The sequence below is a fragment of the Ascidiella aspersa genome, chromosome 1 (assembly GCF_963924565.1).
Source record: "Ascidiella aspersa chromosome 1, kaAscAspe10.2, whole genome shotgun sequence".
NCBI classification, from domain to species: Eukaryota; Metazoa; Chordata; class Ascidiacea; order Phlebobranchia; family Ascidiidae; genus Ascidiella; species Ascidiella aspersa.
This window is the reverse complement of record NC_139447.1, coordinates 23,577,243-23,720,233: the sequence shown is the minus strand read 5'-3', so window position 1 is coordinate 23,720,233 and position 142,991 is coordinate 23,577,243. Positions and strand designations below refer to the sequence as shown.

The following is a 142,991-nucleotide window of genomic DNA, read 5'->3' as shown; positions in this document are numbered from 1 at the left end:
TGGTCCTTGCTTTGCAATTGATTTCTGCCATTTCCGACAATACACAGCTTACAAGTTTTACTAGTAAAAATGATCAAAAATTTGCTCTGCCAAAAATCCATTGTTTAAAGTTTCTTGTGACGTAACACTAACCTTATAATCCGATTGAATTTTGTTAAACCAAAGAGATAATAATCTCTTGGTTAAACTTAATTGAAATTTGTTTAAACACTCTTATTGAATGCAGTAAATAGTAATTTAAAGCACTAATTTTAACGTTGCTTTTTGATATAGTCTACTATAAGTGATAAAATATAAAATCAATCTTAGTAAAAGTTTGTTATTTTTTGTTGACAAATAGAAAAAAGTGTTACCCTTAAATAAGATTTAAACTTTGCCGCGATACTTTTATGTTTGTCAAATATCGAAACCAAGAGCGTGGTGGGATTGTAATTACTATTTTAAAAATGCATCCTGTGCATTTTTATTCACGTCATCACTTGCAGCACTAATTATAATTTTACCAATAAAATAGAACCAACAACTCAAGAATTTCCATAAACATGTGATATTGTCACGCCAAAATTGGTCCGGCCGGATAGATTTTGGTCGTAATCAAGCGCCAAAACTGGTCGGATCAATTTTGGCGTTGGAACAGCCGCTAAAACAGGTCCGGCCTAACCCTAACCCTAACCCTAGCCAGACCTGTTTTAGCGGCTGTTCTGTAGCATTTAACTGCAATATTACTGGATATTGCCTAATTCTACGTTACTATACACGTGACCGTTGTTCACTGACGCATGACTAACGCCGAATCGTGCGCTTTGAACGTTTCGCATTCATTCTATTATATACGTCTTACTGATAGGCGGCCGGAATCCACGCGGTATTATCGCGTGTGTACTGGGATCTGCGATGTAACAATCTCTAAGATGACAGAAGAAAACTCCATGGGCAAGTTGTCCCACAATAAACTAGAGAATCGACAGCCAATCGTTTCTCTCCTATCAGTCACAGGATCGAGTACCTTGCAAGAACAGCCCCGAAGATGTTTTTTTCTCTTCAGCGTTCGTCAGTAATCTTGCACCTCAGAGGTGTTAATTTCGCACCACAAATGTCCTCGCTTTCCAAAGGTCTCGACGAGGGACCCCGGAGCGAACGCTTACATGGAATAAAGCGCAAGTTAACTTTATATGGAACGGACCGCCCAGGATTTCTTCACGACAACCCAACACCCCAACACCCCAGTAAGACATTTAAGTCGTTTGACGCTATAAAGACAATGTTTAAACCGTTTAAATTTCACCGCCAATGCTATAAAGCAATGGAACAAATCGGTATATACTTTTCGGATACCAGTATGGGACAATTTTGTGTTCTCATAAATTGTGTTGAAAAGGTTGTTATATCGTGTCCCGATATTACGTTTCACACAGTGTATTTTAGAACGCTCGCCCGCAGCGCCACTAAGGCATTTCCTGTTCTCACGATTTTATATCATTGTGCGCTGTGGGAACGGGACCACTTTTAAGCTGTATAGCTCATATATTGTTCGCGAACCGAGTTCGAATCTCGGCTGCACCGTACAAACTTGACCCTTCACCTTTTTACCCTATATCTTTGTTGAATCCAGACCATTGTCATACAAACATCCAGTTTGGTGGCAAAACATATGGAGGTCCTTGTGCAATATCGAAGGTTTCTTTGCATCAACATGCTCCCCAACTTTAAAAGATTCCAGGCGTCCTCACAGGTCAACTACGCATCGGAGCCAGCTTGTCACGAGAACAGCTTTCCTACCGCTCATTGTGATCGAATATGATCTCAATCTTAAGTGCAACTCTGAACGCACTTCATCAAACACTGCGTTGAACTTCACAGCACAAGAATACGTGATGCCACGTCTTTGCTTCCGTCCAACCGGCTTCAGTAAAGTGAATTCTATTGACGAATCACATCGATTTACTGAAGAAATCTTAAGCAACCAGAGATAGCCTGCTAACTATGAAGATCCTTTTATCCTGGGGAGCATTCAACTACGCAAATTTGCTAGACGACGCATTTATACGCCTCCTTGCCTCTAACGAATCCAAAACCCTACCATACCCCCTTCTAACACACCACGGTCCGCAGCAGACACAGAGGCCCAATTTATACGTTTGATAAATCACTTTAAAGCCAAATGCTAAGTTTACCGAATTGTGCATGAAATTTATCGCCATGTATCTTATTCGATGTATCGCATTTCATCAATGTACGTCATAACTTTATTTGTGTCATAAAGGGTTCGAGAAACCAAGAATTCATTACTTACAAAACAGACAGCCATTAGCTGTCCATTTAAGTTTCTGTGGTCATAGAATCCACAGCCGATTATTTATTGCTTTCTGTATTGTATTTTAAATCTTTAGTGTGCACAATTAATCGCAGAGAAAAATATTTTAAAAACTCGCCTAAAAAAAAAATATAAAAACACCCATAAAACGTTGATCTGTTGAGTTGTATATTGTTATAACGCCACATGTGTGTTTCGCTCGCAATTTTTCGCATGCTATGTCTCTTTGTGTCTTAAAGTTTTTGACACGCACCCAAACCATATCCTAATATCAATCTTTCAGATCTCTTTTTTTTCCATTAATGAACAACCCTTCCTACGTCTGACTTGTTCATTGGAAGGGGGATTCTGTAGCATTTAACTGCAATATTACTGGATATTGCCTAATTCTACATTACTTGCAAACATGACTAACGCCGAATCGTGCGCTTTGAACGCTTCGTATTTTCGGTATTCTAGCGGCCTGTGCCTCTGGAGTCAGATTAATAACTTGTAAGGGACTAAGGCAGCCGTCGGCTCTCGTCTACAGAGCCCGCTCTTCTTACCCCTAACTACACATCACTCTTCGCTAAAGTTCCAACGCCAAAATCGATACGACCGGGCCAGTTTTGGCGCTTGATTACGACCAAAATCGATCCGGCTGGACCAATTTTGGCGTGACAGTATCACATGTTTATGGAAATTCTTGAGTTGTTGGTTCTATTTTATTGGTAAAATTATAATTAGAGCTGCAAGTTATGACGTGATTAAAAATGCACAGGATGCATTTTTAAAATAGTAATTATATCTAAGCCAGGGATGCTAAAATCAAGTCTTATTGAGTACCGTATTGAGAGTTGAAATGGGAACACACAATAAAACCAAAAAAGCAACAATAACTTAAGTAGAAAAACCTATAAAACCATAATATTAAGAACAACGACATACAGTCAAATACGCAGTAATATCCAGAACAGCATAAGATCAAAATCGTCTGAATAAGACCTAAATCTGTCGGAATAAGGCATAAATTCATCGGAACAAGGCCCAAATTGATCGAAATAAGGCCCAAATTGATCGAAATAAGGCCTAAATTCATTAGAAGAAGGCCTAAATTGCCAAAATAATGCCCGACTGTGGGTAGAGGGTATGGGACGATCGGGGGTCATCGGTCCTTATCTGTACTATGCCTAATTGAACAGTGTAAATATAAATACAGACGTTTTACATATACAATGACAATGTGTATTCTGAAGTCGTACTGATTAACGATAACGACACCCATATACAGTACCCAATATGCCTACCGAGAGGCTTACCGAAATCAGTTAGCTTTTTAGCAGGATTGTATTGGAATCTCCTTCGGTGAGGTTCGAACTCATGACCTCCGAGCATACCGGGATAGTCGCTCTACAACTGACTATGCGCAGGCTCGTGCGGGAACTAGTCATAAAACACCATATAGCACCATTTCCTGTTGCATCCTGTTCGTACATACAACATCAATCGAGGGGGCGTAAAAACAAATGTTTGAAACACAACACCGGGACGCTTCAAATCAGTTACTACAAAACATTATAGCATAGGTATCGAAAAGTAAATATTATAGTAGGTATCGAAACGTGGTCGGTTGGATGTTAGAGCACAAAACCTTACTCGTATTGTTTTTTTTTGCCAAATTACAATAAGCAGTGCGGGACTGTTCCTAGTCTAATTTTATATATGGTATGACAAGGTCGGACACAGGATTTTTGTTTAGTGAGAAATTTGTGAAGTTATAATTCAATTATTCTTCGAAAGCGTGCTGTTCTGATTTTAGCTCACACAATTTATAGGTTAGAACGACATTTGCACATTAAGCGCTTACACACATAGATATATTGACCATACAGACTTGTGGCTGCACCAATTTCACTTAAAAATTACGAATGTAGCGCGTCAAAGTTTAAGCTACATTGCGCCTCGGTTGTATTTTGGTTAATGGTTACTTTAACGTTTTAATAAACGAAATTGAAACAGCACATTAACTGTGCTACAAGGTTGACAAAACCTTTTTCAATTATTGGCACTTTTATCGTACACAAAATAATGTATCAAGAAGCTTACCAATAGAGAAGGAGTCGGCAACTTTTTCTAGTCGCGGGCCAAAACCAAACACAGAAGGTCTCTGCGGGCCGCACAAATTTTTAACTAAGAATTGTATTATTAAAGGGTTAGAACAACTGTGAATCAGGCGGGCGAGCGCGTTTTTTTTGGTATACCGGCATTACTTCTTGCACGTTTTAGTACATTGCAGAAATAAAAAAATGTTGGAAGCCTTCCACGTACGACGCAACGGTAAAGAAGCGTTGATCTGAAGCGCAGTTCTAAAGACAACAACAAAACGTAAACGAACCGGACGTCGAAAGATCATTATAATTTTTTTCGCACTTACGTAGTTAAAAAAATAGGTTATTTGAAATGAACTCTTGTCTAGTTTGTCAAATAGGCATTGGACCGGATGAATTACATTGGCGGGCCGTAGGTTGCCGATCCCTGCCATAGAGCAAAAATTGGAATCTCGAAGAATTTGAAATATCTTTCGGTATCCTTGAACGTTAAAAATGACACCCGGGTGCTGCGGCATGTAGTACTTCAATTGTCGCAGCACGTCAGCACATCAAATTAATTCTTTGTTTTATCGCCTTAATGTTGCGTCATGAAAGTTTTTGTTTAAATCCGATTGCCGATATCTCTTGCTAGAGTTTGCAACGAATGCCTTGTTACACCAATTTTTATGCGTCAGAGCTGTATGTGATGTGACGTATATCCGTTTAATGTGAGCGCTTTGTTTTGAAATTCGCCTTATTGTCAACAATCCAGAATTTTTAGAATCGAACGCCAGTTACGTCGCAATGTAGATCGAAGCGCTTTTGTTCAAGCCATATTGGGACAAGATATCAAACAACTTTCGCATAATTGGCAGGTTTCATATTTAAGCGCTTCTTTGAACTATCTGTGCAATGTTTTTATTTATCAGAAAACCCTATCTGCATAATGTTGATTGTGGCTTTGAAACATATAATTCGCATAGATGGCGCGGTAAATAAATTATGTCATTGAGGGCGTATAAAAATTCCTGTCGTAGAGAGTCAAAACAGTTCATATTCAGCAAACCACTTATAGGGGTGTAATATAACTCATCCGCTCACAATGCACTGTTATCCACCATGTGCTGTTCCGACAAAAATTTAGTACTGCGCAGTGCGCATGCCCACGTTGGCCTCGGGTAGTCTTACTCGAGTCCAACTCAAGCAAACAAACCGACTCCGACTGTACAGCCCTGGTAAAAAGACTTCAAAAATTATTGATTTTAGAGAGTGAGCAAAGCGCCTGAATACCATTACCAAGGATCAATAAAAAATACTTAGCGATTCTCTTATATGGGTTAAAATAGCCATTGATTTCTTACCAAACAAACAGCTTTATTTGTTGTGGCTTTTTTAGTCATTTATTTGTAAGCGGCAAAACATAAATTTGTTCTTGGTTAATCCGGTGCTATGTTTACCAATGTCGCGTGTCGCGTGTCCATTATTACGGGTTTAAGTATTAAACAGCATTTTTCATTTGGGTTCGCAAATACTGGAATCGCGTCCGTTTTTTCATTTTATTTTAAAATATTTTGTACCAACCTATAACATGAAATTAGCGCGGGCTGATACAAATACAAAGCACATTGCGAGCAACATCGCACTACGGGTAGCGTAAACAAGAAAAATATAATTACGACTTTTTCTGTAAAATGTTTCTCAATTAGCTCTAGGTAGATCGCAATAACTTTACTTAGTATAAACTGTTAACATTAAATGTTTCGCGCAAAAATGTTATCGTAAATTTAAATAGGGTTTTAAATGCATCTTCCAAAACATAAAGAAAACACGATACATGTATTTCCTAAAAACACATACTGGACAATTTTGCGTGCTTAAAGTAATCAAAAAAAGCTTGCAGTAAGGCATAAGAAAAAGTAACTTGGAATCATAAACCAATATAACCATTCTGCATGCTTTAACAAATTAAGAGCATCTGCTGTAAACTAAAATTTGATGGAGTGGTGTGCTTATTGGGCGTCCATGTATACAACAACATTAAAATACACAAGAAATTAAAATCAAAAGGTTAGTAATACATGTACGACACGCTTTCATTAAAACTTGCTTTAAAAATTCTAACGTACATAACGCTAAATAACGTATATCGATTTAATGTAATTGCAATTAGATAGCTAAACACGGATTCATGGCTAAGAAAAATACACATTGTAGTTTACAGTTAACCATTGCACCGAAATATATTTGATAACTACACTTTATTTTTGTTTTACAATGAATCGCTCTCATAAAAAACACGCACAATCTTTAAATTTATAAGCCAGTATTTCATAGCAGAAAACGTGGTAAAATATAACTAAAATCTTTATATTTGTATGTATTCTTATTGAAGATAAAATTAAAAAAAGGAAAAACAAATTTAAAAAAAATATGAGACATTAGGAGAAATATGCATTTCAAAAATCTGATACCAAGTGGGCTAGTTTTATTTCACAAAAAAAACATGATTAACAGTGAATTGGGGATACAGTTTTATTTGTAATTGTTGTTAGGCTGACGATTGCGCATCTCCATTCCATCATCTCTGCGATTAAGTGGCTTTTCATCTTCATTTGCCATGTCCACTTCAACCAACGTTGTCTGTAGTAATAAACGATTTACTAGCATAGTGAGAAAAACACAGTCATGTGAGATATTAAAACGATTTGAATTACACCAAATGCTAATACTGAAGTTCTACTATAATACTTTGTACACCTGGGTACATGTGGGTTTAACCGCACTACTGTGCAAATATTGCAACATGACATTGTCACCGAATTACATTACCATGGAATTTCTATGTACTTACCACTACAACTAGGCCAATATCTTTTAAACTTTCTGTTAACAACTATTTGCTGGGATGTCTGACATATTGGGAGTAATTTACCTGGTAATGCTATATAGCAAATATGATTTTGGTGGTCTTATATCATGGTTAAGTCATTTTGCAGCAATTACCTTTGCCACAAAAGTAGTTTTTTTTAATCTAGTTTCAAAATTTAATATTTACTGTGGTTGAAATTAACAACAAATAAAAAATAAATCAATACAAATACAATAGGATTTTATATCAGTAGTTTAGGGTGATTATTTGTAATTTTGTGATACCTTTTCAAATACAACAGTCAACACTAATTTGTAGTGCAAGAGAAATTGGACACATAATAGGTGGTATTGTATAGCAATTTAGAAAACCCTGTGATATTGTTGTTATAAATGTTTTTTTACCTTTTTGCTGTGCTTCTCATATAACAGGATAATAGTAATTAAAATAACAACTTCAGCAACAATGCCCAAGAATGGCCAGAGGGCTGCCAGTCTGTCCTTCACACGGACCAAAACCTGTGTTTAACAAACAACAAGTCATTTGTCTGCCAGACAAGCATACATTTATTTTCATATCAGGTCAACCATGGTAGGCTAAAATGAACTGGTCGTTAAAATATGCTATGAATTTTGAGATAATAGTTTTCTAAACTAAGACAGGAATTTAGAAAACAAACATTTTATAATTTGCTACAGTATGTAGGAGTACTACACATATGCATATACATCATGAAACTGTAATACTAAACAGCAAATTAACAGACAGTAACATAACATAACCACTACTTAGGATGTTCTAATGGTTTATAGTTATTGAACGAATATCATTAAACAATATTATACATATTAACCTATTACAACATATTTAGATCTCTGTTAATAGTTTAGTAGTATAGAGACAACTCCAATATAAAAATGTTTATTTTACCTCAACAGTTGAATTTCCAGCTATATTTTTTACCTCACATGCATAATATGCTTGCATGCTATAGGTGAGGTTATGAAACAGCATGGTTGAACTGTGGAAAATAATATACACAACATATATATTTATAAATACCCTAAAAAGAAATAAAGCACATATATACCATAAAGTGTTTTTAGGTATATTAATTTTATTAGATATAAAAAAAGGATTAAAATATTAACATACTTGTTTCCAGAAAAAGTAATGTTAATATTTGGATCTGTTTTATCAGTAATGATAATAGAGGCCTCATTTTCACTTTCACCCCGACGACTCCATTCAAAAGTGACCGTAGGATAGGAACCCTTACTGGTGCATGTCAACTTTCGCTTTTTGTCACCATCATTAAATGTAACCGATTTTCTTGTATTCTACAACAACGAATGTTTAATGTACTAGTAAAAAATTAAAAAAAATGGAGGAACAGTTAGGAACCAAAATTAGTACATGGTACTGCAGCAGTTAATTTCTGACAGTTTAACATGCAGCTAGCTCACTACCTGGATATATTATTACAAAATATTAAATAACACTCTGCATACACAGGTATATTTTTAAGTGTCAATAGAGAAAATGGGTTCGGTATTTGCTATCATAACTAAGTGTCAAATTGTCAGATTCATTTTCAAACTAATGGTTAAGTTTGGTGTTTTATCAGAAAACCATATAAGATCACACCAGGTTTGTAAAGGTTCATGATAAAAAAGACTTTAGCCTGGTACCAAGTGATAATAAATTAGAGATATAAAACACCAAGAAACCTTTAATTATATTACCAGTTCGACATACAACAAATGTTGAATTGCTGGTATACGATTCAGCAAAGGTAAAAAAAACTGGTTACAGCAAGAAATCATAATGAAAAAATTTAGATTCTTTTTAGTGATTGGTCAGACTTGTGTGAGTACAGCTAACTGGTCTCCTAGTTCAAATCATAACTCTTTGAAGTGCAGCACTTAATGGAGCACTGAAACAGTTCCTTATTTTTTAAAAGCAATAAATACATTTCAGCCGTAACGGTCCTTTAGAGTGGGCAACAGACCATTTTAAAAAAACTAGATTTATTGAAAAATACATATATTGTATAATGTATATACATATTTCTAAAATATTTAAATAGCCTAGGTACAAATATCTTTTTTTTAATTCACCTCCATTTGAAATATAAAATATATAAAATATATTAGTTTTATTCATTTTTATGCTAGTTGTAACAAAGTTAGTTGTAACAAGTTAATATTTTTTTACAATGCCACATATAGCAACCCTGTCTAATTTTGATTGGTATTTGGCTTACACAGTAAAGTAGAAAGCCATGCAGTAAAACCAACTCTCCTAGTTTTACCCCTGTCAATCTGTACCTATGTCTTACTTTGTCAATTACTCTTGACATATACTTTAATCTTAAACAATAAAATATTTACACTGAGGCACAGTCTAAAAGACAATGGCCATTTAAATTAAGCTCTCATTGCAAACAATTCCATTTACAACCCTACTGTTGCTGAAAGCCTTAGTTTTAGTTAGTCAAGCAAAAACATTTTTAAAAGAAAACAGCACAATACAAAGAGTCAAAGCTTGTTAAAACAGTAGTGTTTCACCAAGAAACTGCAACAATAAACAGTGTAACTATTTAGTTAATATGTTATTCGTGGTGTACTGCTACTGTGAAAAGATTAGTACAATAAAAAAAATCTTACATGATGCAAGAAAATGTTTAATACCTGTATAGTAGGGTTTGCTATGTATACAACATCAACACTATTGATAACTGCATTGTCGGAAATGCAACTGTACGTTCCTACGCCAGACAGGGCAGTGATATTCAACATAACCTCGCCAATTCCAAGGACTCTAACATTGCTATCTGGATCAGTATAATTCCAAGATATTCCAGAAGTTGAGTTTATTTGTTTCATTTCACATGACACTGTAGATGGGTTTGCCTCACTTGTTTTTGCATTCAATTTTACAACTGTTGTTGCTTTTGCAATCACAAAAGAACAAAAGATTACAACAATAAGTTTTGCCATTGGTAAACAGGTGTGCTACTATAAACTGAAAAATTAAAATGAATGGATGTTAAAAATGGTGCAATTTTTTATCATCTTTGTTACTTTGCACACTGTATTATAATAAATACTAAACTAATATTGGTGACATAAGCAGTTTTTCGAATGCGTTTTAGCTTCAGAATAAATAAACATGTCACAAGCTTGATAGGGTAGTACAATCCTAATGATAAATTGTATCAGCTTGCAGAATAGGTTTATTCAGGCAAGTTGTTAAATTCTATTGAGTATATACATATATATATATATATATATCAAATAAATGTAGATATAATGTTTTTGTTCTGCTCATTAAAATATTACATTATACTGTATTATTTATTGCCAAAACAGTAAACTGTGAGGTAAAAAAAAAACAGTTCCAAAGCACTTTAATTTAAGGCAACAGCTTAAAAAGTTTAATTTAAGGCCACAGCTTAAAAAGTTTAATTTAAGGCCACAGCTTAAATATTAATTCATAGGAGTTAAAAATAATTTAGCCTTTAAATTATTAATAGCAAATTCTGCAATATGTGATATGCGCAGTTTTTGTTTAAGGTGTTTTGGGGGACCGAAACGGTCCCCCAAATTTCTCCAGCGGTTTCCCAAATTTTGGACTTCAAACTTTTTTGGTATTTTAATGAAACACTTGCGGCCTATCAAAACTACTTAGCGGTCACCCAAACCAAACCTTAAAAAAACCTGGGTATGCGCATCCCAGAGGCCTTTTTTTAAATAATCGAATTCCACACTCGATTTAATAAATAGTACACCTAATGGCTGGCATGTTACCATCAAAATCCTAAATCTGGAAATTTGGCACAAGTGCCATGAAATACAGACTGTCTTTAAATGTTTTTTTTTTCTGGATTAAATTCCCGAAATGCTGTGTACGAAAGTGTTCTATTAATGTCACAAAAACACCCATCTATATATTTTTTTAATTTCTCTCCACAAACAAGGCTTGTGAAATATTTATTTACAAGTTCCTATGAGTCCAAACATTTCCTAAGAGACTTACAATCCAGTGATCGGTTTCCATGCATTATCCCTAAACTTTTTATCCTGGTAAAATGGTAAAAGAAGTCCTTCATGGCTATTTACCCAACTTGCTCGGGTATAAATTTCATCAATATTGATTATCCATTTTAACTACTAGTTTGTTAAAAGGTAAATAGCTTTTTAAAAATGAATGTCATTTGGCGTACCATTCTACCAGATATGTGACAAGTATTATGAGTGCACCTGCAAGTTTTTTTTCACAGATTAAATCTAAACCCGCCAAAATTTAAACATCACCCATATTTTTCTAGTATGTTACACTGGTGGGTTCCATTAGGACCTTTAGTGCACCCAGTTAAGATCTGCCAAACTTTCAAGACATGCCTATAATATTGCAAACCTCTTTAGGTGTTAGTAGTGCAGATTTTTCTTAATAAATTTTGGTTGAAAGTTTTGACAAGCATCTTCGGTGGGTCAAAGTTATAGAATGCAGATGATGGGGCCAGGCCTATTGGTAATACAAAGCCAACACCAAATCAAAACATTGTGCAGTGTTTCAAGAGACAAACAAATAATTTATGCTAATATATTATGTCCAGAAGTATTAATACGATACGTTACACAACACATCTGTATAAAACAAACAAAATAGGAAAAACAAGTTTTAAAGTTAAAAAGGTCGATTTGCTTCGTTTTATTTTACATTTTCTCATCTTTCTGCTTCTACACAGTTACAAAATTGTAATATCGATCAGTAGAAAACAATAACAGTATTAAGGTAAAATGACAACAACGGTTTACAAAAGGGCATACAATATATGGCGCTCTTTCACTATTGTACGTAAAAATTAATAAAAAAAAATTTTCTTCAAATGCCGCATACCACAACGCATATTGTTTGGGTTAGCGTTTGGTTGACGGTGGGTCAAGTTATTATTAATAATAAACATAATATGACTTGACCCACCTTCACCCAAACGCCAACCCGCACCCTAACCCAAACAATATGCGTTGTGGTAAGCGGTATTATTATTTTTTTTTTGCATAACTTTTCACGTACAATAGTGAAAGAGCGCCCAATATATGCACCGGCACCGCGGCTATATGCCCAAAATCGATATTTTGGTTAAAATAGTATATGCACTGGCCCGCAAATGCAAATATTAAAAAAATAAAATAAAAACAGCTTTTAAACAAACCAGTAAAGCGACTTTTTTGTTTCGCTTGTACCACTCTTTGAAAGTGCAAAGGACAACAGACAGCTGTCCAGTGTTTGGTGTCAGCAAAGCGGCTGACGATTGCAAAACAATCAGTCACAAAGAAGAACCGGTGCAGTGAAGTGTGACGCTCGATTATGACCTCACTCGAAGGGTCGCTGAAGCAAGCTTAGATCGAAGGAAATGTTTGATCTTGGTTTGTTGTTTATAAACCGCGTTTACTTTGTAAAGACGGTGCATTCAAAAAGGAAAGATGTAAAAGCACAACTGATCATCTTGTGGGCTATACTGCAAGGTTGCAAAGTTTCCCACGTAGCATTTTTTTACAATGAAATAACAAAGGCGTGGCATCATATAAGTAATGCCACTTTGTATCCTAATCGTTTGTGTTCGGTTTGGTGTAGCTTTAGACAGCATAAATTTGAGACGTTACCATTTTAAGCACTTTCTGTAGTCACGTGGCCTTAAGGCGCCTGTCCATGTTTTTGCAGGTGCACTTGCGCCTTTCAAATAAACAATGTAAAATGGCTGACTTGCAAATGTATGCTGACCACTTTCTAAATGAAATGATCGACGAGGCTGTACTTGGTGTAGCTTATGAGGTAAATCACTTGAATATCCAGTTGTACCGAGGTTTTTTTTTTTTCATTTTTCTAGTTTGTCACTATTATTTTAAAGTACTAACTGTGAAACCTGTTTTTATACAGGCCCATCGTTCCTTTACAAAAGGGACTTTATTTCTAGATGACAATCTTTCTGAAGACGAAGACAAATATAAAATTGTTGTGGAAAAGGGACTTGATATTTTTGGACAGCCCATCAGTGGCTCCAAAAAAACAGTAAAAACTTTAAATTTTGCATGACTTTGCTATAATCTTGCACATATGTAAAGAAATATTACCTTGGTTTTTCTACAATGATAAATAATAATAATTATATTTTCTAAAGAACACAAAATCTTTTAATGCCCCTGAAGTTTTAACGATTTTTGGTTACTTAATCTACTCAATCGTTGATGTTAATTGGTACATTATATTTTCTTGAGTTAGTACCACTGTTATTTGAATAATATACATTGGTTAATCTTAAACAAGCCTTTTTGCTCCAAAACTTAAATTGAATGTGTCAATGCTCACAGGTTGAATGTTTGTGCCCAAATTGTAATCGAAACATGGCAGCAAGTCGCTTTGCCCCACATTTGGAAAAGTGTATGGGAATGGGTAGAAATTCAAGCCGAATTGCTTCTCAAAGGATCGCTAACAGCGGGTAAGTGAATGTTTACATTGATGCTTGTAACAAAATATCAGTTAAGATATCGTATTTACTTAATATTAAATAATAGCCCTAAAACCGAGTATTCAAATATAAACTAACTATAATTTAAGTATTTTCAAATTAAGAACAATTTGCACGATTACAGGTCTTATTTCCATTGGAAAGTAAGAACTTTAAATTAATTATCGATGGCTTCTAAGAGTGCCTATCATTTTAGTTCTCTTTTGACAAATATGGCGACCAAGTAATTTAACCTAGAAACTAACAATTATTCTTAAATTAAAAAAATTTAAAGCAATAATCAGCCTGCAGTAAAATATATCGTAAGGATAATTAAATGCGTTACTGATTGATTTTAAATACACTTTTTCTTATAGGAAATTTTCCTCCATGAATGATGCTCTGGGTGAAGATGATCCAGATGACATAAATGATGTTGATTGGTTAGCTTGTGAAACAACTTCAACACGAAAAACAAAAAAAAGAAAAACAGAGCGTTGTAATGGCTCACCACGTACCTCCAAATCATTAATAGCACGTTCAAAAACTTCATCAAATTCACCTAAACTTAGCCACACAGAGTCAAAAAGTGATATTCATGATGCAAATGATAATGTTATGGTTTTACCTACAACCACACGCCAAGGTTCTGAACAAATCACAACTCGTAGTGAAAATATTAACCAGACAGTTACCCTTTGGCAACAACACATCAATGCAACTCTAACTGGACAGGAAAGTTCCAGGTCATCAAAATCTCCATCAACTGTTAGTGCTGCATCTAGCAATGTAAAAAAGATTAAGAAGACCGTTAAAACAAGTCATTGTAAAAAGTCAAAGAAGCGTCATTTACCTGCTCAACACACAATGGGTTTATCATAAATATTTATTTCGCCACAAAATATTTGGTCCATGTGGTAAAATTAATTAACAGTCTTTGAAGAATGTTATTCAATTGTTTTTCATTTCTATGCAAGTAGGGTTGGTTCTGTACAAGTTGCATGGCTATAATCGACCCAAATGGCAGTGTATTGTGCATATGCCTGATGTTTTTTTCCTTTTTTTAGTTGAAATCTAAATGAAATTTTGTTTCATGAAGCTTTTTAGTTACCTTTTTCGCTTATTTCTTTTTGTTCATATCTACCCTTTCTTGAGCACTGTATGCATTCGTGTTAACTTCGTTTTTGTAGTTTTTTGTGTAGAATTTCATTGTTTGTTGTGTTCTATTGTCATTGTGGAGGATTTTCTATACATTCAATTATTATTGGGGCGTTATTTGAGCTAAATTTACACATGTTGGTTTGCTGAAATCGTATTAATCGAATTGAAAGCAGTTTATAAAATATATTTTGACGAAATTCGCTGTTAGATCACAGGGTAGAATAACCAAAATTAGTGTCTCAGTTGTTCCAGGAATTAATTGCAAAAATTGGTGTTGTGCATTAGGAATATTGTTGTTACTTTTTTTTGCCAATTTGTTTGTCTTTATCCATTTTCTTTTCTCTTTTATTTTTATTCATTTGTGGTGCGACAAGTTACGTTTTTGAAAGTTGTAATGAAGTGAAACGTCACAATTTCTCAACACAACAGTACCACTGCCTTGTAAAACAAGAAAAACGAGTGATTCTCTTGTTTGTTTATACAGTTATTTTGCCTACTTGACATATTTCGATTCCATTAGGTAAATCCAGAGCCGGATAAAAGGTTTTGGATGGACCTGGGACTATGCTATACCAGTGCTCTTCAACCGGTGTGCACGGTGCGCTAAAATGTGCATAGGTTGCAACTGTACAAAAGGTATACCGTACAAGGGTGCATCACAAACTTATTGAATCATTAATATTTGACATTTAGGATACTAGAAAAAATATGTAGGTTTCAACCAATGTATTAAAATGGTGTTTTATGACATGCAACAGTAGCCTACTCGCAAGCAACCTGCAGCCATAATCGAACTTTTACCGACAGTGTGTAAAACTTCGGAAGCTCCGCTTGGTTTAATTAACATGACGGTGATATGCATAATTAATTTTCATATCGCTTTTTACCTCGGTTTACCTTTTAAGCAAAGAGGGTAAATGAGTTCGTCACAACGACTTTAAGGGTTCACCAAACCAAAAAAGGATGAAGAGCACTGTTAGGGCTACCATATTTTCAGCACCTTAAAAGAGGAGATTTTCTTGCCTGCAAGTAAAACGAAAGTAGAATTGTTACGTTTGAGAAAACGTGCCATATCTAAGTATTGCACGTGGTCATGCCTTATAAAACAGTCGGAAGTGATCTGAGGTACTAGGTCTACTCAAAGAGATTTAAACATTTTTTTTGTAAGTCTCTTTGGTTTACTTTACTAACGCGTCTCACAGGCCACTCTGTTGGAAAATGCTGGACATATTTAGTACGTTATTACTGCGGACGACACTACACAGATATTCATTGCAACAAACTGCCTGGGCGCTCTTTTACTTATGTACGTGAAAAGTTATGCAAAAAATAAAACAACGACCAACTAATGCTGCGCCAAACTAAAAGCGCCATAACGCGAAGTAGGGCTCGCTGGGCAGAGGAGGGCGAGAAAAATACAAAATACTTTTTAAATTTGGAAAAAAGACATTGCGAAAAAAAGGGTATTAACAGACTTTTTGTAGATGATAAAATAATAACTGACCAAAACAACATTTTGGACGGTTTAGTTGACTTTTACAAGCAACTCTACAAACAAAACGGAGATCTATTGAACAAAACCTTAATCGCCTCAAAATTAAAAACACTAAATCTCCCAAAAATTAAGGCAGAACAAATTCACTGCTCTCTGCAACATGGGTAAAAATAAATCCCCTGGGCTAGAAGGTTTTCCAGCAGAGTTTTATATCACCTTTTGGGACAATATCAAATGCGTCTTTATGGCAGCTTGGCGACACAGTAAATATAGGTAGGCTATCAGCTTCTCAGTCAGAAGCAGTGGTAACTCTACTTCCAAAAGCTTATAAAGATCATCTTCAACCGGGAAATTTTATACCGTTAACGCTTTTGAATGTAGACTACAAAATTGCTTCAAAAGTAGTTAACACCAGGATCCGAGGGGTACTAAACGACATTATCTCGCCTGCGCAAAATGGTTTTATTCCAAAACGAAACATAGGCACTAATATTCGTCTTTTGTTCGATATCATTGACTGCGCCGACTATTACGATATAGGCTACCTGGCGCGATACTGTCTATAGACATGTTCAAGGCCTTTGACACGGTAAACTGAGACTTCATATATACAGCCTTAGCTGCTTTCGGGTTCGGGGACAAGATTATTAAATTGATCGAATGTTTTTACCAAAATCCTTCGTGCGTAATTGTTAACAACAACTTTTTATCAAAATCGTTTAACGTTGAACGTGGCGTACGCCAGGGATCAATATAGATAATTACTTGTTAGCCTTACATACGAAATGGATCTCTAAACTACTTGACGAAAACGCGGAAGCTGATTGGAAACAAATCGAAGGCCCCTTTAACCAAGGTAACAGATTAGAAGCGCTTCTTAATGGGAACATAGGAACAAACAATGCAATCACAAGGCGTATACATACTTCCTATGCGAACGTTACGTTGCGCAATAATGGCGTGCAAACAACTCTTGGAAATTATAGATCCAAAGTCAAACAGCCGTCCGCTTTGGCTAAACAAAAAAGTAAAATTCCGCTCAAATGTTTTTTTTATGCCATAACTTATAGATTCCAATGCAATTTTTCACCAGGATTTATTGAATATAAACGGCCAGTACCTACAATATGACGCATTGGTAAATAAATTTAATTTACACCTAACAACACAGATTTTGTCCAATTCATAAAACTAATATCGAGTCTTCCAGAAGAATGGGATTCGGGTAGCGCAACAACGTCCCGATCTTATAGAACCCAAACATTAAAATTATTTATCCAGCAGTATAACTCCACCAAATCGGTTTACGAAAAAGTACAAACAACAATTCTCTTTCCTCCAAAAGCTCAGTTAAAATGGCACTGGACCTTAAATTGCGGGAGCTAGTGCACATCTGCCATGGGAGAAAATTTACCGCAACCTCTACAATTCAACAATCGAAAACAAACTAAGAAGCTTTGAGATAAAGTTTAACTTGGGCGCAATTGTTACAAATGCCTCCCTTTATTCGTTCGGTAAAACCAAATCTAACCAATGTACTTTTTGCAAAAAGGCCACGGAAACCCTGTACCACTTGTTTTATTTGTGTCCTGTTACGTGTCTATACTGGGAAAATGTGAGTGCTTGGTTCAGTACTAAACTACGAATATCGTGTGTTTTTTCCCGCGAGCAATTACTCTTTGGAGTGCACAAAAACGAACCGTGCAAAACATTTGTGAATTGTGTCCTTTTATGCGCGCGATATGTTATTTATCAATGTAAATATGCCGACACTGTCCCGACTATGTTACGATTTTTACTGTTGCCATCTTCTGTGCGAACTTCCGAGCGATATTCGGCTTTAAAAAGAGGAAGTATGACAAAACACAAAAGTAAATGGTCGTTAGCTGCTTGAGAGCTTCACTATTTTGATTTGTTTTTCTTGTTCGTTTTTTTCGCTATCTATTTTATTACTAAAAAAAAAAAAAAATTGAAACAAAATAATACCGCATACCACAACGCTTATTGCTTGGGTTAGGGTGCGGGTTAGCGTTTGGGTGAGGGTGGGTCAAGTAATATTATGTTTATTATTAATAATAACTTGACCCACCCTCAACCAAACGCTAACCCGCACCCTAACAATATGCGTTGTGGTATGCGGTATTATTATTATTATTTTTTTGCATAACTTTTCACGTACAATAGTGAAAGAGCGCCGTATATATAGCCTCGCAAATTCCTGCAGTATGTCGTGCAGCCTGCGAAATCACATTACTAAACCTACTTATTGTACGTTGAAAAACAAAACAAACGGGCCTCTTTCTATTTGGTACGTAGAAAATAACGCAAATAAAACGGTCTACAAATATCGCATAACCAAAACGCACATAATTTGGGTTAGGGTGTCGGGTTTGGTTGGGTCAAGTATTATTATATTTAACATTTTTAATAATGCTTGACCCATTCAACCCAAACGCTAACCCTAACCCAAGTAATGTGCATTGCGGTTATCGTTTTTTTGCGTTACTTTCTACGAACCAAATTGATAGAGTGCCAACAAACTAAAATGTTTTACTAAATAGTTTGTTAAATGTTATTCTCATGGGCGTCATATTTCCTTTCATATTAAAAGTTTTGCTAATTTAACTAAAAACACAGATTTTTCTGCACTTCGTGCAGATTGGTGCGGAGAACATTAAGTGTTGTGTTTTCCGATATTTGTACTTGAATGCCCTCCAAAAAAATGTCCCGCATCCCCCGAGTTTTCAGTAGCGTGCTTCTTTTTTTGTAGCAACAGGCCTATTTTTTAGTTAGTAGCTGGTAACCCTGACTTTATAGGTCTAACTAATAACAGGTATCATCTGAATACAACCAGACTAAACTGTATTAGTTGTCTTGTCTAATAGAGCTGACCCTTTATTAAGGATTTTTTTAGGTATCATTTGTATTACAGTCACTGTTCTTATAGTATTTAAAATCATGCCTATAAAAAGTACTAATTCATCTTAAAAAAAGCAAGTAACTGGTAAAACTCAAAATGACATGAGATCGTGTAATGCTCTCACCATGTAAATTTGTGTGCTGTTATTGCTTTAATGAACTGTAACCTGAAAGTGTGTTATAGTGTTTAGAGACCCCCTAGGTTGTGCAACTAACTGGTATGTGTTCCTATGATGAAACCTTCTCACAGTGAAGACAGAAGGAATAATGCTTTAATGTGTTCAGTTATAAGAAACCTACGAAGGAGGGAATCTTTTGGTTATGTAACAAAGCATCCGGTTAAGCGTGTGGGGACAGCCAGTGGCCGTGTATTTGCAATTCTTCCAACAAGACTGGCATTTTCTTTGCGTCAAATAGTGAATGAAAGTGTTTTGTTGGAAGAAGCTCATGTATTTTTGGGTTTCAGCAAGGATGGAACATTTGTCATATCATACACTGAGCACCTGGAAACTGATAACCACACAGGATTTCCAAGCTATGTATTTCGCTTGCACTGGTGGCTGTTTAGACTGCATGCAAATATGAAGAAATGTCGTACAGTTAGATTGTTTGCAAATGAGGAAATTGTAAGCTCACTACATTTATCTTATGTTGAGTGGCCAAATGAAAAGTCAAAGGTTGTGGTTTATGGGTGGGGAAAGGAAACCGACAAATGCTACATAACTGTTGCTGCAGCCCCACCACATGAACCATGTGATGACTGTGATGTAGAAGATAGCGAACTGAGCGTGCCTTGTTTGAAACATAGTTTTGTTGGCCATATGGTTCACACATCAGTATCTACAGTGTCTGGTGTTCTCAACACAAGTGGCCTGAAAATTGACAATCTTTTAGTTTTAAATATGGGACACTCTATTGGAGTGTTTAGCTTAGGACTGATACCACCTAAAACTGGTGTTGGTAACTTACCACTTAGTTCTATAAAACGAGCAACCTATGAAGATAAGCCATTTGAAAGTCAAGAAACGGAACAAATTGTGTCTAGTGAAAAAAATTTTGAGCTAATGTTATCCAGAAAACTAAATCTGATTAACACTAATATTGCTACTTTACAAAGTATCAGTGAGGATGAAGAGCCTTTCGCATCTCAATTTTCCAATTCATTTCAACTTGGATCTTCCCCTGACATGTTCAGTCCTAGCACTTCTCAGACCACAAGTTCGTTGCATTCACCATCTCCAGGATCTATGTTGTCCACCACCTCAGATGACTCATCGCCAGCATCACAATGTATTACATTGTCTGATCCCAATGTATCAAACAAATGTTCTATGTGCAAACAACAGCCCGAAAGTATGGAGGAAGGTGAAAAACGTGAAACAAATATGGACCCTTATTATGATTTTGAGCCGAAAAGTATTGTTTTGCTGCCAAGGGAAACAGGGGCTGATAACGATGGATTTGTGTCTCCTTTTGATATTTGTACTGCTGGTAAAGATTTAAACGTAAAAAAGAAATATCAAAATGAAAATTGTTGTTGCAATTATGCAGCAACTTCCAGTTGCATGATACATGGAAAGAAGTCATGTAATACAAAATGTGCTAATCAAAGCAACAGCAAAAGTGTTTCGTCTCAAACAGCAAGCAACAACTCTACATCAGATTCTCAAAATACATGCATTTATTGTGGAAGAAAACTTAACAAACCTTGTTGTAATGAAAATACAACCCTTGCAAAAAAGATCAACCAGGCTTCCAACGCAAGCGCTGCCCCCCTATGCATTACTTCTCCCAGCCGCAACCCTTCAAAGCTTTTAATATTTTCTTCTGTCAGAAATTCTCGAGATGATGCCTCAATGGATTTAAATGCTGCAACTCCCAGTCCTTCAGCGAGTGAAAGTAGTGGAAGCATTTACTGCGCAGGCGACGCCTCATCGCAACTAAGTCTTAAATCGGGTAGCTGTCGTAGAACTGATGGCATTGTATCATTTTTTGAAACTCTTTACGGCCCAATGAATGGGTTAAATTCTTTAGAGGAACCTGTACCTGCTGCTGCCCATAGTCTTTTCTACGGACCGGTTACGTTTGAAGGTGTAAACGGCTGTCCTCTCAATCCGGTCAAGTGCGAAAAAGCCGACAACGCCGTAGCCTACAGTCAGCACTTGGTTTTAGACGTTGAGCACGTTATATTTGATGTTTTACGGACCCGTTGCTATACAACATACAAGTTTGGTTACTTGATCGATTATGAAGTGCAGATAATCGATACTTGTCCCAGCACACGTTCTGTTCTCATCTTAATCGTCGCCTTACTCAATGTTTCTCCCCAAAAATCTAAGACAAAGTTACGCGAGATCCACTTTCGTTATCATAGCAACTTTGAAGCCAAGTCGACAGTGCTGCAGCAATTTCACTGCTTCCTGTGTTGGCGACTTCAAACCGGGCGCTACGAAGTGGTAGCCGCTTCACCTCTGCAAGCCTATCACGAGAAAAAAGACGAAAAGTGGAACGCCTCCTGGTTAATTGAAACCAAAAACGCAATTCGTAGGGCATGTGCAGTGCCCATATCACCTCAATCCAGTGTCTACTTGTTGAACAACGCCCCAGTGTTACAGGGGAAGTCTTTGAATCTTCTCTGGGACATGAACAGGATGGTAGCCATACGAAAATGAAATGACGCTGTGTAGCCAATGTGTTTTTTCGTTTTAAATTTGTTCACTTTTTACCTGTTTTACGTATAAAAAAATGAACCTATCTTTCGGTATTGTCTTTTTTTAAGGTTATTAAGTTGAGCAAGTTTGTTTAAAACAACTGCTAATTATTATTGGAGATGGTTATTTTGTTTAGAAATATGGAGTCTCATTTGCTTGTAAAATTACGTCAACAACGGGTTGAGCACCTGGAAATTAACGGTTCCATCTTATTGGGTACAAAGTGAATGGTACCAAAATTCAACTAATGCATTAGGTATGGGATTAATACAAACCGAGTTTAACTAATACGACCAGCGCATACGATGTAACGTTTGCATAACTTGGTGACACAATATCGACAGATTAAACAAAGATGTGCTGCTCAAAACGTATTTTTTTCTTTTTCGTCGAATTTGGTTGTCCGCGTGTTTATATACTCCCATGGTTAATTACTTTTTGATTATCCAAAACTGAATTTAGTAGAACTACACCTATACGCCACACCTTTGTATTGAAATTCACTTCTGTGTGCGGTGTTCGCTTACGATAATTTCGTCAGTGGACTAGTAACATTCCATCCATTACGGTAATCTCAAAAGGCAATATTTTGTCTGACCTACAAAATTACGGATTTATTTGGTTTTATTCTCACTTTGTTTTCTCACACCTGTTGTAGTCGATGGGAACTAATTTTGGTTATAAGATACTTAATTAATAAGTAAAAAAGGCACGTTGATTTTTTGCCTATTATAACTTAGTAAATTCATAAATTCTTCAAGCTCAACGCGAATCTAATTATGTTTCTAGACCAGGGATGTCCAACCTGCGGCCCGCCTGATGTTTACGTGCGGCCCACCACTTATTCTCAATTTCAGTAGCCTTTATTTAAAACAATTGTTTATACTATTATTAATACGTGTAAAACGCGCAGTATAGGATGTAGACCTAATTTAATATATTCTCTGAAACTATAATCGAGTCTAATGTCGCATTTCAACATCCTTTGAACACTTAAGCACGCATCATTGTTAAGCAAGATGTGTGATTTTTAATGTGTTTTTTGCGGACCGTTTTAAGGAAATAAATGGTGTCGTACCATGACATGATACGGCATGCACACTCAAATTTTCGCGTTTCGCGCGATTAGAACTTCGCTTTCCCGGGGTTAATTTTTGCGTATTTGCGCACAAGTTCTCTCTGGAAGAGCGAGTGTTTATAAGTAAAGTTGTTTACCGACGTCACGATATATGACGTAACTTATGATGTCACCCCTTTAATTTAATGGGATTTGCGGCGCATCGAAACTTTTAAAGTGGCAATGCGGCCCATTCTGCTAAAAGGTTGGACATCCCTGTTCTAGACTGTTTTACCCCATTTTGATAAATTTGTTTAGGCCAAAGGCGTCGTGCGTGCAATTGCCCCCCCCCCCTCTCCCGAAAATAAAGTTTCGCGACCCCAATCTAAATAAAATTCAGTTATAGTTTACATTGCGTCCCCATTTTGTTTTGAGATACGAATAAAAAATTCAAATAATGCTTGAACAAAGCAGCACGAGCGCAAATTGTACACAACAAAATAAAATAAAATTTAACACACGAACGAACATTAAAATTTAATTTTGTTTCAACAATAAATTGCGTTCAGTGCTATGGTTGCGGGTGCATAGTAGGCTATCTCCACTAGTTTTGGCATCCACTTTATATAAGCATAATAACCGCATGTCATTCTCTACTTCCAAGCAATATAGTCGTACGATGTTTCGTGATTAACATGCTCATTGCTCTTTGTCCCGGATGGGGGTTCAACAACAAAATTTAATAGAGCCGGGTAGTTGAAACGAGTTAAAAGAAATGCGGTTTGCTGCACCCGCTGTCATAAATAAGAAAATAAAGCGGACTCCTTATATCTGCAAACCACGTTGTCTGAGTTAAGTAACAAAAAGTTAAGTTTTAAAAAAAACATCCCTTTATATGCATATGTTCGCTTTTAATAACCTGCGCTGAATCCCGCTTCGCAAACCATTTTTAGAAAACAGCTCTTTATAACTTATTGAAAGAAAGTCGTAGTGAAACAATTTGCGAGGGAATGTGCTATATGCTGCGCTAAATCAAAGCTAATTTTTGTTAATTGCCCCGTTATCTGATTTAGCACTTCTTGAGAGCTGCAGCAGCAATTTTATGTAGAAGATGCACTCAGTCACATTTATTAGTGTGACGTCATTGTAAAGAAAACGAAATACATAAATCGTACTAAAACGGAAGTAGGCCTATGATGAGTTTATGGCGACCCCACAAAAAATGTCAGGCGACCCCACTTAGGGTCGCGACCGATAGGTTGGGGACCACTGACTTAGACGATATAAAGGCGTTCTGCGCTATGCGCGAAAACATCGTTGTTGCTTTTGTATTGAAGGTGTCCAATCGACAAGAAGGCCTACACCTGTCCAATCGACAAGTAGGCCTACACCTGTCCTAAGTAGGCCTATAACAAAATAAATAAACTGTGTGGTATTTATGAGGTTACTTTTTATGACGTCACATTTTGACGTAACTTTGTAACGTCGCGGTATGACTCTGAAAAAATGTTTGACCTAGCTTGCCACAACACTTAGTGTTTCTTATGCTGCCCTCTGTCAAAAATACTTGCCAATCCCTGATTCCTAAGCTTAATTTATTACTAAGGACTTAAGCCTACACTGCATGGCCAAAGAGATGTTTAAATCTCTTTGCATGGGCTAAATATAGCCTAGTTCTATATTATTATTTTTCATACAGCCAATGCGCTATGGCTCTTTTAAAATAGAAAGTTCTTAAACTTTAATCAGATCATTTTATTGCGATTTGTTGTTGTGGCAACGGGGATTTGATGTGTTTTTAAATGTTAAGTCCCAGAGACAGTCAAAACGAAATAAATAATTGTATTACTTTGTAGGCTAAACTCTACACTACGTTTTACTTTCGGTAAAAGGTTGTCTTTTTGTTTAAAAAAACAAAAAAGACAAAAATGGTAGGCTAATTGTAGCCTATCACTTGGTCTGCCAGATTTAATTCTTCGGAAATATAGGCCCCTATTCTGTGTGCGTAGCACTACAGCAACACAATTGTGTAAAAAAATGTGCTGGTAATATTAGGGAGTCGAACCGTTTGACTTTTCCGGTTCAGGTTAGTTTGAGGTTCCAATAGATTTTTGGAATAGGCCGACGGTTCGGTTTCAGTTTCGGTTCGGAGCAAATCAAAAGTTCCGGTTCGATTATACAATTAAAGGTACGTTGTTACATATAAAAATATTGGACAATAAATTTTAATAACTAAATAAATTAAAAAAATAACTCGCAATAAATCGAAGTTTTGTGACGTATTAAAAGGCAAGCCACTCTTTATTAAAAAAATGTCAAAATATTCGCTTCAGGTCCGGTTTGGCTCCTTAAAATCTTACAGAAAACGGCTCAGGTTCGGTTACGGTTGGTGAGAAAATAGCTGAAAACCGGTTAATAAAGTTTAGGGTCAGGTTCGGTTCGACTCGATCCCTGGTTCATATTGACTATGTATTCGTAGTTCTAACACGCTATTGCAGTGTTTGTTAACCTTTTTTACTTGGTGGCTCACCTAGAGACATTTGAAAACGAGGCGGCGCACCTTGCGAGCGAAGCGAGCGCGAAATTTTTGAGGTGTACCGGTATTTCTCATAAATTGCTTGCAATTTTTTGTTATATAGTCTTTATAGTTGCATATCTTTAAAGGAACTCTAGCCTTAACTAAAATAAGAACAATAGCAACTTCGGAATGAAAGTCCGTTAGGAATATGGCGAAGATAGGACTAATACCTAATAGCCCCCCCTATAACTATCACTAACTCCCCTAATATTTTCGACCCTAACCCAATTGCTAACACCACCAACTACCCGCCCATAAGCCCAAACAGCGGCGACCCTGAGTCGACAGGAAACGGCCAATGCCAGGCAGGTCCCCACAATCATCCCACACACTTTCCCTACAGTCTTGGACGTTATGTTGTCCCTTTAAGTCTTTTTCCGATTAATTTTGGACCTTTTTCGACATGTTTAGGTCTTATCTAGACTGTTTAATATCTTATTCTGTCGTGGTTATTACTGCGAATTTGGCGTTATTATGTCGATGGTCTTACCACTATGGTATTATAGATTATTATTAGATGCTGTTACTTTGAAGGTCTTATTGTGTTTTCTATTTAAAAGTACTGTGGAATCAATAAGCTAAGCTCAATAGGAAGTAAAACGTACATGTTTTACATATCACAATATTTTTCCTTTTGCTCGCGGCGCACCTGGCAACCTTCCACGCCGCGGCGCACCGGTTGAGAAACGCTGCGCTATTGTTTAACATATCTTCTTTCCAACACTATTTTTTCAACTCACCGTGTTTGTGGGGTATAACTGACTCTTTTAAACGATCGATTATTTCCAACATTTTAGTATTTTTTACCCGTTATTTGTTTGTTGGTTAAATTCGAAAATAAAAAGTTTATAGAAACAAAAATCGTACAAATTTTAAATTCCCGCCATAAACATTTAACTAAAACCGCTACATTTAAACCATCGATGTGGTTATGGAGATGAGTAAATTTTGATAGTTGTTTTGTTAACTAACAATTCAATTCTTATGAATGAGTTACGGTTAGTGTAGTGTTAGATATTAGGGCAGTGTCTATGAGGCTGACTTGTAGAGCGAAATATAGTAATAAACTCCTACGTAACGACATGTGTTTGCATGTGTTTTTTTGCCTCGAGACTTTACCACTGATTAAACAAGCAATTAGTTTACCTTTTACTGTTTATGAATCGTTACCCGGTTAGTGGTTTAACACGCAAGATCGCGTACGTTTGTTTCTAGGTAAAACTTAGCTAACGATATTAATGTTGGAAGGCTGAAGAGAATAGCTAACAAAATAACATATTTTTTGGTGCAGGTTTTTTATTAAATGTTATTACGTTAAATCATTTTCGTAAATACTTTTTCCTAAATGCATTCACAAATTGTGTAAAATCGTTTGGTTGTTAAACCAACATCATATAAAATCCATGTATGACAGAAGATAATTTCAAATCCATATATTTTCTCCACTCAACCTTAAACTGTAAGTATATGTATGCCTACATATCTACATATTTACAGTTATTAGAACACTGCAACCAATTTTAGATATATTATGATTTCATGTTTGTGGTCACTTCAGGTTACCTGCTGAACACAATGAGTTTGAGGTTGTTGATTTTAATACCATAACTTGCCCTGGAATATCAAGTTTCAAAGCTTTGTACATCACTGTTTTTGTGTTACGTAGTAATTGGAGATTTTAGTGTCGTCAACTGCACATTATCAAAAAGAAAAGGATAGCATTTTTTCTAGGAAGTATATCTTTTAAGCCATATCAAACAATGAATTGAATTTAGTATAGTGCCGTCCACAGTAAAACTATGTAAGGTTAAAAAGTTTTTTTAAATGTAGTAAAGGAAATAGGGAAAGAAAGCTTTAATTGTCCTAGTCATAAAATATTGCAAATCATAAGTTTAAAATATATTAGTTTAATCAATTGTCTCAAATTAAATCCAAATAAATTTGTTGAATGCCTTTAAACCAAATTCAAAACGCTCATATACACAATAGCAGAAGATGTTGTAACATTATTATTATTGTTGATTACTTGCAAGCTTACTACAAATCTCATTTAAACCTGCTTTTTAGAGCGTTATGAATGCAAAATATGTATGAGCATAATGCATTTTACAGCGATGATTTAATTTAAAGATATCATTTAGTTATTGTTGCCAATTCAATTTTGTCATACTTCTTTCCTGGGTTAGGCCTATCAATTTTGCCAAATTTAAGATTTTGTTCACAAATAAAGACATTATGCCAAAACAAAAAAAAAGCAATTTGATTTTATACAGTTGAAAACCAAACAACCAATTACTTGTTTGTCAAATAAAAGTAGTGAAAGTTTTTACCAGTTTTTGTGTATGTTATTATCCCAAAACCTGGTGAATTAAAAACAGTTCTGTACTAGTATAATTTAGTTTAATTTGATCATATTACAATGAAGTTTCGCCCACAAAAATCAAAAGTAAAGGTAAATGTTAGCTTAATGCAATTTTGCAATTGTTCTCAACATGCAGTTTTTTTTGATAGTTGCCATAAGTGGCTTTTGCTAAAAAAAAATGCTGAGTGTGTTAAACTACAATTTTGTGTGTTAGGGCATTTAACTCCGTATGAAGTAATACCAAAAAATTTAAAATTAAGTGACACTTTGATAAACTGTATTTACTTTGCAAAAAAAAATATAACCGTGTTCTCACAACTTCATACTAAATAATTAAAAAAATATTTAGTCCTTCGTGCCCCTTGTAAAGCATTCACCCCACCCGGCGGTTGGGCCTTTCAGTTTAAGAACCCCTACTATATAGCATCATAATATTTTCAGATGCAGTTTATGAATTCTTCTCCCTCCATGACGATGGTGTTGCAACCAGAATTTTGTCCTCCACCTGCTCGTGCCCAAGGCTGGCAACCACTGTACACAGGCAGTCCTACCCCGCCTTATGGCTTGGCGAAACGCACCAATGGAAGTTATGGTAAAATGCATATCTTAGTTAAGGATAAAAAAATATGAGTATATTATGTAAACAGTTAGTAATTGATTTCCACAGAAATTACTTGGGAATACTCTAATTTCCTTTGGTTAACAACGTTTTTTATGATAATTAATTTTCAGCTCGCCCAATGTCAGCCCCTCCAGCCAAAGTCTCATCACGCTCTGTCCAAGTTTATGCACATGAGAGACCAAGCAGAGAACCTGTCCGACAGCGACCTTCCCGTCCTGTTTGGCAGGAATCAGAACCTCATGGTGATGTCAGACCTATGCACTTCGATGTAACATTTACTCCTCACCCTCCTCCAAAACGCAGAATGGAAGTGGACCGACTCACCCCACAAATCCGTCAGTAAATTTTAAATCAGTTGAAGTCACATTTATTAAATAAACATTCCTAAGTGAGATGTTATAAATATGTTATAATATGATAATTAAAAATACCAAAACAGATACAACGTAAATGTTTTTTTTGATAATGTTTTAAAAGTTGTGTGTTTAGCTCGGCGTTCTGGTGCTGCTATGCCAATGAATGGGTCTCTCACTGTTTATCCACGTGTGGAAAATGGAAAAGTGGTGAACATGCCACCGTATGATCCGATGTATGACCCCCACCTGGCAGATTTTTTTGCCAAGAAATTCAACCCACGCCCAAGCACACCCATGGTATGGAAAGTTGCCTGGTTTATTAACTTTGTTTTTACATTTTATCTTCTTACCACGTGTGTTTGTTAAAAGAAACGCAGCTGGTCTGCAACAGGCTATAGAGGTCAAAGCAACGCTGGATCGATCACTTTCAGCAAGACCAACCGATTTACTTCATCACAAGGCATGCTTTATAGGTAAAACCTTCAAGATATGTTTTGTTGTAAATTGCAAAGAAACAAATAATGTCAAAAATAGGTTTATGAATCAACCGAAATGTAAAAAAAGTATTTGCGACGGAGCAGTTTTTATGTCAGCCCATGTTTGATTTGATTGTTTTGTGTTGAAAAAGTTTTCGGGGAAACTAACTGGGTATAAAGACATTTAGGCGTGCCTCTGTTAATATTACCTCACTAAAAAAACGTGTATACGAACGATGTGTGTTCAACTACATGTTGCTTATTGGGCCTTGCAGGAGTTCAACATCGCACGGTAGAAAAACGTCTGCAAAAAGAACCTCGTCGAAAGGTGACGTCATGTTCAAAGTTACCGTGCGAACTGGTGACGTCAAAGGAGCTGGCACTGATGCCAAGGTACGTCGACCATAACATTCTGTTTAAGTAAAATACCTAGCACCCGTTTGATAAGTTATCTTAGACTTATATACGATAATGTAGGCTTGATTTACAAATATTTAATCATGCTGCTATGTGAATTTCGTGCTTTTTAGGTTTCTATCCGCATGGTGGGCAGAAGGGGGAAGGTGTCAAAATGGAGATTGTTTAAGAAGTCCGGCCAAAGTAACGTTAAAATGTTCAGATTCGCCAAAGGCTCTTCACACATTTTTAAACACAAAGGTATGTTAAACGGCTCAGCATAACTAAGTGGTAAAACTTACGTTATAGCCAGGGACGGATTAAGGCTACTGTAGGCCTAAGACTGTTTACTAGAGAAGGGCCTTTGTTTTCAAAAAAAAAATACATATATGAAAAATTGCAATTATTTACTGCAAAATAACATAAACATAACATAAAAACATGTATTAAATGTAACTAAGTGTCATAGACAAATAGTGTATTATAATGTGTATTTAAAGTTTCGTTTTCCTAGCCTTACAGCTTGCAAACGTATGAATGATGTGATCAACATCAATCTTGCACAAAAAAGAGTTTAGCCTATGCTTACAGCGTACTATTTTGTTTTGATTTTGAAATAAAAAAACACTGCTGTCACGTGTCGTTATTGACTACTGAAGTTACTAACATAGACCTATATATATTTTTACAGGGCCTGACATTGGAGAAATCCAGAAAGTGATTATTGAACACGACGGAATATCTGAAAGCGACAGCTGGTTCCTTAAGGTGAATTGCCCCCACAGGGAAATATCTATTAAATTTTATTTTGTATTACCTTAATTGTCCAGTATTAAAATAAAATGGTAACTAGCAGCCTTTTTTCTATTTGCTTTAGGTAATTTTTTTGAGAAAATTTTATAGTAGGCCTACCTAATACACGCAACGGTCGAGTAAGCGAAACGATATAAAGCCTTGCATCGTCCAATTTCAGTCGCAAATTCTGTAGTTCAAAATACAGAAAATCCATTTGTACATTATTTCTGCACTTTGCGACATACTTTTGGTTTAAATGTTGTAAGATTCAACCAGCGTACTTAGAATGGTAAACACCTAACATTATATCGCGTCCCTAGGATAAATCTTTTTGCTTTACAACCGACTTTCGCATTAGCTCTTAATAAATATACCTTGTAATCAGGCGCGTAGCGTGACCGTTTCAAACGGGGGTGTCCCGAATTTCCAACGTAGGGAATTCCCCTATTTTCGGTCTGACGTTAATGAGCAATGACGTCATAAAACAGTGACGGGTGTAACGTCATAAAATAGTGATTGTAATGACGTCATAAAACATTCTAATCAGAAACAACTAACGTCAAGCAAATGCGAACAGGTGCGTCGTCGACACTCCTTCCAGGCGAAAAACTAAACCAAAACCGTATAATATGTGTGATTGATTTTGGAAGAATCCTAAACTATCAACAGCGCAGTTTCCTAAGTTCCATGTGCGGGACTAGCGTTAAATTACAGGCACGCCTTTCGCCACGTGCATTACTAAACGAAGATCGTTTTTCCCCGGGTGTTATTATGTCACAATTAGCACAACATCTGCGCCAAGCAGTGTGCCAAGGCAGTTAAAATACAAGCTGCGGTTGAGGGGAAATAAGTTGTGTCAACTGCATATTAAACACGTGGTCTTAGACTTAGAATATGCTTTTAGAGAATAATTTTGTTAACTAACGTAACTTAAAAACGGGCGACTTTGAAATGCGCACGACAGTCATCATTATATCACCTTTTAAGAATCTGTTTCATAAAATCCGTTGTTAGAATCTGTTTTCAAAAAAATCCGTTGTTAACTAATATCGAATATTAAAGCAGACAGCGAACAGCAAGCAGCATTAGCTGCGCCTAACTTTGACGTTTTAGCGAGAAAAAACAAAGATGGTTTGTCTTAGCGTTGTTAATTGTTGAATTTACACTTGATAATATAATCAGCCAACCTAAACAAATAACGAAAGAGAAAAAACATACTGCGTTTTACGGTCGACCAAAAAAAGACAAAAACGAAGTTTTGCCTTAGATTTTGGCTACGCATTAGCTTAAGACGCGTGACCCAAATACATTCAGAACATTGCCGCTTCGGACAGTTTGCTTAACCCTGACCAAAACGAACAACAAACAATAATATTACTCACAAAAAGGGGGTGTAGCAAACCCCGGCCCCCTGGATACGCCACTGTGTAACATGATCAGTAACCTAAATCACCTAGGGGGTCTGGGGAGATGTGTTATAAACACCCCTAGAGGGTACGGGCGGAACTCGAAAAAAATTACCTTTCGTGTATTCTGGACGCTAAAAACGGCGATTAGTTATAATGAGCTTACGATAGAAAATTTGCAACACCTCGTATTCAAGTCCGATTGTCAAGTGATTTTAATTGCGCGCGAAACGCTATGGAATTGCGGTGTCAGAACAGCCTCTGTGACGTATCAAACACAAACTGTTGCACTTCGTTGTCAGCAAAATTAACGATGCTTATCAACAAATTTGGTGATATTTGTAGTTTAATTTTGCCGATGGTATGAAGCGTGGCTTTAAAATCGCCCTTTTTGAACTCTGTATAATTAGAAAATTATTCCGCTGAAACTGTGCAAGAAAAACACAAACATGGCTTATTACTGAAGTTAAGACGGCGATTTATTATCAGTGCATCGGGAAATAGTTCGTCGACGTTTTAATCGAAGTTTCAAAATGCGACGGTCAAGCGCTCCTTTTCGAGATTTAGGCTAATAAAAACATTCAATAGAGCGACCTGCGGTGAAGACGTTTGCTGTAGCTTGCACGCCTGTTTTCTCTACGTGGTTGAGAAGGTTCATTTTATCAATAAAATATATGTTCGTTAACAGGCCTGCTTGAGATTACTTGAGTCGGTGACACTGACAGGCGACTGCTAAATGAAACAACGATAACGAGCGTGATTAGGCGTTATCGGCGATAAGCACCGACGACTAACGTGTTTTCAATGCCAGGTGCAATGTTTTCGATGTAAAAAAATGTTACCGATGTAACATTGCAGCAATCACGGTTTTAGTTTTGTGATAATTGTTTACTGAGATTTCAAAGGGGGGTGTCAAGACTCCTAAATACCCCCCCCCACGCTACGCCCCTGCTTGTAATAAGCAGACTTTTTAATTATTTTCCTCTTTTTATTCTGCGAAGGAAATAATTGTTGAGGACACGAAGTATGACCGCTCTTACACTTTTCCCTGCGACAAATGGTTGTCGTTGTACAAGGAAGATTGCCAAACAACTCGACACTTGAGCGCTGTCAGCGGCCGGCAATCCAAGCGAATCACCTACGAAGTTACCACCGTCACAGGTAAGCGATTACTAAAGTACATCCTTATCAGCTCTCTTAAAAGAGGCATAGTGATATCATGGACTAATATCAAATAGATTTCCACTAAATTACAGTTCTAGTATGACAAAGTTTATTAACCGCCGTCTTAAACAGTAAATAAAGTTACTTATGCATAATTATCTTGTTGTTGGAAACTGGCATACAGCGCATAGCTTCGTTTATTGTTGCGCTTTATTTGGGCTTTAAGATTTAGGTATCAATTTTGGATTATTCAAATTCGGCATTTATTTTAGTGTGTTTTGTAAAAGCCCTTAAATAACTTGTTTTTTGCATCCCATCTATTTGAGTTTTTCTATTTTCAGGATTTTTTAAAACGAGACAAAACCTAAGATAATAAATTCATTGGAATTTTTTACTTTCTCTTATGAGTGAAAATATAAGACGGCAAGATTTCTTGCAGGGGAAAAGCGTGGAGCCGGAACCGACGCAAACGTTTTCGTCACATTGCATGGTTCGAAAGGGAAATCCCCCAAACTGCATCTTAAATCGGAGTAAGCATTCCGTGTTGTGAAGTAATGGAATTTATTTATGTCACAAAGTCGGTGTTATTACCTCTTATTTGCCTTACGTTTTATCATTTTCAGTGGACAAAATTCACGTTAAAATTGAAAAAATACACATTAAAATTGAGTAAACCTGTGTAAGTATGGTTTTAGGTATTTACCTTAATAAATATAACTCTTTTTGGTAAAAATATCATACTCTTCTTTTTGCTTCCAGGAAAAAACGCAGTTTTGAGCGGGGTAAATCGGACATATTCAAAGTGCGTACTGTCAACGTTGGAGCGCTACAGAGGATGAGGATTGAAATCGATAACCAGGGTTATGCGCCTGCTTGGTTTTTGGATCGGGTAAGTGCGAAATATGTTTGTCATATGGGCAGTTTTAATGCAACGGTGAAGTCTGGTGCAAAAGCATATTACACAAAATATCTACTTAAATTTGGTATAGGTCGCAGTCTTTTGTTTCTGGTTTTAGCTTTATACTAATTATGAAATCGTAAATAAAGCGATACTGCGAAGTCTATCTTGAAGAGAGGTTACACACCTTTGCTCTCTGTCGCACAGGTGGTTGTTGTGGATCTGTCAAAGCCCAACCAGCGCATCTTCTTTCCTTGTGGCCAGTGGCTGAGCGACGACGAACAGCTCTACAGAGATCTGATGGGAAGCAAGGACCCACTCGCGCGGCCTAAAAGTACGGATAACCTCTAAATCTTTGTCGGTTCAGTAAAAATATCAAAGTCATAATATTCGATAAAATCGATATTTCGCAATTTAAAGACGTTTCAGCAATACCTCGTGGCATCATCAGTGTTTTGCTGCTGTTTTTTGTCCCTTTTCACGTATTTTTATGTTTTACCGCTTTTATCTGATTTTTACACTGATAATGGCATGAGGTATTGATAAAATGTCTGTAAATTGCGAAATGTCGATTTTATCGAATATTATGGCTTTGATGTTTGTACTGAAATTATTAAAAAAAACGTATATTGTGTTCCAAAGTTTGTCGCTTCTTTTCTGAAGAAAATTACTTTCAGTTTAAAAGTTTAAACTCACAGTTTAAAAGTTTTAAATATTAAAAACAACAATTTTCCCTTTTACTCAACAATTTCACTCAACAAAAAATTTTACTCAACAATTTATTCTTTTGATGTGCGCCTCATTGTTTTCTTGCTTCCAGTGAACAGCTACGTGGTCCACACGTTTACGGGTGACAAAAGGGGCGCGGGGACGGACGCCAACGTGTACGTGACGTTGTTTGGCAGCCGGGGAGACTCGGGACAGAAGACGCTCGACAACGACGCCAACAACTTCGAGAGGGGAAGACAGGACTCGTTCACGATCGAGTGTCCGCACCTGGGAAAGCTGCAAAAGATTCGAATAGGTGAACACTGAACACTGACCATTGGTTTCTAGGATTTTTGCTTATGGATATTTGCTCGAAATGCTTTTTTTATCCAAACTGATTTAAATTGCCTCTCTCTTATCATTGATATAAACCACACCCTATTTTTAATCAAAACATCTGTTTTTTACTAAAATTTATACCTACTTTTTCTCGATTTAATTTCAAATCTACCTATTTTGTTGATTGTATTTAGAGAAAGACTCACATGACATGTAGTTCAAATGCTTCGATTTGTCATCAAATGCATAAAAAAACTTTTCTTCCCGAATTTACAAATCTGTTTCACCGTAAATACAAATTAAAAAATGTGATAAAGTAACAATTTGTATCTTTTTTTGTTGCGTCTTTGTTTACCAATTATGGGCAGGTGGCTCATGAAGCAAGTACAGCACAGCCTCACTGTTATAGACTTGCTTATTTATTACCACAACGAAGCCTTATTTTGTGCGTCGACACGCAGGCCACGACAACGAGGGTGCTGCCGCCGGTTGGTTCCTTGACAAAGTGGTGGTTGACGACAACGTGATGAACAGTGTGCACACCTTCCCTTGTCAGAGGTGGTTGGCCAAGGACGAGGACGACGGACTCATCAGCAGGGAGTTGGTGGTCGGGAAGGGAGACGCGGGGATCCCCTACACTGTACAAGTCTTTACAGGTGAGCCGTCCAAGTACATTGTTCACTGCTGAGTGGGCAACGTCGAACTCGAGTTTGTGGTGTTACCTGAAATCACTAGCTCTTTTCAATTTGTCTGACTGGTTAACGATAACGGGTTCCTACGGACACTCATACCGGAGTTGCCGGCCTAGAAAGATTTTTTGTCAGCAAGTTAAGGATAGAAAGAAATTTAGACTAGAAAAAATCTATCCTATACACTGTAATGTACATACACAATACACATATCTTTTTACTAAGAGACCATGATTGTTACTTAATCGTGCCAGGATCACGCTACAACAAACCGAGCCGGTAATCTGCTAATTTCGAATATGTTGTTTGTTTGGCACTAACAGGGCGTCACCTGTTACTGCTTAAGTTACTTAACATATTGTAAGATATAATATTTTATTTTGGTGTTACCGCTACAGCAGAGACGATTTGGTGTTTTTCGCTAAACTGTTTTAACTATCTCATTTTGTAGTTGAAGGGGTGCCTTGTTTCCCAATAACCGTGCTTGTTTTTTACTGGTTCGTGTTTGTAATCAGGTGACTTGCGTGGGGCTGCAACCGATGCGGAGGTCTACCTCATCATGTACGGAGGACGGAAAGGTCAACAGAGCTCTGGAAAAGTCATTCTTGATGCCAAGTTTTCAAGGTACTGAAACCAATGCGGAAAAATGGTAAATTTTAATCTCTGCCAAAACAATACAAACAGGAATTAGTTAAGGTGCTTTTCGGCGAATATTTGATTGGAAGGGCATTTAGTTTTTCACCTAAAAATGACCAATTTTGACCTGTAAAATTAAAAATTTTGAAAAATTTTACGTAAAAATATATTTTTGACAAAATTTTGACCTATTAGAAACAGGTTGATTTAAACAACTGCCCGAATGCGGATAGTGATAAACAAACATTATAATGGCACGATGAACATCTAGTAATTTAGTTTAAACTAAGAACCAAACTTAAAAACGTTAGAAGATATAGGCGTGAAATATACATATCTTAACATCTTAACGAACTGATTTCGGTTTCAAAAAACATGAAGTAAACAAAAATATGTATTAAGAAATGGCCGAAATTATTTATTTTTTGCAAAGAAATCGAGTGGCGATCTGCAATGTGGAAAGCGCGAGCATGTTGAGCCCTTTGGACAAGATTGAAGTGGGTCACGATAATAGTGGGGCCGCCCCTGGATGGTATCTCGACAAGGTCGTCATCACATGCAACAGCACCGGGTGTGAGCAGGTAAAACACATACTTTTTAAATTAGTCCTAACACATGACTGGCCCATTCTTCTTATCGTTAAACTTACATATAACTGAAAATGCTCGCAGCAACATATGTATGTCTTTCATTCAAGCTGTAAAATTTATTTGAAATTTTGTATTTCTACATCTGGCATGGATTTGTGCGTTAGTTAATTTAGGCAGCCGGCACTAAATGCACGGTTGAGATTATGCACTCACTATATACGCTTGTACATTACAACTACAACAACGAATTAAACAAGCGCATCGCAATTGGTAAAACATCATACGCATACAATACAGTGGTAAACACGGCAATACAAGAACCATGTAAACGCAGAGGGAATTCAAATCATTACTGAAAACAATTATAGTAGGTAGCAAATTCGCAAACAGCGTGCTACATTTTTAGGCAAATGTTTAATATTATCAGGCGATTGCACATTTTAACATTATATCAACCCTGAAATATTTGGTGTTATACCGATATTTCATTTAACGTTTTATAATTATAATTCTGATTGCATTTTTGTAGGTATTCTCCTGTCGCAAGTGGTTTGCCACCGATGAAGGCGACGGCTTAATCAGCAGGGAACTGTACGAGTCAAAGTCACAGCGAAGACAAGTTCTGCAAAGTAAGATAATCACACGAAAAGTAATCAACAACAGTAAATAACTGGATTTTATTTTTTAGAAACTGCCTGGAACTGTATTATCTACACAAGCGACGTGAGAAATGCGGGGACAGATGCCAACGTTTTTATTCAGGTTAATGTCGTGAGAAATCTGTTATAAGCCTTTAAATATGCTTTACTATAGGATCTTTGCTAAGTAACTTGCTTTATATCGGCTGTTGTAAAGCAATATGTTTTGCTGAATGGTTTCAGGTTTATGGTGAAAAGGGCAAATCCGACGTAATCCCCCTTGACAACGAGACTGACAATTTTGAAACTGGACAAAAAGACAAATTTAAGGTAGGAGATGCTGTTCAAACCGCAAATATGGCTAAACAGTCACTATGATATTAATAATACAAAGATACTTTAGAATGAGAAGAGAAAAAGGAACATTTATTCCAGGGGTCGGCAACCTACAGCCCGCGGGCCTTAAATTGGCCAATATAAATCGTAAGATACACAGAGCTTCACACGAACTTATTGTATTTTTAAAATACAACTTAACAACGGGAGATTAACGGCCCTCCTTAAATTACACAATAAACTAGATTAATGACAACATTTTATCGTAATTTTCGAAATATTTTTTACTGCACCTTTTTATTGTGTTTATGGCCATTCAGGGCGTCGTGTGCACTCAAATGTTTTCACCAAACAAACGCTTTGGCTTTCGCCCCCGACTATAGAGCAACAGGTTTCCGACTTCTGAATAAGACTGTTATTAAGTCGTTTTATTCACAGCAGAATATAACCAGACAGAAAGCTATAACCTTGATAAAATTTTAGATAGATTTTTTAGTGTTCAACGAACGAATATCTTGCGCATTATGCATCAAACAGTCAACAACCCTTGATTTTCAAGCGATTAGTAAACAAACGTATTGCATGAGTTCGTGCATGTAATGTGTTGTTTCGCGCAGATTGACTTTCCCGACCTGGGCAAACTTTACAAGCTTCGGGTTTGGCATGACGACTCGAGGCCCTTTTCCGGCTGGCACCTAGACAAGATCTTGATCGAACCGGTTATGACTGGCAAAAAGTCTTCGTCTTCTTCCGCCAACGCGTACACCTTTAACTGCCAGCAGTGGCTGGACGCGTAAGGCTAACTCTGTGTTCTCGTTTTTACGTGTAATTTTTCAGAAACCTAGAAAATGCCTATAGTTTTTCGTACCTACTAATGTTTAGCCTGCCAGTAAGTACAAGACGTCATTTTTTTCGATGGACAGTGCTAATTGAATGACGCCGACCAAGCATTTTTTTCGTGTTGCGGCATGGACATTCGTGCGTTCTGCTATACATGCCGGATTTACTTGTCGTTGCACAATGCATGAAGAATTGTCTAATTCTTTGATTTAAACTTGCCGGTTAGCCTTTAGCAAGTGTTTGTAAGAACGACCAAGGCTCGAATCAAGTCATTCTCGTCAGATAACAAGTCAAGTGCCTGCCAAGATCATTTTGATAGCCCCCGAAAGGCACAAAAGTATACATCGCAATCACGAAACAAAATGCATATGGGAACCACAAAAACCTAAAGAAATAGCAACCAAACTGTGTTATGTGTAAAAAAACATAGCGCCGCTTTTATTGAAAACATATTGAATTAAAACAATATAATTCCGACCCGAGTCATTTGCTAAATTATTGAAGTTCACTTAGGTCAAGTAATTGACTTAATCCATTACAACACTTCATATAACTCGCTCGCAGGAGCGAAGGCGAACTGATCCGCGAACTTCCGGCGACCGGGTCGACCATAAGGCGCTCACAACCTCTGGTACGTTACCTAGTGACCGTTGTCACGGGCGACAAGCGTGGGGCCGGCACCGACGCCGACGTCTTCTGTTGCTTGTATGGCGATCAAGGCGACACTGGCGATCGTCCCCTCGTCAAGTCAAAGAACAGTCGCAACAAGTTCGAGAAAAATAGCGTGAGTTAATATGTTTATTTTTGTTTTATTTTGTTTGTACGGTTTTAGTTATCCGTTTTATAACTTCCAGGTAGACGAGTTTGTCATCGAAGCCGTGACGTTAAAAAACGTTACAAAAGTCAAGGTCGGACACAACGATTCTGGCGTCGGTAAGTGCTAAAGAGCTCAAAATTAAAAAAATAATATATAAACTTCCAATATAAAAAACATATAAAACTAATTTCACTGGCGCGACTGCCATTTACAGCAAGCAAAAGCATTTCAAAAATGTTTGCTTTTTATTCTGTTTAGCAAGCGGCTGGTTCTTAGAAAGAATTGAAGTTCGCGAAGAGAGTCAAGGTTCTATGACAACGTTTCCATGTGGAAGGTTTGTAAATAAAATGGATCGTTTGAAATACAGGCTCTCTTTTACCTTAGCTGTAGAAAAAAGTTGTTTTAATACACTTGCCGCCTTATATATATTTGTGCCCAGGTTTCTGGTTCTAATTACCTTTAAATTATTTTTTTGCATATTGCCGTTTTTCTTTAGGTAGCGTTTAAATAGCTGTCATCCATACATGCATTTTATTATCTACACTGTACCATGTACATCCCGCAGAATGAAAAACTTTGAAATGCTTTAATTCTCTAAATAAAGTGGTAGCCAACACGTCGATCGCGATCGACTGGTCGATTGCCACATTTCACCTGGTTGATCGCGTCGAATGTGTGTTACGTTACGACATTATAGTAGCTGTCGCACACAAGCAAAACATTAAAATGACCAATTGAGGTCCAGACAAGCCTTTTAAAGCAATCTTTAAGGTTATTTTTTGACGTAACAAAATAACCCCCATCGCTGGCTTGATTGACAATTAACGCTCAAAATGTTTAATAAGTGTTCTTGAGACTTTTTTTACTGAACCAGTCGATCGCTAGTCTCTAAAAAATAGTTTAGTCGACCGCAATCAAACATAAGTTGGCTACACCTGCTAAAATAACCTCACTTCAAATAGTCAACTAACGCAGGTAGTTACATACTTACCAATACAGTTATTTTGCAACTGCTATATGTCGCCCTCCGCATGTCAATATTCAATTTATTACCTGCTAACACTAGATGGCTAGCAACTGATGAAGATGACGGCGCGATTGTGCGGGAGTTGACTGAATCAGGATCTCCACAGCTTTTGAACAGTAAGTCAAACAAACAATTTAAATTGCCTGTAAATATTTTCAAATTATCGTGCTTGACTTTACGCAGCTACGTCGTACCACGTGTCGGTTAAAACTGGTGACATCAGAGGTGCTGGCACCGACGCTGACGTTCACGTCCAGGTAAGAGTGTGTTAATACTTATTACATAGATTAACAGATTACGCAGATTTTTTTATCTATGTGGGTTGGGCAATCCATCCTCAGACATGCAAATTATATATATATATATATATATAATTATGTCACATACGGTGTGCGTTGCCCTTATAGTTGGTAATTATGATTTTATTGTATTTATATTAGTTTTCAAAGAGAGTGTTTTTTAACGTTTTAAGTTTTAATGAAGTTAGAAGCAAGCATGAGCCCTGTTGGCGGGTTGAAGTAAAACGGTCAGGGTTACTTGCATTTTTCTTCTAAGATCAATGGACAGGTCCTTTCAGTGAGAACAACTCTGTTAAAAAAAACTTTACTCCCATGAGCTGGATTTCGTAAACTATCATTGTAGCTCTCAAAAAAAAACTTTCTAAATGCGTCGTTAAATTGGTCATCCCTTGTCACAGATATTTGGCAACAACGGAGACACTGGCCGACTAAAGCTGCACCAGAGCGACAACATTCGCAACAAGTTCGAGCGGGGAAGAACCGACCTTTTCAAGCTAGAGGCCGTCGACATCGGCAAGCTGGAACGCATTCTAATCGGTATTAAACACATTGACTTACACTTTATTTACACACAATTTTGCAAAATAACTTATAGTCGACATTTCGCTTTTATCTTCACTTGGGTGTTTACACTGATGATGGCATAAGGTATTGCTGAAACGTCTGTAAACTGCGAAATGTCGATTTTAACGAATCTTATGGCTTTAGAAATTACTTAAAAAATCCGTGAACTTCTAGTCATTCTCCGTAATCCAAACTTTTAGTCATTCTCCGCAACTATTTAATAGTATATATCAGCTCAAATTAAGACAACTGTACATATGGTTTGCGCTATGCATGAAGTTTGCATGCTTATTGCTTATAGACAGATTTGATCTCCCTTGTCAGTTACCGCCCATATGAGGTGCTATTCATTTGTAAGAGAAGCTTCTGTGTAACTTGATTCTACCAGCAAATACTTATTCGTTTTTTTAACAGGCCACGATGACAGTGGCGTGGCTGCTGGTTGGTTCTTGGATGGAATTGAAATTGATGTTCCATCAAATGGAATGCATTATACATTCAACTGCCACAGGTAACCACATAAAGGTAGTTTTCAGCATTATACCATTTTAGTGTGAAAATCTGTGAATTTTTTTATCATCTTTTATCCATCTGTTAAAGGCAACTTTGCGTCACCAGTTTTTCCTGGTATTGTTAAAATACCTTATCAATGATCCTCTGATTAATGATCCTCAAACTTTTCAACATATCGTCCAAGCTTCCTTGGATAGTGGCGCATCCCATCATTTTTTCAAACGGGAAAATTAAAAAACATACTTTGTGCAATATACGGGGACCCCACTTTTAGATCCACCGACATAAATCAGTGAATCGCAAGACCATGCTATGTCCTGCAAGACCATGCTAAGGGTTCCTAATTTTATTTTGTTCAATTTAAACGGTTGGCTATTTTCTAATTAACACGTAAAACGTACACGTACATCAATTCAGGTATTTTAACCGTCAGCTGCAAATTAGGCGAAACATTAAATCTTTCATAAAACTTTTTTGTCTATGTTTATAACTAAACTTTACAACTTATTAACACGTTTAATCGCCTATAGCTTTTATGTAATACAAGTCAACTATCAGGCAACTAGTTCGTCTCAACTATAGTTACTTTAAAATCTTAGCCGAACTATGAAGACAGAATTTCCACATGAAAATTATTCCAAATGAAAATAATGTAATAATAAAAGTCATTTTTGTTGGCAACATCACTGCCTTTGATTGACGTGTGTATATTAAATGGCGTTCAAAAAAGAAAAATTAAGATCAATAGTATAATGTACAATTTTGGACATACCTTTTTTTTCGTGACGAGGAAACCGACGCCACAGGACTTTTATGTCAAAAATATACAAGGGAATATAAGCGTCAAAAGTTTCGCATTCAACACAACATCTTTGCTTTACTCTTTTTTTAATATGCCTACTCAAGTTTGGTAAATGTAGTTTAACATCAGGTATTTTAACTTTTTATACACTTTTTTGTATTTACCGTAGGTGGCTTGCATCGGATGAGGGAGACGGGAAAACTGAAGTGGAGCTATATCCCACTCAAACGAGACAACAGGATAAATGTAAAAAAAATTCACTAGTTTTTGCTTTTAAAAGCTTCATATAGCGGTAATAACAATGTTGTTTTAATTGTCGTTCAAAAATCATTAAAAAAGTAAACAATATGGTCCCACTTTAAATAGGCTTTATGTCACAAATGAGATACTGATTGGGTAAATAATGCGTGATGTATGCAGTGCTTCCGTTTGAGATTACTGTGACGACCGGCGACAAAATGAATGCCGGAACCGACGCCAACGTCACGCTTCAGCTTTACGGCGAGGACGGAAAATCTGAATCGATAAAATTACGTAACAAGACCGACAACTTCGAACGAGGCGCCGTCGATAAATTTAAGGTGGCTTGCTGTAGCAACATTTTATTCGTTGTGTGTTGTTTTAAGTTTGAGGTTTGTTCACCTCCATTTTAAATCAAGTTAGCTATAGCAAAGGAACATGGTATTAGACCATTCGAAGATTGATTGTTTGAAAGAAAAACTTAGAAACTTTGTCATTTGTTATTATATGCTGCAGTATTTTATTAAGTTAAACGCTTACAATCTATAAATAGTTATCGTTGGAAGTATCAAAGTATTTTTGTTTCATGAACTATAAACGCGTTTCAACGTTTTTTTTGTACTTGCGAATCGCACTCTTATTCACAACTCATTCTATTATTAACAAAATGTTGATTTTCTATAGATCGAGTCTTTGGACGTTGGTCCGATTACGAAGGTCCGCATCGGACACGACGGAAAAGGGGTGGGGTCGGGATGGTTCCTCGAGTCCCTCAAGATTCAGAGATTCGTCAGAAAAACAAGCAAGAAGAAAAAGAGAAGGAAAAGTAAAAACACAAATTAACCTTAAAAATGTATACACGCATCGGATTGACATCGACCTTTTTTTAAGTATTAAACATAAATCAAACATCAGTTATACAAAATAATTTCTTCTGATACTTATTTTATTTGCAGCAAATAAATGCCAAAAGAACTTCTTTTTAGTATATATATTATGCCTGGTAGCAACCGCATATTTATCAGCTAAATAAAACAATGTTTTCTCTTTATACGACTGCAAGAGTATGTTTTTATCAAGCAATCTGTATAAATTAATATGACAAACCATAAAACGCAATCAGTATTATATTGTGCTGTTTCATTTCTCTATCATTTTGCGCCTTTGATCAGGATTTTAGCACTCAATTATCTCCTTGTTTTGCTTGGCAGGTTCGGTTGCGGTCGGGGATAATCCCGAGGTGGAGACCTACTGGTTTGTTTGTCGTCGTTGGTTCGACAAATCGGAAGACGACGGCCTGCTCATCCGGGAACTTGTTCCGACGGATGAGTCCGGTCGGCCTATTGACGATGCTCTGCAAGGTACCGGCATGTTTTTAATTAAAGCTGTTGTTAAAGTACTCCCGTTACATTTGCAATAGAAACGTGTATGTCGCGCTTACATATTGTTATATTTTTCTATAGAATTGGAATATACAGTGGACGTTTACACGGGCGACAAATATGGAGCTGGAACGAATTCCAACGTGTTCTGCATTCTCTATGGCGAGAACGGGGATTCAGGTATTTTAGCTTATTTGGATCGCTTAAGCACACCTGAACGCTGCCAAGACTCTTACGCTACACTAAAAAGCGTAGCACAAAGTGGGAAAATAACGTTTATCAATATATAGTGGCAATTTAACTCATGGTAGGAAAAAAATGGCGTTAATTTTTACTTGTCGTTGATTTTGACTTTCGTGTCCAAAGCAATGCGAACGCCTTTTTGAGAACCACTGCCTTTTAATAGATATAGACCAAGCTAAGAAACTTTCGCAAATTAACTAATCGAAACAGATGTATGTCAACAATTACTCTTCAAACTGTTCTGAATTCTAATTGCATTTAGTCGTTTTACAGAATATTTATAATGGTTATTAAATTGATGTTTTATATTTAAGTGAGTGAGGATGACACTCTTGGCGAGTTTGTTTTTCTTTTATCTTTCTTTTCGTATCTTAAAAATTACCCGAATTCGATAAGATTTTATAATAAATTTTTAAATCATTTTCTTTTCAAAAGGCGAACGAAAACTGGAGAAGTCGGAAACAAACATTAATAAATTTGAACGAAACCAACTCGACACGTTTAAAGTCAAAGCGGCTGATCTGAGCACCCTAAAAAAGGTAAACCAACCTATTTATCTTTTTTTGTTTACTATGTATTTATTACCCATAAGTGTTTATGTTTACCTATGACGTAAATGTAGTTCTGTGGTAAATGTTACGGATTATCGTCAAAAATGTAACCCCTTAAATTTGTTGCTTCGTGCAAACAATTGTTTTTCTTAAAGTGCTCGTATTTAGCGCCCGTGGCAATAATTCAAACTGCATAAACGTTTGGCTCTATTTATTTAACTCTGCAGCTGAAAATACGCCACGACAACAGCGAGATCGGAGCTGCGTGGTTTCTGGACCGTGTCGAGGTCAAGGTGAAAGGGGAGGTGTTGGTGTTTCCATGCCAACGCTGGCTGTCCACGAAAGACGACGATGGTCAGATCGAACGCACGCTGGTTCCAGTAGATCAGGTCAGCAAGTGTCTTCCGAATAAAACCACTTCTGCTATACTACCAATCTAATACTTTTGTTTAAAATGTGCGTCGTTCGTAAAGATAGCTGAAACATAATATTCTGTGATCAAGCCTTGGAGTAATATTGACCAACGAAAACGGCACACAATATATTATTACACAGGATGTCTCTGGAAAGGCTTACCGAAATCAGTCGGTTCATTCGGGATTTTTGTGTTTTCGTGCAAGCAAGGCCAGGCTAGAAAAACAACTAGGCTGCGGTGAGGTTCGAACTCACGACCTCCAAACGAATAGGAGCCGTCGCTCTACCGACTAAGCCACACAGTCTCAGTGGGAGCTGGCCGAGAAACGGCCGTAGCACCGTTGCCTGCTGCATTCTGTTTGCATATAGCTCCTGGGGCCGGATGTCGTGAGTCCGACCCTCACCGCAGGCGAGATGTTTTTCGCCACCATGGGTCGTAAATAAATTTATTATTATTTTTTTGAATTTCTTTGTTGTCTTAACTCTAATAAAAAAGTGGGTATCGAAAGGTCTAACAATACCAGGTAAGCACAGTTAATTAAACTTAATTAAACATACGACCTATTGTCCAGGATTAAATTTATGGATTCATGTCTTATTTATTGTTTTTTTGTAAGTACTAGCATTTTTTTATAGGCAACTTACAAGCAGCTGCAACAGCACAAATCGAACGGGAAAAAGTCCACCGCAGTTCGCGACGCTTTCGCCCTCGTCAACAAGGCACAGTTGACCACCTATGACGTCACGGTAAAGACTGGTGACGTCAGATACGCAGGAACCGACGCGAACGTACACCTGGTGCTGTACGGCGAAAAAGACGACTCTGGAATCATGTAGGTCTTTATCCTTTATCCAAAACAGCAATTTTCTAACTTGAGAATCGCATTTTATACACGGCAAGGAATATGTTAATGTTTAAATGATTTAAAAAAACTTATTGGATAATGTGCAATCAAGTGTCAAATCAGGGGTTCTTAAACTATTATCCGTTGGTTATTATTTAAAATGTAATGGATTTTTCAATAGAAAAGAGATTAATTTAATGATCGCTTTGGCCTTTCTTTGAATGTATTTAGCCTTAATTTCAGTTTCTATTTCTCAACAGTACGGCGTAAAACAAGTCTATTTGTCTTACTCCTAATAATTTCATGCCGACCCTGGTCCACTTGGCGCAAAAACAAATTTATGGGAACCGCGATAAAAAGTGTAAGAACCCATGTCTTAAGGGCTTTCCTGCAAAAAAACAGTGTATTTTTCAAAATAACAAAAAGTTACGCGCCACACTTAAAAATCTCTCCAGGCACACCAGTATGACGCGGCACACAACTTGAGGATTACTGCTCTTATGTGATTAAACCTTAAAAAAGTACGTCTTAAGGATGATATTGTACACATCGCCGGATTTTTTGTTAATACCGAATCAAATTCAACATTAATAAGAAGCTAAGACAAAGTGCATAGTTTAAATTAATATGGGATTTGTCTTAATAGTAATTTGAAAACATCGAAGACTTACCGCGACAAGTTCGAGCGTAACCATGGCGACGTTTTCACGGTCGAGGCGGCTGACCTTGGCGACCTGAAGAAGGTCAAAATAGGCCACGACAACGCGGGTCTGTCTGCAAGTGAGTATACCAACTGTATGATTTATTAACTTGCGCTTCTTGCTAAAACAAATGCTTTAGAAAAGTGGTACGATACGCTATGTTGTACAACAATAGAAAGTCGGTCGATTATATACCTACTTTCACATAATAAAGCATCATAAATTTGTTATTTTATTATTTCGTTTCTTGTACAATAAGCGTAAGTAAATTATTGCGACCTGAAACAGTGCACAGATTTTAGACCCGTTAGCACAAGACAAACAGAAATAAATAGGATAGTAAAAAATACTCAGTTGCTTAATGCACGTATTTTTCTGTTTTCCTTTACATGTCAGCCTTCCACGCTGTGAAACCCTGTGTTATGCTTTCAATAATGCCACGTTTTTGACAGCAGACTAACGCGTGTTGATTTCTTGTAACAACTAATGTTACCAAACTAAACACGAACGGTTAGCTTAGTTTAAGAAATCGATCTAATTTTTCACTTGTTGGCACAGGCTGGTACCTTGAGTATGTCGAGGTTGACGCACCTTCGCTCGGCAAAAAGTGGAAGTTCGCGTGTGGACGGTGGTTGGGGACTGACAAAGACGACGGAAAGCTTGAACGCGAGCTCTATCCTTCTAACGAAGAGACGGTCGACTACGCGGCCAAAATACCTTACGAGATTACAGGTTGGCCTATGGGCGGCGCCTTGCATTGACGAGTCTTCACGTTCTGCACGGACGTTTCCTGATAATTTATTTTTTTATTTGAAAGTTGTTGCATGATCTGTATGCCTCTGTTTACCCTATTTTACTCTGCTTTCATAAGTTTTATTTTCGATTGCTACCTAAGAATGGCGATTTATTTCTAAATGATTGCCATACTGCAACATAAAATGCACGCTATGTTTCCTAAGCATCCTTTTTTTGCAAGTCAATTGCTTGAAATCGTTTCTTAGATTTAAAAAAAATGTTAATTAAGTTCACACAAGTACGATGAGCGGGAGCGGAACGGACGCGGACGTGTACGTGGTACTTTACGGACGTGACGGAACGCAGACGGAACAGCTCAGTTTGTGCCAGAACAAGGATGAACGCAAGTCCAAGTTTAACAAGGGTTCAGTGGATAAAGTGAGTTATTTGACCTTGTTACCTAATTTTGACCTTGTTACCTAATTTTGACCGGTTACCTAATTAGTATTTCGATAAGTAAGCTTTAAAACAAAGTTCTTTAAACTTAAATTGCTAAGAGGGCTAAAAGACACGTGAATTACCTCGGAAATCGCAATACACTATAGAATATATTGCTACATAAAAAGCTATAGTTAGGAAAACACATTCTGTAACAACTTGTTGGATATATATCCAATCAAGTTTCACATTTCTAGAAATATTTAAAATCATGCTAAAGAGTTATTTGGCTGAGTATAATGAAACACTTAGGGAGCTAATTAATTTAAAAAAATCGCGTGTTAAACACCCTTCTAATAAAAGAAACACCACGAACCTAAGTTGTTTGTATTGGTTGCTTTACGAAAAACGGGGCGAAAATTTTTTAAAATGTTAAATTATCACGCTGAATTTCACTCATTCTTGCTTAAACAGCAGTACAGATTTTTTGCGAACCTTAATGATGTCCAGATTTCTGAAAAAACGAAAACTTCAATAGTCGAAATTCAGCCTTGGTATATTGTGGTGAAGAAATGTTAAAGTTTCCACGTTTGAAGTTGATAAGTTGTTTTGTATTGGAGAAAATACCGTATCAGGCGAGTGAAACAACTGTTCTGAACAAACACTGGTAGGCGGACAGGACAAGTATTTCATTGCAAGCTGAAACAGAGTAAGTGATTCAAGGCGGTACGATGCCCAAAACTGCAAGGGACATTTGGTCTGCTCGAGCCTTGGCGCGGACAAGTATTTTTCCACTTGGCGGCGTATCACGCTGTGAGGTTTCTGCTTTGCAGTGTGCCCTTTTAACTGCGTTTCTTCACTTTTCAAGCTTTTAAAAGCAAATCTATGGTAACTTGATGCGGTCTTTTGCGCCGATGATGTTGTGGCTGGCGTGACGTATTCCATAGCTGCCGTTTCTAAAATGTCCGTCATTCTACTTTTCTCCGAGGTTGCCGCCCAAGACAGTTTAACGCGCGGGTCCAGCATCGCAGCGAGAGCGTAACACACGTAAATCTCATGGCTGTAGAAAAACGCGTCGCGGTCCTGGGGTTTGCCAATTACTGGAATGGCAAACCTTCTTTGTATTTCCTCTTTCAGATGAGCGAGGAAGCTGCCCATGCCGTACATTCGGGTGCTGTCGTGCATCTCGTGGTCGAGCAGAAACTGCCGAATGCTTTGCAGGAGACTATTTCTTAGGGGCAAGACAATGGACAGGGTGGCGCCCTCGGTCGACAACTCGCTCGTGGCAATAGCGAATACATTTAGCAGGGTCACGAGTTCTGTGATGATTTTCCAATGTTCTGGTTTGAGGGTCTCGGTTCGCTCTTCCACCGACAGCACCTCGATGTCCTCTTTTAAAAGGATCAGCCTTTCCAGCATTCCAATGAGTGACTGCCAGCGCTCAGGCGTGGCCTGAAGCAGTTCAGTAGCAACCTTTCCGTTTGCCCGTTGACGCTTTCTAAGCATTTCCGAATTGCGCGGCGAGCAAGCAAAGCAGCCGACCACCTTCTTTCCTTGCGCAAGCGAGGCGGTCACAGTTGATTGCGCGTTGGCGAGGCACTGCTTTACAACCAGATCAATGGAGTGCGCCATGCTTTTGATGCTTAGCTTACTGCCATTGGATAGCGCTTCTATGACGTTTGAGTTATCGGTGACAAGGGCCTCCAATGTGAGATTCCAGTGATTTTCATGATTTCTTATTTCAGCCATCATGTTTGCAGCCGTGTCGTTGTCTTCAAGCTGACTGCATGCGAGGAACACGACCTTTTGTTGCAGTTCCCCTTTGCGCCACATCATAAAGTGGGCTGCCAGGTTCATGTAATTGACTTGCTGGGTACTTCTCCAAATTTCTGCGCTGCCGTAAATAGGACTGGCGGCTTCGGACAATTGGGCCTTCAGTTTGCATTGAACACTATTGTACAAGTCAGGAAAAACAATTTCAGCAAAATGTGCCTTTGAGGGTAAATTGTAGGCTGGCTGCATCTTGGCAATTACTCGCTTAAAGCCGACGTGCTCGATAAATGACGGCGGCAGATACTCCAACGCTAGCATTTCTCCAATACGCTTATTTAACTCGTTTGTATCCGATTTCTCGGGCTTCGTGCACTGACGTTTGGCGCAGTCTTTAAGTAAGCCACCTCTTTTGCGCCGCTTTCTTTTTAATGGGAAATGGTGTGCTCCTGGTGATTGCAAAGTAGCAGCATTCAAAACACTATTTTCCAATTTAATGCTATGTCTAGTTAAATGTTTTCTAAGAGAGGATGTCGTATATGTCGAGCTGCTTCTTCCACGGCTTATCACTGCTGGACAAAGTGAACATATTGCTTTGCTACTATCTGTGGGATTGACTTTAAAGTACTGCCACACAGCTGAGGTGCTTTTTGCTCCAGGCATACTTAAAACAGCAGCTATGCGGCGTTAATACAACGACGAATAATTGCCACACCGGATATCTCTGTGTCGCCGAGTCTTTTTTCTTTTTTCCGAACCTTTTTCGTTGTGCCGAATCTTTTTCTCTTCAGCTGTTTTTTTTCTTTGGTTGTGCCTAATTGTAAATGGGCAAGTAAAATTTTGGATAAGGTCTGTATGTGGAAACATTTAGGGCCCTTGCTTTGACTGTTGTCATGCGATTGCTGCCAGCGTTTTTTCGGACAACCAATTATTTGACGTTAACCTTTGCATAGTCATTATGGAGTGTCAATCAGTTATTATTGGGCTAACGGCCTATGTGTAATCTAGGTCCAGAGATCGTCAAACGCGCTGGCCTCGTATAAAATACGCTACGGGTTTATTCAAGGTCAACCGTAGGCCAATATCCAGTAAGCTTAGACACATCGTAATTGTCAAGCGATGGTAAAGCATTGCTGGCTGTTGTAACCAGTATTCTCTGCACGTTTGTAATAAAGTCCAACTAATACACAATGATGTTATACATAACAGATATAATTTGTGAAGAGTATACTGTGTTTTACTTGCACTTTATGGACAAAATATTAATGTTGGGCAATAACCTGGTATTAGTATCATGCCTTTGTTTGTTGTTTTTTAAGTTATGACTAGGGATGTTCAAAGTACAATATCGAATCATTAGTTCCGAATCCAAATGAGATTCGTATCCAATTCTGCCGTTTATTTCGGGGTATTGGACCTATATAATTTAATGTTTTACCGCCGACGATTGCGTCTAATTGTACAAACGCTATTGGCAAGTGTATAGATAAAGGCCTGTCGCTGCGGCGACACGTTCATAATGCTTGCTTTAAATGAAACCTGGTAGTGCAGTGTCAGCGTTTTTCGGGCGACCAATTACGCGTCTCGCGATAACGTTCGTCTAATAATTAAGTGTCAATCAAGCGTTTTAGGGGAGCGACTAACGTGTAACGCCAGGTTCAGAGTTCAGAAATTTCTTAACTGCGTGAAGTTGCCAAAGCAACATTCCATAGTTAAATGTGCTTGCCTTGGACAAAATACGCTACAGGGTTACCTAAGGTCAACTTCATGCCAATTCAGCGAGGTTATGCATTACGTAATTGTCAAGTTTTGGTTATGGCAATAGTATGTTGTATTCTTTGCAGTAGGCTACATTATTTTACTGCCTAACAAATCACTTTAGTAAAAAAAGTTAAACTGAAAAACAGCAATGTTTTAATATACATGACCGAATTGAAGAGTTCATTGTGTGGTGTTGCATTGTACTCACTATATTGGCAAAACATTAAACACAACTGCTTCTAATGGCAGTTGTAAAAAATGTTCAACATTCAAGAGGTTTTTTTTATTACAATATACGCATGATAGGAAATTGTTTTGCAATTTGTTCCTGTGACTGTGGGCCCTGTAGCTGTAGGGTATATTAAGAATAATCCCTAACCCAAACAAAATCAAGGCAGTTTAACAAAAATTATATACATGTCTTCAAATGACCATAGTTTAAAATTTTAACCAGTGGCAATTTTTTTGTTGCAAAATGCATTAATTGGCATTTTTTTCCACCAAACGGTATACCTTATAAATTAGAATTTAAATTTAGAATTATATAAAATTTACTAGGATTCGTTATTCCAGATTAGGAACCTAATATTATAGAATACATTGGTTTGGGTAGTCTACTTTGAACACTTTTATAATTGAACTGACCGGAGTTTTTTATCTTCTAAAACGGTTCAACTTTATAATGAATATTCACAAAAAATCCTTAATATTACTATCCCGACTCATCCGTTTAAACCTTATAACTTGAGGCATTTTTTATAAACCAAAAGTTTACAATTTTCCTTATTTTAACTTACCTTACTTTTGTTTTCTTACAAACGCAACTTATTACAAAATGACTACACAGTCTTTAGCGTTTCAAAAAAGCACGAAATTACGAGATTTATTGAATGTAGAACTCGCCTTTAGCTTAAAGCACATCACAAAGTTACTTTTTTATCGAAGGCATTCATCTTAGCTTTGATTGGTAAACTTTACAAATAACGGACCGGTGTTAGACTAAATACATTGATCTTCTCTGTAGTACTCGAGTAAGTTTCAAAACACTTTTCAGCACATTTGCATAACGCATCGAAATTTTCGTGGCCAATACAAAAAATCTCATTGAATTTTGATTTGGTCTTTTATTTTTAATATTATTTAGTGGATATTATTCTTTCAAATAAACTAACACTTAATTTTATTCTTTCGAATTAACTAACACTTGTTTAAATAAAAGCAAAAGTTAAACGCGTTGAGAATTCTGGCTTACTAAGTAGAGCGAGATCATGAAAGCCTTAAAAAAGCCTTGAGAATTTAGTGTCGCATTGTAAAACTCAATTTAAACTATTTATTTATATTAAACAAGTGGTGCAACAAATCCTCAGTTTTAATTTAGCCTCAAACTGACTTGCACCCTTTTTAGCCCCAAACCGACTTTATTGCACCCTCCAGAGCAATTAAACAATGACACTCGTTAGTAATTTTTTTTTTCTTTTTCAAGTTCGTCGTGGAGCTGGATGACATCGGTGAAACAATCGAGAAGCTCCGTATCGGCCACGACGGCAAAGGCTGGGGAGCGGGCTGGCACCTTGATAAGGTTCAAGTGAAGAGATTGTTGGGAGGAACAAAGGTGGGATATGCTGTAGCTATTACAGTTGTTTTTTTACCTTGCATAGTATTTTTAGAATTGCCTTGGTATTACAATTTTAACACTTTTGTATGACAAGGCTCTGTGGAAGTGATTATGAAAATTTTTCAGCCTGCTGCATACTAGGAAAATCAAATCGAATACTTGGTATACTTTTTACAAAAGCATACAAATGTAAATTAGCACTGACCCTATACACTTGGCAAAGCAGTAGGAAATAGATTATTACTATCAGTTATCGCATTGATATCGTAAATAAAGTCTGGTATGCTTGGTCGCATGCCTATTTGTTACACACTTAGGATATTTTCAAAATTGCTAAACAATTCCGCGGCAATCTTTCTAGGCACAGTATAGTGTTCAACGTCTCCTATAGTTTGATAATTATCACTGTTCTTTGAACTTCAGTATCAAACGTATTGCTATGTTTTATCCAGTGAAATTGCGTTTACATGGTTTCGGCACATGCTTATTCTTTGCTTTATCTGATGTAGTCGTCGGAAACTTACTTGTTCTCATGCGGGAGATGGTTGGCTCGTGATGAGGATGACGGTGAGATCGTTCGCGAGCTGGTTCCAACTCAACTTGTTCAAGAGAAGATGTTGAAGAGCGGAAAGCTCAAGAGAACAGAATCCCGACTGGAAGACAGCCTAAGGAGTAGGTTGACTATGGGAGTACTTCGCGATTAATTTAGACAACAGGCGTCCATTAAGTGAAGGGCTAAATTTGCGCTAAAAATTAGTAACATATAGGGGCAGATTTTCGTTTGGGTGGCCGTTACGTCTAACGTTAAGTAACAAGAAAAACAACTATAAACATTGGGCACAAATTGGCAAAACATGGCTCAAAATGGGCTGAAGAGGTTTGAATATAATTCGATATAACCTAAACAAAAAAAATATATTAAAAACGCAAAAAAGTTCAAGCGAAGCGCAAAAAATGCATATTATACATAATAAAAATCGCCCAAAATATAGTTTTTGGGTAGCCATGTCCTGCTGACCCACCCCGTTATATAAATCAGATGTTAGTCCTCCGCTTTTAATGAAATACTCTCAAACGCGACACATTGCTTAAAATGAATTATGTTTCAATATTGTTTTTATATTCATAGCCATACTAAAGTATCTTTGTGTCTTTTTGCGATCAATACCACAATATAGCTAATATAGTGGCAACATTAGATTCATGTTAAAGGAAAACTTGTTAAAAATGTCTAAAGGTAAAAAAGGCCTCTTGGTTTGCCATTTTTCTCTTTTATACATTGGAGCACGAGTTGTTATATATTAACGTTTAATATTATATTTCGGCAACTCTCAAACTACTTGATACACATAAAGTTTAAGATAGATCGGTTTATTATTATTGATTATTACTTGCTATACTTAAAGGCAAAATATCGTACTTTAAAAGTTTCCTTCGCGATGAAATATATTAAGAAGACAAAATTTTACATTTAGATATCATATTGCTAACATCGGCGCATGTAAAAACTACCGTATAATCTATAATGAAATCAGAATACCAAACATATCAAGACGGTCTAAACATGTATTGCTGTGCTACTTTTTACATAAGTTAATACAAAAATGTATTAAGTTTAGCGGGCGACTTGAGAGGCTTGGGCGGGTAAGATGGAGCTAATGTCAAACAAATTTAATTTGCTTGAGACATAGCTGTCTTTGAAATACCTACCGTACCCAAACATGGCTGTGTTGTAAGACTTATTCAATTAGTAAATTAGACCAAAATATATAGGCCGAGAAGACATGAAACATTTTCACTTGGGCCATTCTCATAAATCAAGTTTGTTGCTATAAGAGAAAGGAACTTTATAAAGATGGTTCAGAAAAAAAAACGTTTAAAAACAAAAACTAAATTGAAATGAGACCGGTTTACCAAAACTATGACGACGCGACTATTGTAACAGGTGTATTTTCTTAATATTAATTTTTGTACGCCCGGATGTCGAGCAGACAGGTCACGCTCCTCCACCAGTTCATCATCGTCATCATTATCATCATCGTCGTCGTCGTCGTCGAATGAAAAAGAAATGGATAAAAGTTCTCAAGTTGACTGTGATGCGCAATATCCAAGATCAGAAGAAAGCGAGAATGGACAAAATGCAATTATTGAAGCTTTTGAGAAGGATACTAATGATTCTGTTGACGAGGAAGACTTTTCCGAGCAAGTGCAGGAGGATAATGATTATACTCTTGTGGAACCCAAGGAGGAAGAAAATAATCTTTATACAACTAATCAGACTTTAGGGAGTGAAGAGGACGAATATCCAGTTAAACAAAAAGATGACGACGGGCGTAACGAAAGTAACAGCGTTGTAGATGAGGCAGATCCCGGTAACTACGTATATCCTGCCTTCGATAAAAGTTTAAACGCCGACGAGAGGCAACAACAACATGTTGTCGACGATGAGGAATCGATACCCGAAGAGATAGAGAATAACTAAGTTACCGCTTGTTGCCTACTAAACAGCAAAAATAATTTTCTAATATCGTCTTATGGCTTCAGGATATTATCTTAGGGTTATGTTCTTTAATTCTTCAAAACTAGGTGCCTTTTATGTATAAATTTAACGCACATCGTCTAATAATCGTGACTACTAACTATAGTTTTTTTTAACTTTTGTTGTTGTATTTACCCCAATACTTTTGAATTATGCTGCCTTTTAGTGTGTGTTCTTAGTTTGTCTAATCATTCCGACTATTTTTCAAAATATAATTTATTCTTAATTTTTTTTCTTATTGCTCATTTAATTTGCCTTATTTCCATGTATATTTTTTCGTATATGATTAGTTTTGTGCAGTGCAATGGTTTTTACGGTATCTTTGCAATCAGCAGGGACGTAGTATTTTGTTTATTTCGCTAAATTGTCTTTTGAACCTTCTTGAAAGATTGATCTGGATCCGTGATGATTTCGTCAGAGGTTCGTTGCAGCATATGGCATTAGTGCGTCATGTTTGATGTCATCATGTTGCCTTTCATATTAGTCGGTGTCAAGGTAAATGTTTTACGCTAGTTGGTGTCAAGCTGCCAAGGCTTACTGCTGCATGCAGCCTTGGGAGGTTCTTGCATTTTACGTTTAATTAATAAAACAATTCAAATTATTGTGGCGTTTTCTTAATTCGATGCGCTTTATTATTTGTATGTTTTGGAAACCGCAAAACTCGCAATGCAGTAATAATATAATAATCGAAACGATTATTAATTACATGGTACGAATGCTTTGGGTCAGGTTTATATTGTAAAATATACATTTTAGTGTACATTTAGTTTAATATTATATGTGTGTCGCAATTTAAACTGCTAAAGACCTCATATTATATCTGCATGGATAAACTACATAATGAATGATTTTGTAATCAATAATCATTTTTTATGATTAACATGTTCGCTGGTGGTGCTTTATTTGGGATTGGCTAGCGCTCGGCTGTTTATGTCGTATTGTGCGTGTGGTGTATGTCTAACCGTTTCGCAAGCAATATTATTAACATTTTGCATCAGTTATTATAATTTACTTGTCCTTGCAAGTTTTTTGTTCATCATCAATTAATATTTTGCCTTAAATCTGAAACAAACAATTTCACCTTTGTTTGGCTCACGCACCTAATTTTACGAAAATATGCCATCTTTTCATTGTTCACTTCTATAAAAGCTGAATTTGCAATACTGGCATGTACTGTATTTAGATTAGAGCTGCTTTAAACAACAAAATAAGTTCAGAAGCATTATAGCTTTTGCTTGTTCTATCGCTTAGAACAAATATTTATTTGGTAAAATGATAATTAGTAAAATATCTTGCGTAGATTCATTGCCTTCGATAAGCAATCGTTTTAAATTGTTGATTTTACAAACTCGGGAAAGTACTATAGTATATTGCTTTTAAATATTAACACCACTTTAATAAATTCACACATATTTGCGCAATTATTTTTACTAAAGCGTTTCATAGAAAGTTTTCGTATATATCCACTTTTGTTACGCGTATGCACATCATTTATACTTGCAACTATATATTTACGCTACTGGATATTCTTTTGCCGTAAATGACATCATTACTATTCTAAAACAAGCAAAATGAATGAAATTGATCAAATCAAAGATATTTTTTTCAGGTGTTTGTCCAAAAATTCTTAAGCGTTAACAAGTTCAATTAACTCCAGGTGTTAACCTACTATATATTTTGAAAAATTACCTTGCACGATATCGCAAACTTTGGCCGAAATTCCTATAGAAATGTGATATCAGATCGGCGCCGATACTTGTACGAGTACCGATGGGATCGGGTATCGGCTCCGATCCGTGATTTTAGGATTGCAACTAGTCCACGATTTTCCGCTGCACTTGATATTATGGCTCAGTTTACTTGCATTTAAATCTTTGATCATGATTCTTAAGAAAATCTGTTATTTTCTCTAATATTTAACGACAATATCTGTCTACACTCATTGCTTCAACTCGAATTGCATCTCAGGTCAGAAGTATCGCGTGCACGTCTTCACCGGTGACGTATTCAATGCTGGCACTGACGCAAACGTTTACATCACGATGTTCGGAGATAACGGGGACACTGGCGAAAGGAAACTGCTCAAGTCGGAAACTAACAGCGATAAGTTTGAGCGTGGAAAGGTGGGACAAGAGCGTAAACTGTATTTGACACATTTCAGGACATATTTTTTTTTAATGATATGTCTCAGTTTTTACAAATTATAAAAGGCAAAAACCCTAAGATTTAGTCACTTATTTAATGGATGCAACTTTAAGGGCGTAAAATCAGTTCTGTTCTGTTTTAGCTGCAAGGCACTTAATTTCATCATCTTTATAGGAGGATATATTTAATCTGGAGGCGGTGGATCTAGGCAAGATCTACAAGGTTCACATTCGCCACGACAACGCTCTCCTCAACCCGTCCTGGTTCCTGGATCGCGTGGAAGTGGAGGACATGGAGACCAACGAGAGGTTCGTCTTCCATTGCGAGAGGTGGCTCGCCAAGGGGAAGGATGATGGAAAGATTATGAGGTGAGTACCAAGACACGTAATACGATGTGATTCGCCATTTAGTTTCGTTTTTGCTGTTGCTTAACACTTAAAATATCCACTGGTAGGTGGATGGATCTTTAATAGTTACTCAACTTTAGTCTAAAAATATTACTTGTGTTTTTGTTTGTTTTAAATTGGAATATTTAAATGTATTTTTTGCAATATATTTATGTAAAACGTTAGTGAACAACTATGCGCAAAATAAAGTTATTTTCTCGGAAGAAATAACTTCATTTATTGTAGATAATAAAACCATGTTTTGTCAGATACTTATCACAGAGGTTACAGTTATTTTTAGATTTCGAAGCATTTGATTTACTTTATCAAATTGGAATGTAACCCATTAACAGTGTGTCTGTTATATATTGTGTGTGTTTTTTTTAAATTTTATTACATTTTGGGCCGCCAATCGAATACATTATAGTGTCGCTGACAAAAACATTTTTGTGATATAGTCTCGTATTTTATATTGAAATTGATTAATCGAATATAAATATATGAACCATTTTACCCGCAGGAGTCTTTACGTGGTTGGGTACGACGGCGAAACCTCCACAAAGCGCAGCTTAATGACTGCTAAAAGCGCCAGCAGTCTTGGAAAGAAATTAATCATGTCCGAGACCATTCCGGAGGGCCCAAGTAGGTTGAAGGGTTGATTATAACAGACATCTATAAAATTGCCCAGCTTCTGATTTTAACCTTGAAGTTTTGCTTTAACCACCATTCAGATTTTGTGGCATTATCACATAGGCAAAAAGGGGGCCGGGCGACTGCATTAACTGGCCAGTTTTTGTACCTTTTTAAATGAACAGTTGCCCAATTTTATTTAAACCAAACCAAATAATAAAACGTTTGTTAGCACAACCGTTTTTACCATAAAGGTCATTTATCAACTATAGGCACCCGATTATTTTTCTTTTTAAATTTTAAGAAAGTTTGAGAATGTTCGATTTTAAATCAACTGTTTGGGGATACTGGCCATTGTGACGTTCAACCTACAGGGTTGTTAGCTAGAAAATGGGCTAGGTGATTTATTTTGACATTTCCTGTCTCTTTCAGCGATTCCGTACTTGGTGAAAATCCGCACAGGTTCAGAGCAAGGAAGCGGATGTGACGCAAGTGCTTTTCTTAAGATCCACGGATCCAGCAAGAAAGGAAAAGTAACTAGGAGGTAGCGAGCCACTAAATTATCATCATATTTTGCAAAATACGTTGTAGATTTTGTCGTTTGTATAACCAACGCGTTATCTTGTTTTACAAAGAATACCTCTTGAACCTGCTGCGAAGAAGTTTAAGAAAGGAACTGTAGAAACCTTTAACGTTGAAGCAATTGACGTCGGGCCTATTAAAAAAGTTGAGGTAAGGACATGTGTGTTAAATGCTTTTAGCATGTATTATCTCATTTTGGATTATCTTGTAGATAAAAGCATTTCCTTTATCGCGTTGTTTTCAGATTCTAAAAAAAAATGGTGTGCTATATTTGAAGTAAAGCTTACGAACGCTATCGTGATATGCAAATGTTATTATTACTTGTAATATTTTGTTAATATACGCTCCTTGTCTTCGACATGCTGACTGTACTATTTTTTTATGAAACAGCTGGGGCACGTGGGGGTGGACAGCAGGTGGTTTGTGGAAGAAGTTATGATTGACCAGCCTACGATCGGAAAAAGTTACTCCTTTGTTTGTCGCAAGTGGTTTGCAAGGTAAAGTTGTGACAAATAAGATTTTATTGGAAAAGTTTATAGTGACAGCTACTTAGATTTGCCATTTTACCTGACAATGTCAACTAATCACAGTAGCTTAATACATTTATTTGACCTTCAAAAAGTAAAGTTGAAAAAAATGGAAACTTGGCACTTTTTTATAGGGACCGGGAAGACGGACTAACCACGCGCATTTTGTACGTCGAGGATGCGGAAGTGATAAATTACAGTGCAAAGACGCCGTACCAGGTCACCCTCCACACAGGGGATAAACCCAACGCAGGAACAGGTCATTATATTTCGCAAACAAAATAAAAACACATTTTAATCATTAGTTTATCTCTACTGGAATTACGTTGTTGTAGTTTGTGCTTTTTCGTTTAAGATATAAACTCGTTTATGAAATAGTAAATTATTTATTGTAGGTTATCGTTGAGTTTAATTTTATCAGACTATACTTTTGAATGGTTACTAAATTACACACTTTAATATAAATTGTTTTTACCTAAATGTACCTTGAAAACTAATGGATCCGATCCGATACTGAAGTCTTTATCAGTGTACACGTACAGGAATTTATTAAAACATGCAATAGCTTAAACAAATGGGTTCCTTAATTCGAATGAATCAAAACAATGTTATTAACACGGTAACAGCATCATTGCAAGTTAAACTTAATCGCTAAGCACTTATAAGTAACTGACAATATGAGCTCCTACCGCGACAAGGTCCTAAGACCAACTGCCTTAACACCAACTGCAATGTCAAGGCATCATGTGCTCAGTGACCTTTGACCGTTTGACTGCAAGTAATAGAATGCTTACACATTTAAATAGGTCATAAAGCACTTATATCAAAATGCGCTTTAGTAAACTCACTGTGAATGTTAACATACCTAATAACTATATTAACACTAACTGAAGAGCAGACTTCAGTTTTCCTAAATGTTTATTTCACCTGCGCATTTTCGTGTATTAATATTACGTTGCACACCAGACTGCGTCATCAAGTTGAACATCTACGGAGCCAAGGGCAACGCTCCGGACATTCTGATCCGAAAGTCGGAGGAAGAAGGAATCCTCCTTGAGCGGGGATCAAGGGATGTCGTCAATATCGAGTTGGATAATATCGATCCCATCATGATCAGGTTATCCCACGATTCTAAGGGTCAAAGATCGGATTGGTATTGTGAAAAGGTAAGGATTTTAGCAATATTGCAAACCGCGACTTGTGTCTGTATTGGTGGTAGTGTTGTTGTTTTAATGTTTACCAGTTAAAAAACAAAATGGAACAAGCCACTATAACCGAATTCTTTATTGAAGTTTTCCTACAGATGGGAGTCGATAGCTGCAGAGAGCTAAAACGATGACGTCATAATATTTTAGGTTTTTTGTCCGCCAATCGAAAGTCGCTAGGGGTACAGACACATACATGTTATGCACACCTACATACCAATCTACGTCTTATCTGAATATTTGAGAATTCTACGATGTATACTTTTTGTATACAAAAATCAGTCTGTTACATTTAACGGCAAAAACAAGTTATGTCCCGAAAATAAATTTTCGGCCATATAATGAACAAATAAATGTATGATTGGACTGTTTTGTATCCGTCTTCAGAATGTGACGGTATCGCTAATCAGATAGTTTTCCCTGTGTCTATTTGTAACACGATTGCATATTTAAAAAAAGGGGCGTGTTCGCAGGATTATTGCGTTACAACTGTTAATTTAAAGAAGCAATTTCGCTTTTGCACCAGGTCGAACTCCGCAACACGGACTCCGGCAAGGTGACCGTCTTCCCTTGTCAAGCATGGCTTTCCAAATCGATGGGAGATCGGCAAACCAGCCGGGAGTTCTCGGCTTCGGTGAGAGGAAGAGCTGTGATGAATAAGACGACTTACAAGTTGAACGTGAAGACCAGCAACGTCCGTGGCGCTGGCACTAACGCCAACGTCAAATGCATCGTGTTCGGTAATTTGTCGTGTTTTTTTTCGCTTTTTTTTCGTTCTTTTATTGTTTTATTGACAAACACTTTTCTTATAGGCCGCTTTTCAAAATAATTGGCCCGAGGGGCTAATCCAAAATTTTCTGTTGTAAAGCAATTTTTAGCATATAAAAATTGCTGATTATCGATTATTATAAATTGTTTTTAATACATGTCTACGTTGTATATAAAAAAAACGTCATGATCGTGTTTCGCTCTTACAGGCGAGAAAGGTGACACTGGCGAACTGGCTCTAAACGAATCGGACTCAAAGAAAGCGAAGTTCGAAAAAAACGAAGTTGACACATTTACCTTCAGAGATAAGCTGGACATCGGACAGTTGCACAAGCTTAGGATTTGGCACGATTCCAAAGGTTTTGGGGCAGGTCAGCTCGAATTGTTTGTTTTGGTTTTAAATATTTAATAAGTTAAAATCCAGAGCCCAATATCCGATTTAGGACTCTTTAGTTTTGACTCTATTTCGTTTTTTATAATAATTGGAACTTACAAAAACACGTGCAAAAAACGCCTTCCTCGATAACTTAACCTTACCCTTGTACAAACGCTAGTTTCTATCATTTTATACATATGGTATCTTATATGCAGAATTGTAAAACGAACGATAACTGAACCTTGAAAAAACCCAGCTTTTCATTTCGACTACGTTTCGAAAACGTAAATAGTAATGATTTGGCTTAAGTTTTGATAAAGTTAAATATACCCTTTTTGGCATGTAGGTTGGCACTTGGAATATGTCGAGGTTGTAAACGAGGAAAAGAAGCAGAGTTGGATGTTCCAATGTAACAGATGGCTGGCAGATGATGAGGACGACAAGCAGATTTTGAGGGAATTGACTTGCGCCCAGGATGTTGTTGATGGTATGAAAAATAAAAAAGTTCATCGTTAAACACACCTCGGCGTTACTTAAAAACAAACGTAGAATTATCATCGTTTTTAGCAATGCGAATCATTTTGTCGTAATATTGTTACTCTACGTAGAAAAAAGAGCAAAAAGTACTTTCATAAACATACTTTTGCAAGCTTCGATTTATTTCAGACACGTGTCTCAGTGGTTAAACTGGGACATGCGTATAAAATGTGTCCTATGAAACCCATATCGGAGTAGAAGGGCAATGCATAAAAATAGGGTGCGTTACAAAAATTTACCGGATAACCCTGCACCCCCAGGCGCCGGAAGCCCAAAAGGCCGCCAGACGTACACGGTCACCATCGGCACTTCTGACAAACGCGACGCGGCGCCATCTAGTGACGCGTGGATCGTGCTGCACGGAAAGTCGGGCACGAAATCGCGCAAACTGAGACTCGAGAACGGAAGCGGTAAGAGGCGGGTGTTGGCGCGCGGACAAACTGCAACGTTCAAACTAGAATCGAAGGACGTCGGTGCCCTGCAGCAGATTTCCCTGGGCTTAGTGGGTCAGTTACAAATAATATTGAATCTATAGATGTAAATATGAGAATGGTATCCGTCTGATTCTTTTGGCTGTACACTATTTTTTTCGGTGATAAATTTGTAATATATACACACTGAGGAAGTTTGATTGCCATATTTTAGAGAACCGTTACATTAGCAATAGAAATATGTATTAGACTCACCAAGAGTCGATAGAATAAAATTACCTTATTTTTGAAAAATGAACATATTTGTAACGAGTAATTTGCAATGAAGCCACCAACGCCAAATAACCCATGATTTATCCTAATCGCCAGAATTATATCTTACCTTTAGAAATGGACCGATGGCATGTGAGTGATATCACAGTGGAAACATCCTCGGATGTCCAGTATGCATTTACTTGCAACGCCTGGGTAAGCAATGCCGACGGAAACGACACGAATGGACGGTCTTTCGAGGCTTCCTCAACCAGGGGACGCGCCGTGTCTATCGCGAGTTTGACTCCTGTGAAATATGACGTCACAGTTGTCACAGCTGATGAGAAAGGTAATGGTATACCAATAGTTCAATATATAAAATTTCTCTTTTTAGTAAATACTATACAACAAAAAAGACGCGTTTTTTAGCAGTAATATAAACACCACGTTTCTTCTAGGTGTAACTGTCAAAATAAAATTTGTTCGTTCCGTTTATGTGTTTCTATCGGTGCTGTGTAAGTTTTTATATGACATCGTTAAGTGTTGATGTTGGGTTATCAAGCCACCTTGGCGTTTACAAATATACATAAAAAATAAACGTTATAAAGTGTTTTTGTCGTTTCCTACTTTTATTATCACACACTAACACGCGTGCCCCAATATTCTTAATCGTGCGTCATGTTATCATGGATTCTAAGTGAATTCTTTTCGAAACGCTAAACGCAAAGAAATACTCATTATTACCCCTTATATTGTCCCTTGAAGGAGCGGGTACGGACGCCAACATCTGGATCACTTTGTACGGCACCAACGGCGATTCGGGCAAGCGTCCTCTCAAGCAGAGGTTCCGCGACTTATTTGAACGAAACCAAACCGACAAGTTTCAACTCGAAGTACTCGATCTCGGCGACCTAACTAAGGTAACTTACTGTGTGCAGATTTATGTCAGTATACTCGCCGCGTGTTTTGTATAATACGATTAATTTGGAGCGATAATTATTACCTGGAGCGATAATTTTTGTTTTGGTATTATTTTAAATGCCCTGATTACAACTTTCACCTTCTTTTGCTTGATATTTTAATAATTTACGAGGTTTTACGTTTTATTTTTACTTTTTATTTTTAATAAACCACTTCAGATTCGATTGGAGAGTGACGACTCCGGCTTCAACGCTGATTGGTTGTGCGATCGCGTGGTCGTTCGTAGTAACTCTTCCGGACAATCCTGGAACTTTCTCTGTCGCGAGTGGATCGGCAACAAGAAGGCCAGTCAGCTCTATCGTGACGTCATACTCAGCAGCGTCAACTGAAAACGCGACGTTTCTCGGGTAAAATAAAATAAGTTGTATGCATTCCAAGTGTAAATGCAGTTGCTGTAGTATTTGTTTATATTATTTACCTATCGGTCATGAGTTCATTGCGTCCAGTTATATTTGGTAGGAATGACTTTGTTTAACGGCTCTCTGTTATTCACTCATTTATTTCGTATTTGCTTTGTTATGGCTATAAGCGCTGTTTAACTGTTATTTTTACGCTAAGTTGTACCTGTATAAGTTTTCACGTAGATATCCATGTATACGCGAGCACAAGCATCGTGTACAGCACAGCTCTGCACTTACACTTCCGTAGAGATTTTGTTGTACTAAATCACTGTATTTTTGGTACTTTTTTATGATTGATGGATTGATTGATTGATTGACCTCAGCTTTGTATAGTATGTTGGCTGTCTAGTATCGTTAGGTGCATCAGGGAACTATCGAAAGATATTTTTTTTATGATCAAATCGAGTTGTGGCTCTCCAAAATACCAAAGATTTAGTGCCATTCTTTTAAAAAAACATTAACTCTAAGCAATGTACATTTATTTTTTTATTTTTGTAATATAATGCAACGTAATAGTTGTTCTGTACTCGCTTATAGCTTGTAAATATGCACCATTATATATGTTTTTATGCACCACAATCTACGTAACTTGATATCAGCGAATTACTGAAAATATTTTAACCATTTTTGCTGTATTATGAAATTGGTATTTTAACCTTTATGGACACAATTTTTTATTTCACTGTTCGCTTATTTTGTCTTTTTTATCAATCACGCGATATTCACCAATAAAGCTTAGATAAGTATTTTTTGTCTTTACCTACTAACTAAAAAATCACACTACTTACTTATTTTTTCGGTGTTAAATTTGTAATATATACAGATTGAATAAGTTTGACTACCGTATTTTATCGAAGTGTTCATATAAGCAACAGAAGTAGGTTTTAATTTCACCAAGGGTCAATGGTATAAAATTACCTTTTATTGAAAAACGAACATATTTGAAACGAGTGATTTGCATTAAAGCCACCAACGTCAAATATATTATGTATCTATAAGCTATAACCCATGATTGCAATCAAATAGGTTATTACTTTTTTTGGAAAATTAAGTCGCAACATAAACTTTAACCTAATTATTTTAAGCTATAATTAATAAAATTCAGTTATAACAATGATTTTGAATAATATCATGCCTACTTGATACCTCTGCCGTGAACGCTTAAAAAACATTTATTTTGCCTCTAGCTTTCAACTTTTTTATTAAATCATTTTAGAAAAAAAAAACGTTGTTGTGTCACGTCTTTAGAAACCAGAGTTTCATATGATGCGACACTGGGACAGTATTATTCGCAAGATGGAAATTTGATAAGCGCTACACAATACCGCATATTTTAGAACTTAAATCAGGCATTTTTTGTCTGAGGTAGGAAATGTTACTATTCAGACAATACATACGCGAAATTCGAAATGCTATTGCCAAAGATCTATTAGTTCAAGCGACCGCAGAATTTTGCGATGTGCACAAAGCAACTTGAGCTAAAACGGTTCGACATAAAACTGAGACCAGCAAATACTTTCAAACAAAGCACATCGGAAACCAACACCTTAGAAATTAGAAACCCCAGTTACGTGCGATCGTCTAGATATGATCTAATTTATTTTATAATTTGTTCCCACTACCTAAATCATTTATGTTGTATACATGTTGAAAAAAATGTTTTGTCATGTATCGTGGAAAACCTCAGGAATCCAGTAAATTCATTTGGACCAGCCTGTTGTCTACGGAGATGACTCCCTTTGAGAACCAGTGGTGCAGCATAGTGCAACTTTTTTAGTTTTGTTCACCCCTAGCATCTATCTCCAGATTTCATTCAACCTTGTCTCATCATATGATAAAACTATCTCGTCTTTATATAACAGCACTAAATGACTTAGTTTGTTTCGATTTTTGTACGCAAGCTAAGTTTTACCATTGCAAATCTACAATTTATCGTGTCCAGAAATATAAAGCTACAAAAGCACAAAACACTTTCACCAAATTTTTATACTTGCAAACACCAAAAAACAACAGTTCAGTAGTCGATTTACTGTAGAGCTATAATCCATTTCTGACGGTTCACCCTTATTCACCCCTTTTGGTTGGTTCATCTCTGCAAAAAATTTATTCACCCTTGGGTGAACCATTCACCAGTTTAAGAAACACTGGTGTAGCACATACGACATACGATACGTGTAGTCATGTAACTGTGGAGTTAATTAATTCGAATGTGCGATATACAAATCTGTCTGATGTAGAGGTTTTCCATCATACCAACAACTGTGCGAAACTTTGATTTTAAAAATAGCATCTGATTATTAAAATATTAATATTAATTATTTTTGGTTTATGTTGATACATATTATAACCATAGGTAAACACGATAAGGGCATGTTAAACATACCTCTTTCTTGTTAGGTGTACTGCTAAGTTGGTTTTATTTCCTGGCGGTTTATAAAAGTATTGCGACTATTGCAAATGTTTCGTTTTCATGGTTTCATAGACCTTAATCCTAAGATTAACGCTAAATCCCAAGCGCGTTTGAAAATTTGGCGACAGTGTGCTTTTCTTCGTCTGACGGCAAAGCGTTGTCTCTGCAACGTTTTTTCCTTGAAGATTTGCTGATAAAATTGGAAAATGTACATAAAGCTGATGGTTTGAACAAAATTAAACGTAAATTGGGAAGATTGGGAAAAGATTTTACAACGAATCAATAATTCGTTATATTATTTGTTATATTCTGGCCGTTGTAGTTTTCACGCCCGAGCTGACAACTGTCTCGCAGCTGACGTTTCTGACCGACTTTACCCGTGCGCGCCGAAGCGTGACATTTGAGTTTGCGTTTAGACGGCTTTTTTTCTTTCTTTCTTCTCGTTCATTCGGTTGTCGCAGCCAAGCACAAAATAATTAAAACAGGCCAGAATGTTATGTGTTAAATTGCAAATTGATAACCGATGGCTGAAAACAACTTTAAAAGGACTTTCAATTGCTGAAAACAACTCTAAAAATGTAGGGATAAACGAAAAACGTTGATCTGATGAACAAGAGACTAGTATGATCACAGGTCAGGTATAGTGTATTGATATATATTGATACAAGCGGTATTTGTTCATAAATAACAGCGAAGTGTATGTCATCCAGCGTAATGAAGCGAACAGTGGCATACCATGTTCACGACCTTGTGTTTACGGGTATAATTTTACGGTCGGATGATGCTGCGGTATCGGTGTTGCTGTGACATCGAACTTTGCTCAAAATTTATTGGTAAAAGTTACCCAGGGTTAGTAGTGATGTCCACTAAGGTCACTTATTTAAAACATAGAAAGCAAATCTTGTGGAGTTAACACACTTACTCTTATAAATTTGAATATAAAAGCGTATGCTGGCTAACAGTAGACTTTCTTCCAGAAATTTAGATGTTAAAAAATTTAGAGAACGGCATACAAAATCATTTTAATATTTTACGTAATCTATATTGAGATTGACAGGAACAAATCTCGGACGAGCCGTCACATTACATGAATATTATGAAATAGTTTGTTCAGAAAATGGAATTAATTTGAGATAAAAATAAGATCAGCTCAATATCAGAATAGGTGTTATAATTTTTTAACCAAAAAGGTATGTTTGCTGAGGCGATGCGGCATCGTAAACTATGCATTTAGTATTATAGGTACTGACCACATATTATCGATGTTGTTTCGAGAGCAAACTGATTTTTAGTAAAGTTTCGCAAACTTAAGCGGAACTTTTAACCTTTATTGTTATTTTTGAAGAAAAAAGTAAATTTTTAATTGACGGTCCAAGCTTTCTATCGCTCAACCAGATTTTTTGCTACAATATACTATGAAATATTGCATTTTTACTTTGAAATTTAATTTAGCTCTCATTTGACCAAAGTATTGATATCGTTCGGTATCAGGTTGGACAGCCGTATACTTTTGTCGAATTATTGGTTTACATATTCGAAATAAAAAACGAAGAATCGGAATTCCTACTGTATATTATTTATATGTATATATTAAAGAAGTGTAAAGTAATTTTTCTAAAGTCGATATTTTTTGTAAGGAAAACGTATAATGCAAGCAGTAACTAGAAGTTGTAAGTTGTTCAATTACCTCTATTTTACCCAAGTTCATGACGAATTAGTTGCATTTGCACACACACGGTAATCTCTGGTTTTGGCTTAATTAAATCGCCAAGCAATACTTTGCCGTATATGACTGTTTAATTTCAAATCCATTCTTGCTGTTGTTCACTTAATGTCCACGGTCATCAAATACGTTTTTTTTTCGTGACCCTCAGTTTGGGAAGTTCTCAATGACAGAATATTTTCCGAAAAAAAATATCTAGGTTGTTTTAACCGCGATGGATAGCCAGAGATGTACTAACACAAACAATGATCTTTTAAATTTTTGTCGGAAGTGCTCTTCCGCTGAGTGGTGATAACGCGAAATTTTGTTTTACAAACATGTCACTGTTATATGTCTTGGATAAAAGCCTTTATGTTTACCAATTGTAAACACAGCACACATGGATGAATATTAAACTTGGTAAACAAGAGAAAGAAAAAATACCTAGTTTATGGATGAATAGCCGCGTGACCAAGGTACGGGAACCAGCTCCAAAAGATAACAGTTTGGAAACGTATTTCAGGCTAGTGTTCTCAAACGTTTGTTTCTCACCTTAAACTACCTATTTGTATCTTTGTTCTGTTACACTGTTGCGTTGTAGCAGTGATTTGTTTTTCATTCCAGTGAAAATATTCGATTTGCTTAATTTGTTCATCACCGTCGGAATTTAAACTCTCTTTCATCGTTGAGTCACTTCTACCGCAGTGTCGCGTTACATATTGGAGCTATTTGGTGTTTTTTGATTTAAAAATTAAAAAAAAACACAGTAGCTTTAAAAGCAAATGTTAGGCCCGAAAAAATACTTGCTGTAAGAATCCATTTAGGTTAATCGTTGATCCCAAAGCACAGCTGTTAGTGTTTATATTGCACGGCAGTTAATTAAACATTGTACCGACCAGCTTAAAATCGGGAACAAACAATAAAACCTAAAACGCAACAATACCTAAAGCAGAAAAATCTATAAAACCATAGCATTAAAGCCAACGACATAATACAGCCAAATACGCAGTAATATCCAGAACAAAATAAGAGTGAAATCGTCTGAATAAGACCTAAATCTTCCGGAATACGTCCAAAATAAACTGGAATTAGGTCTAAATGGCCAAAATAACGCATGAAACTGTAATAGGGGGTTTGTGACATTTGGGGGCCGTCAGACTGGCATCGGCCGTTTTGGTGACTACGTTTTGACGCCCTAGTTTGACCGGCGCCGTTAGGGCGCCGCTGTTTTGGCACCGGATTTGTGGTCCTATTTGAGACGGCGTATCGGGATTATGGTAAATTTAAAAAAATAACATACCTTGTTCAGTCAAACAGATACTGTAGTCCTAAAAGACTGATGGCGAAGTCGCTACTTGTTTAGCAAATTTCTCAAAGAATTTGTGTTTTGTATTCTGGATTAAAGTGGTGACATAAATAGAAAGAATTCCTATGAATTGTCGACACCTTGGTACATCAAAAAGGCAAAATTAGGCATGGGAACATCAGAAATCCTGCGACTTTTGTCACATAAAATTGTGTTTGTTGGCGGAACGAATAACTCGCTGGGATTACAAACCACCGTCATAATTCTGGGTCTTAAACACTCAAACAGCGCAGCCCTTTCCTGAGCGTCTGTTGGTAAATGCTCATTTTTACATTTTTGTGGCGTTATTTGAACATGCGCACTTTCACACCCCCGTCTTTGACCCTTTATTGGGAGAACCACCCATGCCAGGGTTTTAGAAAGGTGTTTAGGTTTGGTTGAGTGGCGAGACTTGTTATAGTTTTGACCACAAAATACTATTTTCTTGTTGCTAAGGCAAGCCAGTAAAGTACCATTTTTTTGTAAATCCGAAAGTTATATTGTGTTTATAACCTTACTTAATCATCATTGATTTCAGGACTTATGTGTGGTTCATTGTTTTATTTATAATATCTACCTGGTTGGGATTGCACTGCGCTTATAACTTGTGTCATTTGAAAAGGGTATTTCAACCTTTTTCTTTTTGTGACAGATGAACATAGTTAGCGTCAGGATATTTGTGTTTTTCGCCACTTTAAGTCTTTTTTATCGCGTCTCCTGTAAGGGCGGGGATAAGAGGTGGCGAAAAAGACGGCGAAAGGAATCGACGCGTCGTCCTCATGTGGTATTTGTCATGGCCGATGACTACGGCTACAACGACATCGGTTACAATGCCAGATCACACCATTCGCAAATGCAAACTCCATATTTGGACATCTTAGCAAGTAAGATTGGCTGTAAAAAATTATAGCGCCAATTTCGGTTATTAAAGCCATAACCTGATCAGTAAAAATATTAAACAGTAACTTTCAGAAAAACCCGGCGACTCCATAAGAAAGAGTAATAAAACTGTCTAGTAGTTATTTGAACAGATTTTGGTTAGATTAGGTTGCATCACATTATTATTTCTACTTTTTGAAGTCTCTGTTATCCACGTCTTATGTTGTTTTGCTAATAAGAGTAATTGTTAAACGATTGTATGTAATTTTAGAAAATGGAGTTATTTTGGATAAATACTATGTCCAGCCAATTTGTTCCCCGTCAAGAAGTCAACTGATGAGTGGTAGATATGAGGTATTTAAAAACAGTCTACAATAGTGCTAAAGTTATTCCACAATTTTTTATATTTTTCAATAAATCTAGGGCAGTGGTTCCCAAACTTTGTTGGCTCTCGGCACACTAAACATATCTTAAATATTTCGCGACATACTTTTAACAGAACAACAATAGAGTAATTTTACAATCGTCCTTAACACACGAGAAACTACATGTAAATGTCTCAGTCTGATTAATTTGTAATGGGTGGCGCGTATTTATGTCTAAAGTGCCCGCGTGTATGCCTATTGCTAATACAAATAACTTATTTTCAAAAATTACCAAAAGTTTCTAGGGGGTAAATATGTAGGCTAGACGAAATATATAAGGGTTAGGTATATAGGTGGACATGGAAGTGGTGGGAATTTCAACCGGATCGTTGCTTCATTAAAGTGAAAAAGCTCGCAGAGCCAGTTCCCTGATGAGTTTCTTATCAAAGTAAAATTTAGGGGAGGTTGCACCAATACATGCCCAAAAAATATTTTTTTACGAACTTTTTTCTATGCAAAAAAAAACAATTCGCGATTCACGCGAACTTATCGATTTTACAGTATGTTTTAGACAGTTTTAAATATATTATTTTTAAAAAGGCGCCATGCATACTAATTCAATACTATGCAGTTTACATAAAATAAACGCATTTTTTTGCGCTTAGCAACTATTAGTCTGTAAACCACTCGCACATATTTAAGAGTTCGCTAGTGTATTTATTCTTCAGCGAAAACACTGTTTGCAGATTCACACAGGATTGTCGCACGGCGTCATAAAAGGACGACAACCCAATGCCTTGCCTCTTGACAACGTGATCTTGCCGCAGCAATTGCGCAAATGCGGTTACCGGACGCATATGGTGGGAAAGTGGCATTTGGGATTTTACAAGAACGAATATTTGCCGTGGAACAGAGGATTCCAAACTTTCTATGGTTAGTATAAAGGTTCTCAAAAAGTCGCCAAATTTTAACTTTTTTTTCGATTTATTTACCATTTATTGTTTTTACATACTCATTGTTCAAATACACCCATGTAGATAGCAAAAACTGGCAATCAGACAGTTATCAAGATTTATGGATGTTTTAAAGTTTTGAAACATTCAAATGTGTTGATTTAATTGATATCCGCCCGAAGAGCAACACCCGCCTACACGTCAGGCACCAGCTGCGAAATTGTTTAGTGCGCGAAATATGTTTGATTGATTTTGGTGCATACACAACTCCACTATCAAAAGCAGTTTCTAAAGTTCCATTTCGGACCACGTTAAACTAAAAGCACACCTTTCACCACCTGCAAAACGAAACGAAAATATTTTCCCCGGTTGTGATTATGCCACGATTATCGCAACATATGCATCGCATATGTGTGTGAAGTTAGCTAAAAATCCAAGCTGCGGTTGACATAAAATGAAAATACGCTTTTTTCCCCGGTTGTGATTATGCCACGATTATCGCAACATATGCATCGCATATGTGTGTCAAGTTAGCTAAAATCCAAGCTGCTGTTAAGATAAAATTAAAATACGCCCACGATAGTCAGAACACAGACCATATTCTCGGATAATTTGTTTCAGTTAAAAAAATGCTGTTGTTAAAACAACACCGGATTATAGGGCAGACAGAGAAAAGCCAGAAACACTAACTGCGCCTAACTGGACGTTTTAACGAAAAAAAAGAAAGAAGGCTTGATTTATTGTTGTCAATCGCGTACTGTCCTTTTTTACTCTGGGAACAATAACTCCTTTTTCATTGAAAAATTCTTTCTGCGTACAGATTTAACTTTTCTATTCTCTGATGTGTCGAATACACACTTGTCGATCAGCCAACCTGAACAAATAGAAAAATGCCACAGAGAAAAAATATCCGGCGTCTACGGTCGACCCAGATGCAAAGAAGAGATTAAAGATGGCGTTTATGTTCTACGTTTGTTTTGGTTTCGCATCATCTTAAGACGCGTGACCTAATTATATTCCAAAACGTTGCCGCTTTGGACAGTGAGTTGAATACTGACAAAAGCGAACAAAAAGTAATAATAGCACTTACAAAAAGGGAGATCCGAACCCCCTAATCCCCTGGATACGCCAATGAGTTAAACCCTGAGAAAAACAAACAAAAAACGGTATTAGCACTAGAACGGAAAAAATATATTAGTACAAAAAATTCTCCCCCATCGAGTGTCTCAAAATTAATTGTTAGACTGGTGGTTGTTGCTAATCCTTCTACTTCTAAATATTTATGTTGCTTGTCTTTTCTTGTTAATTTTTGTTTAGCAAATAGTACACGGCGAACACCGAGACCCCCAGATTAACAACCAATAATCTACACAAAAATGTATCTGCCAGACGTTTGATAGCAGAGTTATGTAAGATTAAGCAAACATTATGCTAAAGTACCGAACACTTGTGTATGGCTTAAAACGTCTCCTCGTGTTTTTCGCAATTCAAGGCTTTCTTAACGGGGGAACAGATTACTACACCCGCTACCATTGTGAGCCAAGAAAAACTCGACGTTTTTGCGGCGTTGACATGGTCGACTCGCGAAAAGGTCCCACCAACTCGACTTGGGGAATCTACTCTGGCGATCTGTTTACTCAACGGGCGAAGAGGCTGATTGAGCAGCACTCCAAAAACAAAAGCAAACACAAGGTAATTCGTCCATAAAATGTCAAGCGACGACGATTCATAGTCCGAAAAACTTTTATATTAACTGCAGTTTTAGACGGCCAAAAGCATCTTCAGTTTAGTTTCTCAAACTTTGTAGGTTTATACAATTTGTATTGCATCCCTGAACGAATGTAATAGGTTCGCGCCAAGCGCAAAATATTTTGGTGCTTTCTGGTTTGAAAAGATTTTTATTTGCAAGTTAACGTACAACGCCCTATAGTTCTTTCAGAAAGCACCCTATAAGTATTTAAAACCGGAGTAAAAGACCATGCAAAACATATCTTAATTCATAGTTTTGGTTGACAAGTTTACGTGTTCGTGTTTAGCCGATGTTTCTGTACATGTCGCTGCAGTCAGTTCATGGTCCTTTGCAGGCGCCTCCGAAATTCCAGAAGCGCTTTCGGGATATCAAGGATTCAAAGAGGTTTAAATTTAATTTTTGCCTAACGTAATTGTTCCTGATGTTTGTTTATTGACGATGTGCAGGCGTTGATGTTTGCTACATTTCCTGTAGACAAATTTTTAATTTTTAAAAAGTCAAGATAAAAATCTAATTGTGGTAATATCAGTTCAATATTTTAGACGAACTTACGCCCGAATGGTTCTATCCATGGATCGTTCAATAAGAAAACTTGTGTCGTTTTTAAAGCGAGCTAAGATGTGGAAAGACACAATCTTCATATTTTCAACAGGTTTGATTTTTTCTGACCTTTTTTGAGGTATATATTTATTGAAAGCTATAGAATTACGAATATATATTTCTTTGAAACCATCCTTGGAAATAATTTTGTAATTGAAACAACACAGAGGCTTTTGCCTCAAATTTAAATTATGTGCAATATTCAGACAATGGTGGGCAGACATCAAGAGGCGGAAACAACTGGCCACTTCGGGGTCGAAAGGGGACTTTGTGGGAAGGAGGAACGCGAGGGGTCGGCTTCGTTTATAGCAAACTCCTAAAGCTGGCAGCTCCATACGTAAATCGCCAGCTTATACATATTTCTGATTGGTTTCCGACAATCATGAGCGCCACCAAATGTCCTATTGTCGAAGGCACACAGCGATTGGACGGCTACGACCAGTGGAAGACCATAAGGTGAACTTTTATAATTCGCACTAGTCCAAGTGTTAACTGTTGCCGATGTAGAATGTTTATTAAAATCTTTGATTTACGCTTAACAAAATAATTATAGTGAACACACAGATGTAATGAATTAATCTATCCTTTATGTCTGTTTACATTCTGTTTTCCCATCAACATCAAATGTTGAACTATAAAGACTTTCAGAACTAAAAGTAACTTGACAGTAATTTGGAAATTTTGTTCACAAAGAATAACTGATCGGTACTTTTTCCTTTAAGATGTTTTCTATTACTTTTGTTGTTTTTAAGTGAGAACGCTGCGACAAAGCGTACTGAAATCCTCCATAATATCGATCCATTGTATAAGAAGAAGTTACACCGAGAAGTTAGACAAGGATTTGACGTCTCTGTGAGGTCTGCGATACGATCAGGAGAATGGAAACTCGTAACTGGCGACCCAGGTACTATTTCGCGGATTGAAATGCTTGTTATTTCGAGACAAATTCGCTTCCATGTGTTCCAAAAGTTCTAACAAATAAATGTTTAATACTTTTGTACTGTTTTGAAAGTTGTAGCCATTTGTACCCATAGCCTACAGTTGCTTCATCTGCAATTTCCATTCAAAAATATCCGAAACACACATTTATTTAAGAAACAAAACATTTTTAAAGAGTACTCAAAAACGCTGCGACCTTGACAATACTGAGTTAAAATACTATAGCAGCTGAAGATTTTACAACTAAGGTAAAGTTGTTTCCCAACCGTAAACGTTTAAGTATGGCCAGATATCCATTTAACTTTAAAGCTGACAAGTTCTGAGAAAACACTGTGCAATTGAACTTTTAGTGAATTTTGAAGCATACTGGGACAATTTTCAGCATTGTTTCACATTGGTGCTATCAAAAATGGGTTTGTTTCAATATTGGATATCTTTGTGTACTTATATTTGTAGGAATTGGTGATTGGGTAAAACCTCCAGAGTGGGAGGCGTATCAACCAACTAGAAATGATTTGCAAACGTACGAAAATGCAACAAAAAATATAAATCTATATCGAATTTCTACTGACCCATACGAACGTGATGAGGTATCAGATCTTTATCCAGAGGTGATTATAGAAAAAACATTTAAGGTTATACTAGCATTTACTTTGTTAACTTAATACCATACCATGTAAATCCATACAATTTGCAATTAACCGGTCGAACATTCGCATAAGTGACGATAAATATATTAAATAGGTTACTGTCAATTTCATTAAATAGCCTCTCCATGTATATTATTGTTACTTGTCATATTTATATTAACGAAGGTGGTTAATCTTCTACTCTCTCGCTTAACGGAGTACAATGCGTCCGCTGTTCCAGTCCTTTATCCAAAAATGCAACGCAGATCGGACCCGAAATTGCACGGAGGCTTTTGGTTGCCGTGGCGAAACAGGTTGCCCACAACCAACAGGAAAAAATCTCGGTATTCGAAGAAGCAGCAAAGATTAAAATGGAAGAAACGCAAAATGACCCCAGCATCATTTCAAATGTTTACGAGTAAAAGAAGTGTATTGCTGCAACCAACCTAACAATAACGTAAACAGACGTGTGCAATTTTGATAGCAGCACTACGCCGAGTTTCAGCATATTTCAACAAAGTTTTACAAGCCATTGTGCGCGCATAGCAAAATATCGAGCAACAGGTCCTAATGTTAGTAATCAAAAAAACGTTTTTATATTACTGCTTACAGGAAAAACATAAAACTGATAAACAGGCTTTTCTGTTTTTTCAACTATCTGTAGGTTTAGGAAGCAACTAAGAAAAGCGACCAAATGCGACAAAAATAAAGTTATTTGTAAGAGATGGCTCTGTTATCCAGTAATAAGATAAGCATATGGTTTATTACCTTAATGGCGAAAATTCTGTATACAAGTTTATTATGGGGTCATTTGTTGTTTACAACCTTCATTTCGCGAGTTTAACTATACTTGTTTTTGTGTTTCGTAAATAATAATGCAATTAGCTTGATAAAATATTTTTGTGTTTTTTGTTTACGGCACACATGCTTTGTTTATATTAAAAGAAGAATCCTGGGTTGTATTAATTGCGGTCAATAGTAGCCTAAACGCCGTAAACGGTTGTTTCAAGAAATCTTTGGCTTTAATTTTGACAAATTCCTGTGCACTTGCGAAACACATAAACTTTCTCACGGACCGTAAACCTGACCGGGAACTGCCTAAAACCTATTTAAAGTATTAGTTTGTTGGTTAGGACGGCGCCATGCCAATTGAAAGATTTTAGTGCCAGTCAATTTAGTTTGGTGCCCAAATATTTTATCCTTCCAGTGTAGCCTAATTTTAAATGGCCAATTATTTTATCACTGCACTTTAGGAGTTTATTTACTGCATAGTTTTGTCTTTGCCAGTAAAAATTAGCTTCACTCTACCTTAAAGTAAGATTTTAGCCCTTCAGGTAATCATCACAATTTATGTTTTTCGAACATAAACTGATAAAATGTATTTTATAAAGCAAAGTACGAGTTTCAGACTGCAATAAAGCTAACAATTTTTTTAAATGATCTACCCACACAAAAGAGAAACAAAGGAACACTTGATTCACGACGAAAAATGCGTTAGTTATGTTATTTCGTATTTCATTTAAAACCAATACATCGCTCATTGTCCTCAAGAGGCTTAAACGAACGGCAACCAGCAAAAAACAAACATCAATGTGAACAACATATACGCCAATTATAGTTGGGTTCTGAACACAAAGGCGCGTGTAGATATGGTATGTGTCCTGCGCTGCATCATCCAAGCCCTGTAGCATTTAGGCGAGTTTCAACTTTCGCCTGATGTACCACTTGGAGGAGACGGTGAGCAAAACAACAATCACCGTAAGTATGGCAAAAGTTGGAATCGAACCTTTTAGAAATCCGTCCAAACGTATGTCTGAAACCAAGCATTAAAACTCATTGAAATTTATTTTACTTCAATCGAATAATGTGGAAATACGTTAGGTTCATAAACAAAATTGTAAATTTTAGTATCAGTCACTAAAGCAATAAAGTGAATGTTAAGTGTTCACACAACTAAAGTAGGGTATTTTTTTATTGGTAATATGTGGCCTTACGTTTAATGAAAGCCTTTTAAGTTACTTTTTTGTCGGTTAATTTTCTACCCTTCTAATAAATACTATATAGTATCTATGAAACATCGGTTTTATGAATTTCCTCGTTATGGATTTCCTCGTTAGTTTAATCTTCTATTGAAAAGTGTTTCTGTAATGTAAGCCAATAGAATCTAATTCGGCCTACTTCTGCAGGTTGTTCCTGATGCGAAATGAATCGGACAAAGGCCACAAAAGTTTGGCTCCAAGCAAGTTCCGCCTTGACAGTCACCACATATTGCTGAGAAATATAAAAATGTTTTTACGAATGGTACAGCCGTTACGTCTGCATTTTAGAGTTAGGAAGCTTACTATTTTATATTTCCAAAGTAGGAATCGTTAAAGAAAATCGGAAAATAATAAATTTAGTATATATTAAATGTGCGAAAAAAAAATTCTGCTTAACATACGTGTTTCGCATAGGTTTCCTGTGTAACCATCACGACAAGTTGGGTTATCGAGGGGGAGGCCGGTTGCGTTGTCCAAGCACCTTCCAGTTGCGAAGTCGCAGACAAAAACTGGGCATCCCATACCACATGCCCTGCTGCAGTTTACACCCCACACACCGTCGAACTGGCAACCTGGCTGTTTTTATAATTACTGTTTGGTGATTTGTTTTGTATAGCCTATGGTAATCAATTATACTTTGGCAAAACGTCAGGCCTTTGCGATGAAATACTTTATTATATTCATGCTATAAGTGCAAAGATAAGTAAGCTCGTTGGCTATGTCTTATTTTTAAAAATGATGAAAGTTAAATTAAAGTACGGTATATAAATGTGGGCACAGCAGGTCAGCCAATTGGAAGGCCAGCTATGATCTAATGTCACTTAACCAGTGTTTGCAAGTGAGTTTGCATATATCCATGTATTGTGCATTTTCGAAGTTCTTTAAAGAACTAAGGATGGCAACAAGATATTTTTTTAGGTTTTATTCGACATATTACAGTGCTCTAATACGCTTTATAGTTGACTATGTCGCCAGATATTACAACTAAGATTATTCGGTAACGATTTTCAATTTACCAAGATTAACCAATTAAAAAAGCATATAATTAAATACCACGTCGCATTTCGATCCAGTCCACCCAAACTTGCAGTCAATTGTCTCGTTTACTAGGCAATAACCGTTAGCTTTGTTGCATTGTGTTTTGCATCCACTTCCACATGACATATTACAGTTGTCGCCCCATTTATTGTTCGCACACACCATCTATGAAAACAAATAATACACGGGCTCACGCGAGGAACTTTACATGGTTTGAATTAAACTATTTCGTACTAAAATATACATATATCTGTGATTGAAGTGCTTCGCTTGTTCCATAAGCAAAATATTGTATTGTTGAAATCAATTAAGTCAATTGAATAAATAATATGCTTTAAATTTAAGTCATTTGCGCAATTGATAATTAACAAATGTAACAATTTTCGTTTTGCTGTGCGAAATATTGCTCAGAATGAAGCTGGTGATTTGCTAATTAAAACATTTATTTGGATGGCAATAACGGGGCTTGGGTTTGACTTGACATGTATATTGGCTATGACTGATAGGGACTTGACTTGGGTGAATAAAGACGTTATATTTGCACCCCGCGAATGACTAGAACTTCATTTCAGTCATTTCAAAAAGATTTCCCCAGCTTAAAAAAATCACATAAAAGTTCGAACTTTTTTTTTTAATTTTTTTTAATTGGATTTACAGTAATTATTGTCAAAAAATATAGTTTTAATTTTAAAGGAAGCCATGACCTGGTTCCCCCTAACCTATATCAGCCCGGTCAGCTAGATAATTTGTGGAGCAAGTGCAAATCCATAACGAAGTTGAATGCAAGTAATCAAGGGGCTCTGGCCAATTTTTACTGCCTTACTTTTTAGAGACAAAATTTGGTTAAAATAAATTAGAGAATTTGGTTAAAATTTATCTTTCGCTCACTGCAAAATTAATTTACGACAACTGCGACTAAAACAGTTTTGTTTTAGCAAGGACACAATTTATTTTAAGCAAGTTATCAAGGAGTTTATATATATGTGGTGATTTTATGACAAAAATAACCACATGCTTTACAATTCCAATTTTTAGGTCAAACATGCCACTTTTACAATAGATGTGATATAGGTAGTTATCAAAATACTATAGAAAATGTTACCTGGTTACAAAGACTTCCTGTATATCCAGAACTGCAATTGGTTACAAAACCACTGGCATCTATACAGCTTCCATTGCTGAAATGGCACATGCCGATAGGACAACCTGCACCACACGTGTTGCTGCAGTTCATTCCCCACTTGTTGCCTGCGAGGCATCCGACCGCCTAAGTACATAATGCGATTCTTTTTCGTTGATATTTAAACAAAAGACAAGACATGGCCCCCAAATTTACATTGTATAATTTCACATGTTTTTTTTTTATAAAATCAAATTTACAAAGGTCTTTTAGGTTATATTTAACAAAACTTTCCAAACTAACAGCTATATATAACTTACCACAGTGTCGCACTTTTTTATTAGCATCGACCAATTCGCATCAGCGCCACAAGTAGAAGTATTGTAGCAGTTAAAAGTGTTCACAGAATTGCTTCCGGCCGGCTGTCCCCAAAATATGGTGCTGTTGGTCATGCAGTTGTAGGCGATACAACTACCATTCCCGGTGGGTGCCATGCCGCAATCCGCTTTATATCATAGAAATAAGATAAGGACATAATAAATCACAAATTTGTTAATTTTAGCCTAATACTTTCGGACGAACAGCTAATATGTTTGAACCTAAAACGTTCTTTTAAAAAAAAAAATTATTTTACGACGCACCAGGGCGTCGCAAAGCGCAATTAAAGCACCTCTTTTTAAATTTATATCGTAAACAGCACTGGCAAACAGTCACAAATTTTAAGTTCAGTGAAAATATATCCATTACCTTTTACATTAAGTGTCGCGCTTGCCGAGGTCATATTTCCACTGAGTTGAATATTTGATGTTCCAACGACGTTTTTAATGGTAAAGGTCATGTTTACACCAGAGGCTAAACTACCAACAGCAGTCAAGTCTTAACAAAACAAAAACAATTAATCGATGATTAATACAGGCGTTACACAAGCAACAAGTGTGACCTTTCAAAGGCAGGGAAAATTCAATTGCTTTGAGGACAAAGCATTGGCCTTTATATCTTGAAGTAAAGGAAAAAAATTTTAAAGGAAAAATACACTTTTTAGTGTCCTCATGTAACCATTCGTTTTTTTAAAAGAGGACAAACCTTCTAAAAGAAGGACCTATGGTAGTCTATAACATATAAATACTATTATAAGCTTTAATGACACTCTGGTATTTATATATTTTTACGAGCAGCTATACTTGATTGCGCTATCCCTAATGTTTAGTGCGCGACTTGTTATGGTGCAATGTGCCACCCTGGATTTAAACATCAACTTAACACTACGAGTGATTTTACGAATTACCTAGGCGCACTATTAAAAAAGACTAACCCAACAACATTGTGAAAAGTATGTTCAGTATTGCTGCAATATTTATTAAGTTTTCCTGCTAGCAATTGTTTGCACAATATAAACGCTATTCAAATTCGGTCGCAGCAGTTATGGAGACACCTTTTCAAATATAGGGTCATAATAATAATTGGTTTGATCATAAAGGTCACCCATTCAATATTAATAAACCTATAACCATGTTTATCGATTTTAGGTATGATGCGTTGAATCTTATGATTTTAAAGGTAAAATATACAAGAAAGAAAACGCTGTAGTTCATTTGAATTTTTTAATTGCATGCTTCTGGTCAGCGGTTATAAAAACAAGGTTGTCTAGCTTGTTTCAAACATACTTATACTTTAAACTAGGTTTTAAGGTTACTTATGTTCTCACTGTATTCCGATGCGACTTCAATCATCAAATTGGAGTCAGTGACGGTTAAATTCGCAACCATTGATCCATACACTGTCCATTGAAAATTTGTTCCGCTTGTAACGTTGGTTGCGGTAAACTAAAATGAAAAAAAATAAATGTTTGTCTATAACAGTGGTTCTAACTTTTATTATAAAGTTGTTAAATATGTGACAGTTCAGCTTCATTTTGTAATTTCAGGTTGAAAACGTGCGAGGGGTTGTCGATCATTTCAGAATATGGTTATACCGGGAGAAAATTAAAAGGTTGGGAGAAACACTAATTTTGTATTTAGGCTATTTTAGTTTCCTACATTGGTAAAATTACTATTTAACTAGGTCAAGTAAACATAATAAGGTAACAATTTAAAAAAATAAGAACGCTTCAAAATATAAATTTAGGTAAAAAAAAACAATTTTGTTCGTGATGTAGTTTTTTTATTACTAGGCCTACACGTCGAGACGTTTCTGAGTTTGGCGTTGGCCAGGGTGGGTTGTCGAGCCATGTCTGCACAATGTGTACATTCTGTGATGAAGTCCTTCTCGAATCGTACTGACTGCATGACGATAACGGCACCCATTAACGTAAATCCTGATTAGGCCGACAGATTTCGGCAAGCCTTCCGAGGGCATTTGGGATTTTAAGATGCTGATCAATTACAAAATTTAAAACAGCAGCCGTAAAACTAAACAAGGCCAGCCAAAATTATATCTATTGGTTAGCCACCCCAACCTGTCGTAACGACATGGGGGGAAATGATATTTGATAGTTTTAACATGTCTGTGATATTAGTTTCTCAAGCAAAAGATACCTTACAAGTGCCTGATTTGACTGTTGAGCATCAAAACATTTGCGACCAGTAGGAATAAATGGTTAGGTCGATGGAAATGATAGAAAGTGCTTCACGATAAAGATTGGGGGGGGAAAGAAATTGCAAGGACTTGTCAAGATAGTTAGTGCGTTCACCGCTACATTCAAAACAAACTACAACAATATCACATATCTTGAATAATGAACCTGAAAAGACCAATCAAAAACTGTCCCTCTGGAAATTAACGTTATTGAATATTATGCCTGGTAGCAACAGTTTATATATAAAATGACCATTTTGTGACCATAGAAAAGATTGTTTGGATGCCTAGCAATAAACTTCTGGAGGTGGACAGCACACTTTAATGATCCAAAAGTTAAACATTACATTTATGTTTTATTTTAACTCTTGTTTTTGGTGAAATTGACATACATTGTGAAGTCAGTTGCCTGCATTATATAGCCTTGATACACCTTGCCCTTTCGCAACCAATAGTAGATTGCAACATAATCGTTCATGGATTTGGCCCATTTTGATTAATTAAATTCGTATTGCATAATCGGTTAGTTGAACACGAGCAGGGGTGCCATGAACTATTTTAAATTTCTACTGCCTTAATCAAACACATTACATACACAATTGATCAAAACAAGACAAATTTACCGTTAGAGGGAAGATTCTTGTAACATACGTTTTTTACTAGTAACTACTTTAAAGTATTTGTCAATAGAGAAAAACAGGTAAAGTGCCTTGCGGAAAGGGAAGAAGGCGGTTTGTTATAACAAATCTAACACAAAACAGCCTTAAGAAGCCTTTTACGAGTCACGACCCTGTCGAAAAGCAATTGTTTAAAAATGATTTGGCATTCACGATCTAGATTCTAGAAAATTAGTTTACGAGAGTTTTACCTCAAAAACAGCCTGAGATCCAACAATCCTTGTAACTGATGAAGGCAGAACAGAAAGCACAGCTGCGGAAGAAACTATAGGACAAACAAGGTAAACAAAAATAAGTTTCCAGAAACACTATTTGTGCTTGTTATTAACAATTTTTTTTAATTATAATTACCAATAATTATAATTAATTCGAATTCGAACGGCGTTAATGGGGTGGATCGAAATATCGATATATTTTTCTAAAACGTTTGACCCTTTTTGCTTTAACGAATATATAATTTACGTTATAATATAAACGTTAATAAGATAGGAATTGTATTCTCAAATGGTGGTGATTAAAATACTCTGGGCCTAGAAAGCATTTGGTCTTGCGTGATTTTTGCCAAAATACGATTTCCCCCATAATTACAGAAGCTTTGAAACAAACTATAAGCTCTTACAATGCCAAGGGGAAAACAATTTGAGTTAAACACTAATCTCAAAATGGGAAATTGTTTGCAGGGAGCAGAGCCTTTTACTCGACCGCCATATGGATCGATCAGAAATTCCAAGCAAAACTAATCAGCGATTGCACGGTGGCGCGTGTCTCGGCTGGGCTTTAACATTGGGTCGATCGTAAACAATGGAACAAGCTCCGCAATATTGAATTTCAGGGAATCTTCAAGCGCTTCGATAATATTGACAGAAACAATTTCCACTTCGGGGCGTAAGAAATAAAAGGGCCCCGAGGGAGCCAGAATAATCCGATAAGTTGTTGTTCGCAGACTTAGCATTTTTGCGATTTAATAACAAAATCTCAACATGTCATTTCTCCTTAAATGCATAGAAGCACAAAACGGACTAAGTCACTAATGGAAAGTTGATAGTTGAATATTTCACACAGTTTAGTAATCGTTAGATGTTAAATGTTTACCAAATCAACCGGCCATATTAGTACGTGCTTTGTAAAAAAACACAAAGGATTATAATTATAAGAAACGCTACAATTTTACATGTGTGAATTTTGCAATACGAGATGTGATAAAAATGATAATAACGGGTAACCTCCTAAAAAAATTCGCTTTTGTGAAGCAAATTTAGTCATTGCCTGTAACACTGGAGTCATAAATAAGGCCTTCATGTTATTTATCAGTATAAGCCTGTGTAGTCTGCAATCCGAGCTACCCACATTTTTGTTAAACATGGCAATTTGTATCTGCAAACCCTAAATCGTAATTTAAACATTGACTGCGTGATCACAATTGCCATAGCAAGCATAACTTTGATGAATGTGCAAAAAGCTTTTAAACGCCGGAAGTTGCGATGACCAAAAGTCCAATTTGTTTTATTCGTTCTAAAATGCTAAATCGAGCGCTTTCGTAATGTCTGCTTGAAGAATACAGTGTTTTTGATATCATTTGTTTATAAATTAAGATAGCGAAAACTTACTTGGTATTACGTAGCAGTATAAACGCAGGTAAAACTTTAGACCGAAAAACGGCTATGTAGACATTTGCAGAATATTAACAAAACTCTCCGGATTTTTTTTCGTTTTTGGGCTTCCAAGTGTCTTTAAGTTAAAGATTTAGTGTAAATCGAATTTTATCTGGTTTAAATTGGCTTTTAATTTAAAAGAATACGAGGCACAATGGGTGCATAAACGAGATTTGCATATTGCTAGCATTCGTAGTCTAAGTTACCGGTAACAGAAATTTCACTTTGTAGAGCTTATGAGATAGCGACACGATGCAACATTTCATACAGTGCAGTGCGCTTGGGGGCGAAATATATTTCCTTAAAACGGGCAAAGTAAATTAATATTGGATACATTTTTTAACAGAACATAGTAAAGTTAGCAAAAAACATAGCATAGCCTGGGCTCCCTAGAAGTCTAGAACGGCCTCTATGCGACCATTTATTATTAAACTACTGAATTTGAAATACGTCGTAGGCCGTACGCCGGTCGTATATGTTGTACAGGGCTGTTTTTTTATTATAAAACAAACCACTTTTAATTAAACTTAGGAATAACTATACACGACATAAACACGCCTAGGTTTAAAACTGTAGTATAAAACGTACCTTGATGCCACATTCCAAGAAATACGAGTATTAAGATACTCATAGATTTTGCAATCGAGGACATATTTAAACGTTTATTAACCTAACTGCTACAGGATACAGCACCCTCTATATTAAACAAAGCATGCACAACATACCACACAGTTTAAGGTTACAAGTAAGAATAAATATCATTAAACTACATAAGCAGGAAGCATTCAAGCTTACATCCTTTGTTTGAAGACCTCTTGGTGACATATTCATCCTGACACTTTTTATAAGTGATTGGTGCCTAGCCCACCAGTTGGCGCCTAATTGCATTAATATCGACGAAAAACCAGCGACGATATTTTGCGTGCATATTTTCAACAGAGGGAAAGCGAATTTTTTACATTATATTATATATTATGTGTCAGTACAACATATTCCTTTTCTAACATAGTCTTCTGCTACAAACAATCGTACAGCCTGCATCTTCCTAATTTGCTATTACAGAACTATATACATAGGGCTGTACAACAACTTTGTTAAATAAGTTGCATTGTTATTAGAACATTTCCTCGTCTTGTACTGCCAACTATCATAGCGCTAATCGTAACAAACTGCCAATAACAATCTAATCAAATTACTATTTTTAATTGAACATTACCAATATAAGCTTATCTTATCAATTAGTATACAATACAAACAAATAAGCTGTAAATAGCTGCAACGCCTTGCGGCAGCAACGAGTTTTGAACGTTTGGCTGGTTTTATTTGGAATATTCTTTTGGCGAGGTGCTTTTTTCTTTAGTCAACAGCCAAATTGCAAAATACTAATACAAGCTTGCAATCGATTAGAACGCAACTGATTAGCAAGACGACGCGTGAAAATTAAAAAAAACAGACGAGGTACAAACTCAACTGTTCGACTACAGTTAATTAAGGGCGGGAAGCTGTTTATTTGCGAAGAAGTGAAATATTGATTAACTGTTCTAATTTACTCGTTTTTAATCAACGCTTTTCAGCGGCCGACAACATACAGTATAGAAATGTATTGTTTTTAAGTACATAAAGGCTTTGGTTTGAAATGAAATTTGGTCCAGATGTATTAAAATAGTCAACAAATTTAAGCAAGACAGCTGATATTTTGTATAAATCTGCAACTTCCTTTGTCATATTAAAATTGTGTTGTTTGAAAATAAAAATTTGTGTTTGGGACGGCAGAAAGCCAAAATAGCTAGCTCGGGTGGGCAGTGCTTAAACCTTATTAGCGATGAGACACTATCATAGTCACAAAATTAGGGGGAACGAAATTAAATAACAAAAAAGCTTAATATAAGATTTTGATAAAATTATTAATGTCTTAATAAATCGAAAAACACTTTGGTCACCAAGTAATAAAATGTTATGTGAAGAGTGTGTAAAAATCACGTTATGTGTAGGCGGTACGGAACGTACGTAACATAAAAACTACGTTTGGATATCGTCTAAAATTTACTTTTGTAACAAATAGCTGTTAAGATTACGGACTTTACATTTCTGCATTAGCAGAAAAATTCCAGCACTAAACAGAAATTAGCAATCGCCCATCAAACACTTGCGTTCAAAAAACCCTCGCGACCAACCTATATACCAGGGGTTGGCAACCTTTCTGTAGTCGCGGGCCAAAATACTAACTCAAAGGTCTCTGCGGGCCGCAAAAAATGTTAACTAACATTTGTGTTATTAAAACGTTACAACAACTGTGAATCAGGCGGGCCTCGGATCTTTTTTTTTACACTTCAAAACGTGTTTAATTAAATTTAAGGAGGCAGTAAAGTGTTGGCGCAAAGCGCGAAAAAGGCGCTTGCTTGATTTAAAAATCGAGATCACACGTCGTCATCCATACTTCTAATGAAAAGTGTAATAAAACTACTTTGAGGGAAGGCGATAAGTTTAATAGTTAATCTAGTTCACTATAAATGAAGTGCGGACACACCTGGCGAGCGAAGCGAGCGCGATTTTTTTAGGATACCGGTATTTCCAGCGAGTTTTTATTACATTTTCCAAAAAAAAATTGTTAAAAAATATTTGTCCAATAATTTTGAATAGGTTTTCCGTTTGTCCGCAACACCGCTGGCAGCTTTCCATAGCGCAACGGTAAAGAAGCGCTGATCTAGTTCGAAAAGAGCATCAAAGCGTAAAGAAACTGGATGAAGAAAGATCATTCGCCCGAAGCGCGAACATTTTTCGCATTTACGTACTTAAAATAGTCAAAAAGTAACTGAAATGGACTCGTGTCTAACTTGTCAAAGAGGCGGCGGGCCGGATGAATTACATTGGCGGGCCATAGGTTGCCGACCCCTGGTATATACCTTTGTAAAAATTAAATATTAGCCAGCTATTCAATAGTGAATATATATTCAGTAATGTTTCCTCGGGGTTTAACTTTAAACTGACTAAAAATTGGTTGTTCTAACTGCCTCAAAGTTGCGTTTGTACAGTTAGTCGCTGGCAATCTTTTTTCTTCTTCTACTTTGCGCCAAAGCTTAGACCTGACTGTATGGTTGCTAACTATGAGAAATACGCTGTCGAAAACATGTAAAATTGTAAATTTTATGTAACCCTTAACTCAATATTGTCTTATACACAATTTGCTTTGCCACATGGGAATGATTGCGGTTTTAATTGATTACAAACATTGATTTCTTCGGAAAGCTTAGCGGTATTGGCTGGTAGCCTACATGCCATGGACTGATTGATATTGCTGCGTCACTTTAAAACAATCCCTTGGCGACATTAGCTAGTAAAACCGTTAAACATGCCAATTTCACACACCAGAAGTTGGATAAAAACGGCGGAATAAAATAATGATTATTCTTGAAGATGTTCCACTACAAAAAAAACAAAAAAAAACGGAAGGGAGGTTTACCTAAAAAGAAGACTAAACCATTTTTCCATTTGTGCTAATTAAATGCCGCGTATAATAAATTATATGACTGTAGGTTAACTTGTATTTTCTTCAATTGTATGCAACCTACATTTTTTACTCAGAAACCTTTTTATTTTTATAAAATAGTCACGTTTTGAAAATGCAACTCACCATCAGAACACATAACAGCTACAGTCAGCGGCCGACAAATACTGCGGTAACGCGTTATTGTGACATTTTAATCAAAACAAACCGTTTCACAAAGCAGTCTAACTCGTAAGCTTAAACTTATTTACATAAATTTAAAGAAATGCTTACCACAGAGCCTTACTATATGTCTTGCACCACATTATACAACCTTCATAACATACATGAACTATTATTGAGCTGGTAAAACATACTGTCACTTTAATTAAAAACTTTCCTGGTCCAGTACCGGTAAACTGTGTACGTTGCACTTCTGATGATTAAAGGAACACTAATTAACACATTCAAAAATTAATCCACCTATATGCCCCTCTAAATTTGATGAACGTGTTGTTTTCAATTAAACCAATGTTTTCTAAGTAAAAGTATGCTTACTATCTTTCCTGTTGCTTCATGGTATCTTTTTAAATTAAATGGTTGACAGGCAACAGGAAGTTGCGTGCCCATCATCGAGCGGTTCACGTGATCGTGACGTCATATTGCCAAGCCATAGCGCTTCGCAGTGCATTGAAACAGTCCTAATCATAATACAGGGATGGCGACCGGTTTTATTTGTGCGGGTCATAAACGGGACTTAAACTTTAAAAACGCACAAGTGGGCGATGTATATACTTTTAATCACATGCCAATTTAATGCATAACTTTGCGGCTGCTTCTTCTATACAAGTGTATTGTCTTTGGTAGGGTTTTAGACGATTTATAAATTAGGATTTGCACGAAATCGATGAACTGACAAAGCTACAGCAAAGTTTTTTATAAGATCAAACAAATTTAGGAAAGCTTTTTAGCATTGTTTTAACCAGGGCTTCAATTTTTTTTAGTTTGTGAGCTTTAATTTCCTTAACGTTTCGTCACTCTTTAAGTTTTACCGAGATAGCAAAATGCTTTTAGTTGTCCGCTTTCTAACACTTTGCACGATCCCCGTTTGCGAAGCACTGGTTTAAACACTAGTGCCTTACAACAAATATTTGGTGAAACATTTATTGTTTTCTGAAATGTATTATTACAAACAGGATGCAGCAGGCAACGAAGCAATGGTCGTTTCTCGACCACCTCCCACTGAGCCTGCGTTTAGAGGGCGACGGTCCCGGTTTGGCTGGAGGTCGTGAGTTGAACCTTCATTTTCGCAGGCTAGCTAGATTTGTCTAGCTTTGCTTTGCTCGCATGATAATCCTGCATAGGCCGATTGATTTTAATAAGCCTTTCCGACGGCATCTGGAAATTTGATTATATGTCGATACTTCTATTGAAACAAGTGCGAATAAAATTCTTGGTGGTTCACTTTGATCCACAAGTCAGTGATTTTCCATCCCTGCCATAACACAATTAAAAAGTTGCCATTGCTGCATATCGTAACTGCTAATACCAGAAAATAACTGCCCACTTCCAGCTAAAAAATATAGCGAAAATTGGACAAGGCTTGGATCAATTCAGTTGCCTAAATACATATAGACAAAAAAACTTGAAAAATTGAATAATGATTTGAGGTAATTTAAAGCAGTAGTCTTCAACTTTTAACAAGCGACTCCAATTTTGAAGAAAATGAAATCAGAATTTACATTGCAACCCCATTTTGTGTCGGATACGAATAAAAATGTTTCAATTAATGCTGGAACAAAGCAACTCGAGCGATTATGCGTTCCAGAGAATTGTGGCTATACACATGTGTACAAAAAGTATTGCCTTTAGAAAGTTTTAGTTAACATATAAATTTGAATTTAACAAACGAACAATAACAAAAATTTCAATTTGTTTCAACAGTTATTGCATTCAGTGCGATGGTTGCGCCTGCACAGTTTCACTAGGTTTTGCAAACGCGTCTCCACTTGCATAAGCATAAACGCAAGTCATGCCTTACTTCCAAGCGATTTACGGAGTTTCGTTTTAAATATGTGCTCATTGCGTTGAATCCAGCATCACGCCATGTGGTTGAAAACGGAATAAGTATTTTAATAACATAATAATTAGACAGAGTGGGGGAGCGTTGATTGCACAGAGTGGGGTACGTTGATCACATTGACTTGGCAGCTCTACAGAGCTAAAAACAGCAACTTTAAGTAGAAGAAATAAAAGCTTGTCTCACCTACGCACTCATTTACGTTTATTAGTGTGATCAGGGTTTTTTTAAGGTTTGGTTTGGGTGACCGCTAAGTAGTTTTTAGAGACCGCAAAACACCTTAAAAAAACACTGAGTGTGACGTTGAACTGTAGCGGCGACCACGAGGACCTATAATTTTTTGCCAACTCAATTGAATGTAGGTATTTTTATGCGCACCACACAAATTGAACCGATGCAATTATAACCCGATGCAATTATAGTAACCTCTTTTTGAACCACCCTGGACTAGCCTGTATTTTTGTTACTACCATTCCCGTATTGTTTGAACTCGCTAAATTCTTACTAGTTCAGTTTGTTCTAAAATTATAGTTGAATTACCTTTTTTGGCGATTGAACGCAACTTGTTAGGGTTTATTACAACCGTCAAACTTAGTGAACGTTTCTTGTGTTAAGCAAAAACTTCTGATTACACCGGCACTGTTCAAATTCAAACAATTAGAACGAAAAGCGACTAATTATAATCTTATTTATTAATGAATTTTTGCTTTGATTCTAGTTCCAATCAAAACCAAGTTTTAAAAAAACGCTACTTTGTCCACTGCATTTTTAGTCTCTTATTCAAAACCAAGAACTTGTAGGCAAATCTAACGATGTGAAAAGTATAAATGTACAAACGCCTTTTTTAAGATAATGTTGATTTACTCCACCTTTTGGCTTCATTATTACGCTATTTAAATATATTTTTTAAAAGTTATTTTGTGTCTTTTAAATATAAACATAAAAAAGCTGATTTTTGAGCGTTGTGTCTTTCAAAAATGATTTTTTGAGCCATAGCTATTGAGTCATTTGTATAACCATGCAGCTGTAGGGTAACTACTCAAGTGCCTTAATTAACAACTCTTGTGGTTTGGCAAAATTGTCTGGATAAATGCTTAACGCCTCGTTCTAAATTAAAAGGTTTGTTAGTTAAACCAAACAAACGTAATTTTGTTACACTTTGCACGTACTTTAGGCACAAATTCAAATAAATATTTTAAACGAGTTTTCGCCTAATAACGTGTTCTGACGTAACTTTGTGACAACATCGTTCAAAATTGTCATGCCCCACCAATTAAAAGTTTGGACTTACGCGAAAAACGACAAAAAATCTAAATGCTTTATAGACAAAAAGTCTAAAATGCTTAAACTTCAAACGGTTTTAAGTTTAAGTTAATAGTGCTTAAACTTCAAACGGTTTTAACTTTACATACCGGTTTTAAAAAACTTAGGGTCGACCTATCGCTGAGACGGCACTATTAACTTAATCCAAACCTAAACCGGAACAGAACCCGATTCTGATAAAATCATGGAGTCGAACCGAACCCAAACCGGAACTTTTGGGCCATTTTTTCACAAACCGTAACCGAACATGAACCGCTTAAGATTTAAAAGAACCAAACCGGAACTGAACCGAATATTTTGAAAGAATATAAACCTTAACCGAACCCGAACCTGACAAAAAAGCGGTTCACTCCAGCATGATGCACAATTTGTATTTTACTGAGTCAAGTTATGCCATGTTCGAACTTTTCAAGAAAAAAAAGGAACTTTATGAACCGGTTTTGAATTAACGATGGTCGAACCGGAGCTGAACCGGAACTTTTAAATTAATCCGAACAGAAACCGGAACTGAACCGTGTTCCGAAAAAAAAAACCTTAAAGCCGAACCGAAGCTGAACCGAAAAAGTCAAACGGTTCGACTCCCTGGATAAAATATGTCACTGGTTTATTGTTTCCTAACTTGGGGTAATCTTTTATTTGACTATTATCTTGTATTACAATGATCACATCAACGTTAATTTTTTGGCCGCGAAAAACAGACATTTCTTGTTGCTGCTCATTTTATGTTGTTCGTGCCTGGGGTATAACATTTCGGGAAGAAATAAATAAACATGGTATTGCTGCTCAAATTTTTTGAAAGTATAGTGACTGTAGTTCTTTATAATATAAATATACCATGTTAATAGACAGCGATTCAATACTCAAAAAAATGCACAAAACTACCTTTACGATTTGAAAAAAGTTATCTCAAAGACAACATTGGAATTAGACACATTCGAACTCTCAGGTTTATCGACCAATACATGACTATTTCAGTAAACAGCAAAACTACTGATTTTTTTTACAAAGCAGCATATATACTGAAAACTAACATCTTAGCGTGGTTGCATAAATATCCTGTCTGATGAAGCTTGGACAGACAATTTTTTTACACAAGTAACCAAGCTTATCTTATTTCTATGCTAATTTGTAATTCCTGTCATGTGATATATATGTTGCGATGTATGTAGAACATGTATAAGTATACCTGAAAACATGTTAACACAGGGGTCGGATTGAAAACTATTTTCGTTAGAAGGGCAAATAGTTCGTGCCCTTAAAGTTCGCAACACACTCTCGAACAAGCTGCAAGGATGTGCCTTTTCAAACCTAAAATTGAAACCTATTAAACATTTTCAAAAATATTACAAGCGAAAATATACGAGGCTTATACCTTAAACCAGTGGTCTGCAACCTTTTTACTCACGAACTCTTTTCAATAATATATAAAGCCCTATTTTTTTTATACTGACCAGGGCTGCGGAGTTCAAGTCGGACTTGGGAAGCAGAACTTGACAGGGTCAATTTGTTTTGCTTGAGTCCGACTCGGGACTCGAGTAAGTAAAACTACTCCAGACTTAGTCCGACGCACGCATGCGCAGTACCAATTTTAAATTAGAATGGCAATGCCATATATAGTTAAATATTCTTCAAACATCTATTGTGGGTCATCAGACTAGATCAGGGCTTCACAACCTTTTTACAATCTCGTATCATTTGAACGCTCTGTACTGCCACGCGTACCACTTTTTGCAGAACAACTAATTTGATCGAGTATTTTTTTTTATCTATTTTTTTAACGCTATTTGTGGATTAAGCTATAAAACAGTAGTTGGTATCTATCAAGAGCATTTTTTGGCATAATTAACGCCCACTGTCCCATAGGGCTATACGACAGTCACATTTCAAAGCAACTGTGCTCCTTGTTGACAATTGACATGACCTGTAATGCGAAGATCGTAATGATACGAAACAACAGGAATAGTTGCGTAGCAGTGAATTGGCTTCGGGAATTGTTTTGTAAACAAAACCAGATAAACAAAATATAAAGTTGTAAATGCAAGTTTTTGTGAAAAAACGGAAGATACTCGCGTACCACCTGACAAACCTTCGCGTATCACTAGTGGTACTCGTACCTGTACCACAAGTTGGGAACCCTTGGATTAGATAAACCCCTTAGCTATAGGCTTGCCATTTTTTAGAAACGTAAATCCGGGACGCATATTGAAAACTGCAAATAAACTTAATGTTGACCTAATACAAAGGATTTATTGCAGGTAATTAACTTAACGGGGTTGCGGTTGTTTTATATTTTTTCAGGAGGTATTTTTCAGGACCCTATTTTTAAGGGTGGTTTGACTAAGTAATTTAAATTGTAACCGAAAGTAATGTTCTGTATTGTGAATAAAATGAGTCGGGTAAATACGTTCAATAAATAAAGTAGGATGCGGCCCTTGTGAAAACAGCAACAATATTACGCCGTACATGTTGGCAGAGGCGCTGTGTACATGACAAATTCGTATTCCTGGACCAAATCATTCTCAAGCATAAGTTGGAATCCTACAACAAAATGTAGGATTCCATCAAGCTGGCCTCTTAGAACTATTACATATTATATTGTACTTTGCGTCATTTGTTTGAGCCGCGTGTTATTGCCGATGATTTGAAAAGGTAATTTACCATGTTGCTTAAAACTAATGTTACGGATAGCGTAATATCCTGGCTTGTGTGCTAAATAGTGTGTAACGTCGTAAACATTTTAATTTTTTCTAAATAAAACATTTTGATTTCCACAACCGTTAATTGTTATATACAGCATATATGTTGGTCGTACCTTGACTATTTTTTGCTTATTGTACCCGAAATGGGTTAACTAAATGATTCCCCACAAAAGGAGTTACATTCTTTAGCCTGTGTGGAAGCAGCATTTAATCAGATGGCGTGTTAATAAATTATCGCATTTATCTGCGTGACTCTGGAACATCTAATTGTTCGTCTTCGCAAACAAAAATTTTACATTTTGTTGAAACAAAATTGCAAATAATGTTTGCTTATTTGCATTGAAACGATTAAATACCCAACGGCTAAGAACGTCAAACATATTTTACGTAACGAAAACCAGTGACATATATCGATAGGGAACCATTCACTAACGTAAAACCTTAAGTTGTATAGCAGCCATTGTTCGCATGGCGTGATATTCAGCAAATACGCAATCCTGGTGTCATATACTGCCTCCAACGTAAGTAAAATCTCGTTTAAAACTGAAAATTGGTTACGATTAAAAGCGGCGCATTAAATGCGATGTTTTGCGAACTCTACCTAAATTTGGCGCGGTAACATATACTTCAAGAAGTTCTTAAACCTAAAAGTAATTAATTTAAATAAAGGCAATATACCTAATTTTATTTTTATTTACACGCAGGTAATTGCCATTAAAGTTTTTTGTACAGTACAAAAAAGTATGTAACCAAAAAGCAATTTTTAAAGAAACAAATTCAATTCCTCGTCTTGTGCGATTAAATTGCTATCTTTACACAGTTTTTTTCATACAATGCGACAAAGTATGTAACCAAAAAGCAATTTTGTAACCACTCAAAAACGTAAACCCTTTAAGCAGAGACGTAATCCCTGTACCATGTTGCGTCCAACATAAGTAAAATCTCGATTGAAACTGAAAATTGGTTAGTATTAAAACCGCCGCATTAAATGCGAAATTTTGCGTAAATTGTGCGCGGTATAACGGACATCAAAAAGTTTTTAAACATATAAGTCTTAAGTTGGAAATGTTAAAACTTTTTTCTATTAAGGCAATCAGTGTGTTATGACTTCAATTTGATTTGTAGGCCTAATGCTGAAAACCTGCGACATTTATCGATCTAGAATTACTAACAAACGTTAAACTTTAAGTTGTATCGGCAATTGTTTAGACTTGCGTAATATGCAAGCAATAATACCGGCATCAAATTGCGTCATACGTGAAAAAAAACCCTTGAGAATAAAAATTGCCTAACGGTGACCGGTTTGCGACGGCGCTCGCTTAGCTCCTTCGTTATCTCCCAGCACCCGCCGGATAATATCCTTTTAAATTTTTCTACTCACCACACACAAAAAGGACCTAGCCCCAGCAACCTCACCCCCAGGAAAATATTTCTTAACAACACCCGCTGGAAAAATAATTAATTTATGTTAAAAAAATTTTGCTAAGTAAAAAATGTTACTTTTATAGTTTTGAGAAAGAATTGCTAAATGGCTAACATTTTTAATTTTTTTTTTGAAATCAGCCTACCCTTAGCTAGAAAATTCAATTTAAACGACTTTCAGTTGAGCTATTTTTAAAATTTTAAGTTTATTTATGTTTGATTCCGTGAAAGATCGGTAAAATAACTCTGTTTATAAATTCTTCTCGGGTAGGCTATACTACTCTAGTTAAGTCTTAACCTTTATTAGTTCTTAACCTTTCCTTGGTGGTTATCCTGCGCTTCGCGCCCCCTAAAAAAACTATTTGGTATTTTTGAATTACGTATTAGTTAGACAACATACAAAATAGTAATGTTTATCGTTCGTCGCTTTTCAGTTTATAAAAAATTCCAGTTTATTTAATTGAATTAGTTAAAAAAAGTTCGTGTCTTCATTTTTTATCTCACATAAAATAGATGGAAAAGGGGCTTTACAAAGCTTGTTTTAGGACTCCGCCAAAGTATTTTTAAATCCGGCTCTGTTTTGTACTTAGACTGTACGTAACCTCGCTGAAAAACTAAAATTTACCAAAGATAAGCCTGCAAGGTAGGTACTTTATGCATTTTAAAATGTAAAGTTTTTTTGCAGCTAAACGCCCGTTAAGGAAATTGCGACATCGTTGTGCAAGGCTAAATTGAATTAGCTGAAAGACTGATGCTGGTTTCTGCTTAGATTTGAGTCCGACTCCATTTGTTAAAGGTTGATTGAAGGTTGCATGTTCCAACAGCTTAGCCACAGCAAGGTATTAAACGTATCTGTGTTTATTGAATAATATCAGACCGGCAATCAACTTACAGGAATAGCGTAAGGTCCACGCACACTGCACAGTACTAACAGTCCAGCATAATAACGTCTGTCCATTATTTTAGTTGGGTTGGTTGTCCAGTTCAGTTCCAGTTACGTTCAGTTGGTTTAGTTAAGATCGGTTTCGTTAAGTTTCGTTTGGCTTAATGCAAACGGCTTTTACACATCGCCTGAGCAATGTGTATGGTGGCAGGTCTGCGATTGGTCCACGTCATTAAATAACAACAAATAATAATACGACCCCTACAGTTGCACCTGGCATTACACGTTAGTTGCTCACACAACAACATTAGCCGGACACTTAATGATTAGACGAAGGATATCGGCAAGTCGTCCGAAAAAACGCTGACGCCACACTTCATGGCTGCGTATAAAGCAGCACAGTAATTGTTTCGACAGGCCTTTGACCTAAGTTGCCACTCGCGTACGTTCAATTAAGCATTACTTTACGCGATAAAACAAATGGAAAGAATCCAATATTGCACTTTAAACATCCATACTGGCAAGTCAAAGCAGGTGTCAGAAAAATGTGCTACAAAACGTTTACAGTTATAATAATTTAAGTAAACTGGCAAATTAAATAATAGTGACACTTTGGATTTGCAATACCTAGCTAGAGAGTTATGCCCGTGCTAGAGCTTGCGCCCCTTAAGACTCGGCGCCCCCCTGATAAACACTGCTATAGTTTATTCGAAATATATCAATGGTCTTATGGGATTTAAATAGAATAAGCGTGATGTACGTATACTTACGAAAGGTGTAAAAGTAGGAATAGTTAGTTGCCTGACGCAAAAAATAAAGTCAAAAATAAGTATTTCAACAAACTAAAAGGCAAAATTTTATTTAATACGTGGAATATTGTCATTTGGATACTATTATATAGTACCTTTATAAGCAGGACGAACACATTAAATTTTGACACGAATAAGTATGTATTTTTTATACTTGGTTATTTGATGTATTAACAAAAATCTTTGGATGTGCAAACGGTTTGATTTTGGTTAAAGAAGAAAATAAAGATTTTGTTTTAAGGCATAAAACAGAATCAGATAACAAAGATCTTTGCCAAGGATTGAATTTTTCTGCTGCCATTCGAAAAATATAGTCCAAGGTTATATAAAGGCAACAGTTGTGTGAATTATATGATGGAGGACGGAACGTGTGTGGATCCTCCTGTAGAAAATGGGCTGCAGAAAGATGATTTCAACAAGGATGGTGCAGAAAAAGTAAAAGAGCAGGCCAACAAATGTTTTAAAGGTATATTAACTAAGTTACAACATGAATTAGAAAGCACACAAAATGCTTTAACAACTCTCAGATGTGCACCTACCACAGATTACAAAAGTGCTTCTCAGCCTTTTATGGCTAGCGGCACCCCTGAAAAAATAAATAGATTGTGGCACCCCTATAAGATTTCTCCGTAGGTAATTTACTAGAATGTCGTAATAAACGGAACTAGAACAACACACTTCCCCTCTAACCAACGAAGGAAGTTATAATTGGATTTATTCCACTCTATAATCTTACACAAAAAGTTGTAAGAGGTGAGGAAAAATCAGATTGTTAAAGCTTCTAAAATATCGCGTGGCACCTTGAGCATTAGAAATGGCACCCAACGATGTCGGCACCCCGGTTGAGAACCACTGGGTTACACAATGCAGACTGCTCCTGAACCACCAAACAATGGCTCCCCAGTCTGCTTCTAATAGGTGGACACTCAAGATTATTCTTAAGAAATTTGAGTGCACATAGGTTTAGTAAATTGTGAAAATAGGTTTTATTTTTGTGAGTTTTTAAACTTCTGGTGTCATGGAGTGACCTTTTCCTTTTAAGATTATATTGCATCTAGCTGACTATAAAAATAAAAAAAGGGTAGACCTTTTTTACTTATTATTATTAACAGTGTGACAAAGAACAATAACAAACAATTATATATCAACATGCATGCACCAAAGCTTTCAAAAAAATTTAAACAAGAATCATCCAATCTTGTATTATTTTAAACCAAGGCTTTTTTGTATAGCTTGCCCAACACATCTACAAACTTTAAACATGGCTCCAGCTCCAACCTTAAAATAAAAATGCCTTGGGTAGGGATGTTTAAAGTAGAATCCCAAGGTATTCTAGAATAGTACGTTTCGAATCTAGAATAACAAATCCAGAATATTGAATCCTTATGTAATATGTTGAGGAATTTGAACTATTTATGAATATTTGTCATCTGTATGACAACACAACAATTTAAAGGACAACATTATATTTGAAATAATTAAATATTATTGCAAAATAAAAAAAACAAAAACATATCAGTTATCCTTCTGGTAAAGGTGGCTCTTTTGGGCAACTCATAACCAGGAGCCAGCTCTCTTATCAAAATGTTAAAATGCTCCCCTGCTACAAGGTTTATTGGTTGTAAATCTCCAACAATTACATTTGTTTTTAGTTTGGTAAGTTTATTGCTTTGATTAGGGTGTGAATTCGGGGTGAACATATGGGGGTAATCTGATTTGTCTGCTTGTTGTTGGAATTAATTCTTCTGACCTGTGAAGTCTATAATTTTAATAAAAACTTTAACAAAACTACAACACAAACTCAACTTTATTATGAAACCTACAACTCTGTCTGTGTCTCAACCGCAATGACAACAAAGGGTGATACATGTCTTTGCACCAACGCGAAACGTTAACATACAAACAAAGTCAGCGTTTTTTACCACTATCAAGTCCAAAGTCTAAACACGGGTCAGTCCAAATACGGCCCACATGGCCCACTGAAAAGCACAATTTGGATTGAATTTATATCGGTTCCAATCACCCTATATAAACAGCAAAATTTGATTTGAATCCAAGGATCCGATATTCTACTTTGAACACCCCTAGCCTTGGGTGTCAGATTCACAAAAATAATTCAAATTGCTCATTGCTGTAACTCTGGTTTCACAAACAGAATAACAATAGCTTAAGGTCTGGCTCCATCGAAAATGCGGCTTCCCAGCCCTGGTTGTCACCTTTCAATACTTTACTGGCAGTTGTATTTATTTGGAACTTTTGATTTTCTTAAGGTGTCACCATTATGGTGTTATTACCATGGCTGCGGACTCCGACTCGGCACTAGAGCCCATGTGAAATGGGTCCGACGTGGACATGTGCATTACCAAATTTAATAATAACTGGTCTTGCCGTCAACTGTTACTGTAGGCGGAAGAGCATATGGTGGATATTTTCCAACCATATGTTGCAGGACGCAGGTGGACAAATTATATGACATCTCTATAAGTGAATTGCTGAAAATCAACGATAATTTAGTTACATAACTGAGTAAAATACAGGCTGTAGAGTCGCAGCCGGACTCAGGACTTGACGAAATCACACATTTGGCCGGAGTCTGACTCAAATTATTTTTAACCTACTCCGCAGCCCTGGTTATTACCCCTCGAAATCATGTTCCTCTCAGATGTTATGGTCTTTTTAGACAACCTTACCCAGTCTGTATTCTGTGACAAGTAAATACAGGGGATTTTTTTTAACATCAAGTTAGTGACTAAATAAAAGCTGAAAACATTTACTTTTTCAAACAATAGGGTATACCTGCACTAATAAAGCTAGTTAGAATAGGTAAGACAAAAATTGTTCAAAATTCGGGTTAAAAGGCTTTATTTCATGCAATAAACTGTGTTTAAATTTTGGCAGTATTTTTTTATTAACAGACATGTGTATAGACAAGGATTTAAAAATATTCTTTGCAGATAAGAACTATGAAGAAGCAATACGATTGTACACAGAGGCGATTTCCTTATACCCACAATCAGCTGTTTATTTTGCTAACCGAAGCTTTGCTCATTTGCGACTAGAAAATTATGGCTATGCATTGGAAGATGCAACTAAAGCAATTACCGCTGATAGAAAATATATTAAGGTATTTTTTATTTAAACACCTTTTAATGATTAGATAACTTATATTTTTTTAATTTAAATTGTCTATATTTGTGATGTATCTAAAGGTATCATTATTAAATTGATCCCAAAAAGTAAGTACAAAGATCATCAGATTGCACTTGTTTGCCAAAACAGGATTTAAACTCGTGGTTAACTCAGTACTGCTTTGTCCCAGGGATACTACCGGAGAGCTTCGGCATATATGACTCTTGGAAAATTTAAGCTTGCTTTAAGAGACTTTGAAGCAGTAAGTAATAATATTGAACATAACATATTGTAATGTTTGCTTTTTAATTCTCTAGCATTTGTAAGTTTTTTCATTTAGGTATGTTAGAAAGGTGTAACACGCACACATCTGTTCTCTAATTCCAAAACAATAAACTCCTCAAAATAGGCAATCTGCATTTTATATATAATCTATATGGAACAGTAATAAATTAAATTAACTTTTTGCTTGGAGAAATGGTGTGTTCCTAGTATGTTATATTTGTCGGCAATATGACAGAAGGTAGGCAACAAAATCAGGAGATGCATTTTACTATTACTACGCCACGTTGTGCTGTGCATCCTAAGCAAACACTTTTTGTTAAAATGGAACATAAATGCAAGTAGCGCCCTGTCTATCCATATAGGCTCTATGTTATAACAACACCTACTAAATCAGTCAACCAACAAGCCTTTGTTGGCAAGTTCGACATTTTGGGAGATACAAGCTTAGTGAGAACTGTGTTATTGCTTTCATACAATATCGCTGAGCTTGCAAACCCATGTCTTTGGATTGATTGTCCTGCAATAGTAAAGGCCATGAGTTTAAATCTTACATCTCCCTAGTGTTTTCTAGTGGCCCCGGCCAATACAAGGCTTGCAATAAAAATCATTAACTTCAAATATAAATTCAACATGGTGTTACAAGTCAGGCAAGTTTTTGTTTGTCTGTGATGGTTAGACAAAATTACACTACGGAAATTTGATGGCATGTACAGGGGCGTATCCAGAAATCCAGAAAGGGGGGGTCCCGAATTTTCAACTCCGGGAATTCCCCGATTTTCCGTCTGAAGTTCAATGACGTCATAAAATAGTCACAGACATGACGTCATAAAACAGCGATCGTAATGACGTCATAAATAATAAAAAATCATCAGAAACAGCCAATTAACTTCCAGCAAAAGCAAACTTTTAGACGCAAAACACACCGTCACATGTGCATCGCCGACACTCCTGCCAGGCGCCAGCTGCGACACCGCTTAGTGGGCAATCGTTAACTTAAAAAAAAAATACAAGTCTGTGAAATATATGAGATCGATTTTGGTAAATCGATTTACGGGCTGATTGCCAATTTGCAAGATGGTAGATTAGAGTTAAATGCCAATTTGCAAGATGTTAGATTAGAGTTTTACGGGGTTGATCGGCTTATTACAGGAATTACATGCAAATTTTAATACTACGCTAAATTAAAAGCACATCTTTCGCACCTGAAATATTAAACGAAGATCGCTTTTCCACGGTGTGATTTGATTAGCACAACATCTGCAAAAACGCCACTTCAATAGTTAATCTAGTTCAGTGTTTTTAACCTTTTCAACTGAGTGCACACCTGGCGAGTTATGCAAGCGCGTTTTTTTTGGGGGAAAACGGCATTTTTAAAAACTTCTTGCTAGTTTTTATTACATTGCCAAAAATAAAAAGAAAAGAAAACTTGAAAAATATATTTCCAATATTTTTAAATACGTTTTCCGTTTGTCCGCGACGCACTTGGCAGCCTTCCAAGGCGCAACGGTAGAGAAGCGCTAATCTAGTTCAATAGACTGCACCAAAAGGTAAAAAGAACATTCACGTGAAGCGCGAAAATTTTTTCACACATACATAGTTAAAATAGTCAAAAAGTATTTAAAATGGACTCGTGTATACTTTGTCGAAAAGGCAGCGGGCCCAATGAATTACAGAGACCGCTTGATTGATTGTTATTAATTGTCAAACACACACTTGTTGATCAGCCAACCCGAATAAATAACGAAAGGCGAAAGAGAAAAAATATCCTACGTTTACGGTCGACCAAACAAGAAACGAAAAAAGCGTTTTGCGCTTGATTTTGGTTTCGCATTAGCATGACATGTGACCCAATTACACTGAGAAAAAACACGCAGCTTTGGACGGTGAGGTAAACCCTGACAAAAACAAACAAAAAACGTTAATGTCACTTCCGAAAAGGGGGGGGGGGGTCCGATTCCTCCCCCCCTCCCCCTGGATACGCGAATGGGCATGTATAATCCTACATAATTGTTATTCTTGACTGTTTGGCAAATTTTTTTTCAACTATACCATTTTATAATAGGCATTAAATTTTATTAAATTTCAAAAGGCATTGTCAAGTTGCCATTTCCGAAAAAGCATGGCAACCAATAATAAATGGGACCTCTTGCTTTTAAACCTTGTGAGAGCGTCAGTTAGAAACCACATTTATGTACAAAATCTCTGTGTTTCAGCTGTTAAAAATAATTATTTTCAAAAATTGTGTGAATGATATTTAGCTTATTTCTCCGAAGAATATCCATCTAATTTTTTTATCATATCTATAATCCTGTTAATTAACATAGAACATATTTTACTTTTTTAAAGCAATCATTTTGTATGTCATTCACATTTACTTTTATAGTAACTTTCATCTTTAAAGGTGGTAAAAGTGCGTCCCAGTGATCAAGATGCCAGATTAAAATACACAGAATGCAGCAAGATTGTGAAACAAAAAGCTTTTGAAAAAGCCATTGCATTTGATGACCAGAAAAAGCCAGTGTGGGAAACAATCAATTTAGATACCATTTGTATGTTAAAACTGTTTTATTAGAGTAAATATTTTATAAATTAATTTTTTAATGTTAGTTTGATTATTGGGACCAGACTATTTAGATAAATTACCTTACTCTACATACTATACAAATTATTGCTCCTGTGTGATTTTGTTTTATTGTAGGTAACTACCTAGAATGGTGACATGCAGAAAAATATCGCAGAAAAACTTTAAAACAACATCCTATATTAAATCTTTCAAAACCTGCTTTTATAAATATTATTAATTGCCTAGGAATATGACCTAGGAAACGTAGCTTAATCATTAAAATTATTACACATACCCATCACATCTCGGTAATGCTTATTATTTACCAAGCAAACGTGTTTGTAAAAAAATGAAGAAAGCTACAACTTTTGCAGTATCAATGAAAATCAAAAAATGGCTCTAGTTTGGGGATGTATAGTTTGCGTATAGATGCAGAATTTAATGCTATTTAGTTTAGAATTAACAATTAGGCAAGAATGGAACTTTACACATATCAGTGTTTGTTGAATTCTTACTATATTAAGGGGTCAGCAATTCAAACTCCCTTTAATATTGGTATTTTACAGCTGTTGAGTCAACTTATGAGGGCCTTGTTATTCCTGATGATGGAATTACTGCTGACTTTATGAAAAACCTACTTCAAAGTTTCAAAGATCAAAAGAAATTACACAAAAAGTAAAAATAAATACATGATTTTTATTCAATGAGTTTTTTTTCCATGAATAAATAGTGAGCAATATTATTCACACTTCAAATGCAGCAAGTTTTTCGTGCTTAGTGTAGCACATTTGTAACAGGTAGGCTTGCCACTTATGGTTAAGCAAGGTGCCAATTCTTAGGTTTGTGTTTTATTTGTAATTTGATGTTGTTGTTCAAATTTAATTTTATTCATTATTGTTACAAGTTGCTTACTTAACAAAGTTTAAACGAAAGTTTGTAATATATATTGATTTGATAAAGATTAAGAACACATCAGTTGTGCATTGTTGAAAATAATTGCCGAATAAATTAATCCTAGTATTTATACACAGTTAAATTGATTATAGTTTAATTATGTACACTTTTCCTTCCAATGTGATAATTTGAATTATATATTTTTTTGAGTGAAAAGTAGTGCATACATAGTATGTTTTAAGATATGTGATTGCAAAAATAGTTGTACTGTTACAAGTTGATGACATATGTCAGCAAATGGAAATAGTTTTTAAATAAAACTTTTGTATGGTTCACGTTCAATTGTTTTTTTGCTGTTGTATCTTGACACATGTCAAGTAGGTCTTGTGGATCCATCTACTTAGCTAACACAACCTCCTGAAGAGAGGCATAATCATACTGTTTAATTTGTTTTTGTAATCGACTCTACAAACATATTTATGTAATTTTTGAAATATAATACATTAAAATTAATTATTAACAATCGCTTACTAGTTAAGAATGACATAAACATTTCTATTTCCTATACCATTAAATATTTGAGATGCAACAGCACATTTAAACAATAAATTACTGAAATAGTGTACTATTTTAAAGTTGTTTAATAGGAAAATTATTTTTGACACTATTTAATTTCTCAGTAGCTATAAAAAATTTGGTCTAAAAATAATAAAATATTATATAAAGTATATAACCCTTGGTTTGTTTCTTTAGATTTGCACTTCAAATAATTCTTGAAGCAAGAAAAATTCTTTGTCAGCTTGCTAGCTTGGTTGACATCACAATTAAGGAGGTAAAAGTTTATTATGAGTTATTTATTCTTTTATGTGCAATCTGTAGATATTGTTTAAAATGGTTTAATACAACACTTCCCAAACATATAGTATTTAAAATGATATCCGCTTTTAAGTATCATAATGCAGTACTCAGTAGTAACTTCTAGTCTTTGTGGCAGATTATTTGACTGTTGAACGATCGCAGTGTTGTATTAAACATTCCAAAATAATTGAGGAAAACTGTTTTATTCAATTGAGTGTATGTTAGCAAATCTTAAAACATTAAATATTTGAATATTTATACCTGTGAAAGTAAAATAAAAATTTCCAAACATTTGCTTGATTACCATAGAAAAGTATTTATATTACTATCAAGTTTCTGTGTTATAGGATGAAAAGCTAACTGTTTGTGGGGACATCCATGGTCAGTACTTTGATCTCTGCAATATTTTTGACTTAAATAATTTACCATCAAAAGAAAATCCCTATGTAAGTAATCATAATTTATGGTAATTAATTGTAATATTGTTTTTTTTTTTCTAAAAGTTTTACCACCGGATGTCTTTAAAGCTAACAAATACCAAATTTATTAACTTTTCTATATTACTTATGTTTTGAAGATAGTACCTAAATAATTTACAATATCAGGATTGCCATAAAGTATTTTAATCTTTATAAATCTTGAAATTGATTTGTGTATTGCAAAGTTTAAAAATCCTATGTTTGTCAAAGAGTCGTAAAAAAATTAATATTTTATTTGCAGCTTAAAGTTATGCGTTATAAAGTTCAGTTAAAAAAAACAGCTTCATAAGTATTTTTTATTGTGTTGACCATGGCATTTTTACTGTTAAATTATATAAACAAAAGGTCAAGCTATCAAATTTTAGGTCTATGAAATACTAAAAAATATATATATTAAAGGTTTTTGAATGGCTTTGAATTTTTTTAGACATAACTGTGTGGCAACCCTGAATATGTTAAATTAAATATTTTAAATGCTGACAAGGCATTCCTAATGTGAATTGTGATTTTTTAACTTTTGTAAATGCAATACGAAATTTGCTGTTATTCTTTTATCCACGCCCCCTTTGGTCATTTTCCTATGCCTTGTACCCCACCCACGAAAAGCAATTGGCATTTTTGAATTAAATATCACTGAGACAAGATGAAAATAGTGAAGTGCACTGCTGGCCGCACGTATAACTTTTATCGTTTATCTATAAGTTATCAAAATTGCAATTTCAATAGGGCCGTTATACCTTCGATGACATGTGTATTAGTATTATACAGAAAACATGCAATGGTACTCGAGACTAAGAGACTTTGTGCTAAAAAGTCCACAAAATTTAAAAGTTGAAGATTCGCGCTAAGCGGAAAAATTTTTTGCAGTTTCAATGTTAAAATTGACAAAAACACAGAGTTTGTACAAATTAAATCACTGCAAAAAAATTAAATATTGAAGTAGGGTTCGCGCCCCCCCTAAAAATTGCTCGTCGTCCCCCGGTTAAGAACCGCTGATCTAACAGGTATTAATAATACTGTGTTATAAAATAGTTATAACCCCTATTTCAATTAGTGGAGCTTATTGTTAATATTTTATCACAGGTTATACAATACATAATAAATAAATTATTTATTATTTATTTGTAGCTATTCAATGGTGATTTTGTTGACCGAGGATCATGGTCAGTTGAAGTCATTTTAATACTGTTTGGTTTCAAAGTCCTTTATCCTAATCATTTTCATCTTATACGAGGTAAGGTTTTATATTACAAAATACATGATTAACTTTTGGCAAGGCCTAATATATAGATCTATGTTGTTAATGTTAATAGGAAAAAAAATTAGCAAAAACTGCCAATGTGATTATTGACTGTGACATTTTCATCATTCAGGAAATCATGAGACAGATAATATGAACCAAATGTATGGTTTTGAGGGTGAAGTTAAGGAGAAATACGGTGGCAACATGATGTCATTATTTAGTGAAGTATTTAACTGGCTACCTCTGGCGTATTGCATAAATGGAAAAGTGCTGGTGAGTTTATATATTTTTGAATGTTTCGTTAAACGTATAGTTTTATACTTAATATTTTTATACTACTTTTGTTAGATATTTTTCCGGTTTTGTTTTCGCTATTGTAGTTATATTTAATCATACTTGTTTATTGGGTCCCATGTTTAAACTTTTGTTATTTTTTTAAAACTGGTAATTTATACTTTGTTTACATTAATAAGGGAATGTTTGACTTTTTAAAGCCAAACTCATCTTTTTAGCGAGCCTAATGATCTTCACCTTTACTGTTAGGTAATGCATGGTGGCTTGTGTGGAGAAGATGGAGTGACTCTGAATGACCTTCGTGAGATTGAACGAAATCACCAACCACCTGAAAGTGGTAAAATGTGTGATCTTCTTTGGGCTGACCCTCAAATTATAAGGGGGCGGGGTGCAAGTAAGCGAGGAGTCAGTAGCCAGTTTGGTCCTGATATAACACAGCAATTCTTGCAAGACAATGGCCTTGAATATATCATTCGAAGTCATGAAGTCAAGGTTAGTGACAGAGAAATAAATCTGGCTTGTTTTCCATTGTAAAGATCATGTTGTTCTTTTCTTTTGAAAACTATTGGTTCTACCTTATATGTTTATAGAAGCTAAATCTTAACTAAAATTTAGTTGTTACTGGAAAATGGTGATAATTAAAAAAGTTGGTGAAATTATTTTGGTGAACTGTAACTAATACAATGTTTAGAATTCTATAGGCTTGTGTATTTTGTTACTGTATATTGGATAACACTCTTTTAATTTTATATTTTTTTACTTAGATTGCTGATAACTGATAAGTTAACCTTGTGTGTGTTTTTTTTAATAGCAAGAAGGCTATGAAGTGCAACATAATGGCAAATGTGTGACGATTTTCTCTGCTCCTAATTACTGTGATCAGATGGGTAATAAAGGTGCTTTTATAACTCTACGACCTCCAGACCTTAAACCCAACTTCACCCAGTTTGAAGCTGTTGTAAGTATATTAAATGTGTGTTTACTTTCTATCTTAAAGCATTGCATTCTTCGCAACCTTAATACTACCTGAGATTTCTATATACAGGAAGATTTTTTTCGACTGTTTGAAATTAAGCATATAATCCGTGATATTTTTTATAGTTTTAAAACAGATCATGTCCACTGTCATCAGTCCTATTAGTTACTAATCGTGAGGCATACCTGGACTAGACAACTAGCCATTTCCGCTTATCTAATTTCAGTAGTTGAAAGTGTTAGGACGTCCCAAAAACGTGTCCTAAAATTTTGCGTGACATTAAAAACGTAACAAACGCCCCTATAAAGCAAGTCGAGTCTTATATCGTTAGTTCTGTGGTGGTCCATCTGCTTATGTATTTTGAAGGACAGTAATTTTTACAATCAGGTTAGAAATTCACTGCAAAAGCCTTAATATTTAGATACCAATAAGATCAGCCAAAAATGGGCCTAACCGTATTTTGTTTTGTACATTGCAGAAACACCCTGATGTACAGCCAATGGCCTATGCGAATTCATTCATGAGAATGCCGGGAATGTTTTAAACTTCACTGCAGGTTAAAATTTGGTTTGCACGACCGGATCTAGTGCCGGGTAGTGAATGCTTTTCGATGAGTTACAACAAATCGGTTTGTTTGCTAAGTTTGTATCACATTACGTGTGTTGCACTCTGTGGACACTGAGCTGTTTCAGTAATGCCTGTATCGAATTTGTGCGCCGTTTGTTTTTTTATTCCATACCGGTTTATTTTTTTGTTGGTAAGTTTCGTATTGGGTAAACCTATTTTATTTAATTGCCATCAGAATTTTAGTATTTCCCATGTTGGCATATATGCTTCTCTTTACATCTCTAGAAGATAAATCCAATTGACTTGGTGTAAAACTGTAAATGATATTGGTAATTCCAATCTGAAAATTAATGCTAAAATGTGTCTGGAAAAGATTTGTTTTATGATTTAAACCTTAAGATAAACTTACGCAAAATAAAACCTTAAGAATCCTTTTACGTTTTTCTAATGTCATCTTAGCTCATTAAAATTTTATCAAGTTTCATTTGATACTATTTTTGTAAGGTCGTGTTTAATTTATGTTTCATATGACTAAAAAAATGTTACAAATAAAAATTAAAAAAATCTGTTTGGTAATACTCACGTTTGGCTGAACAGAAGTGCACCAGTGTACAAGCTCAGATGGTTGATTTTTAAATTTATATAATATTCATTTCTCGAGATTGTGTATTTAATCTAACATTTAGTGAAGTTTTTCCAAAGGTCCGGTCTGAAATTTAGCAAACATTACCACGGTATAAATCGGTCCTTTTTCATGAAAATTATGATTTCACTTAATTTTTTTAAATCTAGCGACTCACACAATAATTTTGTTTTGTATGTAAACTCTACTGCGGAAAAAATGTTTAAAAAAATATCTACACCGATTGATTTTCTGTTACGAACAAATAATAAAGTAAAACAGGTATAAAACTCAAGTCTAACAACTCTTCGTTACAAAAATGATCTAGCTCTGTAAAACCTTGATTTTTTGTTTCAATCAAACATTTGTAACAGTCAAAAGAAGCATTATATTAAAAGAATGACAAAAAACACGTACGATTAGCCTATACACACAATATAAGAGTTATACAAAAAATAACATGAAAGCAAAAAGAACGTGAAGCATCAGTGCCCAGTCATAAATCAATAGCAAACGAAACACCACAGGAACAGCTGGTTTTAGATCGAGGGTTGTCCTTAATTCGAAATGAAGATTTGATAATTTCCTCTTCATAGTCCACAGTTGATCCACTTAGTAATTCAAGGGACATCTCGTCTGCTACCACTTTTATACCAGCATGTTCAAAGATCCTGTTATTGGACATGTAATAACTGTTGTATGTTTGATTTTTTCAAATAAATTTGAATTACCATAATTAAGCTGTGCAGAAAAAGACAAATGTATTAAATTTACATTACAGAGTATGCTGTAATTTAAATTAACATCACCAAAACAGAGATATGGTTCCAGTTAAAACCTTCCTCTTTTTCATGACACTGATGCCAATGTCTCAAACAAAGAAAACATTTATTTCTCTTTAATTGCTAACCAAAAGCATGCAAAACATAATATTTGAATTTATTGAATTTGGTTAAAATATTTTAGTTTTTATCACTTTCTTGATAAACTTCTTATCATGTATTTTATAACTGAAACATACCATAATAAACAAATGTAACTTAAAAAAAGTGAACTAAACCTGTCATCATCTTCTTTATTTTTGTCAAGTTCAAACTTATATTGAAAGCCCGAGCAACCACCCCCTTCAACAATGACTCTCAGAAATTCATCACCTGCTGCAACCTTTTTAATTTGCTGTAAAAAACAACTGAAAACTTTCTTATAAAAACACCAAACATATTAATGTCACAACTGATACTAATATAACAAAAACAAAGTATATTGTCTAAACATGCATTTATGTTATTTAAAGATTGATACAGAACCTATTGTTATATATATACAGGGATACCATATGTTAAGACGATAAAATAAGCATACTGATATCTCTGGGTATATCCAGGACTTTATTGGAGGCCATCTAAATACAAATAATAATCCTAAAAACAGTTGTCCTCTGCAACAAATATCGCTTAACGGTACGTTTATTTGGTTGAATTGGCCAAACTTTTGATAAAAAATAAAGGCCAGATAATTGTAAGGCTTGACTATCGGGGGTCGAATAAAATACTGCACTACTAATATTTAAAGAAATCTAGTTTTTCTCACCTTAGCACAAGCATCACTTATAAAAAGTTGTTTAGTTGAATTTACATTGTCCAGTTGGCAAAAAGATGTATGGATATGGCATCTTTGCTGATTAAATTTTAACTTCCAGGAATGGTTCTTTGCAACATGGTTAGACCTCAATGTAATATGATAATTTTATCAACAAATATTCCAATACATGGTGTTAAAGTTTAAAAGCCTTTCATATAAGTAATAAGTTTTTGTTTAAATCTGATTAGTTTGGATATATCCTTTACTAGTGCACCAATAATTTAAGTATTTACCTTTGCAAGAATTGGTGTAATGGACGAAATGCTTTGTTCATGATTTTCAAGAATTGCAAACCATATGAAGCTATTCTAAGGTTTTTCTTTATACTGATAGATAAAGTAGAAATACATAATGCATTGTGTTGTACAAGGCATACCTACTTACAATATTAATAAAGTTCAACAAAATAATAAAGGTTAACTTAAACTTTAGAGTTACACAATTTTTTTTAACTTTTTGTCTTTGTGTTCCATTGGTTAAAGATTTAAATCTAAAGAGGTAAAGAAATTATTATATGAATTTTACTTTATGACTGAATAAAATTGGAATACAGAAATTATAAAATGCATTGTGAAATTTTTCAAGATTTAAATATCAAAATAGTTAATAAAAAGTCCTGTAAAACAGGTTTTTTGTTAGAACAAGTTTGAAGCACTGCTTTTTCAAGACCGCAACCGTACTATATACCGGACTGCAAAGGTTAACCATATTTCAAAAGTGAATTTTCTTGTAAACAATTCATCAGTTTGGAAAAATTCCTAAAGATTACAGAAAATGCTCCTAAATACTTCAAGCAACACAGTGTCTTGGAGAGTCCACTCAAAACAATATGTCACCAACTTGCTAATATGCAATTAACCTGGGTTAAAAAGTCAACTGATGATTCTACAACAAAGTTTTTGACAGCATTACTGTATGATCAACTCCACAAAAAACATCTCTGACTTCTGTGCCAAGAACAACACGCCATGGAAAGTATTGGTCGCTATTGTGACCTAGACCCAAGCAACCACCCTTGTTTTTGCCCCAAGTAAACAATTCACCCTTACTATTAATAGCTGCATATGAACTTAAACCGGACTTGATCCTTTTAACTTTAACATCGCTTTCCAGGGGTGTTTTGCCAAATAAGGTCATTGGTATCATGCTTGGCTTGGAAGTGTGTTCTAGCTCCGGTCCTTTACCCAGAATTCCATAACCCCAAACAAACACTTCTCCGGCATCATTTAAAATTAAACAGCCAGTACCGCCTGCTGCAATATCAACAATTTTTCCATATTCACTAAAGGGCAAAAGTTTTGGTTGGGTCACCTGAATATCCTCAGAAACACAGGTGAGTTGCTGATATTCCGAACTGCCCCAACCATAAACTTGTCCTTCTTCTGATAGTGCAAGTGTGGTATCCGCAAATGTAGACAGCTTTTTTATATTTACTCCCTCAATGTCGCCTTTTACCTGTGTTGGTTCAGATGTTTTGTTTAAAGACCCAAGCCCAGTTTGACCATCAGCGCCCCATCCACATGCAAACACTTCACCGGCTTTAGTCAAAAAAAGAGAATGATCCATCCCACATGTTATGCTGGTAACTTTACTTGGGAAATAATTATGTGGAATTTGATGTATTCGCTTATTACTGTTGTAAATTTCCCCCTCAATAATGGTACGGCCACATTGGCCAAATGCATTGTTGCCTATGGTAAATATTCCTGCATTGTTTGTTAATATTAAAGTATGAGCACGACCGCAAGCAACACCTTCAACTTTTATAGTTTGAGGTGTTTTTAAAGGCAGTGGTATAGGAGCAGGAGTGTGTACATAAGCAAATGATGGGTTTGAAATTTCACCTTTTTTAGGTTTGAAAATCCTGTTTTTTTGAAAGCCAACCTGGGAGTCAGTGTTCACTCCACAACCCCACACTTTAATGGCATCTTTGCGTTTGCTTGCCAAAATGGTAAACCCGTATCCACAAGCAACATGTGAAATATTTGGAAGCCTGAGAAGGTATGGACTTATCTGTGCAATCCTCGGAATTCTTTTTCCTTTTGGTTCAGGCAACTCAATACATCCCAATGCACCAGTAACACTTAAACCACATACATGCACTCGGTTTTGTCTAGATGTACGATCCCCAATGAATTGTTGAACTGGTACTTTGTCTGGTTTTACATTAGCAGAATATGATGGCTTGTATGTAGAGTATCTTGACGTCTGGTAAAGCAGTAATAGAGCTTGTTTACGCCATTCTTTCATTAAATGTGACACAGGGATGAACAATTTTTGTTTCATCACCAATTTGTACGTGCAAATATATATGTTGTTTTTTAGCATCAGTAATCAGTTTCTGTAACAGTAAACACAGTTCGGCTGATCCAATCAATAGCAAAATATATAACCTAAAATATAAACAAACACAATGATACGATCTTAGTTTAAATGCAACTTCTTAACCTAATTAAATTTTAATAATATGAGCAATATCTATATGTACACCCCAGGTTGAAAAGTAAAGCCTACACAAGGAATTTATTCCACTTTCACAGCAGGTGATGTCAGTATGTTTTTTTTTACAAGCATTTCCTGCCAAATTCCACTGATTAAAAAGGACTGAAAGGCATTCCAGATTCTCAAGGGTTAAGAAATAATTTTGAAAATAATCTGTACAGCATTTGAAACAATGTTTTCTTATTAACTATTGTTAGCCATATGAGGCCTTGCTAAATTTTATAGGTGTAGCGCAGTGGTTTTCAACCTTTTCATACAGCGACTCATTTTAACAACCCAATTCAACTATCGACCCCCTTTAAAAAATTCTGATTCAGGCATATGTAATACATTTGTGTATGCGCAATAGCACAAAAAATATAATTAAAAATAGCATAAATGAAAACAAAAAAAATACGCATTTATTGAGTTCATCCACAAGGCAACATCAGTGAGATGGCTGGTGTTGGACCATTAAGCTTGTCTATGCTTGGCACTGTTTTTGCCACAGCACACCTTAGAGCTGGCTCTACTTGTGACATCATAACCATATCCAAATATTTCTCATGATAATAATCGTTATTGGCATGTAATAACTAGTTTTTGTCACAACAGTTAATAATGTTTTTGCACTACAGTAAACACTTGTTTAGATTGTGATTTCTCTTTAATGAGTCTATATATATATATAATTGCAACCTAACAGGTTATAGTTTTTACTTAGTTGTTTGAATTGCGAGGACTGGTGTGTGTACTGTTCCCAAAAGATTTAAAAGCCCTGCTGTAGGCTACCTATGATGGATACCGGGAACTCAACTTTCTACATTCAACCTTTATTCAACTGTTTAAACATTCACTGTCAACAACATTCACTAATATAATCACAGATTTTTTTGTTAACTTGTTTGGTTACTGTAAAATAAAATTGTAATATAATTATTTATACCTTATTTAAAAATTTAGATTTTTATAAGCAAGGATTACATTATAAAAACTAGTTGCATAGCTATGCCAGATTGGAAACTTTGGATTTTTCGTGGGGGAGAAAATTTTGCAGCTTGAAATTGCGCGGCTGTAATAACGTTATTTGTAAAATTTGCACGGCTGAAAATGGAGTGCTATACTGAAAACCGTTGCGCGACGTAAGTTTTCCAACCTGGTAGGTATGTAAAATAGAAGTATAGTTGGTTAGGTAGTTAGTAAGTAGTACTTACTAAGTACCTTATTTGGATTTTAGTAATGGAAAAGCGTTTTATAATAGAATACTGCTAAACGAATATAACATAATTGAACTTTAAATAAATTATCCGGAACTGCTTTATGACGACAGTTATAGCACGGCCGTTGTATACAAATGCAATCAAACTACAGGAAAATTTAGCTACACAAACATAGATTATCACACGCTTCTTATTGATGCGTGACGATTAAAAGCTGCGGTTTATTTAAGGGGAGCATATAGGTTAAAACTGTGATAATAGTCCTTTTAATTAAATAATATTACTGTAAGAATAAATAATTTATGACAATTTTTACCTAATTTACCTAAATTTTACGTTATTAAAAAAACTCCCTACTTATGCACCGGTAACTAAGTTTGGCGCCAAATCTCCGTCAAGGTTGATCGCTAAAAGCTACACAATAAGGCCGAAATCTATTTTCTTTAATTTCACCTCATTTGTACATTTCACAAACTAACGATATTTTGGAATTAACAAATGCTAGTACCTTTCCTATATTAGTAAATCTGTATTTAAAATGTATAAAGAGTCGCTTATGCCAGTGTTTGATCATTATTCCGCTGCCCCGTGTTAGCCGTTTCCAGACAAAAAATGCCATTTGTCAGCTTTATGAAAAGCTCAGACAAAAAGTACAACTTTTTTTAATGGGAGTAGCGTTTCGCGATATATATCTTTCTACTTTTGCATTTAGTTTTCCGCCTGTTCTAGTTGTAATGAACTAACAACAAAGGAGAAACATCGTTGAAAAAAACGAAAGTTTGCGTTCGGACAATAAGTTAGTGTTACCAGTTGACGAATATACGAGGTTTGTCGCGAGGGTGAATGCGCGCCATTTTTGTTGGGCGCATAGTAGTTTTATTTGATAAGGGGCGAAAAATGACCTTATAAATTATATAAAAAGATAGGGTATCTTCAAATGATGTATATTTATGGAAACTTAAAACAAAATGTACCTTTTCATTGTTTTATTCTATTTATTCATGGATTGCCAGTTAATAGTTACCTTACTTATACATCAAAAAACTGCATCATTAGTTCTTCGTAAAAAAGGTTTTCATCTTGACTATATTGTAATTCTGACGTTGTGTTTTATTTGTCATTTTATATTTAGGCATTTTTGTATTTTCCTTGTGTTTGCAGTTTTTAAGCAAAACTAGTGATGCCATTTTTGGCGTAAGTGCAGTATTCTGTATTTTAGTAAAGATGTTTTAGATAATTTTTAACCGTTGTGGTTATTTTTGATCTTATGACATGGATAAAAGATCAAGCAGTGTTGAAACAAGCTTAATCCAAATGTTAACAATAAAAATAATAATGAAATTAATTTTCATCCAATATATATATATATATATATATTTGTTAATTTTAGGTTTATTATCTGCAGTTTGTCCTAATAGAAAGCCATTATGAAATAGCAGTTTTGTTGTAAAAATAAATATACAAAATAATGCCTCTTCTTGGAAAGCGGATTTTTGATGGAAGCATAAAAGCAGCTTCCCCAGATGATGATGCATCAAAGCCATTTGTAATACAGCATACAAAGGAAATATTTTATTCAGAAAGGTAAATAGCAACTAACATGTCATTCTACACCATATTGCCAAATTTAAGCGCATTCCTAGATTATTTGTCCTGCACCATACAACTATGTTACTGCTTTATGCATTGGGGGCGGCTATTAAATCTTTATTTGTTTAAAAAAATTTGATCAACACAGTGTTTCTCAACCTTTCTGGTGACCCAAATATTAGGCACAAGTCAATGGCGAAGCTTTGGCGACTTAGTTCTTTTCACTGAACTTTTTTAAGCAAACAAAACATAAGACATTGACATGAATAAGTTCGAATTTTATGAACTAATAGGGCATTTTACATTGCTTTCTTAAACTTTTTACTTAAATTTTAGATTTTCAATATTACCTGCAGTTTGTGTTGTAAATGTTTTTTTTACTGTTTGTCTAAACTCAGTGAGTATAAGGAGCGACTTGATTTTTATGAACAACCTATTTGGAAATGCCAATGTACCGGAAAGCTTGGAATGACACACAAAGAAGCAACTCTTTCTGAAATTAGCTGCAGAAAAAGGTAAGATGAAAACTATTTTTCTAATGTGTAAATTCTAAGTAAGTCAAATTAAGACAGTAAAATAAAACAGTTCAGTAATTAACATTTTTCTTATGCCCTAGGCCAGATATGGGCAAACTGTAGCCCTTGTGCTGCATGCAGCACTTTGACATGTTTTTTTAAACTGCTCTTATATTTCAAGTGTAGTGTAAATATAACATAGTAGAAGTGTACCTCATGTTTAAACTATGGTGTCTTCGTTTATCTATGTTTTAGTTGTAAATAATAAATATATTGTGACAAACGAATGTGTTTAATAGAACGCTGCTCACATTCAACTAGTTAACATGTGATGTAAGAATACAGTGTTACCGATAAAAAAACAAAGTAAAATTCATCATTTGTTACCATATTTTTAAAAATCCTGTGTGGCTCAAGTGCCAACTCTCATGTGGTAATATGTATACCATTTTAAGTATTGGAAGCTAAGTTATCCTTAATGCAATTTTATTCATCAGTAGGTCATAGATTGAAATGTTAAAAAAATACCCATGTTTGGTTCTCCTATTGCTGCATGAACACCTTTTATTACAAAATCTGATATTAGGCAATGACGTGTTGACAGTTTATTTCACCAGAATACTATAGTGCATTGGAATGAGTCGCTATAGTTTTAATTTGCAAATTAGTATTATAAAAGGTTTTGATTTAAGGACACAAAGTTTGAGTTGCACGCAAAAGTTTAAGATTTTGTAGGTGTTCCCAGCAGCAGAAACTTGTGATGCTCAACCACTTCATGGAAAAATGATAAATCTACCAATAAAAAATAAAATGTGTATGATTTGGTCATAAATTACAACAAAACTAGCCAACCTTTTAATAATAGGAATTATTTCACCTTTTTCTTCACTTCCATACCATTCAGTATGATGTCCATAACAGCTACACTAAATTTCCAGAGCTATTTCCAGGAGAAACAGATCAATATTGGTTAGAGAAGTGGTTTAATATGGTTTGATAAGATAATATAACAAAATAATATCACATCCTGTATTATGTAAATAGCCGAAAAGCTCTGTCATGATATGACTAAATGTAAATGCAAATAAATAATTTGTTACACAAATTTGTAGTGATAACATAAAAACAGGGGCGTATCCAGAAAATTAAAAATGGGGGTCTCGAATTTTCAACTAAGGGAATTTCCCTATTTTCCGTCTATCATTAATGAATAATGACATCATAAACTAGTCACCGACTCCTACATTATTGATAAACCGATACATCAGCCTATTTGTATACAACATTATAGCAAAAGATGTATGTTGGATCCGGTAACTACAAAGTTATATGCAATAGGCAGTAGGTTTTCACTTTAATAAAGGCTTGTTACATATTTTTTAATTTGCCTGCCAGACTTGCTCAATCATATGAGAGTTTATGGGAAGAACCGGTTTTAAAAATTGTTCAACATTCTTTTGCTGGTCTGGAAAACATTGTAGCACAGGTCTACAACATGTTTATGACAAAACTGCAACCTGGGGAAATGGTGGTGTTTACTGTGAGTATATTAAATTATTAAACTCACTTTTTTGTAAAAGTTTTTCATTAAAAATATCATATGATTTGCAGTACTCTTAAAATTTTAATACCATGGTCTTGTTCTATATATTTCTATTTAACAGCCAAAGGAAAATTCCACTTATCAAGCTAAGGTTATTAAAAGCCTTCCAGACTCGGAACAAGCAGATAGCACAATTATTTCAGATGATGAATCCAGCATAAACAAATCGTCCAACACAGTGTCGCCCTCTAGTGATAAAGAAAACAAAGGAAGGCAGGCTTTAATTACTGACCTTTTTACAACCGGTAGGTGTCATTTGTTTGCTTTGTGATTACCAGAGTATTTTTCATTTCATAGCCAAAAAGTCAGAGTAGAACCACATCATTTTAATTAAAACGTTTCTATATGAACTTTAATCTTCTTCAGCTAATGTGACTGAGAACTAAATCAAAACATCACTTATAAAACGTGGGACGCAATTCTTACATTCATACCATAAGGTTGATTTTTACAAACCCGAAGTGCTCGGAGTGGCTTCCGACATGTTTAGATTGCATCTACTCGAGTCGTTATCTATCCAGGACTGTAGCCCCAAATTAAGTGTTTCCACCTTACCAACATCATTGTACTCGTTCAACACCAGAAGGTAGAAATTAATGCTCCTACTAGAAACTCGATATGATAAGAATTGCGTCCCACCTTTTATACCTTGATGTTTTGATATACTCTTCAGTCACATTAGCTGAAGAGGATGAAAGTTCATATCGAAACGTCTTAATGATGGTTAATGTTGCTTGGCAATTATAAATTTTATCTGACCTAACAGCTATTCAAATTTTAGAGTTTAAACAAAAAAAAAACAACAGAGTTAAGGGTGACATGTCTGGACCTGTCCCTGACAAGCTTAAGAAAAAAAGATGTTGGCCAGTTTAAAATGCTTGGCTGGTCAGACCTTTGTTTTAACCGGTTTGTTCTGCGATGTTGTTGTTTGTCAGCACATTTGTAATACAATTGACCAGTGTCAATTAAATTCATGTTCTGCATATACATGCGTATGTTATTGCAACTAGTATAACTTGTCTTTAGATTTTAACTCTGCAACAGTAATGTTTTTATGCTTAACTTGCTTGCTGCATTGTACTTCTTATTATGTAAGGATGGTGCCAAATGCAGAAAATAATTGGCATTTTATGCATTTATATAACAATAGTTTTTTACATAAGATTTTAACTTGGCTCTTGTGTAATACTTTCTTAATGCTATATTGTTTAAACACTTAACAGGCAATCGCAGATCTCCAAGGGCCTCAACTGTAGCTAAAACTTACAACGGTAGCACCACCATGTTTGGAACAAAAGAAAAATGCTTAAAACTTCTCCCTTTACATTATAGTATTTTGTTGGTAGATGAAAATAAGGTTTGTCATGTGTAATTATGATATAAATAGTGAATAAAACAAACCTGCATTTTCATTTTAGCCTATAAATTTAAATTTTTCAAATATGCAGATAGTTGATGGTGTCCCAGTTGAATATCTAACCAGGACAGCAAAACCTCCAACAAAGGAATTAATTAGACTTTTTATACGAAGCAATGCAATACGACCAGCAGGAATGAAAGAAAAAGTTAAATGGATTGTTGATGATAAATTGGTATATAACAGTTTAATTTTGATAAATCATTTTACATTAAATATACAATTGCCTATTGTTTTTGAGATAAAAACAGAAGCAACATTATTTTTAGGTTATGCGATAAACTCACCCAAATGTTTTAATGGAATGTACATTTTATTAGGTCTGATTTTACTGAACCTCCTTATATTTATAGTTTTCTACAAAAAGTAAGTTTTTTTTACTCAATGGCGCCCTCAGTTACTTCTAAAATCGAGTTTAAACTTTGACTATTTTGACCTGCCTGTAAGGTTTGTTGTCATAATACACTTACTTTATCAACAAATTAGGTGTTTAAATGTAATTTAGTTTACAATTGTTTTGTTGTAGGTGTGTCAGTACAGTTTGCCATCTTTAATCACAGAAGAGGAGGAATCTTTTCTTCTTCAAGATGCAACTGTCACCATTTCCAAATACAATCAAATACTGAATGATTTAAAATTCGGTCATGAAAAACTAAATGACTGTACTATAGATTGTACCAATCTTGATGATAAAAACAGTTTGCCGGCATTGTTCAATAAGTCCCCTGTTAAATACAATGGTCCTCAAAAGCGTAAAACTAATTCAACAAATCTGGTGGACTCTAAGCGTCGTAAACATGGTAAATTGGCTAAAAAAAAGAAAGTAAAATCTCCAACTGGCATGGACTTATTTTTAAAAAAATCTCCTGCACAAGCTAACCATTGCGCAAGCACGGGGTTGGTAAATGGAACTGTTCATGAATCTATTCTAATAGATGACGCCTTGTCGGAAGTGGCCAGAAACTTGTCGCCTGATCGGCAATCTGGATCGTCAAGAAAAAGTTCATCACCCAGAAAAAAGAAACAAGCCACCATTCTTGAACTTACAAAAAAAGGAAAAATTAAGCTTCTGCAATCAAGGACTTTACGTTCAACACCAGCCAAAGGCTCTCCCAGAAAACCAACCCAACCGACTATTGTCCGACAGATCATCTCATTGAAAAAGGAAATAAAATTTAGGCCCCAAAAGTACAAAACCACTATAACAGCGTAAGTAAAACAATATAAAAATTATTTTAGAACCGGAAACTAATTACTGTAAAAAATGGTTTTAGGACCCACAGTAATAAAGCTGTAGAAAACTAGCCAACAGAATTTTATTATATTAAATTTTATGCATCTAATTGCTTGATTTCTTACGTTGTGGCCTTGGGTAACTCCATTCTGACAATAATATGAAATAAGCCTGTGTTAAATGCACCTTATGGTTGTATGAATCTCTTCATTTAATTGATAACATCGTCCTAGTGTTGTTTATTTTAAATTGATTGCAAGTCTTAACAATAATTTATTTGAAAAGGTTAAGAATAACACCTCTAAATGGACCTAGCATTTTATACAGTATATTATAATATCATATGACAAATTGCAGGGCATGTAAAATCTTGAACAAAAAACAGTTGCTAAATCTTCCAGCGGAAGTAAAAGAGGATATTTTAAACAAGTGGGAATTGTTGGAGCAAAAGAAAAGATTTCAGGCAATGACACCTGAAGAACGGAAGAATTACTTCAGCGAATTAAGGAAAAAAAAAATTTTAGCAGCAAAATTGCTTGAACCAGAGACATTTGAAGATTTGCATCTTGTAAAAGGTGGAAGTGCAAAGTTAGTATTAGTGTAGTATACTGGACAAAAAAATAATATATGACCCGCCGAAAATTTTTGTACGTGATCCGGTTGTGATTATTTGTCCTACTGAATTGTTTTTAATCGGTTTTCTAACTCTTTGTGTATGCATAGTTCCTAGAAACAGTCAGCCTTTGTGTTTGTTTACATTTTTTGGTGAAAACTTTGTTGCAAATCAACAAATTAGTCCACCAGTAGATCTGATAAACACAATCAATTTCAGCTTTAGGGTTACTTGCATTCGGACAATTTGGTCTTAATCACCACCTTTATTTATATATTATTTTGCCTTTGTTTGAATCTTAAGCGAATAAACTTTTTGAAAGTTTTGCTTTTTATCTTCCACTTATTGACAATTTTTTTCTGAAAAGTTGTTATTAACTGTAAATAATTTTGAGTACATTCTTTATTTGATGTCTGATCGGGAACCAATCTTAAATTTGTGTAGGTCACTGCCAGGGTTTGAGCTTGTATCATTGCCAGAGAACCTGCCCAATACATTGTTTGGAGACATTGTGATGCTATGCGAATTCTTGCATTCTTACCATTCCTTACTGACACCAAAAGATCCAACTTTTCACAAACAATTTAACATTCAATCACTCTCAGATGCTCTAATTGCTGGCAAAAATGGGTATGTATGTTTTCGAATCCAAACAATTTTGGCGGCATTAGTGTAACTTAAAAAAAAAAGGTGAACCAAAGTAATTTGATTGATCTTGTGAAGCATTTAAAAATAAAGGTAATAAAACAATGAAAAAATGTTTGGTCTTAAATATTTCCGGCCAGATTTGATGTTATACAAATCAATTTATGATCTAATATTATATTTAAAATAACTGTTCATCCAATGCTACTTCATTTGTGAAGTGGAAGGTTTTTTTTAAAAGACCTATATCTGCATGTAATGAGTGATTAATAAAATGAAATTTAACTTGTTTTAGATACTTAGTTACCAGTAAAGTATTGATTGTCCTTTTAAAAACTCTTCTGGTTGATGACATTGCAAAGGATTACTCTGTTCTTGACTACAAATTAAACATGGTATGTTTTTTTCAAAAGATGCCTAATACTTTTATGACTTGTATGACTAAAACAATTTTTTTTTTTTTTTTTTTTATTCAACATTGATTTAATAAACATATCCTTAATTAAATTGCATACACCAATCAAATATAGAACTAAAGTTTGCGAAAGACATGTTTTTTATTTTTTTTTATCAGGTATATAACCATTTGATGCACCAGATTTGACTTTATGACCAGATAACAGTTGTATTTACGCATCTAATAGCGCAATTCGGTGTATATGAAAAGTTGTATGAAAAGTTGTTTTTTAATCTAGATCCAAGTAACTCCTGAAGTTTGCTGTGAATTGACCAGAGTATGTTTGCGTCAAATTGATGAAGACCTTGATGATGATAATAGTGATCATGGCATGCAAAGCTTTGATACTGGATTGTCTACCAATGTATGTTATCTTACTTACTTCATAGCTACAGAGGTGTTGAGGCTGAAATGTGTTACCTTTGCACATGTACCGTCATTGGTCATTATAAAGTAAACCTTGTCTTATCTGTAGTAGTATTAGAATTCCAATTTTACTAATACAACAAATTATTGTAAAAAAATATTTAATTCTTCTAAATTTCCTACCTAAATAGTTTCTGTTTCAACAAGAATGGGATAGTAAGTAAATTCAAGTTTAACTTTTCTCAATATTCTGTTTCAGCATCTATTCGAGCTTGAATTGTATGAAATGGAACCTGTTGAACAGGTTGAAGTTCTCACCTCTCTCATGTACAGAGTGATGAACACTTACGCAGTTGAATTTCACATGGAGGACACTTCACAGAAGGCGGCCAATTTATGGCACACCTACTGTCAAAACCAAAAGGAAAAAAGAAAAGACAGGAAAACAAAGAAGGTATATCAAGTCTTGACTTGCACCTTTATTTTTGGTTATTTTTAATCTTTTTAGCGAAGGTAGCAGCCATACATAAAAATGTTTGGCTGCTCTCAACACGTTTTTATTTAACAAAAATGTATTGTTTGTTATATTCTCAATATTTGTATTAAAATTGAGGAAAATATGAATGACCCTGTTGATCCATCTGAAACCAAATCTTCTGCTGTCCCCTCCCCGAAGGAAGCTTCAGAAGAAGTTGATCTCATTAGCAGGTAATAATTTGAATTTTCACGTTTGTATTGAATTAAAATTCGCACTCGTCAGTCGGATGATTCTCGGCCAATCATCACTCGTCCGTACGAAATACCACTCGCACTAATGTTTTAATGGATAGAAATTTCACCAACTATTTATTGCCTAGGAATTCATGCGCTTGTTTAATTTGTTTTCGTATTTACACAAATGTAAAACGTAAACGATTTACGCAATAAGTTCGCGTACAAGATAATTTGCCCATTTGGGTCTGATAACAATGACTTAAGTTTTGCTAAAGGCCCGCCATTTGGTCGATTGAATGTCAATTAGCACTCTACCGGAGCAAGTTGCACTCGCATTGGACGAGCGCGCGGGTGCAAGGCCAAACTATTTTATTTTTCACGAACAAATTTTTTTTTGCGATAGAAACTTTGATAAGTACTGTCATGTTTTAGTTTTGTGTAATTACCAAATGAAATTCGTGTTATCCAACATTTTACATGGTGTTGAACCTATTTTAATTGTGAAATCTCTGTTGCACTTTGCCCTTGTTTAAACTATGTCTAAAAAATGAAGTTATCACTACAAGATGGTAAGTAGAAGTAAAGGTAAGATGTAGCTTACTATATTTCTGGAACAAGAGTTCCTATTTATTGTAATAAAACAGGATCGAAGTTTAGCAAAATTGCGTTGAAAAACTACCTTATCTAACTAACCCGACCTTCAAAACCGATTGGCGTAAAATAACTCTATATTTGCAGAGTTAAGAATCGCAAACAAATGGCAGAGAAGCATCGCTTGGAGGAGCAGGAGCGGAAACGAAGAAGATATGAGGAGAGTCTTGAACTGGAGAAAGAACAGAAAAAAATCCAGGAAGAAGAAAAGAACAACAAAGCGCTCGCCGAAACGAAATTACTCTCGCAGAAGGTTCGCAGACGAACCTGTCTTGGGGTTGATCGCAACCACAGCAGGTGAGTAACTGGTTCCTAAATGTTACCTGGTATATACTAGAGCGGGGGTTCTTGAACTTTTTTTTACCGCGTACCCCTAAAATTTTATTTTGCCTCGCGTGGACCGCGGTAGGCGAGAAATTTTCAATAGTGACGTCATACTTTGACGTCACAATACAAATAGACTCAGAAATCTGCCGATTTCGGTCCAAAAATTGTGAAAGTGTAATGGAGCCAACATTCAGTGCAAATCGTTTTAATTGTAATTAAAGTTATTTTAAAAATTGATTACTTTTTAAATATATAGTACTATTTCCATTAGGCCTTCATGGACCCTAAAACTAGTTCACGGGGAACCCCCCACCTTATAGTAAAGCAACTTTTCAAATATTTATTTTTGTGATTACCATGACGTGCATACTGCTTTGTTCTTTAATTTAATACAAACATTGAAAAAATATATTTTTTTTTCATGAGCGGGAAGCGCCATTTTTTCAACTGGCGTGATATAAATTTTCGCATTTATTTGCGTGACTGTAAAAAGTCAAATCAAATTCTTCTTCTTTGTTAACTGTATTTCTCAAAAAGTTTTAAAAAGTACGTGAAAATCTCTCGACAAAACACCGAAAAACTTTTTCTAGCGAACTTATTACATATATCTGCATGAACTTAGCTATTCTTCGAAAAACAGCTGGCCTTTTCGACGCTATTATGTCAAGCTTTCGAAGTTAAACTCAATGTTTTGTTAAAACAGCGTTCAATACAAATTAATATATAACCGAAAAGCATGTTGTGAGTGAAAACGCGAAGGCCGTTCGATATGGCTCGCGATAAACATTTTCTTCTTTTTTTTAGTTTTTTGCTATACGAACAGAAGTTTAGGCGTCTTGCTTAAAAACCAAGCCCAGTATATTTATAGATATATAGACGAATAAAATTACATTCCAATGTGTGTCCAATTTGTTGTTGGAAGGTATTGGCTTTTTTGCGACGGTGCTCCCGGTTTATATATTGAGAAGGGGTGGGTCGGTGACTGGATTGAATATTCAACCTCCACTCACAAGAAGAACGCCCATCCCATATCTCCTGCAGCATCACCAAAGAAAACAATTCAAGGTAGGGCGAATACGACAATTTGGTATTACTTAATTCTCCGAAACAACATGCCTTGTCAGGCTCCCAGTTGTGTAGTTTACGCGGGTTTGTCCAAACCTGTTTGGGAGTTTTCTTTATTTCGGCGACCGCCTGTTACCTATAAATTGTGGCTTGCCCCCCTCTCACCTCACATTTAAAACCCCCTGAATTACACAAAATAGATGTGAAACACAAAATAGAAAACACAAAAAATAGAAAGCCCCTGAATTACACAAAATAGATGTACTGAAGTTTGAAGAACATATTTTTGGATCTACTAAATCCCCTCACTGCAAGTGTGCATATTGTAATATCCATAGTGTACTACTGTACTTGGACACGTTTTTTTTTGCATAAAGGCATTGCACTATTTGAATAACACAATATATTGTCCTCACTTGTAATACTTAACCCGATATGACTAACTTGAAATTCTAAACTCACCAGATATCACTCGACTTCTGTTAAGCTTTAGTGTTTTAATTCTACAGCTTCCCCAGCAAAGAAAAGCCCCACTGAGGTTTTATCGTCTGATGATGAGGATATTCCGTTGGCTCAACTATCGCCATCTAAAAAGAAACGTATGCGATGCCCGTGTAACTTTATTAGTTTGAGCAATTTGCTACAGGGCTTTCTTATATATAAAAGTTAAGATTATTTATTTAGAAAACATTTATTAAAGACGGAAATTTTTTTTTTCAAAATATGCGTCCAAGTACAAGTCTGTCTGTCAAACGCGGATTGTAAGTTACACGGAAGCTTCTTGTTTGACTTGGTGATTTAATCTTAGAAGTCAATAACTTACAAAGCGTAAAAGTAGACACAGCAAACAATAATATTAATGTTGTATGAAATTTACTTGAGCTATGATGTCAAACATCTACATGTCGCTCTCCATTTTTTTTTTCAAAAGCTCGATTCCGCAAATCGAAGGAAGAGACAACGTGGCCTCGACCGGGCCAGAATCTGTGGATGCAAGTGGCAAGTCAAGAGGAACTGGACGCCCTTATTAAAAGCTTGCTTCCCAACGGAGCACGGGAGATAAGGCTGCTCAAATCGCTGAACAAGCACTATGACGCTATCGTCAGGTATGCAATGTTGACAAAACTCAAGAAATAAAGGTACAAAATATCTTGTAATAGTTATTGCGGAGCCACAACTTAATTGCTTCTTTAATTATTTTAAACACGCTAAAATGGTTTGTAGCTCGGAAAATATTGCGTTTATTGCAACAGTAGTTATTTAATGTTCTTGAAAGATCGCCAGTTTGAAAATTGTATATACCCATTTTAGGGCGACATACTTGAACACTAGAAATACCTCATTTAACCTAGGCAACGGTGTGACTCTTTTTAAACGTCTAAAAAACGGAACACAAGAACCAAGTTGGCCAAGTGTAATATAAGTTAAGAATCTATTTTTATCACGTACAATCTAGTAAATAATTCTTGATGCCGTTTATATTGCAGGTCAATCAACAAGAAGATCAACATGCTAACACAAGCCGAGTCTACCCGCCGCTCCGCACTGGCATCTGACGGCGAGGAACTGCACGTGAGGTTGTTACGTAAACACATGACGTCACTGGTAAACGACGCATGTCGCGGCGGCATCTGTGAGTTGAGCGAACCAGAAGTGATCGTGCAGCGGGTGGCGACCGCTGAGTCTGCCCAGGACTTCGGTCAGCTTCTGCTCGACATTCACCGATCCATTCCTACAAAGTGAGTTTCCAATTAGCTCTACCGGCAAAGAAACAAGCAAAGTCATCTAGCTAATTTTTTTCGCAAATATACTCAGTTGTGACACGTTGAGCTTTGTAAGTGCGGCGGGTTGGCCGTTAAAGTTTGAATGCAAAACTTTTCTACAGTCGCGTACACATTTGACCTTTTCAGATTCCTACGACAATACATGACGGGCGTCTCCGACAAAACCGCTCAAAGCTCGGAACGCGGAAAGGTTTGTGTGTAAACTTTCCGATGTATCTCACATGTTTTGTGCGGCAGATATTTAAGATTTAGCGGTACTAATTTGGTTTAAAACGAAACACATTTAGCATTTCCACTAAATTTTCTAGCGTCGAAATGGTGATAATTTGATAAACAAAAAAACAGTTGTTTGAAATCTTTAAATTCAAGTAGTTCTAATACAATTTGCAATGAAAAGTCAACCAAACTCCCTGAGTAATTATTTCTATTGTTGATAATATATTTATTCTTATGCCCTTGCTATCACAGTGCGTCCATCGGATTAGACTCGCAGCTCCGAAATGGCGTATAATGTTTTCATTCCTTGCGCCGATCGTTTTTTTTTTTATTCGGCAACAATATTTATTAGGTGGAGGCGGAATGTCGCGTTGAACGTTGGAAGAAAGCTGTCATGGATGCTGTCCTTCTCTCACGACTCAACCTTCTTTTTGTTATCCTCAATAACTCTATCAAGTGGGAGTTGTATCAGTACAAAAGACCGTAGGTTTTTTTTTACATTTTGTCGATGCTGTAGATAGTACAACTTGACGTATAGTAGCTAGGTCATTCTGTTAAATAACTTAAAGTTTTGTGATCCATGTCTCAAGAGTATTAAGCGTACTTAAAGACATATAAAACATGATGATTTTTATCCATTTATTATAGGGTATTAAAAAAGTGCTATTTTTCCTTATAGCTCAAGAGCAGCATCGCGAAGCAAAAACATCTCGAACACTGAAGAAGAGGAAGAAGAAGAAGAAGGAGATGAAGAAGGAGATGAAGATGAGGAAGAAGAAGAGGAGGAAGAAAATGACGACGACGGTGATTCTAATAATGATGAAGATATTTCTGGTAAGAAGAAATCGAACAAAGTAAACTTTGTTAAAAGGTAACTGTTTTTATCTTTACGTTGTGCTTCCAGACGAAAATGGACAAAGAAGGTCATTAAGAATCAGGAGTCGGAAGTCTAAGAGGCGATACGTTTTTCGTAAGGAATATTCATTTAAAGTCCCTTTAAAATAAAATAATGATAATGTATTAAACAAATTTGTAATGAGCTCGTGTGTATTTTGTTTAATATTAGTTTTTTTTAACAAAAGAAAATGAAGACGATTTTCTCGTCCAACCTCAATCCACCAGAAGTCGTACCAGAACCGGAAGAGGTGAAAATGGTTAGTAGTTTAACGTGAATAATGTAACGTTGAATTAGGAATGTATTTCCGCGAAACGCCTACTCTGTTGTTAAATTTGAGAAGGCTGTAAAAGCCACGACAATGGCTTTTAATGCATTTGTTATAGTCATGTCTGAATGGTCGCTTTAGGGCAGTGTTTTTCAACCTATGGGCCAGGAACCAAAAATAGATCGCCGTTTGATTTACTTGAGTCGCCGACTGAGTTATTTTGTTATAGTTAAATTTATTGAGATTGATTCTCAGCGAGCACTTTCCAAAATTTACGAAAATTATGGAGGCAATACGACGACATGAACCGTATGTAATAAATTTAACCTTATCAATGCTACTTTCTTATTTCTTTGTTTACTTCAAGCTTGCAAAAAGTTAAGTGAAGATAATTGGGTCGCCAAAGCTTTGCTGTTATACTTACGCTTAGTACTTGGGTCGCCGTGAAAAAAGACTTAGAAACACTGCATTATGGTACAACTTTGTGAAACTAATCTTTACGCTTTCTATACACAAAGTAATCATTGAAAACAACTAAGGGTAGGTCGTTTGTCTGCTTAAACCTGGATTTTGAATAGTTTCGCTCTACCAAAAACTTCCTCTTATTTTATGCATTCGTTACAAAAGTGTATTTTCCTTCAGACATCACCGAAAAGCGTCAAACCCGGGGTAAGAGAAGAAACTACCGCATTCTCAACTCCGGATCGGACTCGGAGGAAGAAGACGAAGACGGGGAGGAGGAAGAGGAGGAGGTTGATAGCGATGATTTCGAAGACAGCAACAGGGAGGAAGGGTCGGAACAAGAGGAACAGGAGGAAGACTCTGGAAACAACGATGGCGACGAGGATGGGTCTTGTGAAGAGGAAGTGGAAAGCCAATCGAGCGTTTGTTGCCGAATCATTGAGAAACTCATGAAGTTTCAGTATTCTGAGTTTTTCAGGTGTGTAAGGAAATAATGCATTTATGCTGCTTTAAAGAGGAATTACTAAACGGGAAGAAATCACTTTAAAGTTTCCTATTTTCTTATAAATATAAGGGCTAGGCAGGATTTCTCAATCGTGGCGTGAAAAGATTGTCCACAATTGGTTGAGAATCCATGGAAAGGGAAAGGGCACTGGGCTAGGGTGTGACTAAGGCACTTTGTTGTTTTCTTTTTTAGTACTACGTTTCCCTTAATAAGCAGAAAATAATTGCTTTAAGGCGAAATTTTACTTTATCACTTTAATTTATTTCAGGGAGCCAGTCGATCCAGAAGATGTACCGGATTATTACGAAATCGTCAAGCAACCGATTTCTCTAAAAGAGGTTCTGCTGCACATAAACGAATCGCAAGACCGTGACGACGATCAAGTTGTCGAACAAATGATGGAAGAAATTCGATTGATTCTGGACAATGCACTTACTTACAATCAACCTACATCGTTCGTTGTAAAGGAGGCCAATAGAATGATCCAGGGTTTCGTAAAGGCATGTCGCGATCAACTTGACTCCGCATATCAGAAAAGGTTAAAACAACTCTTTGGCTCCGCGCTTTGATTTAATACTGGATTTCAATCAGTAGAACAAAAAGGCCACCAATGGTCATGTCGCTGCAACGCACAAGAGACGTTTTAGAATAATTTTAGGTTTTGTTATGTTAATTTTTACGGCTATAGTAGAATTTTACACCAACTTTGCGCTTCAAACTCTACTGAAAAGTTTTGATTTCTAACCCTAGCGTATTTATTAAACGAATTTTGCGTTGTCTTTTTACCAACGCTATTTCTTTAAAATCAATATTTTTTCACAATTCGTCCTTTACCATAACGTAAGGATGAATCTCGTTGCCGCAATTGGTTAAAAAAACACTAAACTTTAAATACCGTTTTTGTATTATAACCTGACTTTGGTGAACTTCTTTACTAAGCGTATTTTATATTGCTTGCGACGGCGTTCATTCAGTTTTTGTTTAAAGTCACGTGAAGCTCCAATATACTGCCCTTTGAATTTGTTTCTGGCGTGAGATAGCTAATAAATATTCAGTAGATGTCCATTGTCACATTGTGACTTATTTGATAATATCGGCAAGTTAAAACATATTATTTGGATACCGCTACCATCCTGTCGGCAAGAAAACAACTAAAATATTATAAACCAGTGCTTTTAACCAAGGAACGTGTTAATTCTGCTTTTATGGTGTGACATCGGAATGTTACAGTAAATGCTATTCTATGGTCCCCGTCACCGAAAAAGCTTTTTAATTGATACCTTTAGTAATACGGCACTGCGTATCCAAGAGGGCACCAGCTCACAGAGTTAACTAAAAATTTTACCGGTGGAAGTAGCACGAGGACCCGTCAGTATATAATGTGTTTATGACATTTGCTTCAGGGGACCAGACTTATCACCATTATTCTTTTTCAAACATTAGCCTTGTCTAGTGTAAATACGAACGGTGACTAGCAGGGGCGCCCGCAGAAAATTTTCCAGGGGGGGGGGCAATCAGGGGCGTAACCAGAAAATCAAAAAGGGGTTCTGAATTTTCAACTTGGGAATTTACCTGTTTTTCTTCTAACGTTAATGAATAATGACGTCATAAAACATTGACAGTATGACGTCATAGAATGGTGATTGCAAAACGTGATAAAAAAAACTCAGAAACAGCTAAATGCGTCCAGCAAAAGCGAGCACTTGCGTCGTCGACAATCCTGTCAGGCGCCAGCTGCGAAATCACGGTGTGCAATCGTTAACTTCATGCAAAAATAACAAACCAAGACCGTGAAATACGTGTGATTAATTGTGGTAGAATCATACATAATTCGACTATCAGCAGCGCAGTTTTCAAGTTCAATGAACGGAACTAGTGCTAAATTACAAGCACGCCTTTCACCACGTGCAATACTAAACGAAGATCGTTTTTTCAGGGTGTTATTGTGCCACGATTAGCGCAACATCTGCGCCGAGCTGTGTGCCAAGTCAGCTAAATTTTCTATCTTAACTTAAAATGGTAACTTTTAAACGCGTACAGAACACAGTCACATTATACCTCTTAAGAATCTGCTTCAGTTAAACAAATGTCGATGTTCACCAACATCAGATATTAGCGCAGAGACCGAACAGCGAGCAACATACTGCGTATAACTCGACGTTTTTTAGCGAGGAAAAAAGAAAGAAGGTTTGACTTAGCGTTGTCAATTGTCGAATACACACTTTCTAATCACTCAACCTAAACAAATAACGAAAGAGAAAAACTATCCAGCGTTTACAATCGACCAAACTAAAGACGAAAAACGGCGTTTTGCGTTCGATTTTGGTTTCGCATTAGATTAAGACGCGTGACCCAATCTCTTAAAAAGCACGCCGCTTCGAACAGTTTGTTAAACCAAGACAAAAACGAACAAAAAAACGATAATATCACTTACAATAAGGGGGTGAGAACTCCAGCCCCTCCTGGATACGCTACTGGGGACAATGGAAAACATAGGGTTTTCCAAAGACTTTTTACTACGCAAATCAATTCAAAGACATTCAATGATGTTAAGCTTTGTGGCAACCCTGAATACGTCCTCTCTAAGTAAAAAGTATGGCAATTTTAACTACTTCGACTCTACTTCATTTACACATTTGCGCACGTGTTCGACCTGCAGCAGCAAGTTTTTCAAGGTTTCTGGTTTATAACGTCATGTCATGACATAAGTTTGTGACGTCCTTTAAAAAGAAATCTTTTCATATTGGTGGAAGACAAGGATACAAATCATTTACCACAATTTTTTTTTATTTGTTTACGTCGCGTGATAGCACGTGATTGTTGAAATGACGATTTATATGTTTACGTTCTTTTTTATTATTTCTTTTTTTCTGAACAAAAGTTTTGTAATTGGTTGTACCACAAACAAAATACTCGGGTACACTATGTGTATGCACGGATCTGTAATGTAGATTGATTGCAAAGCCAAATAGGTGAAGCAGACTAAGATATAGGCCTACCAGCTTGTATCACATTAACTGAAGATGATAGAAGTTCTTATCGAAACGTCCCACTCAAGATGACGTCGACCTACTCAACCTTTTTGGCTTTGCGATTGATTATCAACCTATAACCAACATAATTTGTATAGAAATCGTGACAAGAGTTGGAAACCGCCAATGTGTTTAAACGTTCGTTGTCTTTGGCGGTAGACGGAAACTTACTCTGACCCCTAGCGTCTGGCGGTATTGGTTTTTAAATGCAAAAAGGTTGATTATCGTTTATTTAATAACATTAAACACCTTGATCGGCCATGAAAAAAATAGAAGAAATACAAACAAGGTAAAACGACAAATATACGAAAATGGGCAGTCGCGTTCCACAAACAAAATATAGTCACTCTGGTTGCTTGCGGCTGTGTAGGCTGTGTAATAAATAAAAGCGTTGCATGAGGAAAATACAATATGCGAGATAAAAAGAGTAGACAAATTTAGGGCCGCAATGTGAAGTAAACGGGGCGAAAAACAAACTAGGTCTCGTCACCACGTGGACAATCGATTGGGGTACTCGATAACAGAACCCATCCAACTGAAATAACATATAAAAAGGTTAAATGTAAAAAAACACAAATAGTCAATATCTGAAACATATGGCTCAAACTGGTTTTCACAATGACAAAAAGTCGATATCAACAGCGACAGAATTGGTCATAATTTCGAAATTTTATCATAATTTAGTGACTGTTTTTCGTCGATAGATGATACTCATTGGTGGCACGACTACTATTTTAGTTGGAAACCCCACAGCTTTTGCTATGCCAACAGTTTTCCACAACAAGCCAATATTGTCTATTGGCAAGATTTGAGTTAAATTTTCCGCATTAGATCACATGGACTTTTTATTTAAATTTAACAAACCCTCGTCAGTTTATTAAAAATAGACATATCTACTGTCTAGAAATGTTAGATTATATAGGATAGGAGCCGATACCGGATATAAGTGGTTATATCGGTAATCGTCGATGCTGATCGATACCAAATTAGTTTTGTGTCCGATACCAATTAAATAATTAGTTTTTTAGTTTAGAAGGTAAATTATGGGAAAATATGAAAATACAAATCAAAGGTAAATGAGCTTCCCAACGCAAAAGCATATTTCGGCATAATACACTGAAAATCATCACTTCACTTATTTGACCAAATTTGCCTACTTGGACATATTAATGACGTCATTTGTTATCGGATCGGATCGCAATACATTTGCCCCAAACATCGGGTATCGGATTACAATAACAAGTATTGGACATCCAAACTACTGTTGTTAACTCACAGATCGTCGCGCGAATCGAATATTGGAATGTCAACAGACTCAAGGGCGTCCTCTAGCGAGGAGTTGCTGAGACGAATCAACCCTTCAGCGCCATCTGACGAGCTGTAGCCAATAACTGGTGTGAACGATCGTCTTCCACGCTAAAGTAAGCAAAAAAATTTTTTTACTATAAAATTTGAATAACTTATACCAGACAGAACAAAGAAGAATATGTTTATTACTCATTAAATAATGTTAAACCTTAGAATAGCAGTAATATTCATTGAAATAATTAGTAGTATTTTTTGCTCAACGTTACTTAGAGCATGTGTTCAACAAAACTTTGTTGTGGTAAGCGATATGAGAAGTCCGATGTTTTAAATTTCGAGATCCTTTGGGAAACATTGGAGAGGAAGTATTTGAAGAAAAATCAACCTCAGGGGAATAACTTTAAGACTATACCGATTTCTACCAAACCAGTTAAGCAGACGTTAATTTGTATCCATTTCTGGTAACCAAAATACATTTTGCCACCGCTGACCTTTTTAACTAACTTTTAATTCTGGGTCGTTTTACTTTTTAGTATTATTGGTATTTGAAATGTCTTTCATTTTTAGTTGATAAGGTACTGCCACTTTGTCGACGACAGCGCTGTATTTGTATACCATGCCTTGCTATGTAAAAACAAACAAAATGGCGTCGCCTGCATGCTAGGGCGTAAAAGCAATATGCAGCGACTGTCGATCAGTATACCTATTTTGAACATAAGTTTTTAAGCGTTGCCGTATACATTTACAAATACGGCGTTCAAAAAAGCAATTACAGTTACTCCACCAAATTAATAGCAAATTGTTACATAAATACTTCTAAACAATTTCAAAATTTTATTAGAAAAAAACGCAATCACATTATAAAATTATTCAAGGCAAGTATAGGACTAATTAAAAGAGAAATTCTTGCGAAGCCATAGGAAGATTTTTTATTATATTAGAACGCCTAATTTAAAAATCCATTCGATTTAATTTTGTAACTAGTATGAAAGGATCGCTTAACATATGTTCTTAACAGTGCTGTGCAATAATAAAATCGCGATAATAATTACCAACGCAAATGCTTTTCTTTTAGATTTTAGTTAGTAGAACTCACCGGTCTAAAAATCCGCATGTTTTCGCAGCTTGACTCCCATGTTTCGACACGAGGCAAGTCGGAAAGTGAAGTAGACCCGTAATTAGACCTTATGCTTGTGTCGGTTGCATTGTTGGCGACTTGATTACGTACGTGTTGTGGGCGTGCAGAAGGACCACACAAAGTTTTGGCGCTATGTTCGGATATGTTTCCATCGCTCATGTCCTCAGGTAAATATCCACTGGCCAGTGAAGGTGTGCTAATGTCGTAACAGTCATGGTGTAACGTGTGAGGTAGAAGGGTTCTTGCGCTGTAGTTTCCTGAAGTTCGTTGCAACGATTCGTATGTTGGAGGCTGCTCCGGCGCCGCGCCTGGACAATGGCCGATTTTATATCCCCGCGGGAAATCGAGGTTGGAATCCCGCCGAAAGGTGTGTCGATTCACGATCGTTCGGCCGCGCGGCATCATGGACGCAAAATCGTCGCAGCGTCGCCTAGCGGCAGGGGAATGTGCCGTAGAGTGTGGGCGCAAAAAGTAACGTCTATGGTTGTTCGTGCATATCGTCGCTGCATTGAACTTGTGGTTGCGAACGGGCACGGCGTCCGGCGGCGCGTCACAAAATAGTTCGGTGTAAGGCCGGCAATAAGTCGCGGCTGGCGTAAGTTCACGGTAGGGGCAACTGGACGCAACGGCGCCGTAAATTGCGGAAGGCTGATAAAAGGCCTGGTGGCCGGCACCAATTGAGGTTTGAGACCGCGATGGAGAATTATGGACGGAAGGTCCGTGAAGGATCTGTGCGTCAATGTCTGAAAACAAGAATTTTATTCAAACTAACTAACTTAAAACATACTAGATATCCTCACCACTCAAATAATAAAATACCAAAAATAACTTAAAGCGGTAAAAACAGTTTGCATGAGTATCTGGCAAACGTCATTGCAAAAACGACCGTACTTACGAAGAATGTTAAAATTGCAAAGCGGACAAGTTTTCTTTTCCTGAAGCCATGGGTCAACGCACTTCTTGTGAAACTCGTGACAGCACGGAATTACTCGTAGATCCTAATGATAAATCATTTAAATTAACAATAACGAAACTGACAGCAAAATATTTTTATTGGGCTTGACATTACATTAACGGGTTAACGTTAAAAACACTAACTTATCCAGGTATCCAGGTTGCCACACTTTTTTTGCCAAACAGAGGTCTATCATATTGTAACCCATATATTACCTGCCCTTCCACAAATTCTTCAAGACAAATTGCACAAAGTGACCCGCTGGAGGACAAACTAGACGAATCACTTTCTTTCCCATTCTTCTGAACGAGGCGCGTTGGTCGTGGTTTTTTCTGGTATATCTTAGTTTGTAAACAGTGGAGAGTGTCGGTGGCGACAGTATCCAGGGAAACCTGTTTAAAGAAGACAATCTTTTTTTTTAAACATAAAAGTTGTTTTTTAAATACACCATATTTCTAGTTAGAAATATTAGTCAGACTCTTTTAGAACTTGGCATTACTAGATATGAAAAAAAATAATAATAAAAAATATTTTTTTTAAATGTAAATTAATTGTTAAATGAAGAACAGTTTTATGTTTTATTTACCTCTGTTTGTCTTCGGTTGCATTTGACCTGTAAAGAGATAGCATATTAATTATATATTACTATTTGTGTGACCAAATATGTAAATATTCAGTGTCAAACAGTTTCATGGCTAGTTAATTTTTTTTTTTTTCATAAAAAATATTAAGTTGAATTATAGAAAATTTTCTTAGTTATCTCATTTCTGGTATCTACTTTCTGGTAAATGACTGTAATTGTTTGAACCCAAATGGAATAGGCTTATTACATTTACTGTGTGCCTTTGTGCTATATGCCCTTTATGAAAAGTTTTGTATTAAACTAAGCCACATTCAAATGATTTTGACATCATGGTTAAAGTTTTGCATAAACAGCAATCTACTTACACAATGTAAAGCGCCTAGATATGTGCATGTTTAAGAAGTACAATTTTATAGTTTAAGATGTAAAATTTTAAACATGTTTAAGATGTACAACTTTTGAATTCCAAAAAGCAAAAAAAAAATAGAAATTTGTTGGCCATCATAAAAAATTGGCCAAATATTAATTACATTAAAACACATAGACCAACATTACTAAAATTACCTTTGCGAGTAAAACCATGCAAATCACAAATATCACAACAAAGCATCCCATGAAAATAGCCATGTTCAGATTCTGAGAGGATGAGTTGTCCTTAAAACATTAGGTTGGTTAGTTGTAGCCTCAGATAGTTCAAGTCTACATAGTTAAGTTATTAATGAGTTTATTAAATAATGTAAGCAAATATTTAAAAAAGCTTACTGGTTCCAGTTCAGTCATCCTTTGAATCCTGGCTCTTGCAACTTTTTTATCTTTGATAATATTCATCAGTTGATTAGCCTGAAAACCATCTACAAGTATGATGGGCCGATCAAGTAATGCTCTTCTTTCGGCATTTAACTGTAATATTAATATTAAAATGTATTTATCTTTTATACCACTAACTGGCATTCCCTTAGGCATTTTATGCTAAAAATGAAAATGTTCTTTGACAATATTTTTTCAGGCATATTTTTTTAATAACGCAGAAATAAAACTTGGTGTTTCATGTTAACATTGATTCTAGTAAAAAATAAAGCTTAACAATTCGAGTTATAAAAATGGATTTAAAAGATAGCAGTTTATAAATATTGCAAAACAAATGTTGACTTATTGACATGATGCCAAACAAAGCGATAAATATTATCTTATATTTATAAATCACCTGGGCCCAAGCATCTGGGTGTTTGGAGATGTCAAAAATAATAGCAGTTGCACCCTTATCCAATGCCCTTTCAGCCTGTGAATACATCACATTAAATGATTAAAACAACAAATTTTATATTTCATTTTTTTAAAGGAAAAATGACAGTTCTTAAACTATTTATAGTATTATTTGAAAATCTAATGCTTCAATTCTACCTCTTAACAAAACTAATTTCAATATAAAACCAGGTAGGTACCTAAACTTAATTTTTGTATGGTGATATTAAATTGTGCAACTTAACAGGTTAGTACTAATAAACCTACAAAATTTACAACAGCAAACATAGAATATAATTGCGGTTGCGGTTATCCATCAAAGATTAAATGTAATCACAAGTGGTTCCCTACTAAATCACAGCGGTTATGTTGGCCAAGTCAACTTGCAAGTCAAGAATCGAATATGGGCCTGTTGACTGAGCAATGAACATCCTTGTTGGGCTGACAGTTGCTGTGATTGTACAGCATGGTACAGGCACAAAATCACATAGATTTAAAAAGCCACAGGTACACACCTTTTGGTACACTTTTTTACACAAAAAATATTTATTCCATTTCTAATAGTTCTTGAGAATACACCTATGCATTGCAAACTAAGGTTGTCAGACTGGAACTTCTGTCACCTTGCCAAGTGCAGAGGCACACTTAAGAGGTTCAACGCTTGGATGTTCCAACTGTATGACGCCCACCCAACCGTAATTGTACAGCTTATGGTTGTCACCAATGCTGCATAAACTCAGGGGATGAATCTAAATTAAGAAGCAGAATGCAAATACTGACTTTCTAATTTGGTTACACATAGACTAAATATATATAAATACCAAACTAAGTATACCTTAAAAAATACTAGTATTGCTGGAAGCCTTTAAACTATACAACTTATGTTAGTTATTTTTATAAAATGAAATGTTATTTTTTTATTATTCAATAAAACGTTTTTAAGTGCTTAGTTAAAATTAAATCTAGTTGGCATAAAATCACCCATAAACATATCTTTAGTTTAAATTTATAAAATAAAAATATGCTCATTACTCTTGTGTGTGGAGAATATTTTGGTTATTTTATTTTTGTCCCTAAAAAATTAGAAATTTCGATCTATAAAATTAAAATTTAAAATTCATCCAAATTAGAGATACACTTTATACAACTATCTGAAGTAAAAATGTATGTGATAAACCAGACATGTGTGGTTAATCTTACTGGATTGCATATACCGTATTACTCTAATGACGTTATATTCTAATGACATGTAAAATGTTGTTTAAATGTAATTGAAAACTAAACTTTAAAAAAAATTTCAAGTCAACAATAATTGTAAAAGGCTCATCATAGATGATTTATGTTAGTTTTGTAATCAAATTTTATGCATTTAGTAAAAGATTTAAAAAGTCAAAAAATATTTACTCAATTATTCTATGTTGATAACATTTTTATATTACTAAAATTTCCAAGTGTTTTGACTATGGATATATTTTTTTAAAAAGGTGAAATTGAATACTTAAAGCCGCACATATAAACAACACATAGCTGTGTATTTTACTTTGGTTTTCGAAATTGAAAAGTTTAGAGGATGCATTGTTAACTGAATTTTGTTTCAGAATACAACAATATTTTTTAAACATAATAAAACAACAATAATTTAGTCGTCCAAAATAGGTTAGGTTTGCCAAAATATACCCAACCGTTATATTTTAACGGGGGAAAAACAGCTATATTAAAGGCATTGTTGATTATACAACTAGAAGTATATAGTTAATTTGCCAAATCGACCTAAAGAGCAAATGGTAAAGTTATATATTATCATGATAAATCATGTTGGCTGATAGCAAAAGACGCTAACCCACAGGAGAGCAAACGTTTTTAATTTACCGCGGGTAAAACATTGATGCCAACTATTGGATCGACTGCCTACTTTGTAAACACTCGCTCGTAAATCGACAAAGGCACTGCGCAATCTTTCGTCATAAAAAATTACGCACAGACCTGTTCAATTTCTCCTTCCGCTGCACTTGCCGGACCCGCGCTTGCAAATTGCCCGGTCAAATCCGTTTTATAAGTAGTGTATCGACCGGTATGTGGGTCCGGTTGGTAAAGAACAATTTGTAATAATGCCGACTCCTTTTGGTAGGCGTTCGTTGTAGATACGAGATACACCAAAATAAAGACAACTATCATGTCTCGTATTTCCATAATATGTGCTTGCTCAAAATACCTACACCTTTTACCTTCATTTCAACTCTTTTGTTTACTCTAAAAATAAGAAATATTTCCGAGAAATGATAATAAATATATATATTAATAGTATATATATAACTAGAAAGCTGATTAATACTGTTTCCACCGGCTTTATCTGCCAATTCAAAACAACTTCTGCTTTAAACTACTTATGCTTATGTCGAACTTGCAGAATACTAAATACTATTAAAATTTATCTTATGTCATATAAATTTGGCAAACAAAATTAATGCAATGAGCTACGATATCAAACTAAAAAACGGGACGCACTATCCGTCAGATTAAATTAAAATTCTCCATTCATAATAAGAATGTAAAATGATCTCCTGATATTTCAACAGTCCTACAGATGAAAGCAGTGTCTTTTTTAACCCCCTGCCGGCCGGAGCTCAGTCAGAGGCCCTCGCCACTCTCTTTTATCTCTCGCCTCCGTCTTTTCGATAACCACGAAAACACGGGCTACGCCAAATAACTCGGCTTTGATCTGCCGTGGAAGGCTGTGTGTGTGTTCAAGCGTGGTATCTAACGCTTCCCTATAGGCCAAGAGCTCGTGTGTGTACATGCGAAACATTTGCCTTTTTCGCTTCGGGAGTCGAAAAGAAAGGTTTTCTCGAGCGCGCTCAAATAGGAAGTCAAAAAGCTATTACGCCGAGAGAGAGCGGGTAAGACAGGCTCTCGCTGAATTAGGTTTGTCGGAATCAAAGAGTAGCGACGAAGAACCGCCGCCAACAGAATGCTCGGCGGCTCCTTTGATACCGCCCGCGTCACCACAAAGGTCGCAGCCTTCGCCGCAAATCAGCGCGATCTAACGCCGACGTTCATGGAGGGGCCAAAATCAATAGGCGCCGTTGACAAAAGAACGCTTGGTCGGGTAATGGCGAAGAAACTCCGTGACGAAAGACAGCTTCGCAGCTTGTGACGTTCAACATCGTTACATCAGAGGGGTGTTGGGCATTTCCCATTTTAGAGAATAAATAAATTGGGGGCAATTTTATTATTTTGCTACCTGTCACGGCTTGTACTATTTGCGGCAGTAAAGAATTCGAGTTTTTGAAAATTTGTTAAATAATATATAAACATTAAATTTAACGAATGCCTAAATTTACTGGGATAATTTATTGTCAAAGGGTTGACT

At 35.8% G+C, this 142,991-nt stretch overlaps 12 protein-coding genes across 15 annotated transcripts; 6 read left to right on the top strand and 6 right to left on the bottom strand.

Annotated features, from left to right (window-relative positions):
* Positions 1–5,925: 5,925 nt before the first annotated feature.
* On the bottom strand, positions 5,926–10,275 carry LOC146168378 (basigin-like). Its single transcript, XM_083388774.1, has 5 exons — positions 9,946–10,275; positions 8,408–8,592; positions 8,183–8,273; positions 7,657–7,770; positions 5,926–7,023 (listed from the first exon to the last, which is right to left on the bottom strand). The coding sequence occupies exons 1-5, from the start codon at positions 10,252–10,254 to the stop codon at positions 6,916–6,918; spliced, it is 807 nt and encodes a 268-aa protein (XP_083244900.1). The 5' UTR covers positions 10,255–10,275; the 3' UTR covers positions 5,926–6,915.
* A 2,544-nt stretch (positions 10,276–12,819) lies between these two features.
* LOC146168377 (SAGA-associated factor 11 homolog 1-like) lies at positions 12,820–15,358 on the top strand. The gene is made up of 4 exons (XM_083389271.1): positions 12,820–13,093; positions 13,199–13,330; positions 13,630–13,757; positions 14,144–15,358. The coding sequence occupies exons 1-4, from the start codon at positions 12,971–12,973 to the stop codon at positions 14,646–14,648; spliced, it is 888 nt and encodes a 295-aa protein (XP_083245397.1). The 5' UTR covers positions 12,820–12,970; the 3' UTR covers positions 14,649–15,358.
* A 4,185-nt stretch (positions 15,359–19,543) lies between these two features.
* LOC146168376 (uncharacterized) lies at positions 19,544–22,082 on the top strand. Its single transcript, XM_083388886.1, has one exon. It carries the CDS (start codon positions 19,572–19,574, stop codon positions 22,011–22,013), a length of 2,442 nt encoding a protein of 813 aa, XP_083245012.1. The 5' UTR covers positions 19,544–19,571; the 3' UTR covers positions 22,014–22,082.
* A 4,904-nt stretch (positions 22,083–26,986) lies between these two features.
* Positions 26,987–66,155, top strand: LOC146168374 (lipoxygenase homology domain-containing protein 1-like). 2 transcript variants are annotated; one of them, XM_083380345.1, is made up of 55 exons: positions 26,987–27,146; positions 28,491–28,641; positions 28,782–29,006; positions 29,161–29,324; positions 29,397–29,500; positions 29,779–29,896; positions 30,034–30,160; positions 30,591–30,667; positions 33,102–33,261; positions 33,704–33,794; positions 34,024–34,153; positions 34,370–34,496; positions 34,983–35,186; positions 35,671–35,865; positions 36,414–36,522; positions 36,968–37,115; positions 37,654–37,753; positions 37,813–37,886; positions 38,006–38,092; positions 38,716–38,891; positions 39,503–39,722; positions 39,793–39,871; positions 40,014–40,089; positions 40,822–40,898; positions 40,966–41,039; positions 41,480–41,618; positions 42,060–42,156; positions 43,130–43,206; positions 43,381–43,541; positions 43,885–44,026; positions 44,412–44,561; positions 44,664–44,762; positions 45,261–45,364; positions 45,604–45,765; positions 46,427–46,623; positions 47,282–47,415; positions 47,895–48,068; positions 48,361–48,509; positions 53,524–53,652; positions 54,165–54,327; positions 58,163–58,317; positions 58,514–58,707; positions 59,246–59,367; positions 59,788–59,899; positions 59,991–60,087; positions 60,328–60,434; positions 60,599–60,723; positions 61,431–61,630; positions 62,196–62,409; positions 62,647–62,808; positions 63,160–63,300; positions 63,611–63,856; positions 64,170–64,382; positions 64,799–64,953; positions 65,173–66,155. In XM_083380345.1, the coding sequence occupies exons 2-55, from the start codon at positions 28,491–28,493 to the stop codon at positions 65,341–65,343; spliced, it is 7,584 nt and encodes a 2,527-aa protein (XP_083236471.1). In that variant the 5' UTR covers positions 26,987–27,146; the 3' UTR covers positions 65,344–66,155. The 2 variants fall into 2 exon arrangements, with proteins under 2 accessions (XP_083236471.1, XP_083236469.1); XM_083380343.1 differs by lacking the exon at positions 26,987–27,146 and adding an exon at positions 27,930–28,139.
* On the bottom strand, positions 48,892–50,954 carry LOC146168375 (zinc finger BED domain-containing protein 4-like). Its single transcript, XM_083380346.1, has one exon. The coding sequence runs from the start codon at positions 50,940–50,942 to the stop codon at positions 49,041–49,043; it is 1,902 nt and encodes a 633-aa protein (XP_083236472.1). The 5' UTR covers positions 50,943–50,954; the 3' UTR covers positions 48,892–49,040.
* Positions 66,156–71,531: 5,376 nt separating the features above from the next.
* On the top strand, positions 71,532–77,820 carry LOC146168373 (arylsulfatase I-like). Of its 3 annotated transcripts, none has more exons than XM_083380349.1 (10): positions 71,532–71,756; positions 72,023–72,105; positions 72,863–73,049; positions 74,562–74,761; positions 75,106–75,203; positions 75,362–75,471; positions 75,626–75,875; positions 76,172–76,323; positions 76,815–76,948; positions 77,174–77,820. In XM_083380349.1, the coding sequence occupies exons 1-10, from the start codon at positions 71,666–71,668 to the stop codon at positions 77,435–77,437; spliced, it is 1,569 nt and encodes a 522-aa protein (XP_083236475.1). In that variant the 5' UTR covers positions 71,532–71,665; the 3' UTR covers positions 77,438–77,820. The 3 variants fall into 3 exon arrangements, with proteins under 3 accessions (XP_083236475.1, XP_083236474.1, XP_083236476.1); XM_083380348.1 differs by having other exon boundaries at positions 76,815–76,969; XM_083380350.1 differs by lacking the exon at positions 76,815–76,948 and having other exon boundaries at positions 77,174–77,259.
* A 616-nt stretch (positions 77,821–78,436) lies between these two features.
* LOC146168372 (uncharacterized) lies at positions 78,437–86,805 on the bottom strand. The gene is made up of 10 exons (XM_083380352.1): positions 86,676–86,805; positions 84,635–84,700; positions 82,890–83,009; positions 81,932–82,060; positions 81,505–81,689; positions 81,167–81,331; positions 80,080–80,229; positions 79,428–79,602; positions 79,166–79,258; positions 78,437–78,800 (listed from the first exon to the last, which is right to left on the bottom strand). Exons 1-10 carry the CDS (start codon positions 86,737–86,739, stop codon positions 78,679–78,681), a joined length of 1,269 nt encoding a protein of 422 aa, XP_083236478.1. The 5' UTR covers positions 86,740–86,805; the 3' UTR covers positions 78,437–78,678.
* A 12,177-nt stretch (positions 86,806–98,982) lies between these two features.
* Positions 98,983–110,643, top strand: LOC146168371 (serine/threonine-protein phosphatase 5-like). The gene is made up of 12 exons (XM_083380351.1): positions 98,983–99,253; positions 101,742–101,911; positions 102,107–102,178; positions 104,603–104,750; positions 105,331–105,439; positions 106,412–106,490; positions 106,864–106,962; positions 108,124–108,229; positions 108,369–108,511; positions 108,782–109,024; positions 109,344–109,490; positions 109,987–110,643. The coding sequence occupies exons 1-12, from the start codon at positions 99,139–99,141 to the stop codon at positions 110,050–110,052; spliced, it is 1,497 nt and encodes a 498-aa protein (XP_083236477.1). The 5' UTR covers positions 98,983–99,138; the 3' UTR covers positions 110,053–110,643.
* A 418-nt stretch (positions 110,644–111,061) lies between these two features.
* LOC146168370 (uncharacterized) lies at positions 111,062–113,006 on the bottom strand. The gene is made up of 4 exons (XM_083380972.1): positions 112,572–113,006; positions 112,288–112,423; positions 111,758–111,873; positions 111,062–111,368 (listed from the first exon to the last, which is right to left on the bottom strand). Exons 1-4 carry the CDS (start codon positions 112,610–112,612, stop codon positions 111,194–111,196), a joined length of 468 nt encoding a protein of 155 aa, XP_083237098.1. The 5' UTR covers positions 112,613–113,006; the 3' UTR covers positions 111,062–111,193.
* Positions 113,007–113,014: 8 nt separating this feature from the next.
* LOC146168369 (RCC1-like G exchanging factor-like protein) lies at positions 113,015–114,814 on the bottom strand. The gene has a single exon (XM_083380961.1). It carries the CDS (start codon positions 114,664–114,666, stop codon positions 113,224–113,226), a length of 1,443 nt encoding a protein of 480 aa, XP_083237087.1. The 5' UTR covers positions 114,667–114,814; the 3' UTR covers positions 113,015–113,223.
* Positions 114,815–117,434: 2,620 nt separating this feature from the next.
* LOC146168368 (tyrosine-protein kinase BAZ1B-like) lies at positions 117,435–132,431 on the top strand. The gene is made up of 25 exons (XM_083386259.1): positions 117,435–117,623; positions 118,028–118,144; positions 119,540–119,684; positions 119,809–119,992; positions 120,971–121,104; positions 121,196–121,339; positions 121,691–122,373; positions 122,756–122,986; positions 123,456–123,641; positions 123,952–124,051; positions 124,352–124,477; positions 124,739–124,933; positions 125,093–125,187; positions 125,932–126,141; positions 127,094–127,236; positions 127,746–127,835; positions 128,168–128,342; positions 128,724–128,975; positions 129,147–129,210; positions 129,589–129,719; positions 129,916–130,070; positions 130,141–130,206; positions 130,319–130,390; positions 131,042–131,339; positions 131,635–132,431. Exons 1-25 carry the CDS (start codon positions 117,508–117,510, stop codon positions 131,933–131,935), a joined length of 4,413 nt encoding a protein of 1,470 aa, XP_083242385.1. The 5' UTR covers positions 117,435–117,507; the 3' UTR covers positions 131,936–132,431.
* A 2,189-nt stretch (positions 132,432–134,620) lies between these two features.
* On the bottom strand, positions 134,621–141,857 carry LOC146168367 (E3 ubiquitin-protein ligase ZNRF3-like). Its single transcript, XM_083389034.1, has 11 exons — positions 141,605–141,857; positions 140,245–140,370; positions 139,584–139,658; positions 139,142–139,279; positions 138,944–139,033; positions 138,383–138,409; positions 138,012–138,188; positions 137,737–137,839; positions 136,800–137,584; positions 135,675–135,814; positions 134,621–134,933 (listed from the first exon to the last, which is right to left on the bottom strand). Exons 1-11 carry the CDS (start codon positions 141,809–141,811, stop codon positions 134,885–134,887), a joined length of 1,917 nt encoding a protein of 638 aa, XP_083245160.1. The 5' UTR covers positions 141,812–141,857; the 3' UTR covers positions 134,621–134,884.
* Positions 141,858–142,991: the final 1,134 nt, after the last annotated feature.

Coding starts and splice junctions, on each gene's coding strand:
- LOC146168373 (XM_083380348.1), top strand. CDS start 71,666: ATGGCCGATGACTACGGCTACAACGACATCGGTTACAATGCCAGATCA. Junction 73,050..74,561: donor AGGATTCCAAACTTTCTATG/GTTAGTATAAAG, acceptor TCGCAATTCAAG/GCTTTCTTAACGGGGGAACA. Junction 75,204..75,361: donor GATATCAAGGATTCAAAGAG/GTTTAAATTTAA, acceptor TCAATATTTTAG/ACGAACTTACGCCCGAATGG.
- LOC146168376 (XM_083388886.1), top strand. CDS start 19,572: ATGATGAAACCTTCTCACAGTGAAGACAGAAGGAATAATGCTTTAATG.
- LOC146168371 (XM_083380351.1), top strand. CDS start 99,139: ATGATGGAGGACGGAACGTGTGTGGATCCTCCTGTAGAAAATGGGCTG. Junction 106,491..106,863: donor TTGACATCACAATTAAGGAG/GTAAAAGTTTAT, acceptor TCTGTGTTATAG/GATGAAAAGCTAACTGTTTG. Junction 109,025..109,343: donor TTCGAAGTCATGAAGTCAAG/GTTAGTGACAGA, acceptor TTTTTTTAATAG/CAAGAAGGCTATGAAGTGCA.
- LOC146168372 (XM_083380352.1), bottom strand. CDS start 86,739: ATGTCCTCGATTGCAAAATCTATGAGTATCTTAATACTCGTATTTCTT. Junction 83,010..84,634: donor GATTGTTGGATCTCAGGCTG/TTTTTGAGGTAA, acceptor TTTTTTCATTTT/AGTTTACCGCAACCAACGTT. Junction 82,061..82,889: donor TGAAGTCGCATCGGAATACA/GTGAGAACATAA, acceptor TGTTTTGTTAAG/ACTTGACTGCTGTTGGTAGT.
- LOC146168377 (XM_083389271.1), top strand. CDS start 12,971: ATGTTTTTGCAGGTGCACTTGCGCCTTTCAAATAAACAATGTAAAATG. Junction 13,094..13,198: donor TACTTGGTGTAGCTTATGAG/GTAAATCACTTG, acceptor GTTTTTATACAG/GCCCATCGTTCCTTTACAAA. Junction 13,758..14,143: donor CAAAGGATCGCTAACAGCGG/GTAAGTGAATGT, acceptor TTTTTCTTATAG/GAAATTTTCCTCCATGAATG.
- LOC146168378 (XM_083388774.1), bottom strand. CDS start 10,254: ATGGCAAAACTTATTGTTGTAATCTTTTGTTCTTTTGTGATTGCAAAA. Junction 7,771..8,182: donor CTGGAAATTCAACTGTTGAG/GTAAAATAAACA, acceptor TGTTAAACACAG/GTTTTGGTCCGTGTGAAGGA. Junction 7,024..7,656: donor ATGAGAAGCACAGCAAAAAG/GTAAAAAAACAT, acceptor TTATTACTACAG/ACAACGTTGGTTGAAGTGGA.
- LOC146168370 (XM_083380972.1), bottom strand. CDS start 112,612: ATGAACAAAGCATTTCGTCCATTACACCAATTCTTGCAAAG. Junction 111,874..112,287: donor TAAGTGATGCTTGTGCTAAG/GTGAGAAAAACT, acceptor TGTTTTTTACAG/CAAATTAAAAAGGTTGCAGC. Junction 111,369..111,757: donor AATAAAGAAGATGATGACAG/GTTTAGTTCACT, acceptor GTCCAATAACAG/GATCTTTGAACATGCTGGTA.
- LOC146168374 (XM_083380343.1), top strand. CDS start 28,107: ATGAAGTTTCGCCCACAAAAATCAAAAGTAAAG. Junction 44,562..44,663: donor TATTGACGATGCTCTGCAAG/GTACCGGCATGT, acceptor ATTTTTCTATAG/AATTGGAATATACAGTGGAC. Junction 59,368..59,787: donor GACCATTCCGGAGGGCCCAA/GTAGGTTGAAGG, acceptor TGTCTCTTTCAG/CGATTCCGTACTTGGTGAAA.
- LOC146168367 (XM_083389034.1), bottom strand. CDS start 141,811: ATGGAAATACGAGACATGATAGTTGTCTTTATTTTGGTGTATCTCGTA. Junction 140,371..141,604: donor CGGAAGGAGAAATTGAACAG/GTCTGTGCGTAA, acceptor TTCTTAATTTAG/ATTCATCCCCTGAGTTTATG. Junction 139,280..139,583: donor ACCCAGATGCTTGGGCCCAG/GTGATTTATAAA, acceptor TTAATATTACAG/TTAAATGCCGAAAGAAGAGC.
- LOC146168375 (XM_083380346.1), bottom strand. CDS start 50,942: ATGCCTGGAGCAAAAAGCACCTCAGCTGTGTGGCAGTACTTTAAAGTC.
- LOC146168368 (XM_083386259.1), top strand. CDS start 117,508: ATGCCTCTTCTTGGAAAGCGGATTTTTGATGGAAGCATAAAAGCAGCT. Junction 123,642..123,951: donor CTAATTGCTGGCAAAAATGG/GTATGTATGTTT, acceptor AACTTGTTTTAG/ATACTTAGTTACCAGTAAAG. Junction 124,934..125,092: donor AAGACAGGAAAACAAAGAAG/GTATATCAAGTC, acceptor ATTAAAATTGAG/GAAAATATGAATGACCCTGT.
- LOC146168369 (XM_083380961.1), bottom strand. CDS start 114,666: ATGCTAAAAAACAACATATATATTTGCACGTACAAATTGGTGATGAAA.